At 40.1% G+C, this 144179-nt stretch overlaps 9 protein-coding genes across 12 annotated transcripts; 2 read left to right on the top strand and 7 right to left on the bottom strand.

Annotated features, from left to right (window-relative positions):
• Nucleotides 1-4821: 4821 nt before the first annotated feature.
• Nucleotides 4822-11037, bottom strand: rhoub (ras homolog family member Ub). The gene is made up of 3 exons (XM_078246150.1): nt 10604-11037; nt 8757-8815; nt 4822-7039 (listed from the first exon to the last, which is right to left on the bottom strand). Exons 1-3 carry the CDS (start codon nt 10815-10817, stop codon nt 6584-6586), a joined length of 729 nt encoding a protein of 242 aa, XP_078102276.1. The 5' UTR covers nt 10818-11037; the 3' UTR covers nt 4822-6583.
• Nucleotides 11038-14246: 3209 nt separating this feature from the next.
• rtn2a (reticulon 2a) lies at nt 14247-27032 on the bottom strand. 4 transcript variants are annotated; one of them, XM_078243693.1, is made up of 10 exons: nt 26853-27032; nt 25895-25948; nt 24892-25479; nt 24086-24289; nt 19087-19294; nt 18384-18522; nt 15925-15994; nt 15774-15820; nt 15611-15669; nt 14247-15021 (listed from the first exon to the last, which is right to left on the bottom strand). In XM_078243693.1, the coding sequence occupies exons 1-10, from the start codon at nt 26881-26883 to the stop codon at nt 14946-14948; spliced, it is 1476 nt and encodes a 491-aa protein (XP_078099819.1). In that variant the 5' UTR covers nt 26884-27032; the 3' UTR covers nt 14247-14945. The 4 variants fall into 4 exon arrangements, with proteins under 4 accessions (XP_078099819.1, XP_078099824.1, XP_078099802.1 ...); XM_078243676.1 differs by having other exon boundaries at nt 14248-15021; nt 24086-24295; XM_078243684.1 differs by having other exon boundaries at nt 14248-15021; nt 24086-24292.
• Nucleotides 27033-30234: 3202 nt separating this feature from the next.
• ppm1na (protein phosphatase, Mg2+/Mn2+ dependent, 1Na (putative)) lies at nt 30235-35799 on the top strand. Its single transcript, XM_078243661.1, has 6 exons — nt 30235-30640; nt 31538-32109; nt 34720-34837; nt 34934-35048; nt 35148-35211; nt 35767-35799. The coding sequence occupies exons 1-6, from the start codon at nt 30235-30237 to the stop codon at nt 35797-35799; spliced, it is 1308 nt and encodes a 435-aa protein (XP_078099787.1).
• Nucleotides 35800-40467: 4668 nt separating this feature from the next.
• LOC144512746 (4F2 cell-surface antigen heavy chain) lies at nt 40468-43955 on the top strand. Its single transcript, XM_078243649.1, has 9 exons — nt 40468-40819; nt 41950-42114; nt 42197-42291; nt 42388-42465; nt 42553-42608; nt 42695-42890; nt 43062-43169; nt 43245-43307; nt 43450-43955. Exons 1-9 carry the CDS (start codon nt 40468-40470, stop codon nt 43843-43845), a joined length of 1509 nt encoding a protein of 502 aa, XP_078099775.1. The 3' UTR covers nt 43846-43955.
• Nucleotides 43956-47248: 3293 nt separating this feature from the next.
• Nucleotides 47249-80121, bottom strand: ptgir (prostaglandin I2 receptor). Its single transcript, XM_078246149.1, has 3 exons — nt 79824-80121; nt 78595-79635; nt 47249-48356 (listed from the first exon to the last, which is right to left on the bottom strand). The coding sequence occupies exons 2-3, from the start codon at nt 79438-79440 to the stop codon at nt 48069-48071; spliced, it is 1134 nt and encodes a 377-aa protein (XP_078102275.1). The 5' UTR covers nt 79441-79635; nt 79824-80121; the 3' UTR covers nt 47249-48068.
• A 12304-nt stretch (nt 80122-92425) lies between these two features.
• On the bottom strand, nt 92426-100900 carry calm3a (calmodulin 3a (phosphorylase kinase, delta)). The gene is made up of 6 exons (XM_078246148.1): nt 100672-100900; nt 97430-97460; nt 96551-96694; nt 95959-96065; nt 94342-94477; nt 92426-94091 (listed from the first exon to the last, which is right to left on the bottom strand). The coding sequence occupies exons 1-6, from the start codon at nt 100672-100674 to the stop codon at nt 94063-94065; spliced, it is 450 nt and encodes a 149-aa protein (XP_078102274.1). The 5' UTR covers nt 100675-100900; the 3' UTR covers nt 92426-94062.
• Nucleotides 100901-105851: 4951 nt separating this feature from the next.
• On the bottom strand, nt 105852-111476 carry kcnk20 (potassium channel, subfamily K, member 20). Its single transcript, XM_078245208.1, has 3 exons — nt 111086-111476; nt 106327-106869; nt 105852-105856 (listed from the first exon to the last, which is right to left on the bottom strand). Exons 1-3 carry the CDS (start codon nt 111474-111476, stop codon nt 105852-105854), a joined length of 939 nt encoding a protein of 312 aa, XP_078101334.1.
• A 5084-nt stretch (nt 111477-116560) lies between these two features.
• On the bottom strand, nt 116561-126342 carry LOC144512737 (uncharacterized). The gene is made up of 9 exons (XM_078243638.1): nt 126332-126342; nt 125968-125990; nt 124218-124318; nt 120501-120592; nt 119891-119970; nt 118081-118240; nt 117540-117702; nt 117362-117415; nt 116561-117263 (listed from the first exon to the last, which is right to left on the bottom strand). Exons 6-9 carry the CDS (start codon nt 118174-118176, stop codon nt 117007-117009), a joined length of 570 nt encoding a protein of 189 aa, XP_078099764.1. The 5' UTR covers nt 118177-118240; nt 119891-119970; nt 120501-120592; nt 124218-124318; nt 125968-125990; nt 126332-126342; the 3' UTR covers nt 116561-117006.
• Nucleotides 126343-129539: 3197 nt separating this feature from the next.
• LOC144514005 (uncharacterized) lies at nt 129540-136074 on the bottom strand. Its single transcript, XM_078245202.1, has 7 exons — nt 135954-136074; nt 134105-134236; nt 133124-133309; nt 132106-132204; nt 131801-131989; nt 130532-130663; nt 129540-129736 (listed from the first exon to the last, which is right to left on the bottom strand). Exons 1-7 carry the CDS (start codon nt 136072-136074, stop codon nt 129540-129542), a joined length of 1056 nt encoding a protein of 351 aa, XP_078101328.1.
• Nucleotides 136075-144179: the final 8105 nt, after the last annotated feature.

Below are 144179 nucleotides of genomic sequence, written 5' to 3'. Positions count from 1 at the left end.
CAGAAACTTGTTTGACATCACGTACTCTCTCGAAAATATTGATTCAAGCTGCTTTAAATCCAAACATGAACATTGTACCACCACTGAAGCTTTCCACATGTCATGATGTAGTGAATACAGGGAACAGGGATAGGACTCAAATGCACATGAAGCAGGGGAACAGGATCAGTTCAGTAATTTATGACTGTATATGTATATAGGCTTACTGGCATGAACAGCAGACAGGTTCAGGTACTGGGTCCGAGTTGGGTTCAGGTTCCGGTTGCTGGACAGAAAAGGCATGAAGGAACATGACAACTTTGATGGTATGGCAACTGAGAGGCTGATGAGGGAATAAGATGCAGGTGAGCAGGAGGGTCAGGCAACAACAGAGCAGATGAGAGAAGTGGGAACAGGTGTGTAGATGGGTGGAGCAGGGGCGCCGCGAGCCCCTGAAGCCACAAATCGTTTAGGTTTTTAAAGGAATCTAATATAGTTGAGTAAGCTAAAAGCTCTTCTTGGCCTATTATTCAATTCAGAGTATTGAAGACCACATTTACTTGGTGTTGTTGGGGATCGTTGCTTTGCAATCAGAGCAGGCCAGATTATTATGGGATGGATTCAAATTTCGTCATTTCGTGAACTCTACTCTCTAGTAACAAAAATAGGTTTCAAGATGAGAAATGCTGTTTACACCAAATTCCTACCCTATCTATGTTATGTAACTTAAAATTAGCAACATGAGACCATTTTGCCTCATTTTAGGTGGCAGGAGTGACAATTAGTCTTTCTCAACATTTGTTGTGTTCTGGTTTCAGAATGATAAAGAGAGTTGGAGAACAATTAGATACGAAATAGGATGTAGGCTCTATGGGATGATTTTTTCCTTGGAAATACAGATTTATAGACATTCTATTATCAATTGGCTTGAAAAATAGTGCATGCCCCAAACCCCTTAGGTTTGGGCTGAGCCCCAAGTTATGGGGAAAGAAGGGAAAGTCTGACTGCATTGTGTGGATGGTTGGAAGAGAAATGACAATGAAGGGGCCTTGGGAATATGGCTGGAGACACACATAGGCCTCCCCATCCACCCCACTGGATGGGTTATTGTCTGGCTCTGATTTCCATGTGATTCAAAATCTACACAATGGGCAGAAAAATGTGTCTGAATGAACTTTTGACTTTGAAACCCTGGTGAACTGGCACTTTCCCACCTACAACAACAGCCTCTAGTTGGCTGATTCAGAATAATGTTGGCATTGTTGTTGCTCTAGCTAACAGGAGCTAACTGGCTTTGGTAGCAGTTGCTGAGCTTGCTAGCTTAAGAGAGGCAGGGGTGAGAGGGCGGTGACAACACTATTGTCATGAAAAGCAATATTATGAATAGATTGTGCATTATAAAAAAAAATGCCATGATGAAATAAAAAAAGACTTGAAAATGGGCATTTTGAGATAAAGTGAAATCAAAATTATATCCAATAAAATTTAAATATGAAATTTACAAAAAACATGTATTCATATATTTAACGGAATTAATTTGTATGATTATTTTATAATGTCTTCTTTTATTTATTTAATATTGAACATTTTGGGGTTCTATACATTTCAAGCACACTGAAGACCATCCTCACTTCTCAGTAAACCTGCGTATTATAATCACACAGCACGCAACACTTATAGTCCTGTGAACTTATAAGAACATGAAAACAGGTCACTGAAGTAACCTGTTACAGGAGAAAGACTAAGGTCTTAAATATACTTTGAAAGCAGATTTCTGTCAAGAGTAATGAACTGTACTCAATCGTTGGTTGAGTCTACATGTGGGTGTCTTTTAATCAGGGCCTCAGACATATTGCATCGCATTACAAGAGCTTGGGCAACAGTTAATCCTTACGACAATGTACAAAGTAGGCCACAGTCTACTGGTTGGATCCCTTCCCACCCCACAGACCTGATCAAAATGGTTAATGTCCCTCACAAATCCCGCCCCATGGGCTGAGCTCAAGTCATTATGCTGGCAATTATCTGAGGGGTGCCCAAGAAATCCTTCACCAACTTTAAGACATCAAAACTGATTATAGAGCTGCTCTTTCATGTGGAGTCAGAGTTCACTTGTTACCTAAATGATTCTCAGAAGTTATGTAAGGAATTGGGTTTACAGGAATGAAAAGTTCAATGACCATCTGAGTTGTTAAAGCTAAAGCAGACTCCAGCCGACTGGGTTACCCATTTCACACCATTATTTCACCCAGCATTAATTTAAAAGGAGATTTATACTGTTTCCATCCAGGGCTGTGCCATCCAACCACTTGCTGGTTATGTTATGCTTTTTTAGACTATTATCTTAAAGGAATAGTTTAATAACTTTTAAAAAAATTGCAATTGCTTATTTGCTTTCTTGCCAAGGTAGATTAGATGATGGACACCATTCTCATATTTGTCCATTCAATATGAAGCTGAGCCAACAGCCTGTTAGTTTAGCTTAGCATAAAAACTGGAAACCGGGCGAAACAGCTACCCTGGCTCTCTCTGAAGGTAACAAAATCCGCCCACCAGCGCCTCTAAGGCTCACTGATTAATATGTTATGTCTTGTTTGTTTAATCAATACAAAAATAAAACTTTAAAATTTACAATTTGTGGTTTTACAGGGATTATGCACTATACAGAGCCAGCTAGCCATTTCTCCCAGTTTTTATGCTAAGCTAAGATAACTGGCTGCTGGTTCTAGCTTCACGTTGAATTGGACAGATATGAAAGTGGTATCGATCTTTTCATCTAATTCTCAGCAAGACAGCGACTGAGTGTAGTTTCTAAAATGTTCAACTAACCTATTCCTTTAGGATTAAACTTGATTAAGGCAGAAATCTTAGTATTATAGTATATACAAAATACTGTTTGGTGTAGAAAATGCTTTCGACAATATTGGACAGGGACAGAAAATATATTTTAACTTTTTTCTATACTCAGAAAAAAAAGTTTGGTTGTATAGCTATTCAAAAACTTTCTAAGGTGGCTGTGGTTGTACTAGAGGAATTCAGACTCATTACCTCAGTACTACAGATACTCTAAGAGAAAAACAGAGCAGCTGTATTGGACTGAACCCACAGTGGAAGCCATTAGATTGAGCCACAAACGTTTGCCTATGTGAACCTGTGACCATGAAATGGCTCTAATACATACCGTTAGATTACCACTGAATGGTAATATTTTGTTTGGTGATGTTGGCTCATTGACATGTTTTACATTTACATATGGTTACACAAATGCCCCCACATATGTTTCACTTTAACACTGACCTCTCCTGTTTTATGAAGTAGAGTATTTTATTCACTTTTCTACCTCAGGGACAGGTTGGCTATTTGGATTAAGCAGAGCAGTCTAAGTTAGGCAGACACTTGCACATGAATACACAGTCTAACAATTTCACTGTGAAATTTAAGAGATGTCTAGACCTAACCCCTGCTATGTTTCCTGTCTGTTAGTTTCGTGATTGACAGCTCAATATTCCCACCACAGACAATAACTAGTACTTTGAGCAGACAGGTAGATATTACAGTCAAACACACAAGCCACGCTGCTAAATCACAGGACGTTTCACAAGATGGCTGCTTTGCTAGGAGACAACAATGAGGTTTCCTGCTAAAATATTGGTGGAAAGTGGAGCCACCCTGACTATCATAATTAGACCACTTGGCACCACTTCTACCCCAGTTTCACCACTGAGGCTGGACAACATACTCATCTGCAGTCTGCCAGACGACAAACTCTCTTTTAGCTGCCTACCCTATCATTAGCGCTTCTAAACAAGTACAAGATACCTAGCTAACTGTCATTCTCTGCCTATTATTGTCTACAGTGGTGCAGACATGTAGCTATGAATATGAGAAAAATCCTATTTCAGGCAATTATAATCATCTGATCATGCATAGTTAGAAGTCTTGGTGCCGACAAAATCTCTGCAGCTAAATCTTTGAAGTCACATTTAACTCTTTCCTAACTTTGTGAAAATGTAGCTTTTAGTTAATTTAGGAGACTGACTGTGGCTGACATTGTTTACTTATTCATTACTCACTACTATATAGTAAATTATTTTGTATGTCAGGGACTATGCAGTGAATCACATTGCAAAATTAAAAAACTCCTCAGGTCATTACATATCCAGCAGTTTTCAACTGGATACCAAACTTTTTATTCTGTCTTAGCAATGCATGTTTAGCTCATAGTTAATAGTGGCCATCAATTGTACAGCAAATTTCATTGTTCATTATAGGATATGAGTCAACTATATAGGGTATAATAATTCTAGCGAGCCCGCTATATATTGGACTATATAGTGAATATTTTATCTTTAAAAAGGTCCAGAAAAGTACGTGTTGACCATCCTTAACATTTTTCTAGTTGTGTTAGATTTAAAATCCTCCTTTATATTCATATTGTCAAATGAAACTAAATATTGAATGAATTTGGACGTCACCCTCAAACTAGTAGTGCATTTCTAATTCACAATGTGTTTTTGTTCCACTTAAGACTTGTAAAAGTATGTAAGGCTGCATGTACTGTACACTTTTGGCAATAGCCAACTGACCTACATTTTGGTTGGAAACATCTGTATTTAGACCAGATCCCTCTTTCTTTTTGGTAATTTTCTGTATAGATAAATTTCCTTTTGAAGCACATACAAAACACATGAGATCTGTCTTAACACCTATTCATACTTTAATAACCTTTGACTTTAGAAAGCAAGCGTGTAACAAACACTCCTCCACTCTTATCGTCACGTCTCTTCAGTGCGACAGCTGAGATAACATATGTCCAATGGAAGAGTCAATGGTATAAACAGGTTAAATATTTCACATTTTATTTTGTTCCGCACATACAGCTCAACAAACTACTCTCATGCCAAAAATCAGACAGCAACAGAAACACTCATTCTGTTAAGTACCATTTAGAGTTGGACAGCACAGCCAATGACTGAGTCACTTATATACTGTATGTACACACAGATGTATCCTGATGACATTACAAACATCATAAATGATTACTATGTAACATACATAATGGCATACAATATTTCATACATCTGCTCTGTATTGCTGCTGATCAGTTAATTGGCCCAAAAGGAACAGATAAATATACAGAGCTGAATGACAGGCTTCTGAAAAATAAGAAGCAAAACATAGAATCAGTCTCTTTGGTGATTTCACCTCATTTACTGTATAATTTCAAAAGAGGAGAGAGAACTCCAATATACTGACCCAGAAAGACAGATTATTATCTGTTTAAGGCCCTGAATGCAATGACAAAGAAAGACCTTGTGATCATCCAAACCGGTGGTAGTGCAGGAAACATGCAGCTCAGCTACTTCTGTTTCAGTGACACTGAGTAAACCTGCATCTCAAGCACTACAGATGCATTTACCTGCTCTATATCTAATGCACACCAATGCTCCAAAGGCCATTGCATGGCGAGACTTCAGTGATGTGTTTGGACTGTGTGTGATAAGTGCAATGTACAGTGGCACCACCCAACTTACTGCTGCAACCTTGTAACAGTAAAGTTCTGAAAACTAACTTTTCACTTGAGGTGAAGCTGAACGGCAGGCATGTGTTATCCAGTACAGGTTGGATAATCAACATTAACAAGCATTCGGATTACTTAATATTTGGTGGCATCAATCTACTGCAGTAGGTGTATATTGGGAAGGAGCTAACAGACCTCTAACTATGTGGTCGACTAACAGTGTGACAGCTGTAGCAACTCTTTAAAACGTGGCACAGACACAAGCTGGTGAAGAGAAATCCCTACACAACTTGCAGTTTAAACAGAACTGGATGGCTGGACAACAACACTCCCCAAGAACTCATAGATTTAAAAAGAATGTATACTCATGTACATTTAATGGTAATTCAAAAGAGAGCGAGTTGAAATAAATGTGATCAGTTACACGTCTGACTCTTAACAAGTTGTCACTGGAGTTGCTTTTGATTTAGGAAACAAGGTGCAGGACTGGCTTTGGCTCTCAACAGTAGAATTATTGCATCTTTGATTGGGTATTTAAGCTAGTTTACATTACCTTCATGTTTTGATTTCAGTTAAATACATCTATCAGAAGTGTTGGGGGCTGAATTACAGTGTAGAACACCGAAAACAATATACTTTGTTAAAGAAGGGCATCAAATCAGACACATAGGAGGAGTATACTTTTAGTACAGAACATCAACACCTTAGCTCACGTTTCCTTTGGACACGTCCAGTATGATATGCAGTCCATGTGCCAATAAACTTTATTAGCTCCATTATTTTTGGTTCAATGCTGGTCACAGTCATATTTAACAGTTCAGACTGGCTCTGAGGAGCAGACAGTGGTCTTTTAGGCATCAACAAAGGGATGTATTCTGCAACAACTCTACAGCTCAGGCAGGCACACTCCGCCTCTGTTGAGCTATTGCTCCACTGAATTAAAGTCATTTTGGCTACTAAATCTGGGGTCGTCCAGGTGAATGTAAAAAACAAAACAGGTTCTTACATCCAAATCAGGCCCCACCAACAAGTCAGCAGTTCCAGTTTTATCATCAGTCACAGGGGAAATCGTCTCCTCCCTCCCTACTGGACACACACATACTTCTTCCACCAGGACTTGGAGAGCATCTTCATCTTATCGGCTGTGCTGCGGACCTTCCTCTCCCGCCTCACTCTCCTGTCAGACTGCCTCAGCCCAACGGCAATGGCCGCATCAAACACCTCCTTTAGATTCTTTTGTGTCAGCGCCGAGCACTCAACGTACGTCACTGCCCCAATTTTTTCCGACAGCGCCCTGGCGTCTTCCTCCAGCACCGGCCTCTCCCTCCGCCTCGCCAGCTCAATCAGCACTTTGACGTCCTGCCGCAGGTCGCACTGTGTGCCCACGAGGAGGATGGGCGTGAGGGGGCAGCGGCGGCGGATTTCGGGAACCCACTTCTCCCAGACGTTTTGGAAGGAGGCTGGGCTGACCACGCTGAAGCAGAGCAGCAAGGCGTCAGTCCGGCTGTAGCAGAAGTGGCGGAGTTTGTCAAACTCATCCTAATGGAGACAGAAACAGATAAGTTAGCAATGTGGGGAAGTCCATAATTTATAAATACCAGGCAAATTAATCTTACATTTTATTGCATTTAGCTCTGAATCTTTACTCCGTGATGACTCCGTTTCCCTTCACTTCTCACCCAGACTGACTACACACTAATGCACTTTTAGTAATCGCTTTACTGGTCAACACACTTGACTTCTACAACATCACAGGAAAAGGAATTGTGCTAATAACCATTCAATAAAAAAACTAAATAGTGTTTATATTGTGCTAATACGAAGTATACACAAGCCCTGCCACTCATTTATATCATCTACAGTAAATCTCTTAAATTAACACTTTGGAGTCACACAGCTTAGACTAACAAGGGCCTCCGGCACCCTTGAGTACACAGATTAAGGTTGGCAGAAACTTGACACAAACCTCACCTTCTTTCCCTTTACCCTCTCCTTTCCAGCACAAATCTCCTAATCCCTCCTTGCCTAAACAATGCTCTGTGCTCCGGCTCCTTGTGATTTTAAAACACAGCCAAATCTGCACAAACAATCAGTAAATTTAAACAGTTAACATGCAAAGCTCAATTACTGCAGTGGACACTTATCAACTTGTGAGATTCCCACACAAGTTTTGCAGTCTGGTGACGTAGGTCCATCTGCAGAACGTACAGACATCAACATCTCTGAGTAAGGAGAGATAAACTTTGTTTATCAGTTTTGGCAGCAGTTGTTATGCTTTTTCTCTAGACATTTCTGTCTTTCTGTTTGGTCTCTCTCTCTCTCTCTCTCTCTCTTCTTATGAAATTGCACAAGTGGGCCTATAATAAGTATTTGCCAACTTTTATCTGCACGTATTTGCCCGAACGTGTCTGCATGTGTGTGCACAGTTTTAACACTGTGTGCAGCTTGCAACATGCTGTGAGGTTTTACATGTATTGGATGGGCTTGTTCAACGTCAATGTCTTTGATTGTGTGTAGAACTGGCAGTGCCCTCGCAAGGTTTGTAAATGTCAAATATGCTGCTCCCAGGGCAGGGTTCCTTTGAGTTGGATTATGAAACAACCACCCATGCTGCAGGGAAATAAAACACTCTTTCACAACTTGTTCTTTATAAGACTGCTGTTAAGTACCAACATAATAATGAGTCAATAACGTTTGCCTGGCAAGCTCCCTGTACCACCGTGTCCTTCACAGCAGAGACAGAGAAAAAAAATGTTTTTTCATCATCAACTCCTATCTAAACCTGCAGGCTTTCCACTTTCTTTCAGCACCCTGTCACTTCACCACAATGAGATGTACCTATTCTATAGAACAATGATGAAGATTGACAGCAGAGCCCAGGGATTTTATATATTTCTATACAGATGAGCTACCTGAAATAGCAGGCAAGAGGCATATGTGAATAAAGGCAACATGGGCAGACCACAAAAACAGTAAAACTAATGAAACTATTAGATTTTTTGCGCCAATTTCATGGGAATCCATTGTTGTTGACATATTTCAATCTGAACCAATGTGGTGGACCGGCCGACCAATTTACATTACCATCTGCAGAGCCACGCCACTAGCATGGCTAAAATGTGACATTTATGTGTAGCAAAGGTTGAAAGGCATGCACATGGATGTATTAATAAGACCAGGGCATATGCTGTGATCCAGAGGGTGCCACACATGTAATGCAATACGTGTTTGTGTGAACGAAAAAAAAAAAACTCACCTGTCCTGCAGTGTCACACAACTGTAGCCTAACCGGGTTTCCATCCACCTGAACCACAGCTGTGGACACAGAAACAGAGAGACAGAGACAATAAGTCACAGCTGTGTAGACTATAAAGCCCCCATCTGACATGCACGTGTGCGTGTGCGCACACACACACACACACACACACGATTATTCTGGCATAAACAAAAGCCTGCCAGTTGAAAACACAAAGACCCCCTGCTCCGCTCACAGACGGCCTGCTCTGTCTCGCCCACCCACTCTGCCAGTTACTGTTGAAACCATAACACTTTACTGTCGCTTGGACCACTCTTTGAGCTTTGTTCTCTGTTGTGTTTTCAAAGAGGCCATTCCAAGGTTGTGTAATAGGGGGTTTGTTCAGTGACTTTCTTCCAATAGGCCTCATTTCCAGATTGGAAGAGTGGATGAGTCATTTTACAGTTTCATTCTAGGGCCATTTATTCTTTTCAGAAGAATGCGCAAAGTGCAGAGCAGCAGGCACATGGAAACATTTACAATACGCCTGGAGCGTGTGGTCGGTCATACCACCTGATCAAAGAGTTTGCTGGAACTATTCATGTAGTAGGACATCATGGCATTACAAAAACAAGGAGACAGAGCGGGAGGAGAGAAAGAAAGAAAAGTGAGAGGGAGCTGCCATTGTGTAATAATTTCCTTATCCCTGACATATGATACTCCTATGATTTTCTGGACCAAAACTCCCACTTATTGTCCCCTCTCCTAGCCTCCTGCTCCTCTGTGTCTCTGCCACCTGTGGCATTATCTAACTGCTCAGAAGTCAGCTTTCAAGAGGATGCTCCGATTCCAGGGCACCGAGAAATGACATCACCATTAAGGACCCCAACTGAACAATCAATCTCTGTCAGGCCAAGGCGAAAGACAATATCTGCCTCTGAGCTACTGCAACAGATGTGCCCATTCCAGTATAGAGGAGAGGGCTCGCGGGTCAAGGCTGACAACAATAGGCAGAGTTGTGCAATCCAAAATCCCTGAACCTGTTCTGTATGGGAGGGTTGAGCCAGCACTCTATGAGGGTGGTGTGTGTTCTCAGCGAGTGTTTTATGGGATGTGTGTTGGCCAAGTTGTTAGTCTTACTGCTCATCAGTGTAATATCAGAAAATTAACAAAGATTAATGGCAAATTAAAATGATTAAGTTTACAGGACACAATGTCCAGTATTAATTCCTTATTTCTAAATAAGCACAACAAATCTGTTCATGTGTGATTTTTTAATTTATCAATACTACCATACTCATGCAGTGACAATAATAGCTGATAGAAATATATACATCTGACAGAGTGAGGTTTCGAAGTGTCTGAAGAAGGGCTAGGAGGGACTGTCTGAAGATGTGATCATGAAAGTGATCAACAGGTCACAGGTGTATTATTTCATGCCGACACTGATCAGTTTAAAACAAGTTTCCCCTTTGAAGGATGTTCAGGGAGGATAACTCATGTGCATTAACACCAATAGAAGGCAGATAATAGTAAAGACATATCATAACATCATGATCATAGAGTAACATGGCAGAGTGGACGGGTGCTCTCAAAGCTAAAGAGTTCAGTGAAAATGAGTGAGATGGTCAGGCAGGTGGAAACGAATTGACTAACTCCAAATGTCATTAAAGTTTCATTCAATAAAATGTGACCCTAGGCTCCAATCTAAATTCACTAATTAGTTTTAGTAGTTATACAATCATATTTTTACTTTGCAAATCTAGCAGGGTCTTTGTTAACCTCTAATCCAGGAAAATGAGGGGTGGTATTCCTTATTTCCCAAGCCAGATTGTAAAGAATCTGAAAAGGCAATAACTGGATTTTACCTGAGAAGTCATCAAATGCAGTAGGGACGTATTTGGTTGGGTAGCCATTAGTTGTGTAGCTGACCACCAGACTAGTTTTGCCCACCGCTCCGTCACCGAGCAGGACGCACTTCAGCAGCCGCTCTTGCGCTTGCCCTGGCCGGGTTGGTACGGGATTGTGCGGGGGTACCGGAGGGGCCATCCGTCCGTAATCCATGTTGACTGGGGGTGTCATTCAATCAACCAGCACTTCACCGCGCTCTCCTCAACGGGGCAGATAAAGAACCCACCATGAGAACAGGATTCCTTCTCTACTACGGGTTTGCCAATTGCTTATAATCACGAGCTGGATTCGTAAAAACCTCTCCTGGTGTCCTGCGCGCTGCCAAATCTACCGTGGCAGATCAGCATCAGGACTACAGCCTGGAACTCTGAGGGTTTACAACAAACAGGGCGGGTCTAAGGGGTTATATCTTCAGATTGATTTGACTAATCCCACCCACTTCACCTCCCAACAGCGCAGGGCTGAACAGAGAAGTCTGTGGGCCTATAAAAGAAAAAGTTGATTATTAAAAAAAACAATAATAATAATAATAATAATAATAGCATATAAAATACTCATACTGGGCTCTTTGGGGAAATTGGAATAAAAAACCCATCAATTTGTATATATATATATATATATATATATATATATATATATATATATATATATATTTTTTTTAATTTCATTAAATTTTATATCAGTTAATCTACTGCACAGCACAACCAACTGTGTCATTTTTTTGGGCCAACTAACTGTGAAGTTGCCATGAGCTCATTGAGTTTAAACCTGTGTGGGCAAGTCCATACTTGTCCTCACCAGTGAGAAGAGGACAACCTTGATGTCCATTTCGAACATGATACATCAAGTGCTGAAATTTCAAACCTACTCAGACCAACTGACCTATTTCAAGTTGTAGCCAGTGGAGTCAACCAGTGGCCACAAACAACTGGAGAATGCACAGGACCAAAATATAGCTCATTCAAGGGATATTTGTATAAGAAATACACAAATTCAAAGGTAACTCTCCCTCTGATTGAATAGTTTTCCAATCTGTCCAGTGACTGAAGTGATCCAGTTTCCTAGTTCCAAGCGGTCAGACACACTGGACACTTGGAAAAATGTAACAAAAGTAATGTCTTGACTTGTGTCGCCCCCTTGTGGTTGGGTGCCAGAGCAAACAGAAACCGACATGAAATACATTCACTCACTCACAGGGCAAGTGGAGCATAGTGTTCATATGGTTCATGAGAACAGGCTGAATATCCCTTTGGCAAATGTACAGTTTCTGGTGTGACAAAATGTATCTAAATGCACCGGTATATGAAGACATCTCTGGGGTACACGTACAGTACAATTTGTATAAATGTGAGGCCTGTGTTCAACATCAACCTGATGATGTAAACCTCCCTTTACCTTTAATGTTTGGAATTCATTTCCACTGGTTAGATAATTATGAGGTTATTTGTGTTCTTTCTGTCCAGTCTCTAACATATTAAACATCTATCCATCTATCTATCTATCTATCTATCTATCTATCTATCTATCTATCTATCCGTGTACTGTATCTATCTGAAAAAGTCACACTATACACTTGGTTTTATCTTTTTCAGAGGGTTTATTTTTCCAAGATTAAAACTCGTTATTTTCAAGAATACAAAATAATCATTGTACTACTATAATGCATATGGCTGATTCGGACTGATTTTAAATGAACTAAAGTTACTTTCCTGTTTTGATTTATCTTTCATCTACACTGCAAATATAAAAAAAACAAGCATCTGGTAGTCTAGACTTAGTGAGACAGTTCTACGAATTGTTTAATAGTTTGACAAGACAGATTTCAGTGAATGGTCCTTTTTTGTATATGCCAAGATGTGTGGGTAGAAAAGTAAATGAGTGCCTTTAAAGGTGCACTCTGTGTTCCTGCATGACGTTACTTCTGTTGACGTTCCAAGTAAATTCAAAACAAAACAGAGCAAGCACGCCCCTCCCCCCCACGTTTCCATAACTGTCATGACTAATGTGTGTTTTACAGTAGCTGCAGCCAAGTTTTTTATTTTTATAGCGTGCGAGCACAGGTCGCGCACCACTCTTTTTTTCAGCGGCGCGTGACAAAGCGGAAACAGGAAGCATGAATGAGCTCCTGGGCAACCGGATGCCAGGACTCTCAGAGTGACTGCAAGTCTCTCTTGTAAACTTACTGGGTTAAGATGAGTTCTTTTATGGCGAATGAAAGGCTTGATCCGACAAAGTAGGTCATCGAATCAAATCGAAGCATTGATGTCAATGCTGCTGCCAGTTCTGGCGTTGTTTACCTTTTTCTTCTTCTTCTAGTCCATAGAAATAGCAACGTTGGTAGCCTTTGCTCATTAGCGCCACCTCTGTTCAGGAGAAGACTGCAACTATTGTCGAGACCACCAGCGCGGGTATAAATAGTTACGGCAATTCCATGACGTCACATTTGCACGCATCAGCTGGGCTGCGGCTACTGTATAACGCCCTTAACTGACTGTCACTAACCCCCTCCCCCAACCATCTTGTCTGTGATTGGCTGGAACGTGTTTGTTGTATTTTGGTGCCTATCCTGTGCCTCTAGTGTTTGTTTGACGTTTAAGACCCCTGTGTTGTCTCCCGAGACCGGGCTTTTTCACAGGGTATTCAGGGGGCAGGCAGCTAGCGGATCAAGGACAGATGCCTATGATTTGAGACAAAAATGAAATTGCGCTGAAACCATGCAGGAACGCATAGTGCACCTTTAATTACACTGTGATCTTCATTCTCTTTGCTGAAGAAATCCAAGACAGAAATACTTAATTTGTAATAATACAGAAAACTGCTACAGGAGGCCAGTGTGTGTGCGACTACTGTAGGTCCAATACTAAGCAGCACATGATGTCTAAGGCTAACGGGCCATCATATTTGAGATTTTTGGATCATGTCTGTTAACATAACACACATTCACATTGTATATTATGCAATAATAAGGCATAAAAACAGACATTGTGGTTAGAGCTTTAAAAGCAAACTGCTAATGGGGAAATGTGGAGCCACAGAGTATCCTGATTTTTTTTTTAATTATTCCTAAAATGGATCTACTTACAATTAAAATAACTTGTCATGGTGCACATCACACAAGTATCATACATGTCCAAAACACCATTCTAAGGAAGGCAACGGTCAGATGATGAGAAGTGGTTTGTTTTGGGAGAAGTCGCTGTAAGCAGTTTTCAGCAGTTGTAAGTGATGTGAAATCAGATTAGCACTATAACCTGCAGTTAGAAAGGCACCTGCTGTATTTCACTCCCACATTCACAAGGCTGGATAGAATCATATTAAAAGCTCAGAGAGGATATCTGAAATCTTAGAGCTTTTTGTATTATCGGTCTATCCGATGCTAAAATCAACGCAGACACTTCTGATGCTTGCTGAGTGATTCCCTTCCTTCATGATACATCCTAATTATTGGACTTGTAGCAGAATAATCTCTTTAAATATTATGTTACAACTTCCCAGTAGTGTAAGCAATGAATGAAGGAAGTAACATGAGAAAATATGGCCACGATAAAAATAAAAAAACTGAAATGAATGAGTGTGTGAAAAAGTGAATGCCTGTGCAGGTGAGAAGAAACAGAACATTTTGGAAAATAAAGAAGAGATGTGACTTTAATTGCTTGTAGGTAACATTTTCATTTCAGAAAGCTGGATGCCATGGAATCTCTCACACACACACACACACACACACACACACACACACACACACACACACACACACACACAAACAAACAGTCAGGAGAATGAATATGCATTCAGAAAAAGTACATGTGCCGACACATGCATCTTTAATTGCCAGTTTTATGCTGCCATGAATGATGATGACCCCTGTGTTTCACCTTAACAACTGACTTTCTCAGGTAAGTAGCTGTCGGTGTGGGAACTTCCCATTTCTGGTCTTATACCTGATTTAGACTACAACTCTCAACCATCTAAGACACTTTTTGAGTCAGATATTACATATTAAAAACAGTGAATATTTCCAAGGATGGTCACATACGACAAGCTGTGTCATCGAATCTTTCCATCTCTGACGTCAGCAGCAAGAGTCACCTTGATTAGGTTTTAACCCAAACCCCAACCTCCACCCCCCATAACTTAGATACAGTTAGAGTATAAAGTACCATGCATGATCCTCATCATTGTCCGTTTAAGTAACCTCCCTTCCCCAGTCTCTGGAGCTGTGTTCTCTGGAGATCTGAGCACAGACTGCTGAGTAAGACATCTGAGTGGGAGCTTTTTCTTTAAATTCTTGTCCATCAGTGTTTACTGGGTTTTGGGTTTGGCACCACCGGGAGTTGGGTCAGGAGGAGGGCCACCACCATGGGCAAGTCTGTGGAAGCTGTGGAAGATAAATAGACGAGTAGTTAGGACTTGTGCAGGTCGACAATTATTATTATTATTACAGTATTTAATGGTTAGGACTTGTAGTGGCCATTGTAGTGACCATGTTCCAAATCACCTTTCTAACAATTTTATTTTGCACATGATATCATGTCTCTTTTATGTACAGTAAACCTATGTTCTTTTAGACTGATTTAGTTACCTTATTAACATTATTCATAGTGTTGATTATTGCTCCCAGCTTCTGAATGTTATTTCTCACTGTCATTTGATTGTAATTGTAATGCTACTTAATTGTTTATTATGGGGAAAATGAAATAAACCCAAACAAAGCATCTGAGCTCCACTGAGCCATGTTTTTGTTTGAGTGACAGGATGTCTTCATTAATCAAGCGTGCCCCTCTGATAAGTGCACGCACAAGCTTTCAGTCAGAGGCACAACAACACTGTTGGCAGCTTCCAGAAACATAAATACCAAGTGTGGGTACATTTGGGACGGACCCTTAACATCAGTTTGTCACAAAATGCCTCAGTAGCAAAATACCAGTTGACTGCAACATTTTGCCAGAAGATGGCGCCATACTCACGTGTCCTTGACGTTGTCAATGTGGGCCTGGATTTTTGTAATGAAGATGTCCACCTGCTCCTGTCAAATAACAGAAATAAAGAAAAAATACATGTTTATGGACATGGTAATAAAGGACAACTGACAAAGTGGCAGTATAAAGAATACATTAAGAGAGTTATTACCTGGCGTTTTTGGTAGAAAAGTGGCAGCGAAAATACAGCGATCACACCTGGAGAAGAAGTAAAAGTAGAGTAGTTAATAGAACAGCCATGCAGTATGTTTAAGTTTATGCTTGTAAATTCCATATTTCTGGCGATGAGATCGGTTTCTTACTGATGATGAGCAGAGTAAGGCCATTGCACAGGTCTCCCAGGTATGTCACAAGGTACATCAGAACCAGTAACTAAGACCAAGAGAAAGAGAAGTTAGTTTAACTCCCATCAGTTTTACTTTGCCAGACCCTCTTTCACAGCGCTGCGGAGGAGGGACTGGCTAGTCCACACAGCATTCCAGGATGGGAGAAAAAACGTGCTCTGGTTTATTGGCATTTCTTTAAACCAATCACAATCGTCATGGGCGGCACTAAGCGCCGGACGGAGCAAATGTGCAGCTGCTAAATAGCCTCGAGAAGGAACTTGTTTTGGTGAAACGTGTACGTTCAAAAGTTGTTTTAGTCGTGTGATATACTCAGATTGGACAGACAGTCTAGCTAGCTGTCTGGGTTTACCCTGCAGAGATCTGAGGAGCAGTTAACCATAGTCCTCATAAATTGACCGGAGTTTAAAATTCCAACACAAAGAAAGCAAAACGTAACTGATATCCGGGCAAAAACAGTGTGATCTGGCGGAATTGCTGACGCAATCCGGGAAGTGGAACGTCGTGGATATAGACTAAACTCCTATTAACCATGTGTGCATGTCTGCAGGAGGCAGTAAATTATGCTGCAGTATGGCATAAGTCCCTACAAAATGATCAATTCTGAGATCATTTTCTACTTGGTGAAGAAAGGAAAGAGCTCCAAGTACGAGACTCCCATTTTGGGTATTTGTGTTTCCCCTTATATCTTACAGTGTCACAGTACTGCGAATGGGATCCAGTGTTACCCTGATATAGGACACCCCCGTCTGAGATGGAAATCCAGCTTATCCCGGGTGACTCTGTGTACCTCCTCCTGTGTGTCATGTCACATACCGGCCAGGTCAGGGTTGAGACTGGGAGGTCCTGGGATTTTGGCAGCTTGCACTGACTCATCATTTACTGTCATGTGTTAAGTCTGTCTAGTCCCAAACGGCTGCTGTAAATGACTTAAATGCCATAATTATATTAGGGATGATTTGAACGGATTGCTGGTATTTGATGTGCATTAATGTAATGTATATGGACTTTTCATTTGATTGTAATACAAATACAATATTTTTCCTTTAATTCCAATACCATCTGTGAAGTTTACTTACCAACAATGGGGCGCATTAAATCCTCTATATATAGTAGCACCTGGCCTAATTGGTCACATTTATTATATTTGTCACATTTATTTTTATTTATTATGGAAGATTTCTTGTTTTTGCAAAAGTTTGCTTTTAAGATTTTTATAATTGCATTGTCAACTGAATTTTTTTTAGTGTATTATATTACTTATTTCAGTATAATATTAACAATGTTAATGTACAATTAACAATAAACATTAACAATGAAAAGCAATATATGTATGTTAGTGCTAGAACAAATATACATACTGTAGATCATGCTCAGCATTATGACAACATTTGGCAAATGCCTTTGTCCAATTTGGGGTTAAGTTTGTTGACTTGACAGATAGAACAAGCAATACTACGAACAATAGCTGCCTCGCTTTAAAGCTGCAGTTGGTAACTTTGATAAAAAAACATTTTGTCATATTTGTTGAAACTGTCACTATATCCTGACAGTAGCACATGAGACAGATTATCTGGGAAACAGTCAAGCTAAAACCAAGCACTGGCCAACCAGCCGACCAAGTGGAAAATATTTCTAATGTACAGCTAAACAGTACACTAAAATATGTTTCTGAAAACATTAGGCAATAGGCAGTGCAGTAACAGAATAGTGATTCATACTTGAGACTCCTCAGCTCTATGATTGACAAAAGAAAGAAACGCATTTTTATAAAAATTATCAACTGCAGCCTTACCCTAAAACAATATGCAACAAAGCTTACTGTTCATTCCGTTGATACAAAGTAAAGAGCGTAGAATAAAAAGACTGTGGCAACATACTTCGGGTGATGCGAGTGATACTGACAGATTTATTTACATCTGAGTTTGATAAACATTACAATAATGCTTTGGCTCTGCTAGCAAGGTATACCCCAAGGCAGGATAAAACGCATAGATGAGAAAGGCGAGGGAGACTGCCTCCTTTTCATGCTGTAAGTACCAATACAAATTCCTTTTAAAAGTCCCCCTCCCCCCAAAGGCACTGAATGCTTTCCACATGATTACCAAAAATATATGTCATTGGGGCTGACAGTTGCTGTCAGTGATATTGCTCTAATTTAGGAGCAGAGTCGTCAGCTCTGACAATGCGGTCATTTCCAGTGATGGAGGGCACTGGGATGATGGAGGAAAGAAGATGACAGATGATGGAGCAAAATGAATGAAAGAATGCAGAGAGGGAACTGATGTCTTGGTTAATGAGGGGAAGCGGTTATAGACAGGGTGAAGCAAATCTTTCTGGACACACACACACACACACACACACACACACACACACACACACACACACACACACACACACACTTAATTTGCTCTCACCTTGATTGACTCCAAGAGGTTTCCAACAAAAAAGAGTCCCTTCAGAGAGTCAACAGCAGACAGAGCCATGACAATGGCTTTCTGCATATACCGGTCAGCTTCCTCTCCACTGAAACTGATGTCCAGGTCCAAGTATGACCTGAAAGAAAACGAGACAAGAAGAGGACATTAGATAAAGGAAAAAAAGAGGCTGAAAAAGATAGTATCGTCAGCTATTGACGATAAACAGAAACGTCATCCTTCCTGTACTTTTTACCAAGTAATGATGTTTATTGACACAGTGATTCATGTCCTTTTTTGTCTGCAATCCAAGCAGAAAGTCACTCCCGTCAGTATCCTGTGGTCAAAAGGCCCAAGCTTTTCAATTGGCGAGGGCACCACCAGGCTTAATCACAATCATTGGGGGAACCACTAAATATTTAATTATTGGATATATACAGTGAACAATAGGTGAATTTTAAAACGCAGGAAATAGAAATTGGAGTGGAAAGGCTTGTGGCCAAATGAACTCAGGTGCTTCTTTTGGAAAACATTTATGCACTGTGACTGAATGGGGTTAATCCGCCTCTGTGTGTCGTGTAATTTTTCTTTTGTCCTATCTTGACCACTTGTCTTATTGTTTTTAGAAAACTGGGGAAAAAGAATGAAAAAAAAAAAAAGAGGAGAAATTAAATAAATAATAAATAAAAGCACGGCAACATACTTGAAGGGATGTTCTCCATCGCCCCAGTTGAGGATGTAGAGGACTTGGTAGTAGATGCGCACTGAGATGGTGAAGCACATGACAGCCAGGGAGACGGTGGAGAGCACAGTGATGATGCTGAGCTGGAACAGGGACAGCAGGCCGACCACTAACCCTGTCAGGATCATGCCTGTGCGCTCTGTGTCCTTCCAGTAGATCAGGTCCATAACTGAAAGACAAGGGGAGTGGAGGGAGGAAAAGGAAGGGGAAGAGAAAGGTGAAAATTATCAGAGAGGATGATAGTGATATAAGTATGTAAAACAGTGGAGAGGATTAAGAAATAAAGTATAGAGTAGAAAAACCAGGGGGTAATGTACAGGTGGCTGCTGAGACATGATAGACTGATTGATTGATTTTCAATAATTGAATTAAAATGGATAAACATTTTGAAAATGTTGCAGCGATCCAGATGTCCTGAACCAGTCTAGAGAATTATTTACATACTGGTGGTACTTTATCAATTACCAAAACGTGTGAACCAAATACTCACAGAAATGCTCAAGTCATATGTGTGTACAAATCATAAACAAGCTGGTTTGTAAAACTCAAGCGGAGATTTTCTGACATAATTGTGAGTTACTGCATCCTTCCTGGTTTTAACAGAGGAGCAACAACACTCAGCTTCCAGCCCTTAGGCCCACCAAGAGGGCCTCTTGGTGGGAACTATAGAGGAAGAGAGGCAGGAAGATACAGTAGTTCTGACGATAGGGATAGGAAGGGGAAGAGAGGCCAGAGAAACAGAAGCGAGGGACATGAGGCAGAGAAGGATTTCCAGCCTCCAGCATGACAGAACACACACACAGCAGCTACGGTGACACGTCAGGCTCTGGCTTGGGCTAAATTTAGCCTCAGATGAAAGAGGGAGGGAAGCAAGCGGTTGAGGAGAGTTTAAATGCAGCATTTCACAGCACCTGCTGACCGACATCAGGTCGTCAGCAGCCTCTTTTCCACACCCTGTTGGTGTCCCTCTCTGTCACCCGGCAACAGCTGCCTTGGAGACTGAGACTTGCATAGAGTCATGCTTTAGAAGAGTGGACAACTTCAGTATATCCAGTAGAACACACGGCTTCGAAGATCCTTTTTATATCGTTACATAACATAACCTTATGACCATGATGCATTACAAAAAGTGTTTCTTCAGCGTTTCTGAGTTGTGTAATTACAGGGTATGTTGTAACACTATAGCTCGTGTGCTTGTCATTCAGCAAAATGCTAAGCCTGCATTAGAATTAAGGGAGGCCTCTTTGAATAGAGTGCACTGACAACAGGTGGGTTATTTATAAGCATCATTGCACACAATTAATACCCATGATGCCCCTGGAACACACCTGTCCAATGTGTTTGTTTATGCTGCTGTCATTCATGGACTCAGTACATGGTGTCATAGTAGGCAACCGATTTAATGAGAACAATAGAGAGAGCATCTAATCTATGGACAATGTCTATGCTAAACAAGGGACACATAAAAGACCATGTTATTTTTAAAAACATGGGCACTGTACTATACTACAGAACTATTGAACCGACCAATAAAGGATTTTTAAGGCCGATATCGATACAAATATATGGTGATTTAAAAATCCGATATTCCGATATATCGGCCGATAACATAATATGATAATGCAGTTTAAAAATAAACTTGTTTTGATTTATTGTCACAACAGATCAGAGGAACATCAACATATATTATAGTTCTGATAAATTAAATGTATAAAAATACAAACTTAAGATATGAAACTTAAAATCCTTTGAACAAAAACACAATAACAAAAATCAAAGAGTGCCCTCTGGTGGACAAACTATACAAACACTCGGGTGTTGAAGGGTGTTTCGTCCGTTTCAATTTTATTTTTTAAATATTCATTTATCAGCCATTATAAATGCCGATACCGATAGTTTGGAAAATGCCTATTATTCTAATAGAACTACCCACATCCTGGACTGGTAATGGTTGAGCATTTTCTAAAGTGGCAGCCCTGTAAAGAGTATTTTTAAGGACTAGTTTTACATTTTGGGAAATATGAGAGTGAGATGAGAAGATCCATACCACTCTCATTATTGTTTGGTTGGGGAAAAGGGGGAAACAGCTAGCTTGGCTCTCTCCAAAAGTTCCTTTTTACTACTGTTTATTTATTTTACATTTCAGCTTCATATTTAAAGCACAGAGAAGAGAGAAGTGTCTACTCAACTAACTCTCAGCAAGAAAGCAAATAAGTATATCCTCAAAATGTCAAACTATTTCTTTAAACCTAACACAAGCTGCATCATCATCTACAACTCGTGGGTGAAAACATGCATTTCATATTCTCAAACACTTATGTATTGTTGGATATAATAAACATTGGAGCCTTTAGGTAGCCTAACGGGGGGGACTTCCTGTTTCTTTTTATTGCAATTTCTAACTTCAGCTAAACCTGATGTACGAACATTAATATACTTAAAGTTTACTTGGTATCATCGTATCTGTAGATGCGATGATACAGCGAATAACTCAGTGAGTAGTAATTACCTCCAATCAGTTAGAACACTCTCTGTACCACAATACTGTAATCCAAACCAGCAGAATGTATCTTAGTGTACTAATTGTTTGACTAAGTTACCTTTATATGAATGAGCATTGAGGGAGTGATTGCATAGAGAAATTATTAATCCAATTAATCAGTTAGCCAATTAACCAGCCAATTAACCAATGACAACATAAATCCCATGGCTCATGTAAACCCAGTCTGACACCATCTCATTTAACATCATTTATACCATGGTCTGGGTGAATACTAAATGCTGATGGGCTACAGGGTTTCACACTGTAGTACTACAGTGTTAAATGTCTCGTGCCAGCTCTTCCGCCTAAAGAGGAAACACTAAAATGTAAGAGAACCCAGCTGGCAAAGTTAACTATCTGCCAAAAACCATGCCACACATGACAGTTTACACTCATTTGAATGACTGTTGTCAATTTGAATTAGGGCTTCTGATATGGAGACTACCCTGCTACATCTGAACAGCTCATCAGTTAAAAGCCAAACACACCTCTAGCTGAGTGACGTCTCCCGAAACTCTGCTTGTGAAATGATCAAAGAGAAGCGAGAAATGTGCTCAATTCCCACCTTTAGTCCCCTGATAGGCTGGCCTTTTCACCACTACACCAAAGTCACAAAGCTAAACAGCTCACATAAAGACTGAAGAAGTGGTTTCCACCCCTTCACACTTGAATCTATAGCTTTCCTCTGCCTTCTCTCTGAAATCAAACACGTCTCTTTGCAGTAGCTGACCATCAGATCGCAACTGTAAGCAAATACCTAAACATCGTATAGGTGTCTGAAATTATCCTCTTTTCACTTAACGTGCATGTTCTCACCTTTACTGGCCATTTTGGTTGCCGCTGCAGTGTTCCCCTCACACTCTCTGTCCCGCTATTCTCCCCTTGCCCCTCTGAGCTGTTTTTGGCCCTGCTCGCTCAGCAGTCCAAAGGCCTGACAGCCCAAAATAATCTTGTTCGCAGCACCGCCCACCTTTCACAGACTCCAAGAGCTTCACACATAAAGAGATGATTCACGACAATCACACAGTACTCTCAAAATCACTCAATGTTTTTCCTTAACGCAAAAGTTCATTCTAAAGCAGAATGAATATAGGGAGTTCCTTTGACCTCAGATAAAGTTATATTGAGTTACGTTCGTTTTCGTGTGCCATTTAACACCTGAAACAGGAGAAGCAGAGTTTATTTTCTGTTATGTCACCAAGCCAAACCTTTCAGTGCTACCACTACTGATAATAAATAATTGAGGGGCTTGATTTTCTAGGGATGATTTTACTTTTTCTATAGAGAAAATAAAGTTTGTTTCATTGTAAAAAAAAACTAAGAGGAGGTGTGTAGACTTGGCAACAAATAGCCTGATAGTCGGACAGAACTGACATTTTGTTTCAGTGTGTTTTGAATTTGAATCACTGTAAAATTGTCCAAGACTTACTCACTTGATCTGTTTACCTAGACATTAAGACATTCAAATGCAGTTTGTCTTCAGAAATGATTTAGTTTAAAACATAAATACCTAGCATAGTCCAACAAGTAGAGTTTGGTATCATTAGAATGTTTTGATAAGAGTGCCGCTATGATACATGAATTTCAATACCTAAATAAGATGCTTTCTAAAACTGGCCAGCTTTTGACATTTGACAGTTACTCGGTGCTAGAGACACAGTTCTGTTGCCAAAAAAACATTGAGGTTTGGTATGAAGCCCCTAAAGCAAGTAATCAAACCAGAAGAGATATGATGCTTGAATAGATGCATGTATGACACCCTAAACTCTTTCATTAGCCAGACAAAACATTCATCGAAGGTCTGAGGGTTTACTGAACCCCCCCTCATCCACTAAAATAAGACTGAGCTCTACTCTGACTGACACTTAAAATGCCATCAAGCTGGAAGACAGGATGTTATCTCTTGCTCTGTGTTTCTCCCTTAATCTGTGTCTCAAACACTCCTAAAGTGCCAAACAAACTCCCACAAACCTGCATTTAAAGACACACACACACGCACATACAGAAAGAGACGTGTGTGTGTGTGTGTGTGTGTGTGTGTATGTGTGTGTGTGTGAGAAACAGTGACACACTCCGACATCAGCGGTGGCGGTGTGCGAGTCCAAAATGTCAGCCAATGCCAAGAATGCTTTCTCCACAATTAGCCAATCATTCCTTAAAATCCCAGGAGAGGATTACTATGGAGACACAATGGACAGGCAGGACTTCTGAGGGGGTGGTCCTATCTTTGTCTGCTGCTCTCACAGGTCCATGCTGAAAGCGAAATCTGATATTTTCCTTATTTAAAGTATTGATTAACGAGCCGAGTGAAAGAATCTCACTCAGCAACAAGACAAAGACAGAGAGATGGGAGGGAGGTGGACGGACGGTCGTCAGAAGAAAGAGAACATTTAAAGATACAGAGGTGAAATATTGTACCTGCTATGTGGGTGCATGCAGTCAGGTCCTCTGATAGGTCAAGTGCTGAAAACCAGTGATCGCTGACCAGCTGTTCCTGAGAGTTTCGACCAATGGCAGCTGGCGACGAGGATGCCGGGCCTCTGGGTCGCACAGATGTGAGCAGCTTGACTGAAATGGTTTCCCTGGTGACGGGGGATTCTGGCTCAGGGGTCTGTGAGACTGCTGCTGCTACCGGGAAACAAAAGATGATGTCACCATCATGATGACATGACATCACCACTGACTTGCTGTACATGCTTATGGGATGATTTAGATCTGGGAAGAATCTTCGGAATGAACTGAGCCCAACCAGAACTGTTGGTATGTTTAAATGATGACGCCTCTCGACACTCCTCAACATTGAGAACAGCCATTTAAACAACACGTTAACATACAAAATGAAGTACAATCCTGCAACTAGGGCCTATTTTTTTTTAAATGTAATCAGGTGACAAGTTTGTGAGATATTTGACAAGCCCACTATGCTTTACTATGTAGACAACCAGAACCAATGACAGCCCAGTGAGAGGTGCATTCATCCTGTTAATTGTACTGTATGTAGAGAACAGTAAATCATCCATTGTTCTTTGCAGCCTACTTTAAATTACTTGTCACTTGAGCAAATAGCCTGTTCAGTTTTTTTGTTGAGAAGCTATCACTAGGTGAACAAAGAAAAAAAACATGCATCTTTGTGTTGGACCATGAGCATTCCCAGACACTGCATCTTTTGGTCTTCCGCTATACAGAATAAAACAACCTCTTCACACATTCCTTCTGTTTCTCACCCTGAAATATCTGCGACGAGCTCTGATGCTGGGAAGACAAGTATGCAGAGGGACGCTGGGCAATCTGAGTCATACTGCTCGGAGACTCCTCTCTTTGGATTCCTGCGTCTCTCCCCTGAGTTTCTGGGTCCGGATTTTGGGGAGAGGGCTGGTTTGTAATAGTCTCAGGTTGCCTGTGCTGCTCCCTCCTCACGGCTGCACTCGCCTCCACCCTCTCCTGCACTCTCCTTTCTGATGCTTCCGCTTCTTCCTCTCGACTGAGGGAGGCGTGAGGGTCCCAGTCTACGTGAGACTCTGGGGAGTCCAGCAATGCTTCCAGGGTGTCCGTGCGGATCAAAGGAGTGCGAATCCCACGAGAGCTGCCCCTGCGTCGGTCACGGAGGTGTCGTGAGGCTCCCACTGCTTCAGCCTCGGCGATGGCGATGTAAGAGAAAGTCAGCTCTAAGGAGTTCTGGTGCGGCGTGCCCCAGATGGATGGGGATGAAGCCAGCCCCTCGTCGTCATCTGGATCTCCATCTCCCCCATCCTCATCGTCAGACCACTCCCTGGCCGTTTGCAGCTCGCACATCTCGGACTCCTCATTTCCGCCTGAATGGAGATAACAAATAAATGTGCTCACCCCAGTTATAGAGACTGCTGCTAGCTTGCTAACAGCACGTATATTAGTTCAGTGTCATACAAGGAGAGTGATTTTGCTTTTAATAAATAGATATGTCAGATGAAAGCAGCCGGGTGTATCATTTGATGTTTGGGAGAACAAAGGTGTGACATCTAAAGTGAATGAAACCCTCTTTGATAAGTGCATTAACATCTCTCCTTCCAAAATGTAGCTGTGATCACAATGTACTTGTGTGTTTACCCGTGCTCGTGTTTTACAGGTGAGAGATGTTCAGATGTATTCCTCTAATGTCAAGTTCAAAAGAAAGGCTTCAGGAAGCAGGGATCTCCTATTTTTTTTTTAAGTATTGTGAGACAGAATATGTGTCACATTTCTGCTTCGTACCATCGGTGCATGGAGGCGTCGAGTCTGGAGTGGACGCCACAGAGCCATATTCCTCTGCAAGAAAACAGACCCAATTTTACATAAATCTACGAGTAAACATGTGGTAGCAAAAGATTGTCAGAAATGTAAATTGTTGCTGCTTTTACATGCTGTAAACTCATACAGTCCACATTCATCTTACTCATGTGCCTCTCAAAACATTGAACGTAGGTGTACTAATGCGAAATAAATAACATAAAAGCCACAACAAACACTGCAGTAGTACCTTGTTTTGAGTCATCTTTCAAAGTTATAACAATGAACTGCATTATGTGTTTGAAGAAGTCACTGACAACCGTACACTCCTCATACTGTAGCATACTGTAGGTGAGTGAATACAGACTCATTTCCTTACAGAGCTAAACTGACGGCAGTAAAGGCCTTCACAACATTAGATAGCCAGCATGACATTAGCTTATAAATCAACCCAGACAGAGCAAAGAATGCAGCACATTCTCTTCTCCGCGCTTTAATGTTAATTATAGAGAATATCAGGTGAATATTGTGAGAAAAATATCAAATAAAACATAGATGTGAAAGCACAAAAGAAGATTTTAGGGAGGAACAAAACTTCTGCCTGCAAAGCCTTCTCGTACACAACCACATAAACATCTGCAAATCAGTGGGAGGCAAAGACAACAGAAATGTTCTCCCTCTGCACTGCATCTATTCATTCAGCCATGTGTTTATTAAAAGGTAGGAGAGAGGAATGGAAAGTAGGCAGGGAGGGGAGAGAGGAGGCTGAGCTAACACATACGATGCTTACAGCAGGCAGCAAGAAAAAATGCTGAGCTGAATTATCTACATATACAGTATATATATATATATATAGAGAGAGAGAGAGAGATAATGAAAGTGAGATATGCAGACCTCCGACACAGAAACACAGATACAAACAGCAGAACAAAAGCAGACTCACGGCAGTGGGAGAATCCTAAAACCTGGCCCATACTCCATCAAGGCATCGCTGGGCCCATCCAGTCTGGAAGCCCCCCTCCCTCCTCTGCTGCCGGCACTCACGTCCTGTGGATATACTGTCTCTCTCCCTCCTCCTCCCTCTGTTTCTTGGTTGTCTGTTTAGCCGCTTTCTCACTCTCCTGCCTCCCGTTGCTTTCACACAGCAGCCCCGCCCTGCCTGCCTGCCTCCACCATCCTCCCTGCTCTCGTCATTTCCTCTTGCATCGTTATGACTGCAGCTGTAGTAATGTACGCTACAGCAAAAGCGAGAGAAGCAAGAGTATGCCCCTGTGTCCGTCTGTCATCTCCCATTCATCTCCCTCGTCATGTGATTTCATGTCAGGATCCTATAGGGGCAGGCTGTAAGAGGAGTAACAAGCCATTAATAATGTATGTTATACATTAGCATAAAACATGTACACAGAGAAGGATGCATTTAAAGATGCGCAAATGCAGCATGTAAGGTTTATCAGCTTTGCCATGTTTAAGTAATATACAGTGTTTCAAATTCCAATTTAACATAAGAAATATTCATGTTTCACAAATAAATCACAACTTTACAACAAACCACATCTAAGATTTTTTACAATAGGGAGTGAGGCCTGTGCAATAGTGAAAAGTAGAGGGTAGCAGTGTGTCATTGCTGCTGCTGCTACAAACACACAGATCACGATCAATGGAAAAAGGTTAGAGTAGCAATTGCAGGAAAATGTGTGGCTTCTTTGCTTTGATTTATATATAATTTCCCTTTGAATAAAGGCATTAAAGGTAGTAATAACAAATACAGCATAAGACGTTTTAAGGTTTAATTTACAAACCAATAGTTTAATTCATAAGCAATATTATGGACCTTTGCTCAATTCAATAGACTTATGGGTTTTGTTGCTAAAACCTGGTCTGGTATAGTCTATATCAACGACGTTCCACTTCCGGGATTGTTCAGGTGCCGTCTGTTATGAGGACTGTGGTTAACTGCTCAGGGTAAATCCAGACAGCTAATTAGACCATCTGTCCAATCTGAGTTTTCTGTTGCACGACTAAAACAACTTTTGAATGTATATCACATGTTCCACCAAAACAAGTTCCTTCTCGAGGCAATTTTGCAGAGGCACCGTCATTCTGTCCGACGATTGTGATTGGTTTAAAGAAATGCCAATAAACCAGAGCACGTTTTTCTCCCACCCCGGAATGCTGCGTGGACTAGCCAGACCCTCCTCTGCAGTGCTGTGGAGGAAGGTCTGGCAAAGCGAGACTAGGTCTGGTATAACCGGTAGCTTTTTATGGATATTGCTAGGTAATGTTTTCAAACTTTAGATATTGCTCTGTAACTGACATTGCTTAGTCACTTAAAATAATTAAAAGAAATAATGGGAAACATGGTCTTAATTTTGCAAAACAAGACTTCCCCACCCATGCAAGTGATTTGAATGGGTAGGGAATCTTGTTTGCTGTGTGCGTCCTTAGTCAAAATAAAGGTAAACAAACACCCATCACCTAAAACACTGCTAGTAGAGAACAACGTTAGCTGATAAATGCTTTAGCCCTACTTGATGAGATTAAAGACACAGAGCTGTCATGCAGTGCCAACATGGAACCAGCAAATCACATACAGGACAGGGTAGGGTTCAAGTAGGTGTCAATATATAACACAAATTTAGAAAGGCTGTCATTTACTTATTTAGAATTATTTATAGAATGAACTGCAGTGTAACGTTTTATTTTGTCTTTATTATATTTTATTTATTCTTTTTAAATCATAGTTTAAATGTGTATTTTTTTTAATTTTGCCTACAACAACATTGTTGATCTTTCCCAGATTATGACACCGGAAAACCAGAGTTAAGCCCACAGAAACGTCAACCCATTAATCTCGCTTTGTGAGACAGGCCCCAGTTGTTATGTCTAGTATGTTTGTCAGTTCAAATTTCCATTTTTTCTTAGCAATTTAGGGACTTCTTGTACATATTGCCTTGACAGTTGCATTTCAATGTTTATTCTTCACCTCGGGAACACCGGCCAAACTGGGCAAACTCACTCTGCTAATGGAGACCATGGTATACTGTATGTCGGAAGCTCCAGAACAGCTATTAAACGGACCTTGATAAAAGGCTGTTTTGACAACTGCTTATTGCCTTAATTAAAAAAAATGAGGAAAAATCCAACCTAAAAGGACACCACTTTTCTTTGTGAGTGAATAATGTATCGTAAATAAATAAATGTTCTTCCTTAAAATACAGGGGGCATAAGTAAGTACACCCCTATGTTAAATTCCCATAGAGGCAGGCAGATCTTTATTTTTAAAGGCCAGTTATTTCATGGATCCAGGATACTATGCATCCTGATAAAGTTCCCTTGGCCTTTGGAATTAAAATAGCCCCACATCATCACATACCCTTCACCATACCTAGAGACTGGCATGGGGTACTTTCCATAAAATCATCTCTCAATGCAAATCAAACCAGCTATTAGGCTAACTGAAATAAAACAATGGCAATATCTAGGTATGGTAAAGGGTATGTGATGATGTGGGGCTATTTTTATAATAAAAAAATCTGCCTGCCTCTATGGGAATTTTAACATAGTGGTGTACTTACTTATGCCCTCTGTATTTTAAGGAAGAACATTTATTTATTTACGATATATTATTCATTGACAAAGAAAATTGGTGTCCTTAAAGGTTGGATTTTTCCTCCTTTTTTTTAAATAAGGCATTAAGATCAATATCCAAAAGATGATTTTTTTATTCCTCTTTTTAGTCAACTTTAGCATGGGTGTATTCACTTATGCTGAGCACTGTATAATCCCACAAAGACATGTAAAACCGATTAAAGGATCCCTCCGTGTTGTGTGTCATGCTCATAATCCATTCACGTGTCCAGACACAGGTCACCTGGGCTGCCTTGAAGGCCAGGTGATTATCCAACAGCATTACGAGGACAGACAGCGTAAGGGAAAAGAGGCAGTGGGTGGGGGTAGAGAAGAGGGGTAAATCAACAGAAATAGACAGGCCAATAGAAGAGCAGGGCTGATACGGGGTGGGTAAAAAAGAGAAATGAGGGAAGCCAGAAACAGAAACAGAGAGACAGAGAGAGGAAGACACCTAAAGGTCTTATTGTCACAGAAGGCTTCTCAGACTGCAAAAATGGGCCTGATAATTGTTAACAGAAAACCAACACAGTTTTTAATTTAACAGGATTATTCTTATTTTAAGTCACTTTTTGTTTACCTGCTTAACTGTTGCGCTGGAACTGCTGAGGAAAACACAGGGTCGGAGGTGGGGCACCAGGAGAAAACGGGCTGCAGCCAGTTCGAGGAGGAAGCTTGAACGCAGGCTCCGAGGAGCAATGAAGACGGCAAGGCGGGCCAGCAACGTTGAGGTGCCCTCTTTCCTCCGCCAGCTGGTCAAAGAGACGGAGAAGATGGTCACCTTTTTCTTCAAAGGGGGGCCCAAGGAAACTGGGTCTGGAGAGGAGGACAATTTGGATGAGGACGACTTGATGCCGAGCCCGTACCTGGATCGTCCCATCTTGGAGAAGCATGTGTCAGAGGGGGGTTCTCAGTTGGGGGTGAACTACGCTGTGGGGAGCATGCAGGGCTGGAGGGCTCAGATGGAGGATGCTCACACCTGCGTGCCCCAACTGAAAGGAGAGCTGACAGAGTGGGGATACTTTGCAGTTTATGATGGACATGCAGGCACCACAGTGGCACAGTACTGCTCTAAACACCTGCTGGAGCACATCCTAGCTACAGGTACAGAACAATTAGTGACTAATAGAATTAATCTAATTACTCAAGACGGTTCAAAATATCTTAGCATTAGTTGTTCGCTCGAGAGGGATACACTTTGTAATGACATCTAGCTCTTGTTCACACAGAGTTTAGATGCACTTACTGTAGTCATTTTACACCATTTGAAGTCGCCATTTAAATTAAAAACATACTGAATTTGCATTTCCAATAAATATGTTGGGTTACAAACAAGACTTCTACTGTATTTATTGGATTCAAGATTAAGTAATATACTGAATAACTAATACATTTGCACAAACAAAAGTCCATGAAAGTAGCAGATTTAAAGCAGATTAAAAGCTTAAACGATTTGGGTTTAAGGGTGAGATTGCTTTGGGAATCCAATATGCCACAGTGCATATACAATACTGAAAGTTGATCAAATCCACATACAATATAATGCTCGCTAATTTTTGGATTTGACAAGAATTCTGGATATTGTGGCATTTTTCTTTACAGCATCGAGCAAAGTGATAAGAAGTTTCGGGGATCAAAACTAAACGGAGCTATGACTTTCATTCAGATGTCAAGTTTGATACTTTTAGAGCTGTGAACTGGTTGGTTAGCCATATGAGAGAAAATTAACAATCGTTACATTAAAGGCTGTAAGCTTCAGTCTGTATCTCTTGTTACTGCTGCCTATGATGGCCAGGACACTCTTGAAAAAGACATTTTCCTTGAGTCAATAAAAGGTTCTAGCTTGAAACTGTATTCGCCATGTCATTGCACAATAGCACAAATGATGTCTTCTCTATGCCGTGGATCTGCAGTGTGTGGGCCTCAAACAACAAATAACAAGGCAGTGCCAGTATGGGGAATCTATCTTAAAACCAAATGTTTCCCACTCATTTCTTACAGGTGGGGTCAAAGCAAACGAGGACCCCGAGCAGGTGAAGGAGGGGATTCGCGAAGGCTTCCTGAACATTGATCGCCACATGCACAAACTGACTCGCCAGGACAACTGGGACCGCAGTGGCTCCACTGCAGCAGCTGTCTTGACTTCGCCATGCTACATTTACTTTATCAACTGTGGGGACTCTCGAACCGTGCTCTGTCGTAACGGCCAGGTGGTCTTCTACACAGAGGACCACAAGCCATTCAACCCCAGAGAAAAGGAGCGCATCCAGAACGCTGGAGGCTCGGTGACCCTGCAGAGAGTCAACGGCTCGCTGGCCGTTTCCAGAGCACTGGGGGACTTTGACTTCAAGGAGGTGGACTGGAGGCCGGAGACGGAGCAGCTAGTGTCGCCGGAGCCAGAAGTGTATGAGCTGGAGAGGACGCCCGAAGACGAGTTCCTAATTCTAGCATGTGACGGTGTGTGGGACGCCATTGGTAATGAGGAACTGTGTGCATTTGTGCGCAGCCGTCTGCAGGTGTGCGATGACCTGAGAGACATTTGCAGCCAAGTGATCGACCTCTGTCTCTATAAGGTATGTCAACACCTCAGTATGCAGACAAGGTGCATGAAACAATAGGAAAATAAAAGGCTTTGATAAAAGATTCTGATAGATACATTTTAATCCGTGTGTGGTTAATGATTGAATGAGAAATAACCTTTCAGATTCAACTATTGCACCAGGAAGGAAGAATCACTGGAATGGCAAACAGACTGATATATTTTGCTAAAAATGAACGAAAAAAGTGAGTAAGAGGATAATGATTTGCCACTGGTACCTCAGTGGTTTTCGCGATCCATGACTAGGGATAGGTATTGTTTGTAATTTTTCAATACAACTGCGGATTTGATACCAAAATATCTTTGCCAAAAGCACAATTTTACTTTGACATGTTTAAACATCGAGAGTGAAAGTTGACCCTGGGTATTTTACAAAACCCATTACGATTGTGAAATGGTGAAAAGCTCCAGGGCAGCTACTAAAAGTACTTAGCGGTGGGTTTGTTGAAGTATAAACATGTGTTTTGACACAATCTTTGTTAAAATTTAAGAAGCCAGAGTTCTCAAATGTCAAGCTTTGCCTGGATTTAAAAAGGGGCTGTACTCGATATTCAGAATAGAAAGTGGTCTAGGATTGCCTCCACACGGCAGTTTCCCAACTTATCAAATACAGTCGTTTTGTCATGGCCCTCGGTGTCTGATACAGATGGACAAGATGGACGCGCGACCGGACCGTTTATCACAACAAAGAACAGAGAAGCTTGGATCTACACAGAGGGAGTGTAACTTCATTCTCTGCTCAGGATGCCATTACTCCACTATATCTTATCTTACATAGCAAATAGTTGTTTACTGCTATATTAATGTTCTGAATATTGAGTACAGCTCCTTTAAAATAAAATGGTTTCAAATTGGATAAAAACCAGGAGCTATCTAATCAAAGAAAAAATATGTGATGATCAATAAAACAAAGGCATTGAGGTTCAATACTCAGCCCCAACTATGACACAGGTGGTGGCACAGTGAATGAAGACATTTAGGTCTCAAACTTCCATGTGAATTATGCATTATGTGTCAATCTGCTCTAGGAACCTACACTGTATATCCTGAATTGATAAAGAAAAATCCCTATGACTATTTTGTGGACATACTGAAAAAAATGCATCCAAAATGTTTAAGTTATGTTTCCACAAAGTGCCTAATTTAGAGTTAGTCAGAGCAGCCATTCCAGATTATTGGGTACAATTTAGATTTTTAAGTATGGGTGTTATCCCTCTCATATGTGTTTACTAAAAGCACAGATTAGACTGCAAAATATAACTGAAAAGAATTATCTATTAATTACCCAATACTTGTGTACATGTGCAGTAGTAGTATCCATTTGGTCTTAGCTCAGCAGAACTCCTCCCAATTGGATATTTCACTGGATCTTTCTGTGACGCACAGTGTTTTATGAATGGGAAACATTTACATTAATGTGGGGCGTTGAAGGCAGGTGTACCCTGAGGGCAGAGTCTTTGTGGGAGACTGTGAGGTTGTTATGCAAGTAGACTTTTCCTGCAGCTCTTTTGTAATCCTTGTTAGTTACTGCACGACTGATGAGCCCTGAGCACGCCCTATAAATAGCTGTATTACGGAATCCTAAGACACGGGATAGGAGGGAAGAAATGCTACACATGGCTCGGATTAGGACTGACGGGAGCTCAGTGTTACTGCTCAACACACACCGGCTCAGAGGCTTTATCCTGGCTGGGATGGGCTGCTATTTATTTCACCTAAAAAAGGCTTACTGTACCTGCTGAAAGACTGCATGTTCCAGTACACACTGAGCCTCACTCATCACATCTCTGATGTCGTAACAAACTGGCCGATGGTTATAAAACTGCATTGACTTCCTGGCATAGTGAGTTTGTAGTAGTTTGGCATTTCTGTCATTTTTGTTACTTATCGGCTGACATATACACTGATAAGATATACCTGCAATAAGCTAATATTGGCCGAAATATCATCCCACCACACAGTTGCATTTTTCAAAAGCCTATTGTGTTGCCAAATCAGCAAAATCATCACCATCCTCTATATTCTATAACTTAACTGTGATATAGGAGGAGATCGATATCTTCCTAACCAAAATATATATCGCCATCCAACCTGACTCAGTATTACTGTACACCTATCAACAGGTCTATTTCAAGTGATTTCAAGTGGTGGAAAGCTGTACTGCATTCACAGTTTTGCAGAAGCATTATCAGTCAAATTTACTTATATCAAAAGTAAAAATAGTCATTATGCAGACAGAAGGCTACATGCTAGATTATTATATATTATATTATTGGGTTATAATCGCCAATTTAACTTAGGAGCAGCATTTTAATGTAACACTTAGTTGCGTTGCAGCTAAATATGTATATTTTAGACATGCACAGTTAGACATACTGCATAACAAAGCCCAATGTGCAATGTATATGCCTCATTATAAGGTTTTGAAAATCTCAATATGCAGAGTAACTCGTAATTATCAGTAACAACAGCAGTCACAAACCTCAAAATGTAGATGCACTTAGTTGCCTTCCACCAGTGTCTAGTTCATTTCAACTTGAATTTAAACTGCAGCCTTCTCTGATATTTCTGTCTCCCTCTGCAGGGCAGCTTGGATAACATGAGCATCATCATCATCTGCTTCCCTGGCGCCCCCCAGGTGTCACAAGAGGCACTGCAGCAGGAGGCAGAGCTGGAGCAACAGATTGATATGAAAGTGGAAGGTGATTTGTCACTCCAAACCCCCACAGTAAAGCACTTTAAACTACTGTTAGCTCCCTGGTTTATAACCATATTGTTTTGACTACCGCCCTTCACAGAAATGATCCAGATGATTAGGTCCAGAGATGAGGACCCTGACCTTGTGTACGTGATCAAATTCCTGGCTGCAGAAGAGATACCAGGGCTCCCACCAGGAGGAGGCATCACCAGCAAGTGAGTCTGAGCAAAGAAAACAAACAAAACACATGAAGATTTTTTGGGAATCAAAACTGAAATCCTTTTGACATAAAACCACTGTTTCTCTCTTCGCAGGCGAGACTGTATCATCTCTTCATATCAGAAACACATCATGGCTCTCAGATCTCAGGAGGCTATGGTAAGGCAATAGAAATTATTTTATGTCTATGGGTAAGACATATGAGTCACATTACATTTGGATGCCATAAGATGAAGGCACTTAAAACAATCTCAGCCGTTATCTCACAATAATGCGCCTAATGTACACAGTTTTTAAGGCTGCACCAAGTGATTTTCATTACTGATTTCGTTGATTACTTTTTCAATTAACTGTGTAATCATTTGGTCTCTAAGAAATCAGGAAGTAGTAAAAAATAAAAAAATGTACAATGTCCTTAAGCTTGAGGTGATGTCATTAATGTCATTAACAGTCCATACCCCGATGATATTCAATTCAGTGTAATTAATCGACTTATTTCAGAAATAACTGATCAATTAATTGATAATGAAAATAACTATTAGGAATACTGATAATAATGGCAAAAACTAAAGAAGATTTAAGGAAGAGAATTTCTCTTGAAATAAACTAAACCAAAAGTCGTGACCTTTGATTTTGAAAATGACATAAAAGTACTTTCTGCTCTACAATGTAGATATTCGGTGTTGGTAACATTATTGTCCTGTGACATTTCAGGACACCGAAGGGTCGGAGGAGGACTCAAACTAAAAAAAGCCGTTACCATGAAAACTGAATCATCACTAGCTTCACCGTCTCCATGGAGAGCATCTTAAATAAGAGACTTTACATTTTCAGATGAGCAACTAACGATGATTGTTTGTGTAATATATTTTCTTTGTGCATTTGCTTTCTAGCAAATTAGAGTAAATTTTAATTCAAATACCCACTGTTTTGTTGTTTTTTTTTTAATTTTGGCACTACATTTTCTAAAATGATTTGTTATTGACAGAAGTATTTCATGAAACAGTGGGGAGAACAAATATTTGATACACTGCCGATTTTGCAGGTTTTCCTATTTACAAAGCATGTAGAAGTCTGTAATTTTTATCATAGGTACACTTCAGCTGTGAGAGACGGAATCCAGAAAATCACATTGTATGATTTTTAAATAATTAATTTGCATTTTATTGCATGACATAAGTATTTGATCACCTACCAACCAGTAAGAATTCCGGCTCTCACAGACCTGTTAGTTTTTCTTTAAGAAGCCCTCCTGTTCTCCACTCATTACCTGTATTAACTGCACCTGTTTGAACCCGTTACCTGTATAAAAGACACCTGTCCACACACTCAAACAGACTCCAACCTCTCCACAATGGCCAAGACCAGAGAGCTGTGTAAGGACATCAGGGATAAAATTGTAGACCTGCACAAGGCTGGGATGGGCTACAGGACAATAGGCAAGCAGCGTGGTGAGAAGGCAACAACTGTTGGTGCAATTATTAGAAAATGGAAGAAGTTCAAGATGACGGTCAATCTCCCTCGGTCTGGGGCTCCATGCAAGAGCTCACCTCGTGGGGCATCAATGATCATGAGGAAGGTGAGGGATCAGCACAGAACTACACGGCAGGACCTGGTCAATGACCTGAAGAGACCTGGGACCACAGTCTCAAAGAAAACCATTAGTAACACACTACGCCGTCATGGATTAAAATCCTGCAGCGCATGCAAGGTCCCCCTGCTCAAGCCAGTGCATGTCCAGGCCCGTCTGAAGTTTGCCAATGACTATCTGGATGATCCAGAGGAGATATAGGAGAAGGTCATGTGGTCTGATGAGACAAAAATAGAGCTTTTTGGTCTAAACTCCACTCACCGTGTTTGGAGGAAGAAGAAGGATGAGTACAACCCCAAGAACACCATCCCAACCGTGAAGCATGGAGGTGGAAACATCATTCTTTCGGGATGCTATTCTGCAAAGGGGACAGGACGACTGCACCGTATTGAGGGGAGGATGGATGGGGCCACGTATGGCGAGATCTTGGCCAACAACCTCCTTCCCTCAATAAGAGCATTGAAGATGGGTCGTGGCTGGGTCTTCCAGCATGACAACGACCCGAAACACACAGCCAGGGCAACTAAAGAGTGGCTCCGTAAGAAGCATCTCAAGGTCCTTGAGTGGCCTAGCCAGTCTCCAGACCTGAACCCAATAGAAAATCTTTGGAGGGAGCTGAAAGTCCGTATTGCCCAGCGACAGCCCCGAAACCTGAAGGATCTGGAGAATTTGTATGGAGGAGTGGGCCAAAATCCCTGCTGCAGTGTGTGCAAACCTGGTCAAGAACTACAGGAAACGTATGATCTCTGTAATTGCAAACAAAGGTTTCTGTACCAAATATTAAGTTCTGCTTTTCTGATGTATCAACTACTTATGTCATGCAATAAAATGCAAATTAATTACTTAAAAATCATACAATGTGATTTTCTGGATTTTTGTTTTAGATTCCGTCACTCACAGTTGAAGAGTACCTATGATAAAAAAATTACAGACTTCTACATGCTTTGTAAGTGGGAAAACCTGCCAAATCGGCAGTGTATCAAATACTTGTTCTCCCCACTGTATGTACCCATTCAGTGGCTCCACATGTGGGCTACAAGTGTATCAGAGGCTCTCGTGAGGGAACACAGTATCTCTCAGTAAATAATTAGTTTGCACAATGCTGTCAGGGAGCAAGGGTGACAGGGATGGCAATGACTTGCTGTAACACATGCCATAAGAGAAGAAAGCCAGAAGGAGATACACAATAGGAGAAAGAACGCAAGAGAGAGCCAGCGGGGGGGGGGGGGGGGGGGGGGGGCATACTAGGGTTAAGAGGAAGAGATGTTCCCAGGAATTAGCACATGTACATCATTAAACGTGGACCCCTATGGCTCTTTAGAGAGGATGTGTGACTTCTCTTGCACTAAACAGATTAGTACAGAACACACTAATAGCATAGTCTGTTCCATTAATATACATTTAAAGTAATAGATGGATACAATAAAATGATCAAGTTAATTTGTTTATGCTGTGAGCAGTATTTTTTATATTTGTTTCATTTACAATATTATGTCTGTCACATTTATCCCACTTATTTGAACATACTAATATTTTTTGAGATTTACAGTAGTTTAGGACTCCATCTATTTGATTAACGATTCATCTGTTGAGTCATTTCTAACTAAAACAGTTGTGTCTATAAAATGTCAGAAAATAGTAATAAAATGGCCAAAGGCCCAATGTGACGTCTTCAAAATGTTCGCTTTGTCCAACCAACAGTCCAATCTACAACTCTGTTTAGTTATTAGACCATACAAGAGAAATAAATGCAAATTTTCAAATTTAAGAAGGCTGGAACCAGCAAATATTTGACGTTTTGCTTGAAAATATCAAAATAGTTGCCCAGTAATTTTCTATCATAAATTTCATTATTCAGTTGATTTTTTGTTTACCTACTCACACACAACATTAATGTAATACCAGATTAAAGTTTAGATCTCTCATTGTATGGCAATGTGCTGAAATTCAGAGGCGGGCATTGAATTTACAATCCTGCATTTCATTCAAACCCAAATAAAAGTGTGTGGGACATTCAGCACACAGACTGAAAACTATACAGGAGATAAATAAAACACATCACAATTCCATCTATCTACAGTATCAAAAATAAAAGCAAGTCAAAACTACCACATCAGGGGCTTTGTTTTGGAAGTCATGTGTTCTTCAGAATGTGTTGCGAGGGTGTGGTGAGGCTCAGCACCTCTGTATTACTTGACTGAGCAGAGTACTTATTGGACAGAGAGTCCTTTTCACCTCCTCACTCCTGACACGAGAAATCACTCAAATACTCAACTCAGGACGGCACTGTTAAGCTGGGAACACTTGTGGACAAAGACAAAGAGGAAAAAGAGGTGGAAAAGAAGAAAAGGACCTGAAACCTCAGACAGACAATGTGAGTAAGGACTGTGACTGTGTTTCAGTGGCATTTTAATAAGCAACATGGGAACAAAGTAGTTGGTGTTGCCTCACAGCAGGATGATACTGGGTTAGAACCTGACCTGGTTGGCTGAAGCCTTTCAGTGGTCCAAAGACATACTATGTGAACTAAGCAGCTGTTTACACCATACAGCAGCGAGTACATCATAATGGCCACCAGAGGGCCCCTGAACCAGCAACTATTGTCAGCTAAAGCTTGTTTCTGCAAAATGTCACCATTCCATAGGAACTAACCATCCCATAGGAACTAACAGAAATGTCAATTCATTTTTGTCATTTATCTTTTAAATACTCTCAATCCAGATTTTCAATTTGACCAAGATAGCTGCATTCTACAGTACAGAGAGGTTACAAACACAGAGAAGAAGAAAGTACAGTGTCATAAAAGGTCAGGTAAGGTGTTCATTTGTTGTCTTTATATAATCTTTTGATTTATTATGTGTGGATCTGCTTTGTGACACAAAACTGCTTGGGTTGGCTCATGTAGTACTTAGAATTATCAATGTGATAGGCATGCAATATGAATTACTGGGAGACAAAATCAATTCCTTGTAAATTAAAATGTTTATGACGATCTCTGAGGCGAGAAATGGGCAACGCAGTAACATAATCTTGATTCATATTTGATCGGCGCTGATTGGTGGTTTTCCTTCTGGCATTAGGAGCACCAGGAAGAGGCAGAGGAACGTGACGTTTTTCCCAGATTGTCGGATTCGTGTGCTGTCAGGATATAGTGACAGTTTGAGCAAATATGATAAAAATATATATTTTATGAAAATCAACTGTAGGATTAAATGGATCTCTTTCGAAGTTACAGTCCAAGCAATGCTTGCTCTTGGGGGAATTACTGGAATTGTTGGGTCTTTGTAAATGATAGAGTGTGGTCTAGAATCTGTAAAGTGTCTTGAGATAACTCTTGTTATGAATTGATACTATAAATAAAATTGAATTGAAGTGAATTTTACTGGTCAATCAGAGATGCCAGTCAAATAGGTTATAATTATTCTAACCTCTTTATGCCAGTGAAGGCTTGTGTGTCACCTGACCTGTAGCATGCCAAAACAGTTAATTTAAACACCTGTGTGAGACAGGTAGTAGCAGGGGAAAGTTGGCTGTAGGTCCTGGCAGAGCTGCATGCTTTGTGTTTGTGTGTGTGTGTGTGTGCGTGCGCAGTGTAGAAACGTTAAATCCTGCAGCACCTGCGCTATCCCTTCGTGGTTCACATGGAGCAAAGTGATAAAGAGACCGCTGATGAGGTATGGAATGAATAAACCAAACATACAGATCCAAACAAAACTTCAGCCCAGCAACAGTTGGCCAACTCTTGCCGAGTGTCTGCATGCTTATTCACACTGAAATTAAACCACCAAATCTAACTATATGTCACCTACTTGCAGCCGGACAGGATGCCTCTGAACGCAGGAGACGCCGGATACGGCAGCGTGGCAGGCTCCAGGCTGTCGGGCAGGGTGGGCGACGCAGAGTCGGCCCCCCTGCTCATCCCGGCGACTGAACCGGAGCCTTTCCAGCAGTGGCGGCCCATGACCAAGGACGAGCTGCAGGTCGCCGCGGGGGGTCCGGGGTGGAGGAAGGTGCGTTGTTACCTGGTGCTGCTGTTCTGGCTGGCGTGGATGGTCATGCTCGCCACCTCCATCGCCATCGTAATGATGAGCCCCCGGCCGGTTGCTACGCCGCTCAAGTGGTGGCAGAAGTCTCTGTTCTACCAGCTGCAGGTCGAGGGGTCAGGGGGCGTCAATGGTGAGGAAACCCCGGTATCAAAAGAAAAAAAGAACAACAATTTTGACTACCTGCCTCCTTGTGGGCACTTAAGGTTTTCCTTTTCAAACATTTTTGCAAATCAAAAGAAAAACGTCATTGTGCTGCTTAGAGTTTTTATAGTGACCTTTTAATGAGCCTTGGTGTATTTTCAGGGGCCGGATTAATCTGTTTGGGGAGGCCTTAGAGCAAAGACATGAGCTGCTGCATGGGCCTTTATTAATCTCCAGTTATTCCCACCCTCTGTGCAATGCATTCAGCATTTCTATGCAATAATAGCCTACAAACTGGTCCCATATTTGCTGTGTAGTATTTTAAATAAAATACATTAAGAATGTACAAAATAATACAGGTTCTTAAAGTAAATCTTGACACAGGGCCACTCTTAAAGACATACTTTCAAGATCATGTAAAGAAGCAGAACCCACTTTAAGGTCCTCATCAGGTTGGTTGATACTGTGGATTTAGTGGTGCAAAATCCCTTAAAAATATATATTAAATTGGCACAAAACCGTTGACATAATGGTGAACTTGAAGCTGTCCTGGTCCCAGAGAAGTTGTGTGCTTTTTTCCTCCTTGGTTAGTAATGTAGTCTTGCTCAGAGATCGTTAAATGGTGGGGATCCAGTTTCTTCCAGCTGCCTGATATTTATCAGTTATGTTCACAATGTATTAGAAAATGTAATCTGACCGCAATACTAAGGCTCTTTGATTGCTGAGAATACCTGTCTGAGCCCAACATTTGTCATACTTCCAAGAGTTGCAGATATCACTTTCCTCAGGGCGGAAAACTACACATAGGCTACTGCTTGCTGCATGCTGCTTGCATTTTACTTAGAAAAGAGATTAAGAGAGCACTGGTATTTTATTGCTGTGACAAGATTAGAGTTTTTGATCCCTCACAGGAAAGTTGAATAACTAACATATGTACAGTTGTGAAGTGCAGATAAGTCTCCTTAAAAACTACATACTACTACATTATATATGATCTGCATCTGTCACATGAAGAACAAAACCTAGAAAAGCTCTAAATACTTTATAAACATGGTAACTACAAAATGTAAAATGCACTACAAATGTAAAAAATAACTGTCTAATGTTTAATCTCTGAAGCGCTGTGTGAGCAGCTTCCCTACCTCAGGTCCTTGGGTATAGGAGCTCTCATCCTGGAGGGTCTGTTTGATAAGAAGGCTTCTCCTTTAAACCTCAATGCGACTGGTGAAAGGTTCGGGACTCTTCCTCAGATCCTACATGTGCTCGCAGAGAGCAACAAAGCAGGTGAGTGAAGGACTTCCTTTTTTCTTCAAACAGCCTGCATAGGCAGATTTAATAGCTTTTTTTTTTTTTATTGGTCCTGCAGACCTCAAAGTGGTGTTAAACGTCTGTGAGGTGGATCTGTTGGGAGCCCAGGGTGTAGCAGGAGACGCAGACGAGACATCAAACCTCACAGCACATGTAAAACCTGCTCTCTGGTCATGCTACTTAAACATATTAAGTTCTCTGTGATGCTGGATTTCTTAAAACATGATATATTTATATATTATTCCACAGCATGCAGTCCGATTCTGGTTGGAGCAGGGTGTGGCAGGCTTTGCAATCTGTGACACAGATGCAGCGTATTCGGAAAAGGTAAAATGATGCCCACACACAAGTTTTGTTTTCTAACAAGCAGTCTTTCCACAAACTCTTGCCAATAAAATATATTTAACATTTCAGACTCTCCTGGAGTGGAAAGGTGTCTTTAAAGATTTCAGCAGTGAGGATGAGGAAAGGTATCATTATACATACAGTGGATAGAGGTTTTTGTTTTTTTCATTATGAAATGAAGCTTAATAAGTGTGCCTGTGTGTCTCTTTAGGATTGTGGTGGTAAAACAAACGGGAGACGTTCTGCTTCCTCTAAAGAACTCGAGCCAGCGCAACGTTACGCTGGTGGATGTGGTCATGAGGTCAATTCTGCCAACTTCACAACACCTCTTGTCTCCCGAGGAAGTCGCTGACGCCATAGTGACACACCTGCAAACGAGAGAAGAAGACATATGGCCCAGCTGGACGGTAAGACGTATGCATGTGAAATCAATGACCAAGAGAGTTGCCGATTTAATTTTCTGCTGATCGATTAATCGTTTCTGCATTGACTGAATGACATAAATAATTTACTATGTCACTTTAAAGCCCTTTGGTGCAGAGAGGTTGTTCTTGTACAACTGCAATGTGTTTCTGCAGGTTGGAGGTAACGCATCCCATGACTTGAAGAAATTACTCCTAGTGTTAATGATGACTCTGCCAGGATCACCTGCAGTTCAGTATGACGAAGACATCGACCCAAGACAGGTGGGAAGACTTTTGAGTCCATAAATGATGCATTTTTCAAAGTTCACATTACCAAATGAAACGTTTGTCTCACAGAATGTGTCTCTGAAAGTCGGCTCGTCGCATGGAGACGCGAACGAACCGTCAAACACCCATACAGTGAGTAATAGATCCAGATCTCCCTCCTAGAAAGTGTATCCTGAGTACATTTAAGTCATGTAAAGCTGAAGTTAAGACACAAAGCATTAGTTGTGTCGTAATGTTTAAATCTTGACACTTGTCTCTACCATCCCTCCCTCAGGAACAGGAGAAAAAGAAAGCTGTTGCTCTCTTCACCACCCTCAGTCACTCCAGAGCAAGAGAAGAAGCTCTTCTGTTTGGCAGCTTCACTTTCCTCCCCTTCAATACTTCCAACTCCTCCTCCTCTTCCTCCAACTCCACTCTTCCCTCTCCTTCATCTCCCCCGATCCTGGCCTTCTTGCGCTCCTGGGGTTGTGTCCAATTCCTCGTTCTGCTCAACGTCGGGCCTAAGGTTCACTCCCTGGATCCCGCCTGGGCCCCGAGCCTGCCCAAAGCTGGAGTGTTCGTGACCAACACGAGACTGGACCGTTTGGGGTCGACAACTCTGGACACGCTGGAAGTGCGGCCCCACGAAGCCATTGTCATCAAACTGTTTGAAACGGGAAGCTTCTCATAGAGCTTTTCTGGAGTCAGTTACGTGGAGATTTCTGGGATTTGAATTTTCCTTCTCAGAATGACAAATGTCTGACACAATTGTGTTTTTTAAAGGTGTGATTGGTATGTGCTCAGAGGTCACTAAAAATAAAAATAAAAAAAATGGTTCCATGTGGCGTCCGTTGTTGTGAAGATAGTGTGTCCATTTTAGCCCTCTGGAGTCCGTCTTTTGATCGGCGAATACACGGGGCATGTATTTACAGTAACATACCTTTTTTTTTATTTTTATTTTTTTTATTATAAATCATGTAAAGATGAGCTGAGAACCAGTTGAAAGTGCTGAAGCAGAGTCAACATGTTCTCTGATTTACACGCATGCATAGAATGAAAAGGGCACATAAGTTTCTTTACGTCAAAAAAAATATTTAAAATGTCATTAAGTTCTAAGAAGTAATTCTTCCGAACATGTGGCTTTTGTAATGAAGAAATCCCGCTGCATCAGTGTTGCAATAAGCCAGTCACTTGTCTGGGCTGCTGATCAAATAAACCACTTTGGGAACCACATCCCACTGTAATTATTCTTGTATGTGAATTATTCTCTCAAACCCCGCGGATGATCTTTTTGTTGAGCAACTCAAAACGGGGAAGCAAAGTACGGCTTGCAACTACAAGGATTTACGTCATATTAAGTTAACACTTTTTGATACTGACAAGTGGTTGCCTGAGGAGAAACTATATGCTGCATCTCATGTCTCATTTGATCGCTCCTTGACTCCTCGGTTCTCGGGTGAACCGGAAGTTGTGTGTGACGGTGAAGGCCGTCTCAAAGCTCTTATTTCATGTGACGCTTCAGAGGAAAGGACGTCTCATCCCTCTAAAACACATTTGCTTGTTGCCTCTCTCCGATGATGAGGAAGGGAGGCAAGTGGAGGAGGCCATTTAAGCGACATGAAAAGCACCTAGTGACTTACAAATGCACATTCAGTTTAAGAAGTATACACTAGTTCACCACATAGTGGTGCTACAGTACCAGCCACAGCTCTGCTGCTCTTCTTACTATACATTTTACATGAGACTTTGAGTTCAATGTTTAACATCATCATGAAAGAATAATACATAAAAATGACTGTTTACATAACACGCTGTTATCATTCAGCTCTTGCATTATTTGCGTTTCATTTTTTATTTAAAAGAGCCCTCCTTATTTCCCCCACAAACCAGCAGTTTTGAATGTGAATATTTATGTCAGTATTAACACTTTCTATTACTCTGAATCACGTCTGTGAACGTGATTCACGCCCTTTCACTTCTGAAGAACCTCGAATAAATGATATATCATTTTACAGTTTTGTGCCGTCAAAACCACATTGGATTTCAAAACCACCAGTCTGCTTTCCTCAGGCTGCATCATGACTAACCACAACAGTTATCTACAATAACAACAACTTGCAGGCAATAACCTTTAAAATGTTATGCTTCATTTTCTCCGTAATAGTGAACATAAAAAAAAAAAACACAGTGCAACCGGAATCGGAATGTCACAATAACATTTATGGGGAAAATGTAATTTCCAAAGTTAACAATCAATTACTGTACTGGAGCATATTATGGTTGTCATGTAACTTAATTCTTTTCAATTGTCTCATACAGTAAAAGCTTTTCACATTTCACTTCCAAATGGCTACAGTCTCAAACAGAGCACTGCATGTCAAATAAAATGTTACCCAGTAATCAAGATTGATATTTGGGGTTTTAACAAGACAAAAATAAATGATTATCTAAACATCAACATAATCATCTTCTGTTTATCTCGTCACTTCTCTCATTTCATATCCTGTAAATGTACAGCAAACATGCTCGGGTATAATGATACTCAAGAACTATACATAGGCTGAGAGCAGTGTGTGTTTTTAATACGTATGACTGATACGTATGAAAAAATTCAGCATAAACATTACTCTCTGGAAACACAGACATATGTTGTGAGATGTTTTCTTTCTTACATTCATATTTTATTTCACATTAACAAAATGTGTACCGTATAATGAATACAACTTTATTATCTAAAAATGTATTCTTTCAATTTAAATACCCTCAAAGACCAAATGTGCAAGTGGTATTGTGTCTGACTTACCTCGGGTCATGCAAGACTGAGTAAAAACTAAAAGCAACACAGCCAAAAAAACAAAAAAAAACAAAAAACAATATATATATATATATATATATATATATATATATATATATATATATATATATATATATATATAAAACTGAACTCAAATCCCCACGTCTGTTATCCCTGTATCTCTGCAGTCCATTGCATAAACCAAACCAGCACAATTGTAAGGATACACAAGATTATAGCACAGTGAAAAGGCATAAATACACTACATTTAAATGCAGTAACGGTATTAAAGTCACAACAACAACAACAACAACAACAACAACAACATTAAACTAATTCTCACAGTGCATTTTGCAGCAGCAGAGTTTTAACATTCACAGGCAATCATCATAGATAGTTTAGAAATCAGTGAGAAGTAGAAAGAAGGGTGAAAGCCAATGTACATGCAATACAATAACATTATCAGCTGGACAGGCATAGAAAATATTCACTTGAGACTAAAGTAGTCTTTTAAACCTGATAATCTCAGCTCTGGGATAGTCCTACATCTTGGATTAACTGTTCTGATTAAAGAAGATTAAAGTCAAACTTCCAAAAAGGCAGGTTTACCTTCAGATCAACTTCAGCCTAAAACAAACTATAAACAATCTATTTGTACTTGTAATTCATTGCATTTTAGGATCGCGAGAGTGCTTTGGATAATTTTTTACAACAGGTTGTTCCTTTTTGAACTGACCACAACAACTGACAAGATGTGATTCTAATCTATTAATGCATATATTCCCATATAATGTTCATATTCACGTTTCATAGTTTACAGTCGGTGCAGGTTGAACAGTGCTGCACTATGAGTTGAGACAAGTACACATTTCCAAGACCATTTTCACAGATACAATGTAAATTGCAACACAGCTGAAAGCCAGACTTGCACTCTATAGTAAATAAGTCATGGATCCAAATTCAAGATTTGTCTTTTAGAAAACCACTTTTTAGCCACGCTAGCGGCATCGCTCTGGAGATGTCTGTTGGCCCACCACTTTAGTGCAAACTAAATTATCTCAACAACTATTAGATGGATGGCCATAAAACCTTGTACAGACATTCATGTTTCCTGAGAAGATGAAGCCTGATGACTCTTGGTGATCCCCTGACTTTTTGTTGAATGCCACCTTGAGGTTGACATGCTTGGATTGCCATACATTTGGCACAGTTCTCTATGGTGCTAGGATGATGAATTATGATAACTTTGGTGAATTAAGTTTCAGTTTTCATTTAGTGCCATCATCGGGTGAAACTGTACTTTGTGTCTAGTGCTGATTAGCAAATGTTAGCAAGGAAACATGCTAAGCTAAGCTAGGGAACATTGTACCTGCTAAACATCAGCATGTTGGCATGCTGCCGTGCAAGATGCAGTCACAAAACTTTACAGGTGTCTAATTGAGATCAAAATGAAGGCAGAGTTTGAAGTAGGCGGGGTAGAGATAGGGAAGGGTCTCTAGTTACACTACTCTAGATTAAGGCTACTGCTAGCCTGCTAATGGTTTCTATTTATACTTCACCTTGTCTGGGAAACCAAGTGACATCACACTCACCTGTCACTGACTACATAATACTATAATTGTATATAAATCGTCATCTTCATGTTGAGTGTGACCTGCATCTCATGTCATGGATCAGTAGATGTGGACAACCTAGTAGTCTTAAAGAAAAGGCTGAGAGAAAAAAGAAGACAGTATACATTCATGAATATTGTTTACCCATATAGCTTTTACCCGAGTGCATATATATAGATTTTTCATAGGAATGATATGGTTTCATGTGTTTTAGTGCTAAAGTACAGTGCTGTTTGTTCATGGCACAATTCTCCATGAAACGTGGGAAGTTTGCATTAGTCCATGGAAGTTTAAAACCCAATGCAATAGTTTTTTTCCAAAGTTTGTTCATGGGGAAAGATTTCCATTGTGACGGATACTTCTTTGTCAAAGTCTTTGTGCCTTAAAATTGCGAGTCCTGTATGCAAAAGTTAACGATTCATTTCACAAATTTGCTCCAATGTTTTATCAGGCATCAAGGCCTCCAAACCTCCAGCCACCCCGCACTGCCCGAGGGCTTCTGTTGGGTCACAGAGGTAAACTGGAGAACATGTTGGTCTGTGGAACTGTCCCGTCTTGGGGGTTGTGCTGAGTGTGAGTGTCAAGGGGTAAAGATAGAGCACAGTGTGCTGTCGTCTTCACAGCTGTTCTGCCGAAGCGGCAGCTCAGCAGAGAGCAAAGGTGTTGAAACACAGACTTGCGGCAGATGATGAAGACCCAGGGATCCACGATGGGGTTGAGGGCGTAGAAGCGGAAGGCTGTCAGGTTCTCCGCGTCGCCACAAAATGGGTGAATGGCGTTGATAAAGCCTGCAATCTGAAGAAAGAGAGGGTCGAGGTTAGACGCAGTCTTTACTATTCATAGGTTACAAAAGTAAAGCCTAGCAAATACAAGAGAGTTGTGTCTTCTACGAGACCTGTGTCCAGGGCTCAGGATGCAGAGCACTGCTGGTTTCCTGTCCCAGATTAGATAACCAGAATCAAAACCAGCAGGGCAGTCGGTCAATCATGCTGGCACCGCAGAGCTTTAACCTTTACTTATCAGTTAGCAGTTGTGGTAAACATAAATGCAGGCACATGCTTCACACTCACTTCCTGGAAGCTGCTCAGGATGCAGTTTTATCTGCAGTTTCGTCTCAACATCTTTGCTCTCTCCCCTTATGTTCTAAGCCCTTACAACTCATCTAGAATACTGTCATCATGGCTTCTCTAATCACTACCTACCTTTTCCATCTTTCTGTACTGCTTTCAAAAATCCCTTTGTGTTCTCCCCTTAGGTTAGATTCGGCTGGTATATTTCTATAGTTAATGATCATTTTGTGTTCCCAGGAATACTGTCTGGACACTAGCTTTACTACTAGACACACTTTTTGGGTGATTTATTACTAGGATTAGAAAGCATGCATGTAAAGTACTCCGTAGAATGGTATTTTAATATTACGAGACAAGATGAGCATTTTATCTCAGTGTCGTCACACTAAGAGCAGGGTTTAGTTGGTGTTTTGGGTGTGTTTTCGTAACGGCGCCCAATTGCAAGCGAACCACGACAATGCTTGTGGATTTACAAGAAATGCGAAAGAGTTTTGGTAACCCGTCATCCCACAGGAAGATTAAACATTTTGTATCCTGGACTGAGCCAAATCGAAACTGATTCAAGCCTCTGTAACAGCAGGACATGACTGCGGTGTTGGTACTTTGGTGTTAAAACCAGATGAGAAAACATGACTGTGTGTTTAGTATCAGTGTCAGCTGAGGCTGTGGTTCATCGTGTTATGCTAAGCTTTACTAAATGTCAACATCCCTCTCTTTATACCAATAAAACACGCTCGGTGGATGCACGCCTTCAGTTTTCAGCAGCACAAAGAGCCCTGAATACAGATGCAGACAATGCCACATGACAAGACCACACCCTTTTCCTGTATTGACCTTAAATGTATACTAGGCTGCAGAGAGGCAGTCCAGACAACAACAGCTGGCTGCTTATTCATCCTGGGCAGAGAGAGAAGCAGCAGCTGGCACAGGAAGCGTCTCTCTCACCTCTCTACTCTTCTCTATCAACAATTCTCCATTTCCTCCATGAAATATCCAACAAACAGTAGCCTAATTAATGGCTTGTGCTGATTGAGTGCTGTTATGCATTGGTGTAAATGTTTCCCTGTTGCTAGGGCCTGGACTGGAAACTAATAAGCTAGAGACACAGTGAGAGTGGCCAGAGAGAACAAGTTCAGAGCCAAGCCAAACCAGACATCCAGAGGGACCAGAGACAGTCCTATGTCCTCTCTACGCTCATTAACTGGTTAAACTCACACGGATGTGGTCGCTCAAATATTGATCTAAAGATACACCCACGAGAAAGACAGAAAGGAAAAGAGTAAGAGGCTGACTGTGTACACACCGAAAACAACAGCAATTATCTTTTTATGCTTCTTAGAAGATGTTGAGTTCACTGGCATAATAACTTCAAACCAACACCCTGGAACAGCGTTGTCATCTTGGATGTTTCGGAAATGGTAACAGTCCAGAGTGGAACAAAACAACGGCCAGATGTTTTTGACTTTTTAGGAAGTATTAGAGGTTTGAGGCTCTCTGAAATTTCTTGAATTGCACAACCGATGTAGTCATGATTACTGACGGATTTTCAATGATTGCACAGGCTTGATGCACGAAGGACTTCTTTTTTTACGACAAGAATCGCAACATTATTATCATTAACTGTCTTGACTTATAGAAACAGACCTGATGCTGGCAACAATTTGTTGTTTGAATTAATACTTGAAGTAAAAATGTATCTTAGGCCTACTGTCATAAAACACACTAACAAACATGATGACAAATGCCTTTTGCTCAACTGCGCAGTTACCGAACACTTTATTCACCATGCGGTGTTGCTAGAAACATTTCAAACAGACATGCCTCCTCATACGCTCTGCCATCTTTCTCACACTTGTTGTCTCGCTCCACATTACCACCCTCACTGTTGCTGCTGTTCCTGCATGCCAGCCTGCCTCTTATGGTCCTCTCGCCAGACCTCAAGGCCTGCAGAGTGCCTCACAAATCACAAGCTGTCCTCTCCAAGCACTGTTAGGCCAAGGGGCCAAAACTGATGAGATGTCAGGCTCTTCTTAAACAGGAGCATATAAATGTATCGGTCTGTGGTTAAAGAGCAGCACAGAAGCGGCATACAGCAGGCGAGGACCAGAGTGATTAACAACATATCTGACAACAGAGAGTTGTGCCGATGCAGAAAGCTGTGAAGGAACATAACACGAGTATGCTCACAGGCATATAAATCCAGCAAAAGCAAATGCGTTCACACATGTACTGTATACAGATGCATGCAGAACATTCACAGGCAGCTGCACATAGAGTACACTGCATTTTGTACGTGTGCAAACACAAACATTCATCTATCACCATCCACTGCAGATCTGCAATCTGTACAGTACCTTATATCTAAAACTTTTACAAAGATTACTCTATTACAAAGAGAACTTAGTCATAAGGATATTTTATTTTACTTAGTTTGTTGATATCCAGATGACTGAGAATCTTCAATCTTCAAAAGTACCTGGACCCAGTTGGTGTAAATGGGTACATCCTGGTAGAGACACACACGATGCTATTTGAAGGCTGATGATTGCTGTTTCTCTCAGGAAACAGACCACGTAATGGATGTCTACACTCTACAGTCCATTAGCGTCCATCTTGCGGTCCTGGAGGACTCTTCCCAACTCCTTCTTCCTGCTCCTGTTTCACTGCAGGATCATTACACGGGGGATGAGATGAGACAGTGCAGAGATTACAGGCCTTTTGGAGAGGACTGTTTACAGCAGTGAGCCAGCAGGGAGGGAGAAAGAGAAATGCTGCAGTGCTGCCACTAGTCTTTAAAAAGAGTACAGTAGTTCGACATTTTGGGAAACATGCTTGATTGCTCTCCTTCCGAGAGTAAGATCGATATCAATCTTGTGTGATTATTTTGTTCACTTGGGAGGCGATAAAAACAACACATATTATCATCTGTTGGCTCTTTACCAGCTAAATGTGTCCCTTTCACTTGTATTGTTTCAGGCTGATTCATTCACTAAAATCTTTGTCTTTGGTGAAGTATAGAAATTATAGGTGATTATAATTGAAGAAATTAAAGGTGATAATAGGGTTAGCACATATATAATATAATATAATAATTCCTCACTGTCGCCCACTTCTGAAACCAAATCTGCGGCCCCTCCCATGACAAGACTCCAGGTGGTTCCACCCGGCTGGAGAAAATAATTACAGCATGTTATTTATCCTAAAACCACAACATGACCTTTCTGTTTTATGTGTGGGTTAAACAAACATAAGCTTAAAAGGTGCTGGTAGGTGTACTTGGACAGAACCTGGCTAACCGTTTCCCCCTTGCTTAAAGTCTTTATGTTATGCTTAAAACAAAGCAAATAAGTATGACTCAGCAGCACAGTTTACCAAAGATGTGTGAACTACACTGCTGGGTCTTTGTGGTGAGCACATGCAGGTTCTTCGAATACTTACAGCTTGTACTGTGTTTATTCTAACTTGTGAAGGGCTCATTAGAAGGGTGGAGTATATATGGTCTTAACAAAACAAAATCAAATGCCTTTATTTTATACTGCAATATGTATTTAAATAAGACGTTGCGAGCGACGTGTCCCATGCAATCCACAAGGTGGAATAATAACTAGTGTTTTAAGCCTGACGAGTTTCACAAGTGAGGAGATAAAACGGAGTTCTCACTTCTAATTTGCCTTCAAACGTCAGAAAAGTTCAAGTAAAAAAGAGAGGGTTCTCTGCGCTTCTGCAATCCACAACAATCCGGTGCAACCAGGGCAGGACAAAACAGTGTAGAGTAAAAAAGAATCGCCGGTGCAACACAGATGTCTTCTTACTTTATAGTTTTTTTATTTTTTAAGGTGCATAACAGTGACTAACGTTTCGATGTAAAGTTACATCTTCATCAGAGTCCTTGGAGAGAATGGGCAGTGAAGCCCTTAATAAGAATCATCAACAGGTGAGATTGTGCGTAAAAGGGGCGTTGGCTACCTGAAGATAGACCCATCTCAACCAAGGTGCTACACTCAATCAGTCATTAAATGACAAAGTCAAAGAATCAAATCAAGGGTCAACCTCTGCCCTGATTGACTTCTTGAGGGACCTGATGAAACACTGGTGGTGAGTCATACTGTGCACACATGTAATGTAAAGCTTAGCGCTCAGACACTGATGGGGAATTTCACCGCTCTACAATCAGCAGTTAGGAAGTTAGTGAGGAGGTGGTGTGTGTCATCTGAGATACAGAGAGTGAGAAAGAGTGGGCGTGAGGTGGAGAGAGTGTGAACATGCCATCTGGTCTGTGTAACCTATTCTTCCATTATGCCGATTTCTCTTTGCTTTGTTCAGTGACTTTTACAACACAGAAAGAAGAAAAAAATCTTTAGCTTCCTGAGCATACGTTTATCAGTATTACGCTGTTCACTAAATGTAAATGTTGTTTAAAGAGCAAGAAAAAAAGAGCAAGATTTTAAAGAGCGAGAAAACTAATAATAATGAATGGCGGATGTAAAGTCAGCTTGTGTTTGTTTAAGACAAGTTTCATCAGGGGAATTATGCTTATTACTGAATTGTTTGCTTTAGGAAGTGCATTGGGCTGCAGTGAGTTTCCTGGAGCCATTTTTACAGTCAACTATCTGGGGGGAGACTGACCACAGTGCAAAGTTAGCAAAACGTTTCTCACTCACACACACACACACACACAATAATAATAATAATAATAATAATAATAATAATAATAATAATAATAATAATAAGATACCGCCTTCAATTGTACAGAATCTACCATTATCACCCTTTCTTCCTCTGGAGTAATGCAAGTTGAAGAATTTAGAGCAAACTACAATGGTCACTGTGAGCTCTCTGATGAACACCATGTGTGGGGTGAGAAGCTGCTGAGATTTCTGATACAGCTTGACAACTGAAAAAAAGAAACAGTCGACTAAAAAAACATACACAGCTACAACAAAGAGGAAGAGGAAGAAACTGTGAAAAGGGTGAAACCCCAACTTAATGAAAAATAATAATAATAAGAAGAAGAAGCTGATGATATGTGTCAGTAGATGATAAGAATAGGTCGACACGGCCATATTGCAAAACCTTGTGGCTGTTGCAACAGACAAGAGACCCGACAGGCGTTCACCGTAGTTCCTCTTCAACAGATATATAGCTGTGAAAGCCCTATGCTGCCTGTACTGTACGGTTGCTGTCTGTTGGTGATTCGTTGATGTTGCCATGTATGTACCTTGAGATCAGTGGCAGATTATCTTTTGAAAGATGGTAATGCCAAAGTAATCATATTCTTTATCGTGTTCTGAACGTTTTACTTTGATTTGTGCGATTATTGTTGACTTATACCTATCAATTTTCATCCCACTTTTTTTAGTTCCAGGCCATGTGCAAACTTCATCATCTCATTTGCCAACAGCTGAGCACAACTCAGCCTTACAAATTGTATCTTTCATTTTCATTGGCGGTGAACAACATTCACTTGAAATCATTTTGTTGTTTTAATATCCTCAGTCCTATTTTTGTAGGTTTATCCATCATTCCTATTGGTTATGACAATTGTATCCCTGCATTCTGGTGATGTAATAACATCTGTGATAGGATTATTCGTTGGACGACCAGACGGGCTGTAAATAGTATTCCTAGTTTGACTTTGGAATTGGAAGTGAAAACAAAGGTTGTACTCACAATTGTGAGTGTTAGGTTATGTTATCATAACATACAGTAATGATGGCCATAACTTTGTACAATATGAGCTGAGTTGTTGAACTCTTTTCCTGTTATTCCCTTCCAGTCAGTATTCAGGTTATAAAAATCCCAGAGCATATACATTTGTGCATTTTGGGTATTTAAAACTAAGATCTGTAGCTTTTTGGGTTGAAATATGAGATGGCAATTTCATGTCATCTCATTGATGGGAGTATTGTTAGAAGCAGTGTTAATTTCGTTGACGGAGACTATGACGAAAGATATTCGTCAACGAACCTTTTTCACGGACGAAAACTAAATAAAAACTAAATAAAAAAGTAATATATGATGACGAAGACTGTGACGAAATATAACAGACACTTTAGTCAACAAATAAAAATGAGACGAAAATGCTAGGGAGGGACGAATGGAGAAGAGATCCAATCGGAACCGCTCTTTTTTGTGGGACAAGTTGGGAAGAAATCCAATCAGAGTGAATCTTTGAGGGTAGGTTGATTTATGTGGAAGCAGCAGAGCCATTTTAAAAAGCCGCGGCACATGCAGGCGCAACAGCTAAACAAACGCAGCAGCAGTTACACAGGAGGACGAGTTTGCAGAACTTTGCACAGTTTCGAGGACATTTTCACAAGTTAGGTTGTTTACATTATACTTAGTTGTGTTTAGTTGCACAGTCTTAGTTACACAGCTGATTTCAGTTGACTTCGCTCGTTAGCAACACGCCAACGTTTTGCAGTGCACCCGGTCCGAGGGCAATGACATGTCTCATGAACAACAGGAATGTCAGAGCTAGGTCTAGGACGAAACGTTAAATCTGTGTCTGTATTGCATATTCAAACCTTAATAACATTCCATAACAGACAGATGGATACTTCCAGTGACCAAAAATTCTGGAGAAACATTTAGTCAACTAAGTCCACTGTAGATTTAGTCGACTAAAATCTGCTAATATTTGGTCTACTAAAACTAGACTAAGACTAAAACTCTTATGATATTTAGTCGACTAAAACTAGACTAAGACTAAAAGATTTCAGATGACTAAAATAAGACTAAAACTAAATGGTGTGTTATTCAAAAGACTAAGACTAAATCAGAATTTGCTGTCAAAATTAACACTGGTTAGAAGTTAGGATTGGCACTTTTACTGTGGCTCTGCTTGTTCAGTGTTACTGCTCTCGCAAGCAGCACGCTACCTCTACAACAATGCCAATAAAGTGCAAATTGCACTGGTTTCTTTTGAAATGCAAGGTGTACGTCAACCCCCCCGACCTACTTCAGAGTGTAATTTCATCACTTTAGCGAATGATGAACTAGACATTATTCAAAGACATTAGATGGTCGGTAATATCCGTTTCCATACAAGAATGATGTGGGGAAAATAACACATACTTTATGTGACATTGGATGCATGATGTTTTTCTGTAGTGAAGACCTCGAGACTTCAGCTTTCATCTGATATTAACTGCATTCAATCATTTTCTTTGGCATTTAAGCAAAGCTTGATAGACCCACAATGTCACAGGCTGAGCGTTACACACACAAAAGAAGTCTTGACACGCACCAAACCCAAACCAGTCCGTAGGTGTTTTTGACATGACATGATACATTTCATTAAACTGATATGCATTGTCATGACAGCAATGTTACAACATTGTTTTCGGTTAAACACAACAAGATTGCATGCTAAACCACACGCTGACTTTGGTGCGTGCTGCAGTAACGCCAACGTTTTAGTAACCTGCTGCATACTGGTGTAGATTTAAATGTATACACTGTACAACTAACAAAAATCATGATGCACTGCGCAAGTTTGTTCAACAAACATACTTCCTCTAACATCGAATGCTGATAAGTACTGAAAGCACACATGCAGATGTGCTTGCATGTTTATTTTTGACCTTCAATTATCCTGGGAAAGTTTGCTAGCTCGTTTTTTTCTAAATGATCAATCTGTCAGGCCAGTTGGTTTCCAGCATTCCTCCCTGTCAACATCCAACTGTGAGTTGTTCCTACTGGGCTGCTAAACTAACAGCAACCGTAGAAAGGATGGATGCCTGGATTACAGCATTCATCAGTGCACATTACACAAATACGTTGACACCTAAAATAGATTGTGGAGCCATCGGAGGATAATTTATGAATTTTTTATAAATAAAAAGTGTATTTTATTTAAGGGTGGGAATCACCAGAGGCCTCACGATACGACATCATCACGATACGATATTATTGCGATTTTAAAAACATATTGCAATATTCTGCGATATATTGCAATTTATTACCTCTTTTCCAACTTCAAATTTTCCCCAATTTCAAATGATGTCTCCAAAAGAAAACTTTGTCAACATCTGTTTTATCTAAAAAGATACATGTCTTTGCGTTTGTTTATCTCACTTTAATTGTATTGCTACAAAATTTGATTGTCAAGCAGACAAACTGACCAACACATATATAATAATAGATTGATACATGGCGTCTGTGTATCGATACAGTATTGCCAAGGGAATATATTCGCGATACTATGCTATATCAATTTCTTTCCCCCAACCCCTAATTTTATTTCCATGTCCTTCCGAACATTTAACCCATCCCATCATCAGATTACGAGGCACAACAACATTGTCAAACACACATATAACAAGACATCTATTTATAAAACCAATAGAAAAAGCAAGAATGGTAACAATATACATACTAACATATTTTCGAAGCGAATGAGCAAAATGTCAAACTATTTCTTTTAATGTCTAGTATGTGAGTACACGACTCCGTCTCAGTTAAGTTTTGGTCTTACTAAACTAAAATGCACAGTCACCAAAAAAATGTTTCTTCATCCACAGATATGTCCCGTTTGAACACTGAGTGCTACAAATTGTAGAGGTGGCCGTGGTCTGTAATCAGCTGCAGTGGAGAGAGGTGTGGGGCCATATCTGGGGTCTCATTTATAAAACTGTGCTAGGATCCTTACTATAAGTGTACGTACGCCCAAAAGCCCAAAATGGCGTACGCCAAAAAAAAAGTCTGATTTATAAAACCGTGTGTACGCACACCTGTAAGCAAAGTTCCCTTTATAAATCACAGATTACCTACAAGTGTGCGTACTTGAATCCGCCTCTTATCCCGCCCTGTACACGCCCATTTTCAACCATAAATAGTCAATGCAAAGCACCTCGTGAATGCTGATCAGTATATGAATGACACTGGCAGTTGTTAGACCGAATGGTGGAGAAAAAGCTAAAAACGTCTCAGACGTTCAGGAATTGCTGCAAATTTAATTATAATTTCGGCCTGTTCTTGCACAGTGTAGGGAAACCTGATCTATAACTACATGTATTAATAATAAACGGAAGGCATTACGGCACTCAGGGACAGCTTCGATATACCAGACTAATAAGATTTAACTGAACTATATATTATATCCAAACAAGCCTTAGTGATAAAGTTGAAGATTATATATAATATTTATTTTTAAAAAAAACACTTAGCTGTCTGACATTTCCCTCTGGAAACAGCTTTAGGGAATCTAAATCGGCATATTAGCCAGTCATCGTCATGGTCCCTGAAGTCTCTTTCTCCTGATTCCTCCATTAGCGTAGTCCTCCTGCAGGGCCTGTAGTGCCATCATGCAGCATTACGCACGGGTTCACCGCAGTATTTATATGTTTACAACAATTTGTGATTGTTAACACCTTGCCAACACAGCATCAACTGCTGGTATCCCCCACCCCGAGATACAATTTGAAAACGAAAGAAAGTGTAATAAGCAAACACACTTTTCTTCATGCAGGTTTTGTCACAAACAGTATTTAAGTTCGGACTGATAACGAGGACATTAAGGGTAACAATTGCGCGAGGCTGTGTATCCAGACTTTGACATTTGATGATATATGCACAGTTTTAAAGACAGCTATTTAGTTATTTACACTGTGTTCTGCCGTTATCTAATGCTAGGGTATTTGATGCTATCCTGTATTCCATGGAGTCGGGCCATCTCCTCCTCCTGCATGCATTCCGTAGTGGACAATGTGACAGCGAGACAGCGCCGATTAAACATTAAAAACACATTTTTATTTAAGATTTGAGTTGGAGGTGTTTATAGAACAATTATCACTCAGTACAAGCGCAAATAACACAGCTGGATTTAATCTTCATTATAACGTGGATGATATGGAGTGAAAAAATGTGCATGAGGCATCAATACTTGAAAATAGTATGAGTAATGGTTTATTACGTTATTCCCATTTACTTTCTGCAGTCTGACTTCAGTTCACCACCTCACCATCTGCGTCGCCAATTCCTATTTTGTCTCCAAAATGTGCGTACGCATGGGTCAGAGTTTGCGTGGAGGACCGCACATTCTCCCGTCAAGTTTGTTTTTTATAAATCACAACCTTTGCGTGGGAAGTGGCGTACGCTGATATCTCAGGTTCACTTGCACTAACGTGTGTAGATTTGGCAGCCTGAAAACTGTTATTAAAGGCTGTAGAAAGAATGGGGAATGGAAAAAGATCACTGATGCAGTCAACAGTGTTGCCGTGGTAAATCGGACTCCAGCTGAAGTTTATTTCATTTATACATCCTTGACATATGTATGCTATAGTCCTAATAGTAATATACAGGCTTATATCGCAATCTCGTAGGCCTACATGGTGTAGCCTACCTATATTTAAATAAACACACAGTAGCGGAGTTTATGCAGTGTCTTTTCTTTTACTCATGTTTTTTTCATGAGTCAGAACCAGGCAACAGCTGTGAGGGAGAGCGTGTGTCCTCCGCCCCCCCCCGTGCTGAACCACCACCCCGACCCTGTCTCCTGACAGCAGAGGAGCTGGAAAAACAAGCCGAAATAACTTGGTCAATGTCGTTCACTTGTGGCCATTAAAACTTTAAAAGAGAAACGAAAACCTGAAGAATAAATAAAAATGTTGTGCATCGTCATGTTTCCTGTATTGAGTAGGCTATCGTTGCCAAACATAACACTATACCTTTTAAAAGCGAGGAATAATATCCTGTCTCATTTGTATAGCCCCAGTTGGGGCTGTGCTGGACACTGCTCTCTGGGCATCGGGTCATCTGGCTCCATCACTACATTTATGGCACCCTTATGGCGCGATGTTCTCCTGCAGAACCCCACAGGCTAAAACTATGTTGCAGACTTTTTCTGCCATGTATAGGTGATATCGCTGATGCAAGATGGAGCCATCTGCCCTTAATCAATCCGATGGAGCGCTCCACCGTGGCCCGTGCGCGTACGTGTGCACTGTTACCGGCGAATAGAGGTCTTCTAAAAGAGCCAGATCTGCCATTGCTGATAAGTGATCAACTGATGACTTCTCCTTCCCCTGTTAAACTGATTATACGCTGCACCGCAAATCCACACTGACTCGAAAACTTGCGTACACAAGTTTAGACCAGACGTGAGATTTTATCGCAGCCTACGCTCACGTTCAAATTGATAAATGCCTTGCTTTGCGTAGGAATCGGCGTACGCCCGTCCTACGCCTGTTTCAGGTCGTACGCACGTTTCATAAATGAGGGCCCAGGAGAGCAGTGCCACGTGAGTTAATTGTCTCAGCTGATCGTTGTTGTACTAATTGAACTCTCCCTTTACAGTGTATGCATGTCTGGGCTGTGATCTGTGCTGAGGGTAACCCATGGTGACGGCGAATCCTGCCTAAGTGTTCCTTACATTCGGCAAATGCTGTTTTCTGAATACTGATCTTTTCTTTATCACAAAATACCTCACCAAGCCCAAAATGCACACTTCTCTTCATCACCAATTGGTTTGTTTATCCCAAACAAACATATTTGTACATGTAGTCTGCTTTCTTCCATATCAAGTAGCCGATTCCATTACTGAGCTGCACATATAAAAAAAAAAATATAAAAACAAAAACAAAAATATAAAACTTAAAATAACTCATCTGGGGATTTAAATATTTGTTAGCATCATTATACAAATCCAATCATCAAGCTATTGTTCCACATGTGATTTCACAATGCCACTGAAAGTATTTTTAGGACAGTGAGGGAGTCTCTGGGAGCAGAGGAGTGGGAGACATTCCCATCACATATGTTCAAGTTCTGTTCTCTTGTAAACAACAGCTAAAGTTCACTGGGCCCTAATGTCCCAAGCCACAGAATCTGCAGTTGTCTGAGTTCAGATGCTCTTTGAAGGCCAAACTCGTTTCATGTGCGGCGCAAAAAACATTTTGGGAAGGCCCCAAAACAAGATTTAATGACGCCTTTTACCAAAACTGAAAAACAAAACAATTTATATCACAATTGAATCAGAATTGTCTAGGTCTTTGATTATGGGGGGAATAATTGATTCAGGCTGTGTTGTCACACACAGACAGTAAGATCATTCTTTACATGTTGTGATAGAAAAGTGAACCCCCACTTGCCATGAATCATAATCTATCTGATGTCAGCTGAAGTCAGCTTCCGGAAAGGAAAGGGAATATTTATGACTTAACTGAAAACCCAGATAACAATTATTATTTATTTACTAAGGGATGATGTTACACTAAAAGATTAAACACATTTTGCATTAAATCACAAGGGTGAATTCTTAGTCTTATTATTTCTTCTCATGATGAAAGATTTGAGATGAGCTGAAATGCGTCCCATGTCTCATGTCATGTCAATCAAGCTGATTCGCCAGTGTTTTGTTATTGAAGTGGATATCCGCCATTTTCCTATTTCACATATCCCTCGGCACAACAACAGATGATCACCACATTCTGCTTCACTTTGTGTTTAATTTGATGTGAGTGTGTTGTATTTCACTGCTGCAGCTCAGTCAAGTTTTATTAAGAGCATATATCTCCTGAGAGTGTTGGCGAGGTGGAGTATGAAACAAGAATCCTATTGTTCTCTCTGCACCACCATTTCCCAGAAGATGAAATTATTAAGTTAACACCAGGATTTCAGATAGCCGGTTCCATTTAGGATCCGTTTCGCGGTTGGCAAATACCTGGATTTGTTTCGACATCAAATTTCTCAATAAACCCATTACTTTCTTTTATTAGCAAAGAGCAATGAAGAAACATATAGATAGCAGGCTTTTCATTTTGTCGCTGTTTAAAATGTCAAACATCACATACTGAAGATGAGATCAAATACCTAATTAAGTAATTAAGTACCTAATTAACATTAAAGCTATAGTGCCTAGTTTCCCATGAGGAATTGTTGTCGTAGCCTAGTCGTTGCATCCAAATGACACAAGCCTTCCGTGATCGCGCACTACCCCCACACAGTTTCTTGTAGCCAAGGAGGACACAGAGAATAAAAAAAAAAAACATGGATTCTTCAGAAGAGGTAATTATCTTCACTCAAGCTTATGTGCGGGAAAGTCACCGGATGCCACAATCTTCTGAAAGTAGCCATACTGAGAAATAGAGTGAGAGAGAGTTGTGTGGAGCTGAGAGTTGTCATTAGCTTTGTATCAACTAATTTGGTAATGGCTTGAATGTAACCGAGGTTCATTATTATAAACAAGTTACGAACTAAAGCTTTAAAGCATGAATAGATTGTTGTTGTTCTTTTAAACTTGTTGTCAAACCACCCACCTCATGCCAAGGCCGGTGAGGTGGTGGGGCATTTTGAGGAAGCTGGACAGGAAGCTTTGGAAGTGCAAAAACTGTGGTGTTCATTAATAAAACAACAAAAAAACATACTCAAACAACGGGCACAAACTGAACCCAGATAGATAAATATATAGATAGATAGACAATACAAAAATAAAACTAAGGCAAAAAATAAAAGCAAACAAACAAAACGGCACCCTCACAGCAAGCTGCCAAGTCCTTTCTCTCATCCCCTTTTTCTGAAGGCACTTTTAACCTCTCAGCCTTACTTCATTGGAACCTACCACCTGCACAGGTGATTATAGGGTGAGCTAACCTGAGAAAGCAACATTAACACTTTGTTTCTGAAAATACCATTACAATTAGATCAGTTATTGCTGACATTACTATTTATAAATAACAATAGGCACCCCAAATATTATAAAAATGTCATTCACTGCAGAACTATCTTACCTTTTGGTCTACACCTTTGGAGTGCCCAACCCCTCAGGGCCTAACCAGGCACACCTGCATGCACTCTCCTTAATTAAGCCGGGTGAGCAGCTGAGTCACCCCCCACATCACCGGCAGAACCATAGCAAAAACCTATGAACCCATAAACCAAACAGGCCTATGGTAAATTATAAAGTAGCAAATAATTATTTTTTGTAGGATAATTAGGCTTAAGCAGACACAAAACATTGTTGTCATTTTTTGGAACAGAGGCTAGTGAAAAGGTAGAAAGGCAGCCTTTTTACACTTATTTAAACAGTTTCAATCATAAAAATTGTTAATAATAAACTGGGAACAAACATCATTACAAAGAAACAATATAGCTGTCGCTGCATATTGTGTGACCCCACAAGAGGTCCCAACCCTAAAGAAACTCTACTCTTGGGTGTGGAGTATAGTGTTAGCAATGCTGTGTAAACAATGAAGATGCTGATGGATAGACAAATAACGGTGGACATACATGGCAAGAACCCAGAGAGACAAATATGGAGAACACTACACAATTTGTTTGTACTTTGTACATATGTGTGAAAGATTTCCTGATATTTTCTGTTTGTCTTGGCAAGAACAGTGAACATTTCAACCTACCTCTCTGATTAGCCCTATTAAGACACACGCACACAACCAACTTATGACTTTGCACACAAGTGCATCATAAGGAAATCGTTCTGCTGTTGCTGTCTTTATTAAAGACAACCGCCATTGAGAAAAAAATGCTTAGGTGTGCCTAGCCTTCAAATTCATTGATTTAATTATTTCGGGCCACATCCACATGTACCAAAACAATCTTTTTTTCCCCTCTTCCCTGGCATCGTTTCAAGAATAGTTGCGTCCAAACGGATCTATTTGTAAATGACTCAACACGCTACTTCATATTCCAGGCCTATAGGTCGCGCTGTTTCTGCTACAGAAATTCACCAAAAACGGAGAAGAAGAGGCGGAGAAGAAGAGGTGGAGAAGAAAAGGCGGAGAAGAAGAGGCGGAGCATGCGCATAAAGCCATAGACAGTATATAAACTGGACCAACAGATCCCGTTGTTCTGGACGGAGACCAGTGACGGATATTAGAAGCACTTTTCCGGTGATGGCTGAGCGTTACTGCGCAGCCTCCAACTGAGAGAGACGACGTAGATGTGACGTGAGCAACCTGTCTGAAAGTTGGAAGTCTTCTGGTAGCTGTGCCAAGAGAAATCTCAATCATTCCCAATCTTGCAGAGACGGAGAGCATAGGTATATGTAAGGAGAGAACATGGACACAGGCTAATTATTGCTAACTAAAATGCTAGTTAACATTAGTAATTAAACTAAAATAGCTAATGTAAGTCGAAACTGCCTGCGAGCTTCTCCTGTACTGTACGGTAATTCCTCTACTATGTGACAGTAAGTCCTGTGGTTATGACACAATCGTTAGCCTATTTTTACAAAAACGTCTGCTACGGAGCATATAAGGTAATGGAGCCGTGAGGTACAAGGTAATGGAGCCTTTTATACATTGTCGTGTTTCTTTAGAAATAAACAATGGACAAATAAAGTCTTTAAACGCTTCAGATGTAAAGTTATTTGCTGTCAAAGTGACGTCAAAATGAATGGCAGTCAATGGAATGCTAACGGTGGGTGAGTGCTTGTTAGCATCAAAATGGCGCCATAGGATCTACAGGTCGTTGACAGATGCTTACCCCCTTGCATAAAGCTTGCACACTGTATACAAACAGACAGTAGAAGAAGAAACCAAACACAAGAAGAAGACAACAAAAATGGCTAGTGCAAGGAAACCAGAATCGTTTGTAGGATGTAGTCCGCCATTGTTGTTGTTGTTATGAGACGTCGTCGCAGGATAAGAGGTCAAAGGCTAGAGGTCGAGGGCTGTGGCGATGACATCATCGATACGCAAGTATGCGGCTTCGCCGTCCAAACCAAGACTCAAGGGCGGCGTTTTAAAATGTTTTCACCCTTGGACCAGGTGTCAAAAAAGTGCGTCTTCACGTTTACAAGATTCGTTTGGACCAGGGACGTCATTAGGCCTATTTTAGGGGGGCTGAAGCTACCCCAAAATGTTTCTAAGCCCCCCCAAATAATAATAAGAAAAATAATAATCAGATTTTTACAGTGCACTCTGTATCACTCACTACGTGGAATCAATCTTCCTTCACCATTAATCTGTTGGTGTTGTCGTGCACTGCAGTCTGTTTTATTTTTATTTCACGAACTGTCACTGGTCGAAATGGCAGTGTTTTAGAGAGAGGCTTACGAGCGGTATGTGGACGAGCGAGGTAGAGAGTTACTGAAGAGAAAGAGCGCCAGGCAGCATTAAAACACAGCAGTAAATCAGAGAAATAAAATGTTGTTTTCGCCGATTTATCACTCGAAATGCAACTGTTGCAAGTACCTCACTATCATTAACGTTATCCAAATTCTATATTAGAAACAACAAATAATATATCCAGCTACAAAAAAGCCGGAAAGTCGAAAGTTAGACAGAAGTACAAAGAGTCAATGGCTATGAAGATGATACACCGTCTTGCCTCTTCTCATTGATTTAAACTGGCAGCTTTCAGAATGCTGCACACCGGTGTGTTGCAAGTAGCTACAAGATTTATCTTGTCTCGTCGCAAATCTTTGGTCTGGACTTGCTACCGTACACACAGTGAGTGATACACAGTGAAATTGTAAGTTGTTGTTAATGACTTTTACTTGCTTCACTTCAGCTACATTTACTTGAGGTAAAGATAAAGGGATATTTTAGTTGACTATAGAAAACAATAGTCTAGCTAGTGTAAACGAGTGAAATACAAGAAATAGCTCGCCTAGTAAGGTATCCGGAGCTCTTTATTCTTTACCATTAATATAGCCTGCTATCTCTATAGTATTAAAAACAATATCAGTCCCTAAATATCGTAGTGTCACTGTTAATGCTATTGTACCAGTATATCCTTCAATTCATTGAACAAATATACTGGAAGATATTTTAGGAGAGAGAGAGAGGCACCAAGGCATAGCCTAAACTAAAATATTTCATGATATTTATTATATATGCTTGATTCTGACCAACTTAACTTTCTGCATTCCTTTGCTGTAATAAATATACAAATGTAGACTAAATGTAGACTAGGCTATTTATGAGCATACATACGAGCATACATACATACATTCATACGTACATAAATACATACATACTAGAACTTATATTCATCAGGTTATTAAATTCAGACATACTTTAAATCCTTGTCAACCATATTGCAACAAGCTAGTTCAGCGTATCATGCCTGACTGGAGTAGTGTGTTTTTCTTTAGGAGTGGGAAGGACAGACAACATGTTGCCTATGTCGTCATTTGGACTGCCTTGTTGAGTGCAGCGGCACTGAGAACATTATATTTCACACAATTTAAGCTCTTTTTTAAAAAATGAAATAGGATTAGTCCAACGAATCGTTCGGTTTGTAATGCGCACCTAACCGAAAGCCTCGTACCGAACGGTTCAATACGAATACGTGTATCGTTAGACCCGTAGTAATTATATAGTCTTATTTTGACCTGCAACTTATCTAATAGAGAGAGGAATTAGGTATGGTATTACTTTACCACACATTTACAGGGGCAGATAGATAGCGGTTAAGTCTTAGCCTAAAGAAGAACTCAGCAGAGCACAGTCTGGCCGAAGTAAATCTTCTAAAAGTAAATATCTAAAAGCTAACTTTAGAGTTCGTAAGTAAGATTTTGCAAGGGAAAGTTTTGCATAGCCTCGGGGCTAAGCCCCCCCTGTCTTTCAATTCTAGTGACGTCCCTGGTTTGGATGATCGGCCAAAACGATGCAAAACGTGCATTTACACCAAAAAGCGTTTCTGTGTGGATGGCCTCTCATAGAAGCTTATTTTGCATGCAAATCAACACAAGTGCAGATCAGTAGGAAAACACATTTCCAGGCAGAGCGGGAAAAGAAAGATCCAAAATCACACAAAATACACACTGGAAAAAGAAGAGGCTCATCTGGGATGCTAATTATGTGAACGAAAACCAAAAGCTGCTGGTTTTAATGGTATATATACTACATATAAATATGCACTTACAAATAACATACATTATGATGATGATGAAGATGACACTAAGATAAAAAATAACAAAATTAGATTAAAATTAAAGTGGCCATATTATGCTCATTTTCAGGTTCATAATTGTATTTTGAGGTTGTACCAGAATAGATTTACATGGTTTAATTTTCAAAAAACAATTTTATGTATTTATCTATTTTTGTTCTACTGCACATTGCTGCAGCTCCTTCTTTTCACACGCTGTCAGGTTTCTGTTTTAGCTACAGAGTGAGACCTCTTAACTTCTGTAACATCTCTGTTGTCAGTCGCACATGCGTAGTAGCTAGGTAAGGATTACATGAGCTAGCTCCAACTTCGCCTGTACTAGGCAGGATTAGCCGGGAGTCTTCTTCTAAACTAGGACGCACATCCAACTTTGCATGGAATATCTGCAGAACAGGGACATGTAAGTAGTTCTTTACAATTTATTTTGTAGATTAGGGTGAATTTGTGTGTATTGTAGCAGTGTTTTGCCATTGAGAACGAGCTAGCATAGCTGGCATGCTAACGGTTAGCCCCCTAGGCCCCTCGTCTCGGCTAGTGACTTAGAAAGCCGTGCAGATTTTGAACAGCTTGCCCTGGAGCCTTAAGGGAGGACACATTCAGAAACCGTATCTCACTCAAAACAGCATGGATGGTTTTTGTTCAAAGTTTGTATGCATGTGGAAGTACGAGAGACACAAAATAACACCCCAAATCGCAGAAAAAGGTAATTTTTTTCATAATATGGGCACTTTAAGTTCCTTTTTAGAAATCCATTCAGCTTCTCACTGCTTATAGTATTGATCATGTGTGTGTGGCCCATATCGATTATTGGACCGAGGACTGAAACTACTGATTTAATTTATAATATACTAATAAATGTAATGATTATAAGAAATAAAAGTAATCAATATAAGGTCAATGGAGTGACGTCTTCAAATAGTTTGTTTTGTCCAACAAGCACTCCAAAAGAAATTCAATATGACACAATGTAAAAAAGTAGACAAAAAAACAGTAAATCCTAAAAAACCTAAAATGTTGCTTGTTACATTACTTTAAACAGTTAACAAGACTGTTGTTGAATTTCTGTCAATCAAATAATGAATACATTTAATTGCTTGATTGGACCAAATGTTTATGTCCCAGAAAGTGGTTAGCAAGAGAAAAGGAGGAATCTCTGAAATTGATACTGCTCTTGTTTTCGCATAAGTAATGAGAAGAGATCCATAGTGCTTATGTCCTTTCATCCATCTTTATGTTGTTTGTCTCACTGTTTGCGCACCTTTTTCACTCTGTAATATTGACCAATCATCAACCACACAGCCCTACTAACTTCAGTAAGTCAGGCAATGTTGTCATTAGAGTGATAGCATGTGTCATATCAGAGTGGATTGTTCCCTGTCATAGTGACACATAAAAAAATATATTTGTTTGCCTAAAACATAAAATCGTCATCATCAATCAATCATAAAAGAAAAGCTGGGTCAGCAAATAATTGAAATAGCAGCATATACATGAAGACTACCTATATGACTCTCCAATAACAACACCTAAACAACAGCTACAGACAGCATGCCCACTATTCTGTTCAGACCATGCGTACCTAAACAAATGAGTCTGAAGGCAGCTATCTATTGGAAAAGACAGATTTACTCTGGGCTCACCACTCAGCTTCTAATGAAGAAGCAAGCTAGGCCAACTAGTAATAAGATTTGCCAAGATCAATACGATTTTATGACTTGGTCAATGTAATAAACGGAAGTAGATTTTACAGGCGCACGTGTTTCATGCTCCCATAACAACTTTAAAGTGCTCATATTATGCTCATTTTCATGTTCAGAATTGTATTTAGAGGTTATATCAGAATAGGTTTACATGGTTTAATTTTCAAAAAACACCATATTTTTGTTATACTGCACATTGCTGCAGCTCCTCTTTTCACCCTGTGTGTTGAGCTCTCTGTTTTAGCTACACAGTGAGGCATCTCACTTCTGTACCATCTTTGTTGGGAGTCGCACATGCGCAGTAGCTAGGTAAGCACTGCTAGCTAGTCAGAAGCAGAGTATGAGGGCGTGCCATGCTAGCAGCTAGACGAGCATTATAACGTGTGTTACAAAGTGACACACGTTCGTCATGGAAGTAAAGGCTGGACTACAATAGAGCTGTTTGGAGTAGTTTGTGAACAGTGTTTTCCGTTGGAGATGGTAAGTCCCTTTGGGGTGGACTTTGGGCTTTTTCACTTTGTAAACCTATAACGTGCACAAAAAAGATATATAACACAATAAAGGAAAGGGGAAAAGCCAAAAAGCATAATATGAGCACTTTAATAATCTGTTGTTCTATCATGGACAAACCATTGATCTTTGGCCAAGTCCACACATACCATACCATCCATTTTACACATGGAATTTTCGAAAAAAAAATCCTGTCCACATAAAAGAGCGAAAACACAACTGAAGCGCTGTCAAGAGCATGCCAAGCCAACAGGCGAAAATATAACCCCAGTTACAGCAAAGAAGGAGAAGTTGGCCAATCAGAAGCCTAAAAAAAAAAAGCTGTAGCCGGAAGGCTACCAAAGGCCAAAACGCATAGAAAAAGCTATGTTCTTTAAAAATACCTGTATACGCATCAAGTAGGACTTCATCAGGCACAAAAAGCTTCAGAAAAACACCTTGAACGGCCAGCCCGCTGTTTTAAGGTCCCTTAATAATACTGTCATGATGACTGCTGAAAAACGTATTTACTAATATACACTAAAATATATATTTTCTATTTGAAAGCAATAGTTCAACAGAACATCTGCACACTTCTGAAACCAGAACAAATGAAAAAAAGTTTAAAACATCATCTGTTGCAAACTGCACATTTGTTGCCAATACTGCTGGGCTTTTGTTCAAAGATGTTTGTCAAAGTGTGTATGCACATCAAAGAAATATTTAGGCCAATTTTGTCTGGCAGGGTGTATTAGTTTTCCTAATTTTCTATCATGTATTAATCACAAAATCAAACTAAATGCAGTACGCCTAATAATGACAGTGTAAATATTCATAAAAACACAATGGACCTATCAATGGCATCTTAAAAACGAAATGTAAATCATGGCATCTATTTTACTATGAATAATTTTCAACAATTTAGGGCCTGTAATGTAAGGGATTATTGAGATTTCAGCAGTACGGGGGAACAAATAACATTTGATGTTATTTTCTGGCTCTATATCCCCTGTTTTTTGTATCACCAAAGTAATGTTTTTAATATGTAGCTGCAGAGAAAATATGTGGCAAGCAGTCTGACTGGATTTGCATATAAGAATGCATTATACATAAAACCACAAACAGGATATTGTTCATTTTTGAAATGTCAGTGTTCATTTTAACATTGTATTGATTTCAAGTCCGCAAAAATTTCACCACAGGGTTAATAGTAAAGCTGTGACACAGTTTAACTGAAAGAGGAAGTATGACCAGAAAAAGATTTGGCAACTGACGCATTAACAAAATATAAGGTGATGGATGGGACAAGGGGGGAAATATTAAAACTTTAAAGTGCTTATAATTAATATATTTATATTAACAATAAATCACAGGACTACTTGTATGTGAAAGGGGTCGCTCACAGGGAATTATCACCCGACTATGCTGTTCCTCTTACCTTTACGAAGCATTTTAGCATCTTTCAGCTCATTGTTTGATTTTCCAGACCGCAACTTTTTTAATTCACTCTCCCTGTTCTCATTGTTTCAGAAGCAGCAGACAACTGTTTTCAGCACATATGCTCTTAAAATCCTCTGTACACTACCTTCACAGCACCAAACAGCCGAGAGTCAAAGTTAGCAACTAGCTGGTGAACATAGAGGAGAATTTAAAGAGACGTTGGTGGAGTAGTTGGTGGAGACCAAAAACAGAGCTAAAAGAAAATACAATATAGCACTTACATTGGCAAGGTGACCAGAAACATGACTTCAATAAATGATAATGTTGCTTCATAATTGCGGAATGTGTAAATAAGTAATTGTTTGGAAACAAATTTGCTATATCAACTTAAAAGTTGATGCTATGTCAGTATTTAAAGCTTGTTTTCGCTGCCCACCAAGTGGCGAGAAAAAGTAAAAAATATATCCTGTCAAATTTGTCATTTGACAGGAGAGGATGGAGTCTGATCTATTTAATCTAAAGAATCCATGCAAATGATGCTGCTAGGTCCAGTAATGCACATACATGGGTCAGGGACTCATGAAAATGTTTTCATCCGAAAAACTAAAAACACATCATGGAACAATGACCTGCTGCAGTTTTCTATCTTTGTTCTGCTCCCCACATCTGTCTTCACTCTCTTATGGTCATTCTGTGCCTCAGCTACTTGTAGTTCCTAGAGTCTCTAAAAGTAGGATGCGAGCCAGAGCCTACAGCTATCAGGCTCCTCTCCTGTGGAACCAGCTCCCAGTCTGGGTTCGGGGGGCAGACACCGTCACCACATTTAAGAATAAACTGAAAACCCTCCTCTTTGATAAAGCTTATAGTTAGGGAGTGAGGAGTTGCAGCGTCCACCTAGCCTGGCCCACCTGCTTCTCTGCATAGTCGTCAGATTCATCTACCATATAATCAATAATATAATAAAAGTAGAGGGAGGCAGGCCAGTACAGTCTGAGCCGGTTGGGGACCAGGCTCCTCTCCATAACCTGTCTCTCTTAGTTATGCTGTTATAGTTCTAGACTGCCAGGGGACTTCCTTCTTTCCTTTGACACACTGAGCTGCTCTCTCCTCTCTCTTTCCATTTGGTTCCATTTGTGTGCATCCTTGTCCCAGAAATGCTTCGCTTGTTTTCAAGCCATGATGTCTCTCTCTTTCTCATGGGTGGGCCAAATTCTCTAGGCGGGCAAAGCAGAGAAAGGGGAGGTAACCTTGTACCTTATGAGCTCATAAGGAGCAGATTCCAGATCGGCCCATCTGAGCTTTCATTTTCTCAAAGGCAGAGCAGGATACCCAGGGCTCGGTTAACACCTATCGCCATTTCTAGCCACTGGGGGACCATAGGCAGGCTGGGGGAACTCATATTAATGTTAAAAAAACCTCATAAAGTGCAATTTTCATGCCATGGGACCTTTAAGCCTTCATCCACCATAAAAGGGAAACCTCACTGTTCAGTCCACAAAAGCCAGCTGCTGATTGCGGAGCATCATCTTTTCTTATAGAAACCTGGATGAAGTTTACAATGACATTTATCTCCCAGCAGCACCTGGAGCACAGTAACAGTTTGGGGCACAAAACTGGTTCTTGTCTTGACTCTGTCACAGCATGTATGTCTTCTGTCATCTCTGAGTGGACCACTCCCATGTCTCAAACTCATGCAAAGGTCATGGTGCACTACGCTGCAGTCACAAAGACTGCACAAGCAGACTCATCTGATTCCACCTCTGGCAAGCATTACAGGGATTTCAGCTTTGAATCATCTTGGATGCGTCTGAATTTGGGGACTTCCCCTCTTCGTCCACACTGATTTACTTAATCTGATTCCAGTTGGATGATCAAAAGCTGTAACCCTGTATATTTTCAACAACATTCCAGCCTGGCCTTTGACTAAGCTTGCCGAGGGACTTAAGAGCTCCTGGCTGTTTTGAAACTATTCTAAGGTTGATTTAGCTGTATGCTTATGGTTAAGTCCTACGGGGTAATATACTGTCACATTTGTCTTAATGTTTTAGTGGTTTTTAAGCAGGCTCTCCTCTAGAATTAGTCTTCATATGGCACTGTTAACCTGTTCCTCGATCCTTCTTCAGTCTCAGAGAGCCTGAACATGTGAACAATAATGTTTTTGTGTCTTCAAACAACAGACTCTTTTGCTTCATACTGTTTTTTTTTTTTCACTTGTCAGCCAGCCCAGATTCATGAGGTGTTACGCAAACTCCTGAAGGCATGATGCCCTGTGACTGTAAATGTGTCAGAGCTGTTGTTTATCTTTTTACCAATCAGCACAGTTTGTCAGTTATGTTCAGCGCTATTGGAAATGGTTTGGTAGTTCCTTTTTTCAATTTCCAAATCTGGTCTTGTGAACCTTCTTTTTTTTCTTCCCTTTGCATTTGAATCTTTATTTGCTGCAGTGAACAGTAGGAGGGATAACATGCAATACCATTGTCAGACTTGATGCTGGCAAACTACTAGTTATTAAATCAAAAACAGTCCATTTGATTTGAAATGTAAAATCTAAATATACTATACACTAATTTTTTAAAAACATAAGTAGCGCAATGGAGCACCATTTTTAAGAGCGTGTCCCCATTTTATTACTATCACATGCATGAAGATGCCTGTGCATGCACACATGGTGATGAAATATATTACGGGTCTTCAATGTTTTTTAAGCCAAGGACCCCTTATCTGAGAGAGACTCCCCCACGCCCTCTCTACATATTTTATAAAATGAAGTTGCATATTAAACTGGGCCTACAATATAAGCCTAAATCCTTTATTCATACATTTTTAGTGCATAGAAAACTATAAGCTATAAAAATAACAATTGGTATGATTTTATAAATGTTTTTAATTAATTAGTAAGTTAAATATACACGTGACAGTGAATCCTTAGGATTAACTGTATCTGTGGATGGCTAGTGACTACCTTACCTATGGGCCAGTAAGCCTATCATTAATATGTTTTTTGTCACAAATAGGCTGATTTATATTTGGTAATAATTAAACTTTCAAAAGTTGCAAAGAAACTCCCTTCATTCATTTTGCCTGATGAAGGTCTAGTACCGAAAGGAGAGTTTCTTTGCAACCTTTGACCCACTTATCCCCTTCTGACGCACCTGTCTCATGTTATAGATGTGCAAAGTATTTTTCTGTACTGAAAAACTTATAATTGAACAATAATTTGGTGGGCCCCCTGGACCCCCTGTTGAAGATCTCTGCAATATATGGTCATGCCAATGGTTTCAGCTTATTTGGCTGATGGCACAAAGTAACATGCCAAGAAATGTAGAATTGTACAAACAAAGACAAAGAAGAAGAGGACTGCTGGAATGCAAGCATGGATGAAAACAATGTAGGTTTAAAATTCTTAAAAAAAAAAAAAATCAGCTACTCAAAGGTTTTACTTTGGTGAGAAATAATGAATGTAAACCAAACTTTGTTTCTAAAAAATCTCCAGTGGGTACCTTCAATTCTTCATTCCATGTCCAACTTCCTGACCTCTGGTCTACCATTTCACTTTAATGATCACAGGATCTTTTTTCTGAACGCATATTACAGCTGCTGTTTTGCTACTTATAATACTTCCAACAACACAGTGAGATATAACGTAGTTTATGGATCTTGGTTGCACTCACGCACAAGTCAATATGAGTCTGCTGACTAAGACTCAGGCACAATAGCTTCACTAATAGAAACCTTTTATCCAAAGCATCAATGATTCAAATCTATCCCACAGTTCTGCTACAGATTAAAGTTGCTCCAGTCACCTTAAAACAAAACCTGCCCTTGGGTTATTTAAATATTTTTAGTCTGAGCTATTGATTGATATGATGAAGGGTCAAATTTAGAGCAATCTAGCAAATAGCTTGTGATGTGAGTGTAGCACTTTATTGATCCAGGTATTGACTAGCAGCATATGGACCCTAGACAGCTTCTGTGGTTCCCATGGGAACCACAGGGAGGGGCGGGGGGGGGGGGGTATTGGTGGTAGTCACAAGCAAGCTCTAACTGTCCCCTGCAGCTTTGATCATTTATAAAGTGAAGATGACAGGTCAAAGAGGGAGGAAGAAAGACCTAATGGAGGAGGTTTGATTTCCCTATGATCCCTTTGATTCCCCAGTAATTTCACAAAGGGCAGCAACTAAAGATAACCATTTATCAATCTTATCTTTGATGAATGTATCATTGATTTAGTCTGTAAAAAGTCACCACAACCTGTCAGAGCCAGAAGGGACATCTTGAATTGCTTGTTTTTTTTCCAGCCAACAGTTCAAAACCCAAATGATCAGCAGCACATTCTCATATTTGAAAAGCTAAAACCATTAAATGTATGGCATTTGTGCTCTTGGTTTAAAAGATTAACTTTCTTTCAATCGACTTACTATTTCAGCACTAATTCCTATAAACCCAACCGTGTTATATTCTTGCTTTAATGTATGTGGATTGTATTGTAAATGTGGTGGTGTAACCTCACATAATGCAGCTCTAACAGTGTTTGTTTAGAGTGGGAGAGGAGGCTTTAAATCCCGTCCTACAGCTGGAGATGGATTGTTGCAGCTGTACTTTAAAATGTTTAACAAGCAGTGGCCATATATTGCTTATGGCACAACATTACACTAACAATGTGTCAATAGTCCGTCCCTCAACAAACCGAGACGAACCTCATGTTTCACACTACATCAAACAAATCAAACGTTTTCTCAAAGAACAGCTGCAGTGATAACATTCATTGCATTAAGTTCTATTGGAGAATGGGTCCTTATCTTAAAAGGAGAGGGTCATATATAACCAGGGCCAGGGCTATAGAGTGACAAGTCTGGGAAGCTGGTGTGATTCAGTTAACGGTGAACAAACCAAACATTCACAGCCAATGGATTACTCTTTAAAATTACGTCAACTCACCACACACACACACACACACACACACACACACACACACACACACACACACACACACACACTCTCCCTAACCAATTCCAAAAAAACTAATTGGCTTATTTTGATAAATTCCCACACATGATCATCTTTTACCACTTCACTGATCGCAACCACAGCATGAGAACCTTTACTTCCTGAATAATGAATAACGAATAGCTGGGACTGAAGAAACACACAAACCTCAGAAATGCACAGAGTGCATCACTGCCTGTGTTTGTCCAAAAGTCACTCAGCAATTTCATGATCTCGCAACTTGATCTGTAAATACAAAGTCTGCGACATTATTCATGCCTGTGAGGCGAAGAGCGCTTAAATTTGAATGTTTTTGGATTCTACAATTATTCATCTCCTCTGCCAAGAAAAGGAAGCATTCATTTCCTGCACCTGTTTTCCATCTTTCCCACATCTACCAACATGCATCCCTGTTGATGAGGGCGAACTGCAGACAGAGGCCGTTCTTCAGAGCTCGAAAGCATCGTTCTCCAAAGTATTTTTAGTTACATGAAAGTGCTTTGAGTAAAATTACGACTAACCTGAAACGCATGTAACACATACGAGTGCAATAACTGAAAATGCAACTTGTGTACTTGCATATGAAAAGGAACAAACTAGAGCTGCAAAGATGAATCAATTAGTTGTCAGCTATTACATTTATTGCCAACTATTTTGATAATCTATTAATCTGTTTGAGTAAAAATTCTCTGATTCCAGCTTCTTAAATGTGAACATTTTCTAGTTACTTTACTCCTCTGTGACAGTAAACTGAATATATTTGAGCTGTGGACAGAACAAGACATTTGAGGACGTCATCTTGGGCTTTTGTAAAACACTGATCGACATTTTTCACCATTTTCTGACATTTTATAGAGGAAAGAACTAATCGATTAGTCGAAAAAATAAACAACTGTCAGTTGCAGCCCTAGAACAAACGTGTGAATGCCAGTGCTGAGAGCAGCGTCTACTACGTATGCCCTTTACTATATTTTCATGGCAATAAACAGAATCAGACTTTTTCGCCAACATCTGTTGTGCTTCAGGCCAACTGGCATTATTCATGGTGCGGCATCTGTCTGGAAACATGTTACGTCTGCTGAGATGCACTCGTCTCACACACTTCATCATCACTGCCTCAGATGTTTCGGTTACAACCACAAGAATGTAGACACATGAGCAAACAAGCAAACATCAACACACACGGGTCTGCTGAAATTAAGCAAGAATCACTAACTACTTAATAACAGGGTCTTAAATTATTCACAATGACACACTACTGTGTGACATCAGAAACTCTGTTTGGTGGAGATGATTAACTTATGATATTGATAAGTACATCTAAAAATAGGTATCAAATCAATTTAGAGGATAAAAGGTTAATTTTAGAAGAGAAAAGTGGAATTTCTAAAATGAAAATCAACAGTGATGTAACACCGGTCTTTTTTTTATTTATTTTTTTATTAAAACATAAATGACACACAGTACTGTACAGCTAGAACACATATGCTTTCCAAGTAATGAAGTTGGGGTTTCAGTTTCCTGGACGCTGACTCATAAAGTGGTGAAAAGTGTATATCGTCATCCCTGTTCATTCCCCAGGCCCGTCTCTACCACAACTCTGGGCGAGTGCCGCTGCATGCACCGTAGGTTAATCAAACCCTGAGGTTACCACAAACCTTCCAGATTCAGACTATGAGTAGTTAGTGAAGAGCGAGAACATGAACAAACACTTTTTCCTGCTTCCTGTAAACTACCTGATCATCAGACCACGGCTTTTTACAAGGCTAACATAAATATGTGAAAGCAGGGATGCCTTTATAATATAACCCACATTAATCATATCCTCCAGCTAGTTTTTATTTCCCCAAACCTGACTTCCCTCAGGGCCCCTGGCTAATGTTTATGGGCAGACGGGAGACTGGTTAAAGGTGCCCTGCCGCACGTATTTCATTACTTTGTGGTAATGTCTGAAGTTCTACCATGGACTCTGTAACATTTTTTGTGGAAAAAATGCCTTGGTTACCTTGTTTCAAGTAGGGCTGGGCAATATATCGATATTATATCGATATTGTGATATGAGACTAGATATCGTCTTAGATTTTGGATATCGTAATATCGTGATATGACATAAGTGTTGTCCTTTACTGGTTTTAAAGGCTGCATTACAGTAAAGTGATGTACTTTTAGCTGACTGTTCTAGCTGTTCTATTATTTGCCTTTTCCCCACTTAGACATTATGTCCACATTACTGATGATTATTTATCTAAAATAAAAAATAAAGCACAAATTGTCAACCCTAGAATATTGCCGCAATATCAATATCGAGGTATTTGGTCAAGAATATCGTGATATCTGATTTTCTCCCTATCGCCCAGCCCTAGTTTCAAGCCATTCTAGCGTGGTATAGAAAGCCTGCAGGAAGACTCAGCTCGATTTGTGCCAGTTCTCATTAATATTCAACGAGCTAAGCTGCTTGACTCTGATTGGCTAACGGCTAGCCAATGAGAGCCTGGCTATCAGCATCCTTTACCCAGCGCAACTGGACAAGCTCATGAATAGTAATGAGCTCAGGCAACACCACGTCAGACTGACCAGCTTTTGTAATTGGCCTGATTTCTCCGCTTATTTCTTTTCAGTGGCTAGAGCTGACAGAGGAGGTAGCAGTTCATTTTCACATTCACGACATAACACAAACACATATGGACCTAACATATTTCAAAAGATAAAAGTAAAAACGGTTTTGTGTGGCAGGGCACCTTTAACCTCGGACTTCTTTGCCCTCTGGGAAAGGCAGGATCAGACCAGTCCTCCAGGGTTATCAGGTTTGACACACTATTCTTAAACAGGGGCAGATATGGAGCAGAGTAGACACACCCACACACGTGCGCACACACACACACACACACACACACACACACACACACACACACACACACACAAAGCAATACCATGCCTTGTGTGGTGTAGGCTCCACTCTCAGGCACACCTTTTAATTGTGGAGCAGAAGAGCAATGCACAACCGTTTGGGAGACTTCAACAGGGCGCACAAACACATACCATAGCAACAAAAACATCAACGGTTGCCAATGCAGCTGAGCTTTCTATGCACATAATGAATACAGAATAAGGGGAAGAAATACATTTTAGTAGGAGAAACTCTTTAATTCTAAAATGGACCTACTCCATGCTATAAACCCTCAACTGTCAGTGTGCAGACATAGGCTACATCCAGTCAGGGACTCATGTTAATAATAACAATAACTAAAACTCCTGTTTTCTGTTCCCCTTTCAGTATACAAAATGTACTTCTTTAGATTTTGCTGAGGAGTTTTTGGTTCATGTTTTCACAATAAATGACACATCAGGGACACACACGCTGATTCAGAGGTAACGTCTGCCAAAATAGCCTAAAAGTCCCCCAGAGTGATAGAAAGTGAGTGGGTAAGCCTATCAATGTTGGTGACCCACAAACACACAAACTGAGGAAAGGTCAAAATGTGAACTCACAATGAGTGGTAGGGAGCAGACCACAAAGATTACGGTGATGAGCGCCAGCAGCACCAGGTGGTCCACCTCCTCTTCCCCCTGTGCGAACCAGGCCAGGCTCAGCTTCCTTCTTCTCCCCGACGACCCGACCGAGCTGCGCCGCATCATCTGGCTCCGGTGCATCTGGCACAGGCTGACGATCACTGAACCGTTGCACACAAACACTGCGAAGATCAGCAGTGCCATGAGGGACGAGTAGGACAGAGAGAAGGCCAGCACCAAGCTGGCCTGGTCATCCCCTGTCGCATCCATATCGATAAAGCACCACGTCCCAGGACAGTACTGTCTGAATTTGCCGTAGCCACTGTATGGCAGGAGGCAGAAGGCCAAAGAAAAGACATAAATAAAGAAGAGAGTGTATTTGGCAAAGCTGCGCCGGATGTGTACAGAGTAAAAGTAAGGGTGGCTGATGGCCAGGCAGCGCTCCACAGCCATGGCGCACAGGATGAGCGTGGGGGCCAGGCCGAAGAAACTCATGGCGAAAGCAAAGATCTTGCACAGGCCTGCGCCTCCCATGCTGATCAGGGACATGTTGCGGGCGTAGCAGATGAACACAGGTGGGCTGAGGAGGCAGGTGCCCAGCAGGTCGGTGAGGGCCAGGCCGGTCACCAGGATGCAGAAGACAGAAGACCTGGAGCGATGCTCCTTCTGGTGCACGCCGAGGATGAAGAGAGCCAGAAGGTTTCCCACCACGGCAGCCAAAAACATGATGATGCTTGTTACTGGCTTGCCATCCCCATTCACGATGAGAGTGTCATTGCAGGTAGTGTTGTTACATGATTCGTTTGAATCCATGCTTTTGTTCATGTCTAACTCGCTGCAAAAAAAATATGCCTGCTCAGTGTGGAATTGCCGGTAATAAGGAATTCCCACACAACCAAAGGAGAGCCTGACCTCTTGATACCATCATCTGGCAACACAGAAGGCAGGGCTGTCTGGGAAGACCCATGATGCTGCACTGACCTAAAACGTGCTCCTCTTTCTTGCAGACAGTTTTGAAATCTGTGAAACAAATAACACACACACACAAAAAAGATGCTTAGTGCTTACAGGTAACATAAGACTCTCATTCCACCAGGGGTGGCATCGTGTTAAGGTTTTTCATCCCAGTATATTTATGTCTTTCTTCTACTGGTGAATAATTATTAACAATGTTCGTATCATAGTTTTAGTGACTAAGTATCACTCACCGTTCGCTGGCTCGCAGGAGAGAGGCAATATGAGCGACTGGAACTTCTTAAAAGTAAGTCAGAAAAGTAAAATTTTTCTTCTTATTCTTCTTCTTCTTCTTTTTCTTCTTTTTCTACGGATTCCTGGTTAGTAAACCATTTAGCGGTTACCGAGTTCAAAGCTGCCGCTGCCGGTTACATCTCGGCAGATACACACTGAAATCAAGGGACAAAGAGAAAGACTGAATAAGTTCCGCTTTTTCCATCAACTCTCTCTCTCTCTCTCTCTCTGTATCTCTCTCTCGCTGTATCTCTGTGTCTGTCTCTCTCTCTCTCTCTTTCTATCTTTCTCTCTCTTTCTCTGCACCTCCCAGTGTGTCTCGGATAGATGTATAGTCCCTCCCACTGTACTGTACCGAAAACGCTGACAGATTCCATTCAAAGGAATATTTAAGATAAACAAAGGTAAAAAAAAATAATAATAATAATAATAATAAAATCTTAAAGAATTGACTTGTTTCTGCTGGCTATCAATCAGAATGAACTATTTGTGGAGTTATTTTCTTCCTTGTTTCAAGATATTATATGGTTTTGTGTCCAGAAATGGATGCATTATGAGCACATTACCCCACAGTAAGGTTTTATTTTTCTCCAGGTTAAATAAAAACCTAAACATATAATTTTAAGAGTAAACTATAAGGGACTTTTATTGCAGTAACCTATAGACTGAAATAAATAAATAAAAAACACCAATAGATTGGTGGGCCCAGCTGTACTGACAAAGACACTCTGGTCAGTATTGGCTTGTTCCCCATGAGCGCTCAGAAAAAAATGTTATCCAATTAGTCTTTTGTGTAAGTATTTGGTTTGGCAATGTCCCTTCTTGGTTTTTAAAAATGTGTTTCGAATAGCCTTCATCTCGGCCAGTTTACATTTCATGCAGCCTTTGTTGCAACTCAACCGAGAAAGGGAGAACCAGCAGTGCTTTAGCTGAATATAAATGCTGCGAAAGCTTGTTTTCCCTGTTTGCAGCCTTTGGTGAAATCTACCTGAATGGAAAGAGAGGTAAATCCTCCAACAGTGTGTGTGTGTGTGTGTGTGTGTGTGTGTGTGTGTGTGTGTGTGTGTGTGTGTGTGTGTGTGTGTGTGTTTGTGTGTGCTCTGGAAGAGACTGCATGCTTTGATTTGGCCCTCAGGATGAGAATACTCAGCTTAGAGTGTTTGACAAAAGTGCAGGAACCAGAGAAATGCTGTTCAGAAAATTAAGCTTAGCGCTCATGCAGGACACCGAAGTCATACGCCCGCTAATTACAGTGTTAAAGCCGATTGCTTACACACAAAAGTATTACACAATTATCAAAACCTTACACTCAAGGAGCAAAACGTTGGCCCAGATGTGTACCACTATGAGCACAATGTCAGTCTCACACTGTTTGCGAAACAATACACACAGTGATTTTCAAAACATTAAACACACTTGTATACGTTAGACACAGAAGTATATCATGATGTCACTTCCTTGCAATTTTAAAGCACTGACTGTCAAATTAACATACCTATGAGCCAACCTGTGAAACCTGTAATTGTAACCTGTACTGGATACAGTATTTTATGTTTGTCTGTTGTTTGCTGAGCTAACAGTGTTATACACACTATTGTAGTAGCTGTATGAAAACTGGGACATGTTGTTGTTGTGATTCTCCATGTTGACTGATTTGGGTATATGGAGATAAATAAATTATATTTTTCTCAGTCTGCAGCATTGGTCTTGTGTAGTGTTTGGTGAACTTTTTGTATATTTGCACTTTCTCTGTGTACTTCATATACAGTACTCGAATCACTGAGAAGTAGAATTGCTAAAAGTGTTTTAGGTTAGCAACAGCAGTGTGTAACTGGTTCAAACTGAATTAAGTCATATGAAACGTGTGTGTTTCATATGGTGACAAAATATAGTTTTTTATAAATTAGTGTATAGTTTTTCATTTCAGAGTTTCATTTTGCAAAGGATCTGAGATGTTCTGCTAATTGGGGTGTGTGGTTGTGCTAATGGTGTGTAGTGTTTTGAAAAACTGGTCCCTGTTTTCAAAATGGTGCTTAAGCAATCGAAAAAAAAAAAAAAACTGTAAATTATCATTCCTATCAGACACACACCAATCATAGCCATTCTCACATCAAGGCAGTCCTTTTAAATATGACTCCCTCCTCACTGATCCCTGCTACACTGACGCCGCTTCACTCTCTGCTGCTGCCGCTGGCAACGCTTTGCCTCCACCACCCCAGCCTCAAAGTTTAAAATGGTTTTCAATGTCTTTGTTTTGGCTCACTCTTGTACAGTGGGGAGAACAAGTATTTGATACACTGCCGATTTTGCAGGTTTTCCTACTTACAAAGCATGTAGAGGTCTGTAATTTTATCATAGGTACACTTAAACTGTGATAGACGGAATCTAAAACAAAAATCCAGAAAATCACATTGTATGATTTTTAAATAATTAATTTGCATTTTATTGCATGACATAAGTATTTGATCACCTACCAACCAGTAAGAATTCCGGCTCTCACAGACCTGTTAGTTTTTCTTTAAGAAGCCCTCCTGTTCTCCACTCATTACCTGTATTAACTGCACCTGTTTGAACTTGTTACCTGTATAAAAGACACCTGTCCACACACTCAATCAAACATACTCCAACCTCTCCACAATGGCCAAGACCAGAGAGCTGTGTAAGGACATCAGGGATACAATTTTAGACCTGCACAAGGCTGGGATGGGCTACAGGACAATAGGCAAGCAGCTTGGTGAGAAGGCAACAACTGTTGGGCTGCTGGGCTCCATGCAAGATCTCACCTCGTGGGGCATCAATGATCATGAGGAAGGTGAGGGATCAGCCCAGAACTACATGGCAGGACCTGGTCAATGACCTGAAGAGAGCTGGGACCACAGTCTCAAAGAAAACCATTAGTAACACACTACGCCATCATGGATTAAAATCCTGCAGCGCACTCAAGGTCCCCCTGCTCAAGCCAGGGCATGTCCAGGCCTGTCTGAAGTTTGCCAATTACCATCTGGATGATCCAGAGGAGGAATAGGAGAAGGTCATGTGGTCTGATGAGACAAAAATAGAGCTTTTTGGTCTAAACTCCACTCGCCGTGTTTGGAGGAAGAAGAATGAGTACAACCCCAAGAACACCATCCCAACCGTGAAGCATGGAGGTGGAAACATCATTCTTTGGGGATGCTTTTCTGCAAAAGGTCTGTATGGAGGAGTGGGCCAAAATCCCTGCTGCAGTGTGTGCAAACCTGGTCAAGAACTACAGGAAACGTATGATCTCTGTAATTGCAAAGAAAGGTTTCTGTACCAAATATTAAGTTCTGCTTTTTTGATGTATCAAATACTTATGTCATGCAATAAAATGCTAATTAATTACTTAAAAATCATACAATGTGATTTTCTTGATTTTTGTTTTAGATTCCGTCTCTCACAGTTGAAGAGTACCTATGATAAAAAATTACAGACTTCTACATGCTTTGTAAGTGGGAAAACCTGCCAAATCAGCAGTGTATCAAATACTTGTTCTCCCCAATGTATACGGGGGGTTTCCGTATGGTGCTCCCTGTCTCAGCTTAGCATGCTGCTTTGCTGGTCCATGGAGCATTATCAAGAGCTGAGCCATCAGCGCCAAGCATTCTTGCAATAAATGGTTACATCTATGTGTTCCTGACTGAAACACAGTTTGTGTTCAACATGTGCATGTGTGGAGAAAGATGTTTTGGGATCCTTTAGTGATTACAGCGTAGCCTATACAAAAATATACACTCCCCATTCACAAGTAAAACACTTGTAGCAATGGTACACCTACACAGGTGTTTTCATTTACTGTTCCTGATTTGTACTCTTCTCTGTGTTGTGAGCCTGATTTTCCCTCACACTCTGTATTTTTTATTTTTTTATTTTCAGCCAGCCACAACACTGGTACTGTATTCGCCTTGCGAGTCTGTGAGTGTGTGCTTCAGATGTGAGATGACCATGTCCGGCTCTTTGTGATGCTGATTCCCAGGAACTGAAAACTGCAATCAGAGCAGAGGTCTGACAATAAGTGACAACACCTGTGTGTGTGTGTGTGTGTGTGTGTGTGTGTGTGCTGGGCCTTTAAGATAGCAAAAATGAATTATCTGTCAGTAGAATTGTTAGAAAACAACAACAAATCAACAGCTAGAGCCAACTTATGTGATGATATGTTGGTTGATGGCTATCAATTGACACAGAATAACATCACCATATTTTGCAGACACAGGATGTAACAATGAAAATCCTGATGAGCCATTGCTGCTCTCCTTAATGGTTTCTTTTCATGACGCCTACAACTAGATGTAGCAGCAATAAAATCACCACAACCACGAAAATAGACATAAATACAAACTGAGGCACAGTGATTACATTTTATTGCTCTATCAGTTTCTATTATTGCGTTATCAGTTATCAGTCTCAGTAATTCTACTTGCTTCCTGTTGCTGTTTCTGTAATGGACAGAACATAATGATAACAGCGCAGTGCCAATGTTCACTTCTGGAAGGAAAAATGGAGATTGAGTTTCTCCGTGTTTTGCACTCTGTAAATGAAAGTGTGGATGCACAGTTACACAGCTGGTAGTAGGTGGTAGCTTGCTGGCATGGGCCACTGTGGTACTGTTAATTAAAGACAAGCATATATATATATATATTTTTAATCTTCTTCTAAGTTTCAGACCATCCTTCCAGCCCTCACTCCCTCCCTGACAAACAAAGCACTAATTGACTTTTAACTACCACAGGGCACCTTAAGGCATGGATGGCATGCAAGGTGTTTACAGTTGCACTGCCGACAGAACAAACCAGGCTGCCACCTTTAAATAAACAGCAGACATGGACGTTCAAAACAGAAGCAGACATACTTGCTAACTTTCCTCATACCAGCAGGCCAGCTTGTAAACAAGCTACCAAGACACAGATATCATAACACTTGGTACATTTACTGAAGTTTTAATGATGATACATTAGCAGATTACCATAAGTACAGCGAAGCATCGATTTACGATAAAAGCCGCTGTTTGTGTGTGGTGTATGTGTATGTTGTTAAAGAGTAAATAGGTGTGGTGACTGTGATGGAATGACGAATGAGTGAATGGATGGATGAATACATGGATAGATGGATGGATGGGTGAATGGATAGGGCATTGTAACTTTCTGTTCCAGCTCATTTGTTCTTGCAACGAAGGAAAAGACAAGTCACTTAATCAAAACAAAATCTATTATTTGTATGTGTGTGTGTGCGTGCGTGCGTGCGTGCGTGCGTGCGTGCATGGGTGTGTGTTTTTTCTCTGGAGCTTGGTCTGTTACGCATTATTTCCTCCTCCAAATCCCAGAGAAAGCCAGGCTCCTATCCACTATTAGGTCCCACGTCAGCCTTTGGTTTGTTTTCTGGTATTTAAAGCACCGGCATCTGCTTGCTATTGTGAATATGAACTATGAATGTCATCATTTTCAGGAAGAGAACCAGTATCTTGTGCATCTATCTTAAAGTCATAATTTACTGGAAGATGGTGGGATAATCACATGAGACTGTTTTCACCAGATTATGAAATGTGTGGAGCCCAGGGATTTTCGGTCTTGGATGTTTTTATCTGACACTTTAATCCCTTATTGTAAGCAGAATGTTAGTGGTAACAGAGACCTGAATATAAAGTAGAAACTCAAATCTGAAAAACTCCTACTGTTTTGTGTGTGTGTGTGTGTGTGTGTGTGTGTGTGTGTGTGTGTGTGTGTGTGTGTGTTTAAGTAAGATTGATGCATTTTTTTTTTTTAGTACGCAGTCTGATTGCCATATTTGTCGAGCGTTTTCTGATAAGTATCAAGTCCAGAAGTCATGGAAATGTTAATCACCAAATTATTTAATTAGCCAGCACATGTTCTCATGATGTCTGAGAGTTTTTACATTCCAGGATGTCAATTCTTTCTTTGTGTTTGTTTTTACATTCAGGAAACCAGTGACACAAAACAGGTTTAACGTTCATATGGTAAACCCTGCTCAATGAGCCAGAGCAGATTCTGAGTGTGTAGACTTAAGATGGAGACAGAGATGCTGCAATGTCCACAGTGAGACCACACACGCACGTGCGCGACATAGTGATAATACTTTGGGTTTGTTTGAGCTTCTATCAACAGTTCTTTTGAACTGTGCCATATGCTTACCATTAAAATTAGCAACTTAAGATGTCACAGTATAAGTTTGTTTTCCATGCTCACTGAATCCTTCCATACACAGTATTTATGTGTAATGGTTGTGTGTAAAGGTTAGAGAAGCGAGCTTGTGACCGGGAGGTTGACAGTTCAATCCCCAGACCGACAGGATAAAATCTGGGTGGGGAAAGTGAAAGAGCAGTGCTTGTCCCTCCCTCATTAACACTACTGAGGTGCTCCAGTGGAGCTGCTCAGTAGCCAGCAGATCAGACTGCGGTTGTACTGGGCAGCTTCCAGGTATGAATGTGTAACTGTAATCAACAATAACCTCTCAGTGAACCTTCACTGAATAAATAAAGGTTAAATGTGATAGCTTGCTATATGTATATGTGTGTAATACAGCATTTTAGGTGTGCAGTTCTTGTTCTAATATATATATATTTAAACCGCTCATGTTCTATATTGTGGTAAAACAGGTAAAATTAGGGAAATTACTGTTCCAATGTGACTTGTTTGCAACATCCTGCTATCCATTTGACTTTGATCTGTCTACAGTGTGACATAACACAACGTCTACACATTAAACGAAATTACATCAAAACCACATGTTAAACTGTTTTTTAGACGTACAGTATTTGATAGGCATTAAATAACACACGACCGATATGGTACAGTGGAAATCCAAACACAACAAGACAGGGCTTTCCCCATCCTGTAGACAATACACAGGCACCTATAATACAGAAATAATGAGCCAGGCCTGTATTGACTTACCTTGTTTGGTGTAATTCAAACCATAATGGAATTTGAGGATGTTTGCTCTGCTTTTTTTTTCAGGAGCTTAGTCTCTTTCTACACTGGCTGGCATGGACAACGTCTCAGACTACACTTCCCAAATACCAAATGAAAAGTATGATACCAAACTCAGTCTACGGCATATACATTAATGTTCAAACTTTGAAGAGTTTCTCTCTTTACAGCACAAGCCCAAAGACAAAATATATTTTAGGGATATTTAAATAAAATGCATCTGACAGTTTTTGCAACACTGACTAAATCCTTTAAAAGCCCAGCCACTTCATGCAGCGATTGGCCAGGTGTGTGGATGTGTGAAAGCTTGACCTTTTCTTCTTCATTCCTCAAACAATTACTTCCATCACTTTTCATGTATACAAACAATAAATGCCACACAATGCACGCTATGAGAGAGACTGTCTGAAAGTTTGCACTTTTTCCCCCCGTATACATTTCTGTAAAATTATATCAAGACTACAAAGACACACAAAAGATACAAAATGATTGGGAAGAGATATTGGAGGTAGTGGGATGTAGCCAGTAGGAAGCTATGACGGCAGGTTTTTTGTAGCTATTTGGAGCACTTATAGTATAAACTATCCTTTCGATGTGGTCAGAAAACACAGGGTATGTCTAGTTCATTTGAAGCCTATTGATTTAGAAATATTCTAATCCATGAATTATAGATAGAGATATAAAATGAAATACCAGATTACTTCTGCTGAACCCTTAAGCAGATGTAGGCCTACATTTTAAGCCACAACGTGAAAGAAACAACACTATACCAAAGTGGAATATCATGTCAGCCCTTCCCTGCTCTTTAAGACAGGAATAGAAAAGGTTACATACATATGTGGTTCCCCTTTCTAGTAGTGTTGAAAGTAAGAAGTTTTCACTTCTCTTTCACTGCATCTTACCACCACTCTTGTCTTTAAATTAGCCACGATGCTACATGTATATTCAGGAGTTATTGTCAGTAAACTGTTTGATGAGCTTTACTCCACTATAGTTCAGTCTGGACCATAGAAACAGCAGTTGACACAACAATCATAACTCAAGGTCCAAAGTATCTACACGCTTGTTCTGGAGCTTTTGACCGTACCTCATGGTCTTCATCAGCAGATTAAGCTAAATTGTCATGAAATTGTATGTTTAAACTTTTTGTTATGCTTGAGAGCTTCCATATTGGGTTAGATGACGCATTCATTCAAGCTCAACAAGAGCAAACTCCATCTACTGATGAAGTGTGATATGGTCGAAAGCTCCAGAACAAGCGAGTAACTGGACCTTGAGTTGAGATTGTTTTTGTCAGCTGTAAAACGCCTTCTGCGTGCATCCAGTCCATGTTTTTAAAAGTTCTCAAGTTGATTTTGGTGCTGAACACAAAAGAAACACAAAAAATGAACTACAGTTTAGCAGTTTTCAGCATCTGTTTAGTTTTAGCTATTACAGTATTTTGGCCTGGGTCTAACATCACTGGAAGCAAAGTTCAATGCAGGCTACAAACCGAGGTCAAAACAGTGGTCTGTATATGGAAGATGGTCCTGATGGGAATTTCCCATTTAAAACACAGCACTGATGTATTGATAGAGCAATAATGCTCTGAGAACCAACCTTTAAAGGCCACAGGAGGATTTTCTTTAACCTAATAATTTCTTCTTCGAGCATCCCACTTGAAGTTCATTGTTTTCCAGGGATGACTCATCCATAATCTCATTTGAAATACCATCAATATTTTTTCAATCTTCACATTGTGTTTTATGAAGATTAGGTTATAATAACCCAGAGTGATTTTAATTTTGAAAACTGACAGAATATTATGTTTATCAGATTATGTGTAAGTATTTGTCTGTGCGATAGGGAACTACAGTCATCATAGCGCAATCAGGCAGTGATAGCACACAGCAAAGACTGAAATGTCAGTGATATGATAAAATGGTATGCATTACAAATCGTCTCAGTCGATTTGTTCCTGGAATATGTTGTGATCATCATGTTCTTCACAAGAATGTAAATTTCTTATCAAGTATTCTGTAGAGAAGTCTTTACGTGATGCAGTACAATGAAACCTGCAAAGGCTGCACAGCCTCACACGCTTTTAGCTGGAAGTTTTTATTCTCTATGAAACTGGAAAGGTCAAATTTGTTTTAAACTAGATATGGAAACCACAATTGGATGTCAAATGTATAGGAAGACAAGTTCAACTACTTTTGACCTTTTGTGCAGGAATATGAAAACACATTTTATACAGTCAAAGCTCTACCACAGGGCTTATTATGGTGTGACAATTGTAGAAAAGGCACATTGGACAGTGTGATAACTACAGTTGAAAACATAAATGCGGCTTTAGAAGAAAACAAGCGCATCTTATTTTAAGAGGTCTCTAAAATTCAGGCAAAAATGTGTAGGATTATCCCATAATCCATTACTTGATTTGTCAATGGTCTTTTTCATAAACTCATATAATCAAGAACTATCACAATATAGTGATCAGATATTTGCATTTATTAAAAATGTGTCTCATGTATTATGTTCATGTACAAGAACATCTAGTTTCAATCCAGTGGTTATTGCGGTGAATTAAAGCTGATTTGTGTGTCCTTCTTTACAAATTTCCAGAAAATACTAAAAGAGGGAGTGCTCCAGTGCCTGAGTGGTTAAGAAAGATACTGGATAGTCTCGTATTGCCAGACCTTCCTCCACCACAGCGCTGCGGAGAAGATGAAGATGTGAACTACTTTAGGTTACATTGCAAAGTGTACGGTTATGCAGTTATGGGTAGTGGGTGTGGTTCACTTAAGCAAACACATGAATAAGTTACAATGCAATTTGTGCACACACACACACACACACACACACACACACCTGCATTTTAAGAACTGGCTGCTTCAAAGCTGCGTTTAATTCATTGAAAATGTAACTAGTTTTAAAATAATTTGTTCATTCAGCTGTTTTCAGTTATAGGTATTATTGTCTCCTTCCTGTCTCAGCATCCCTGTACAGTGGCAAGAAAAAGTATGTGAACCTTTTGGAATTTTATGGTTTTCTGAATAAATTTGTCATAAAATGTGATCTGATCTTCATCTAAGTCAAGGGTATTGACAAACATAATGTGTCTAAGATAATAACACAACATTCTTTCATGTCTTTGTTGAGAACAACCAAAAAAACCTCATAGTGCTTGTGGAAAAAGTATGTGAACCCTTGAGTTAATGACCTCAAAAAAGCTAACTGGAAAAAGGTTTTAGCACACCTGCAGTCTGGAGGTGTGGACTACAGCTACTTTGATAAAAACCCCTCAAACTTTTGGAGTTTGCGCTGCACAAGAAGAACACGCTTACGTGAGCCATGCCTCGCCAAAAAGAGCTTTCAGAGGATCTACCTATCAAGAATTGTTGATTTACGTAAAGCTGGTAAGGGTTACAAAGTTATTTCAAAGACTTTAGAAATTCACCAGTCAGTAAAGTTAGGCAAACAGTTTACAAATGGAGACACTTTGGGACTGTTGCTACTCTACCAAGAAGTGGGCGCCCAGTCAAAATGACACCAAGAGCACAACGAAGACTCATCAATGAGGTCAAGAAACAATCCCGAATGACAGCCAAAGATTTGAAGGCATCATTGGAACTGACTAACATCTCTGTTCATGAGTCTACAATCCGTAAAACGTTGAACAAGCAGGGTATCTACGGCATGACACCACGAAGAAAGTCACTGCTTACTAAAAAGAACATTGGTGCACGCCAAAAGTTTGCAAAAGAGCACATTGACACTCCACAGCGGTATTGGCAAAATGTTTTGTGGACTGATGAAACTAAGATTGAACTATTTGGAAATACCACACAGCACTACATCTACAAGAATGGGCTAAGATTCAACCAGTTATTAATTCTAAGGGTTCACTTACTTTTTCCACTGCCTTTTTGAATGTTGAATGAGTGTGTTCAATAAAGACATGAAAGGTCAGAATTTGTTTATTATTTTAGACACGTTTGTCAATACCCTTGACTTAGATGATCATATCACATTTTATGACACATTTATTCAGAAAACAATGAAATTCCAAAAGGTTCACATACTTTTTCTTGCCACTGTATGTGGTGCACTTGTCATAAATTAGGCATTGGCAGTTGAGTTAGAGGACATTGAAACACCACCACCACCTAGTGTTGAAGTCATGGTCAAATCCTTTGCTACTACTATATGCTTGTTTGTGGTTTCATTACATTTTTATGGGCCACAGTGTGTACGGTGTCTAAAACTTGACCTTTATACATTTAATATGTCAAAGGTATTTGATTAGAGATAAAAGTGTGGTGGAACGGAAGCTTGGTAAAAAATAGTTTTGCGGCCAACTGTAGTGGATAGTACAATTGTGTAGTACTTGTACTTTACAATACTTCTTCCACCACTTCTATCAGCGGTGGAAGAAGTATTCACATTCAGATCCTTTACTTTTGTAAAAGTAGCAATACCACACTGTAAGATTATTCTATTACAAGTGAAAGTCCTGCATTCAAAATTTAAAAGCACAGTATTAGCAACAAAACATATGAGAGGACCAAAGTATTGTTGCATTATCATTTAAGTGGTACATTCATTGGTTGAGGTGGACAGCTGTATATACTGTTGGGTGGTTTAATCTATAATATTGCATCTAACTGTATAGTCATCATATATTGTGTATGTACCAATGTAGAACTATAGCTGTCAAATAGTAGTGGAGTTAAAAGTAGAAACATTTTATAGAGTATAAATAAACTTTTAGAGCGTATAAAGTGGCACAAAATTAAATTACTCAAAAAAGTACACCAAATACCAAACACCAAAATACCTACTAAAGTAAAGTACTTGAGTAAATCTACCTAGTTGCTTTCCACCCCTGGAGAAAATGAGATTTTAGGCTTTCTCTAAAATAACTGATGCCCAAATAACTTCTGTAACACCCCACTATTAGCACTCCTTACATGTATGATTTATAATTAAAGTGCATTTGATGAAACAAGCATAACGTTAACATTTTTTATCTATAATGAATATGACAATATTAATGCACAGCGGCCAGGAGCAACAGCATCGAGCATCTCCAGCCTGCCATTGCACAACCATAGAGAGATAATCGCTTGCCTTTGATGCTACAGTTCTGCTGAGAGCGCTCCTGTTTCTTAATTCATTTTCCTTATCTACTTAACAAAACGATTTGCATGTGGACACACATCTACCTGCCCTAGATAACTCCCCGTCCCATTGGCTGTTGCCGGTCACCATGAAGGCTTCTTGTGTGCATTAAGTTTGTGTGTGTGTGTATGAGAGGTCATGACCCTAGCTGACCTGGATTACCACATGCTCCTGTAGCAATCTCATGAGCCTCTAATTATAGCCTGTGCCTGGGATAGTGTCTGCAGTTTAAATGGCTAGGGTGACTTGCCCTCACCCAATCTAAGATTGTCTGGATGGGATTAGTGTTCGTTTCTGGCACAGGGACACTGGCAGGGAAAGGATATAGTGTGATAATGCAGAATGGCATTTATGAACGGCATTGGCTTTAAACCAATAGAAAAAGGATGCATGTAAAATAGGTTCATGTCAGATTAAGCATCACAGTGAAATGCAGGTGAAGTAAAGCTCAATTTATTGATTTATGGAAAATATATCACATCTTTACATTTTTGAGATACCTTCAGAAGTTTACAGTCCATTTACTTCCCGACATCCGAATTAAAACGCCTCAAGCTGAGCAGTATTTAAGTTTCGTGCTTTGAGGAAATCACAAGATACCTCCGCTTCTCAAATTTAGCCAACTGTTCAAAAACCTGAACAATCTCACTTCTAAAGTTGAATTCTTTGCTACAACCTCATTTCATCCCTATCTGAAAGTCCCATTCTAAAAACCCAAATTAAAACACACCACCCCTACCACTAGTAGTTTTTGTGAATATACATGTATTCCGTGGCGTAAAACAGCAAGCAGATTGAAGTTTGAATCACCGGACTAGAAATCAAAGATCAGACACCAATAAGGACGAGAAACGAGTGTGTAGCAGTTGTTACAGCAGCAGCAACAGTGACATTTGGTTTCTTTTTCTTCTTTTAAAACAAAACCTTTTTAATATTCATATGGTTTATACCAAAGTGCAAATATGTTCAACTGCTTGTATTTTTGTTATTATATTAAGTAGATTTATTATATTCTAATGAACTACGAGTCTTGCAAGAAGGTTGAGGCGTTAGAGTATTATGGCACATTTCAAAACCAAAGAGAAAACATGTCACAGGTCATTTACTACATCAATAGGCAATGCAAACTTTACGATATATATTTGGTGACCAAAGTTTGTCATCAATACATTAATATTTGAGAACACATTTATAAAGCATTACATCAATATTGTATCATCAGGATATCCGATTGCAGAACAAATATATTAACTGCAGTCCTCAAGTGTTGTTTTCACAATAATCCACCTGGAGCAATACAACATACTACTGTCTCCAAACAGGGCTGCAGGCAATGTAAAGCCCCCAACTCAAAAGAAGACAATATCATCCCCAAGAGGAAAACACCATCAGCACTTTTCAGTCTCTCGTTCTTGTCTGAAGTCTTCAAGGTATAAGGACTGCAACCGAGCACCAATGAACGCCCGACATCGCAACTATATGCTCTTGCAATAATCAATAGTGACACAAATTTTACGGATATATAGCTATAGAGTAATGTATATACCTCCAGTGTGTACACAGCCTGACCACTACCTCTGATGGGATCAGAGCCTCCTTGTTGTGACAGGAGACCGCCACAGAAAGGATGCATGCAAGGAGAGTACTCAATTCAGTATTTAGAGTTCTTGGTTGAATATTGGAAATCATTAAATAGCCAACTTCTCTATACCAACTGCAGCATGGGTTCCTATCCCTCTGCCTTTTCAGTGTTGCTCTTTCCTCTAAATTAAAAATCGGGAGCTGAGTGACTCAGCAGAATCTTGGTCTGAAGTCAGGGCTTCGGCCCTCTTAAAGCTTGGTCCATTCACTTCTCTAGGGATTACTCTGTTGGTGTTTGCTAAACAGATACCGTAGAAGTATTTGGATGTACTGAAGCACAAATTGTTGATTTCCACAAATAAGTGATTATGTTTTTTTTGGGGGGGTGGGGGAGGGGGGTTGTTTATCGTTTGATAATCGTTCCTTTTTTGGTTCTTAAAAGACAGTGATCTTAGGAGGACAAGCAACTTTGAGAGAAATTTCAGGGTTCTCTTCACTTGGCAGTCATCATTTGGACAAACTCTGTGAAGAGCACAGGAAACAATGTTTAAATGACAGATGCAAACAGTGTTTTTTTCTTTTTGCAGCTGTTAAGGCTTTTGGTACAGGAAACGGTTAAACTGATGTCACAAAACACACAGATTATGTTGTAGTGAAAACAAGTCAAGTGACAAAAAGAAAAATGCACAAGCAGCTGCAGGGTTGTAATTAGTGTTACTTTTATCATCTGCAACACTAAAAAAGGCATGACAACCAAAAAAGAACATCTCACCCTCATAGTTGACTTGACCATCGCCATCAATGTCAGCCTCGCGGATCATCTCGTCCACCTCCTCATCAGTGAGCTTCTCCCCTAAGTTGGTCATGACGTGCCGTAGCTCGGCTGCACTGATGTAGCCGTTCCCATCCTGCCGATGGCCAACAGAAGTACTATGGTTATTGTCTCCATTTACCATTTTACATAGCAGCTAAAAGCTGAATAACGCTGAAGTTAGTTTCAGTGTCTCTACTAGGGTTGGGTACCGTTTGGATTTTTACGATTCCGATGCCAAACCGGTACTTTTAAAACGATTCCGATTCCTTAACAGATTCCTGAAAAACTGAAAAATGACATCAAAGAAAGGCTGTTTTATGGAGTTTTTTTTAATTTATTGAAAATTATTTTAATTGAACAATATATTAACGTTTTAAAGTACTTAAATATATAATAAGTAAACCTAAGTCACCTAACACATAATTACAATAATTTAACAAATAACAGTTACACTATTAACAAGTAACAACAAAATAAATGTTGAGTTGGTATGGCAACCAGCTTCAAACTTTAGCAGTTCTTTTGCAGAAAAATGACCATATTTGCCTTCTCTGGCAAGATGCAACACCTCTCCTATCATATGGCATGTCCTGCACAGGAGAAAATTCTCTCAGGTGGTGTCCAAGAGGACTGGACACACAGGTAGGAGTTTGAAAGGGCAGACAATTTGGGGAGGCTGTCCCGCCACCAGGCTACAGGGTCTTGTCCTGAACGATAGACTAGCAGAGCAAGTGTAATAAGTTTACTAGCGATCACGTGCAGTGAATGGTCAATATGCTTTTACGTCCGTTTTTTCCCAGAGGGAAAATATGGCATTTTAAAAGTAGCCTACATTTACGATAGCTAGCTAACAGTAGACTACAGAGAAAGTGTGATATTTTTACGTCCGTTTCGGAGCGTGTAGAAAAAGCCGTCTATCAGCAGTGATTGCATGTCTGAGAATAGTGCGGACACGCGCGTCACACCGCGTGCGGGCACGTGTGCCACTCGGTGGAAAAGGGAGAAAGAAAAAAAAAGTCTGCTGCTGTCCGGAGCGACAGAGGGGAAATATTTCAGTCGGAACCAACATTTTCGTTCTAATCCGGTCCGAATACTACCGTTTGCGTAGGAACCGGTTCCATAGTGGAACCGGGTTTCGGTACCCAACCCTACTACTATGGTGTTCTACATCGGCTAAGCCAGTATTACTGCATTATCTCTACAGTATTCTCAGTACAAGAGTTTACCGTTCTCTTCAACTCCAATCTCTTCTTTAGCCTTACCTGTACTTACAGCTGAATGCTAAACATTTGCATGTTAGCATGCTTAACATTGTCATTCAGCTAGCAGAGGAACATCAATGAAAAGCCTTTTAATGGACCAAAGTGCTAGTAAAAAATAAATAAAACCGGGACCTTTGTTACAGCTCAATACCATGTACAAATGACTCTCCAAACAAGAATTTATTACATGAAGGGGTTTGAACAGGTTTTGTCTTTTCGAAACGTGGGTAGCTTGCCATCCCAAGGATATACACATCTGTGGCAAAATCCGAGGTAGTTAGTGGTGTTAGTAAATATTCTCGTCCTAACATACCTTGTCAAAGACTCTGAACGCTTCCCTGATCTCCTCCTCACTGTCTGTATCTTTCATCTTCCTGGCCATCATAGTCAGGAACTCGGGAAAGTCAATTGTACCATTACCTACACAGTCATACAAATAGAAAGAAGTGAGGGTTATTGTGTTACTTTGGTCAGCAAGTAAGTACTCATAAACTAAGCATATAAATCCAAGAGGACTTACAGCCCAACCGATACATCTGCATTGCAGATACTACTGGCCAATTTGACCTTATCCAAGGAATCTGTATCTGCGTACATGCATATAAAGTTTAAAGCATACAGCATTATCACTAAACTAACAGGGAGGGGTAATGTGGTAGACAACAACAGCCACCAGCAGAAATTGTCACATTTCTTAAGCATGACATGAGTTTCATGATAGTAATTAAAAAGCTGTGTGCTTCTACTGATACCCTGAATAGCTTCACACCGCATATACTGGTGAGACTTTCCAGTAATTTTATTTCCGGCAAAGAGAAACATTTGACATGAAGATTACCCATAAAATTGTAGTAATTATAAGTTTCAACAAGTATAATTTTCTCGCTCGTTTTGCTTTTCCTCACCATCTGCATCCACCTCATTGATCATGTCCTGCAGCTCAGCCTCAGTGGGGTTCTGTCCCAGAGAGCGCATCACAGTCCCAAGCTCCTTGGTAGTGATTGTACCATCACCATCCTTGTCAAACAGCGAGAACGCCTCCTTGAACTCTGTACATTTACAGGAGTAACACAGTGAGTATGCCACAAGCGTTCACGTTTATGCAGACACTTCGCTTGCGGTCTTTCAAGCGGCCTGAACAGAAAACACATGCTAAGCATAAACAGAGTCTGTGCATGACTAATTTAATGCTAGAAAGGAACAAAACATGTGGGGCGCTGGACTGATGACCCCCTGATCTATACAAAAGTTAAAAAAAAAAAAAACACTTGTGCATCTGTTGCACAATTCCAAAAATGTCCATATTTTGGGCTTTCCATGTAGTTTCATCCTGCGAGTATTTTCATTTTAACCACGTCAACCACCAGCTTAGAGACAGAGCGCAACACGTCATACTTTGTAAGCATGGGGAATGCAATTTGTAACCAAGGGCTGAAACGCTAACAAAATGCCTGTAGTTATAGCTAAAAATATTACATTTAATCATGTAAAATGATTATTTTAGCAACCTGTCTACCAGAGAGGACAAGTTAGCTGTTTGTAAGCTAATGTTAGGTAATTGTTAGCTAGCTAAGGCACTTGCATAACTTTCTGATTTATCCACAATTCACTACAGCAAAAGTTCCATACTGTTAAAATGCTTTAGTTTAACCTAAGAAATAACAAAAAAAACTGAAATATGGTTAGCCTAAAACTAATATATGTTGTGAAAATGGGGAAAAAAACATAACGTAAGGAGCCGCTAAGCCTAAAACAAACCAAACATGGTTAAGGTAGGCTCTCACCAGCAATCTGCTCCTCAGTCAGCTGATCAGCCTGTTAACAAAAGAATAAGACATCGATAAAACACTGATAATTATTTCATCATCATATAATGTTTTTTGTTCTGTAGACAGATGCAATTTGTGTGTGTGTTGGAAAAGCAGTCACATGTTAAATTGAGCTGGTTAGTTGAAATTTTAAAATCATAACGCTAGGGCAGACATAAAATGAGTAATGACTATTTGGCTATATCAAGAGACAGAGATGTAACATTACCAAAATTAGGCGAAAGATTGCCGACACTAAATTGTTTTTTCCATCCAACGTGATAGCCCTTGTCCATTTCCTTGAAACCGTAATGCTCCCAAACAACAGATGTTATGGGCTCCTAAATACTCAACTGATTCCAAACAATATGTATAAAGCTACATGAGTAAGTTGTTAAGGGAGTGTCTGAGTGATTTCTTTTTTTCTATCGCTGCAAACTCACATACTGACACAGCTGCTGTTCTTTGTGAAGAAGGAAACTACAGACTTTTCAAGTCACCTTTCATGCCTTTATTTCGGGTTAATCTTCCAGTACTACGATTGTAGAAATGAAAGCTTTGGATAGGCCTAAGTAGGAACACCTGCAGCAGACTTCACTGTTTAATCAGTATGCAGATCTATGTGAATGCAAATGCACTCTAAACAAACTAATTCAAAACAGACTGTGATATTACCTGACATCTGGGCCCAGTCATTGCCTATGACGTAGCTTTAGGCTAACTAGTATTTTATGCAACACAAGATTTGGACACCTGTATTCTATTTAATCTCAAATGTAAAACGTGTTGCATTACTGGAGTAAAGTAATTGAATAGTCAGTCATATTGCTTGCAGAAAGTGGAACCCCATACACATTAGTTTATCGGTTTATTTTTTATTATCAAGAGAAACACATATTGCTGTTTTACACAAACCCACAGTGATAAGATCTGTGTGCCAATGTTAGCCAAATCTCTTAAAATAGGTTTTACTTTTGCATTCTTACAATTGGTTTTTCAACTTCATCTGATACGTCACTCTGCCATCCTCGTGAGGTCCTACCAGGCCTGTCTAAGTCAGTCAACATGCCCACTTCAGGCTGAGAAAGTGTGATGAGGGACGGGTATAAATACTGCACAGCCCGAAATACACACGCCTGCTATAATTAGTGAGACACGAACAGGGTCGCCAAAGTAGCACACTGAATATCACCGCAACTAGCCACCTCTTAGTATCTTTTTTACTGAACAGATGTGAGGCTCGGTTTATCATCATAGACTAACCCCTGTGCTAACTGTTGCTTGACAGTGCTTGCTGTTTTGTGTCTGTGTGTAGTCCTTCATGCTGTCATGAAATTATGCTCAGATGACTTAGAAACAACTGGCATGATCAGGCATTACAAGAACTTAACTGCTGCATACAATAAATCCTACAACAATATAGTATTAGTGCTCATACTTGAGTATAACCAAAAGTTGTAATTAAGCAATCAATTGAACTCATATAGCAGAGCTAGTGCATGATATAAACAAACATCTTGTTTCCATTGTGTCCATGATTGCACCACAGAACAAGAAATTAGTTTCTAACCACCCCTTGCTTGTTCAAAACCATAGAGATTAAAGCTAACATTGCTGTAGCTTGAGTCGATTTCAATGAGTCACCGCGTTGGTTGGGGGGGAATAAAAAAGGAAGGAGCAAGACTGCAGAGTATTCACTCTGTCCACTGCCAACCAATTCGGAGGTGCTGATTCTGAAGCAAGCCGTGTCTGGATCAGGGCATGGCGCCATTAAGAGGATTTGTTCAGCTGCTGTGAAAGGTGCTTAGCAAAACAGAATTGTTGCTTTTCAACTCATCAGTAAACAAGAGATCATATCATATTTTCTCATGTCCAGTACAGTAAACTACAAAGGCTGCAGGTGATATTTATTTATTTATTTTTAAATCACAGTCAAGGCACGCACATTCTGTTTAGGCAGTATGTGACTGAATAGGATATTTTTGTTTCCTTAACATATATAAAGACCATGTGTCTGTTCATGCACAATAAGGATTAAAAAGAGTAGTGAAAGATTAAGGGTAAGACACAGGGGCAGGGATTCGTTTATAGTGCCACAATATGGCTTATTATATTTTTAGTACCCATTTTGGAGGGTGCACTGCAGGTCCTGACAGCCTACTGCACCAAGCATGGTTTGGTTCAATGCGGGGGGAAGGGAGGCGCGGAAGGAGGGGTTGCAAAGAGGATCATTCAGCAGGAGCAGAATGCGGTTCAACGTTATGGTGCAATACGTAACGGAGGAGATGCTGTCATGGTGGTGTTTCGAGAACACAGTCCAAAATGTTGCAACATAATCTCCATGCAATATGACAAACAATTGTTGCTAACGGTGAGCTGCAAACTACAACCTGTGAGCTGTGTTATTACGTAACCGCAATTGGTTGCGATGTAAAACCTTTTTCGCTTGTTGCGCATGTCTCGCTGTATTAAAAGCACTATTGCTGCAAGAGGGTACTATGCATGTTGCAGCAACTTATGTGGGATGTCGAAATGGTAGCTAGTTAGCAAGACAGTTAGGCAGAGTTTAGATATCTGTGACTTGAAAGATTAACAGTGGACGGTCTATTTTTACCCAGCACCTCCTCACCACCACCACCACGCCTACTCTCGACTGAAAGCAAACGATAAAAACGCTGCAAACCTTGATCCGAGCATGGAGGTTAAACCACAGAATTTGCAAACACTTGAGCAAATCAGCTAACGTTAAATGATTAATATAACATTACGGTTACAGCAGGAAATGGGCTGTCCCCTTCCTCTCGCAAAACGACGTGCATATAATATTGCGCAGATGACAGATAATATTAAAGACAATAGTTTTCTTTCATCATCATTCAACTGCTGAGTGACGTTAAAAAAAAAAAAAAAAACACTGACAAACATCGTGATTAATTGACAAGTAAATATCGGTATCATTATGTGCCAATACACCGCATGGTTTACTACAGTTATCTAGCTAGCTAGCTAGCATTAAACATTAAAAAACTATCGTTAGCTTGGGTGGAGTTTTAAACTAGGTTACTAACTATATAACTAGTGGAGGGTATTCTTTAATGCAATAACGACTACTTGGTGGCCGTTATTTCAAAACCGTCGCAAAGCAGTGTAACGTTAATGAATGTTAACGATCTAGCTACCGTTGCTAGCGGTTAGCCTGTAACGTTAACGTTACTCACCATTGTCCCTTTGACGTTTCAAGCTCCGTGAAGATGACAAAACGCCCAATGTAAGGTTTTGTATTGACCTTACTTCGAAGACAGTTACTCTAATTAAGTACTTAAATGATATCACACTTTATTACAACATATGGTTCGGTATATCTGTGAAGACTGTATCCTTATGTTGCACCAGAGTAGCCCCGGAAACCTCAATCCAGCGACGCCGGTGTGCAATGCCTCAATTTGAGTAGTGTATCCCTCCGCCGGTACAGCTTTGGCCCTCCCACTCAACGCATTGCCAAAATACTGAACACTTCCCATGTGAAAGTGTTTTAATTGCAATATACATTAACTACATTACTAGTGTAATACCACAATTTGTTTTGCTCTATATAAACGAAGCGCGCAAAAATACCCCACGTCTCAATGGAAGATTGACAATGTCAGTTGTCAGGGTTGCTGATTCCGGAAATGTTTTTTTCCTTTCTGTATTCCCATTTCATTATTTTCTTTCAATAATTTCCTCATTACACATTTGAATAGTAATTTTAGCATTCGATTGGTAGGATAATGACTTTTTTTTTATTTTTTACTATTCGAATTATGTGATATTTTTTAGAGCCAAGGACCCTTAAAGATATAGAATATACCCCTTGTGTATGGCCCATGGAATAATTTGATGTAGCTTATTTTTTACACTTTTACACCATAAGAGAAGGGTGATAGAACAATATTAGACATATCAGATATATTAAACATATTTGCAGATTCTTAGAGTTATAGATTTGTTAGATTAAAAAAAGTATTCTATGAACTATTATAAGTTTAAAAATTAAATATTCGTTGAACCATGAAGCCTAATGTAAAATAAAAAAATATATCATGACAATTTAAATAAATGAACCTGAAACTTACAGACCACCTGGCAGAGGGCCACCGACCCCTGGGAGTCCCCAGATGGCCAGACCCCGCATTGAAAATCACTGCTTTACACATCTTCCATCACAGACTGAAACCTCACCTTGGCCCATAGAAAAAAACTTTCATTGATATGCAGATGACACCCAACTCTATATACTGTAACTGTCGACCCTGTTAATATCACCCAATTTTGCAGCCTAACTTTCCAGCTACATACAAGCAACATAACTAAAACAGAGTTCTATCATTTAAAGAATATTTCCATGGCCAGGCCTTTTCTTTCTCCCAGTGATAAAGAGGAGCATGTGCATAATTTTTTATTTGAGAGTATGCTCAACTACTGCAGTGCATTGTTCAGAGGTCTCTGTCACAAACTGGCCAAACGGCCATCGGGCTTGCCGTGGTAGTCAGTGTTTCCAGTGCTACACGTCTATATCCACAACGTTCCACTTCCGGGATTGCTCCGTTGCCGACGGAAATTCCGCCGGATTTCACTCATTTAGGCCGGATATCCGTTGCCTTGGACTTCCTTTGTGTTGGCATTTTAAACTTTGGTCGATTTACGAGGACTACGGTTAACCTTTTCTCATATTTCTGCAGGGTAAATCCAGACAGCTACCTAGACTATCTGTCCAATCTGAGTTTTCTTTTGCATGACTAAAACAACCTTTGAATGTACACGTTCCACCAAAAGCTCTTTTCCGAGGCTATTTTGCAGAGGTGCCGTAGTTCCGTATGGCACCTGGCGCTGCCCAAGACGATTGTGATTGGTTTCAAGAAATGCCAATAAACCAGAGAACGTTTTTCTCCCATCCTGGAATGCTGTGTGGACTCGCGAGACCATAGGTCTGGCAATGCAAGACTACACGGTGGTAAGGCATACACGAATACATTGCTTGCCCACCGCCTGCATCGTCATTTAGTTTTTACAAAAATAACTCATTTAGTTTAGCATATTAGCACCCACATTCATCAAATAAAATAAAACAACTGATAAAATACTAAGGGTGTTATCAATAGGCCTACTTATGTCGGACAATGGAAGCTCTCATTATAAACTCCAAGTATATGCGCTGTACAGCAGCGGATTCACAGCACAGAGAAGCAGGAGTGAAGAGGAGCGTTAACCAACAGGACAACGGCGGACGATTTGGTTTTAAAGCAAAAAGCAAAAACGTCTATTTGGCAATATTTCGGATTTAAATACAATTCTTATATGGAACCTGTTAAGGTTAATGAGGCTCTGTAAACTGTAAACTCCGGCGGCTGCCTTGCAGCCAGAACGTGGTGCAGCTCACCTAGGCTCCGCAACGGGAGATCAAAGTAGGAATTCTACGGATATGGAGCGTCATCTACAAATATTTTTTTCTGTAAAATGTCCAGTGTAATATATAACGCCCATGTTGTCGCTAGTTTATTAACCAATGGGAAAATGTCCTCACCGTGGCATAACGGCCTTGACAAAAGAGGGAGATACACACAACCAAGCCAATTAAATTACTTATTAGTTAAAGAATAACACAAGACAAAAAAAATATACTGGCCGTGGCATGTATAATCAGTAAGTTCAGTAGTGTACGTGGGTGCATGAGTGAAAGAATGCGTATGTGAAGTGTGTAAGCTACGGTGCAGCAACACAAACCAAAGTAGCAATCAAAAAGCAGGTTGATGTCACAGGAAGGAGAGAGCCAGCAACTGAGCTCAAGAGGGTTTTCTGGCCACATAGGTCCCAGGTGTTGCCAGTGTTGCTAATAAACCCAGGAGCTGCCACTTTACTGATGACCCTCTGCCACGCCCACCTGCAGTACCTGCAGGGAAAGCTCCAACACAAGAGGCAGACAGGGCGGAGAGTCAGTTGAAGCTCATGCAGAACGCTGCTGAAAGTGATTAATTGGAGAGAAAAGAAAATAGCTCACATCACTTATGTTCTAAAGTCTCTGCACTGGCTTCAGTTGAGATACATGTTAAGATGATAGTACCTTTTCTCTAACTGTATTCATGGGCTTGTCCCTGACTATTTAGTTTAAAATGGCAAATTATTATGCAAATATTGCTGGTAGAGCCCTCAAATCCACAGATCCATTACTGCTAACTCTACCAAAAACTAGGACTAAGACTTACCTACGGTGAAGCTGCCATCTGCAGTTGGTTGGTTAGTTAGTTAGTTAGTTAGTTAGTTAGAAGTCCCTAACCCAAACTGCTGAATGGAATGTATGCCTCTAGATCTAAGGGCACCAACATCAAGGCTTAAAAGCACCTACTAAAAACTCACCTTTTGTCCATTATAATCACCCCATAATTTTATATGACTACTCCACTGCCACTTTTAAATCATATACATTTCTGTACAGTTACAATAATGATGATAATGATAATTGGATGGCTATTGTTATTGTTATTAATCAATCTGCATTGGAAACCAGCAATACAGTGTATTGTAATACTACCTTCTGCTTTTAAACAAGGTCATATGAAGATCAGATAATCTCTTGAACCAGAAGCAATTTCCTATTAAAACACAAGAACATTGCACTGAGTAAAGCCCTCTACATACTTGGGACAAGATCTTTATTTGTGCAGGTTAACATTTCATTATACTGTTACTGCAAGTATACTTGTTTTTTCATGTGAGTTAAGGCCGTCCAGCAGAGGGAGACGTTGCATAGGTGATAGCATGATTCCTGCTCAGACAACAAGTGTAGTGTAAACTATGGATAGATCGACACAGGATTTCACAGAAACAATTAAGCATATGAACATTTTATTGGCAACTCTACTGTCATCTGTGCACAGTTTGGCTGATTTTTTAAGGATTTTTTTCTTACAAAGATGCAGACACCCCCCCTTTTTTGGTTTTCCATTACGAAAAAGGGTACCTGGTACCTGCTAACAGGTACTTTTTTTAGAACCACCTCAGTTGAGGTTCCAAGCGAGCTGAGTCGATACCAAAAGGTGACGTGAAAGCGACAGAGGGGGGTGTCCTGAACAAACCTGCCATTTTTAAATAGTTTAGCCAGCCACGCTGAGACGGTACTAAAATCTGCAATAGAAAACGGGTGCACAGTGAGGCGAGTTGAGGCGAGTCGAGCAGGTACCATGTAATGGAAAAATGCCATAACTGCCTTTAAAGTACTTCTGTCTGGGCTCCTGTCTGGCACATCTTCACCTGCACTGCTGTCATATCTGTTTACGATCTTTTGCACTTTTCCATCTGCCCTGGCATGCTCAACTGTTATTCTTCCCACCATTGTTGTTGTACAATTTTTTATTACAATCTATTGATCTACCTCACTAACTAGACAACAACTTGCACTAACTGTATATTGACTCTTTACTACATTTCAACATTCATATAGACTGTCTATTTATATTGTGTTATTACCATATCACTTTCGCATATCCATCGACTGACTTATACCGCACTTTGTGCCGGCTTTGTAATGCCTACCTAATTTGTATTTTTATGTAGCTTATTGTATTTTGTATTTTTGTACTGTATTGGATGTAAAACTGTATGTTGTCTTGCACATTAATGCTTTATTCTTGGCCAGGTCGCCATTGCAAATGAGAATCTGTTCTAAATGGCCTACTTGGTTAAATAAAGGTTAAATAAATAAAAAAATAAATAAAAACAAGCCACAAAAGAAACCTGCATGCCCATGAGGTTGAAGTAGACATTGTTGCTTGTCACTGATTTTACAATAAGATGAATGTTTAAAAATTCTCATACACACTTTCTTTCAGCCTCCCTCCATGGAGAGATTACTGATCGGGTATACAGGCCAAGGGCCTTAAGCCAGAACCTGTGTTTTAAGTGATTGTTAACAGTTTGTGTTGGAAGTTCAATCAAATTACTACTCCACACAATCTCCCCATGGCTGTAATGTCCAATTTGATCTTGTACACAAATAATTGCAGACACAATTATATGACAGGCATGTTTAGAAACTTCCTGATGACTCATGTTGACCAGTTGTTAATGATTGAATGTCTTAGTGTAATTACTTTTTATCAGTGTTTTAATAGAATCCTTCTTTACTATCTGGTGGGCTATAAGGGGCTTAAAATGAAGACATCGCAAAGGCTGACTCACTTGTATTTATTCTCTTTATGTCTTTGACTATAGACTTTTGCGGTTCATTGTCATCAGTGTGTTCCTGTGACCTGCAGGATAATAGTTAAAGTTGAAGTTGTCCTATTGGTATAATCATAATAAATCTCCTCTAGGCACCAAAAGGGTTGGGAATGGAATACATTCTGTACATTTTAATCTAAATCTAGACTGTTGAAGAAAACACAAAGCAAAGTATGTCACATCTTGAAGCTGAGTCATCTGAGATAGACAACATAATGACAACATTTTAACCCTTTGACCACTAAAGAAAACTACAGATTACTATTGCTGTGTTTGTTGTCAATATTTTCAGAAATATCTTTAATTTAGGCAAGTTGGCAGTGGTCTAGCATAGATTGTATTTTTTTCATGTGAACAATTATCCTGCTCCTGTTTTGCAGAGATCCCACTGCCTATCTCTCTTTGGCACACTGTTTCCACTTGAGCCTCAACACAAAGGCATTTACCAATAGCATTGGGAACACAGGAGTGCCACATCATACTGTGGCCTGAACTGGAAACTGCGTGCACCTGCTGTCCACGCAAAGTGTCATCTTCACAATAAAATATAGGTGGCTCAGAAGCAGTAAAACAGAGTTTAAACAGTGGTCGGAGTTGCAGCCTATTGTGGTTGATACCACCATACATCCAGTCCAGTGTCTTCAGCATCAAGTTCAGTCCCTGTTTAATGATCACAGAGATGGTGTTAAAGAGGGAATAAGTGCAGCATACTCCCAAGAGCATCAGGAGACAGTTTGCAACCTGGTACGCCCAAGTGCCTTCATGGTGCTCTCTCTGGCAACTAACAAAGTCCCCAAAGCCCACTGTGCTGAATGCCACAAAGCAGAAGTAGAGGGACTCCATGTAAGTCCAGCCCTCCATGGCTGAATAGAGAGAGGCGGCACCACATGCAACCAGCAGGACAGCAACAAAAAGGATGAGTGTGACTTGGTATACGGATGGTTTCCATTCTCCATTTCTTTTATCTTCATTGTCTCGGCCCTCCTGTCCGCTGTGTCCCATTCTTTTTCTGTGGCACCAAAAGATCAGCAAGCTCAGTAATGTTATGACTCTCTCCAGGAATAGATTGAAGAAGAGTATGGTAGACGAGCAGCCCAGCAACCCATAGAAAACAAGCAAGACCTTCCCCGTCACAGTGGATGGGGCCGTCACTCCAAAACCTAAGAGAAACACTTAAGGTTATCATTATATTAGTGTCCTTGCACAGAGGATTGTATCGCTACCACTGTGAAATGTGTTGTCTTACACTAACTTAGTGTATGACAAGTGAACATATTTTTGTCTTCCTTTTAAGGATGTTAGAAGTTTAACTGTGTACTTTTTAAATCTAAAAATAATCTGCATTTTGAGTTGATAAGCAAGAAGAAGATATGGAAAACAGATGCAAAAAATATTTATGAAATATTAAGAAAAGCTATCAAACATAAATGAAAAGGTTATCAGAAAGCTATAATAGACCAATGTGTTCTCAACACAAATGGCCATCCATTCCCTGTTAATTTATTTTGGTATATTCTGGCCTATATATGATTTAGTTAGTGTGCTTAACAACACAAGTAGTGTGCCAGTCAAATTACAACTTCACTGATTTCCTATCAAAGTAATGTGTACAACTGTTGCACGAAACACTGTGCATGAAAACCCAAAGACTCAGTCTATGTTTAAATGTTTCTGTTTCCAGGTTTCCATGAATTATAACTTTACTCTTGCGTCAGCAGTCCACAGAGCGGTAATCACTTCCGCCAAGTAAAGAAGGTTGTGGCTTCCCTCAGTGCTGACAGACACCCACTCTATCCTCTACCAGTTTTACAGTAAAGGAGTAGACAGGGAATGACTACAAGAATCTAACTAGTGACGTTGCGGTTGTGTGCTGTAACCACTCAGCTGCCAAGCTGTCTTAGCTGTAGACTCGTAGTCTTGTTTTTATTACTCCAGCCACCCATTATGAATAAATATAGTTTATAAATACAGTGTTCTAAAAGGAAGGAAGGAAAGGCAGTTAATTAGCGAGAGGATACAAATGTGGGTGTCGTGAGTCATATTGAAAATGATGTTTGGTCTTGGGAAACAAAAACCTTTGTTAATATAAACAGAACTTGATCAGGGCTCAGTGCCCTCTGTCCCTCAGTTTCCACAGTGATAGAGAGTGCCTAAAGATAGTGGATACAAATGGAAGGCTGTAAATTGATTCTCAGAGACAAGGCTGGTTAAATTAGTAAAATGTTTGTCCTCTATAGCTGTAGGTTATATATGGATTTCAATGGATTTTAGTGAAGTTTCAAACACCTCTCCCTGTGGGCCTATCCAAATCAATATGCCTTTATATGTCCTGTCTAATTAGGTTCATAGTTAAATTGTGTGTAATTGTGATAGATTTGTGTTACTTGGACATGGTATTGATTGGTTGTCAAGGGATCCCCTCTGTATCAGGACATGATGAACAATTGGCCTCTTTGATATGTTTATCTGTCAGAATGATACAGCCTTCACCAATGGGGCATGCCTTACACAGTGTGTCTTTTAAAATGTAACTTTCAGTTTTACATATAAGTGTAAAACTGACAAAGTGATAGTTCAAGTTGCAATTTTGACAGATTGATCATTAAAAAAAGAAAAGAAGGGGCGCCCTGTGAGCTCACCTGGTAGAACCTGAGCCCCATGTACAGAGGCTCCGTCCTTAACGCAGTGGCCGGGGTTCGAATCCGACCCACAGACCTTTGCTGCATGTCATCCCACTCTCTCTCCCACCTTTCCTGTCTTCAGCTGTCCTACAGAATAAAGGCCAAAAAAGCCCCAAAAAAAATTTAAAAGAAAAGAAATCTTTTAATCCACCAATGATTGTGGGGTGATTTAAAGAAAAACAACCGTAACATAACTATGACATGAATTTGGGACTGTTTGTTATTTAATTAAGGGGCCACCAGAGAAGTTCTGTGGCTTCTAAGATAAAAAGACTTGACCCTGCCCTTCTCAGCAATAATTTTTCTATGACCCTCCAACATGATTTGAATAACAGGAATGAACTTCCCTTGGATATAACTTTAAATTTATAAAAGAAGTACAGATGCCTTTGACTTTTTTACAGTCATGACATACATGAGTTAACCTCTGCATTCTCATCTTACACATCCCACTCCTCTGTTATGGTGTGGTGGCCATTTCAGTAGATTTACTCACTAACATTGTTGTGGAAACACAATAAGCATGGGAACTAAATGCACACTTCCTGCATTACTGCATTACTTCAAATACTAAGTTACTCCTCTAGTAAACTAGTATTCATACGAAATAAAACAATTAAACATTGAGACCATTCAGCAAAGGACACTGGGAAATAACAATTAACACTGGTTGCTATGGACTTGGCACTAGGTGTAGAAAAGGCCCAAAAGTTGTGTTAGTGTTGCTGTTGTTTAGTGCAGTTGACCATGTTGTGTTTTGTGTTTCACGTTTACTCTCGTTTATTCAGTGCTTGTAATAGAGTAGCCAAAGCATGTGCTGGTTGGTATATTATAGCTGACGTCACACAGTTAATAAGCAGTAAGATAGTTAGTCGGTCAGTTGGACTGTAGTTGTGAGCAGCATATTTCTTCAGAGTGTGCGTAAATGAGAAGAGTAAGTATATCTGCTGCATCACTCGTGATATGCATTTCTTTGTTAAACCAGCTTTTATTTCTGCTATTTGATGTGGATGAGAGTTAGGAGTTTAAAGGGTCGCCACGCTACGCAACCACTGTGCTAATTATAGCCACGTTCATTCAAGCTAGTTTATCACCTTCGGCTCACCCGACTCAGTACGTCGGGTCAAAATATGTAACATTGTATTTCAACGTGTATACTTTTTACTTGTTGTTAGGATTGTTCAGTACTTTGTGGTTGAGTAAAATAAGAAATAAGTGGTGTTAAATAGTGTTATCTGTGCCGCTATTGAGGCTTCTCTATTGAGACTTTGCTAGCTTGAATGAAATATAACATCCGGTCAGGGATTTTCACAATAAAAGCATCAAGCTGTTCAGTTTAGTCTTTTAAGTGTATCATAGACAACATGAAGTGTTGTGTACGTTAGCAGTAACTTAACGGATGGTAGAAAATCTATGAGAATCCCATATAATAACTGTTTGAATCCCTTTTCTCTGCTTACATTATTGGAGTTTAAGATATATATATAGCCATATGCTGACTATTGTTTATTTTATGTTTGGTAATGTATATTAGTGCGTAAGAAGGAATGAGTGTATACATATGTTTCCTTTATTCATTTGTATTTTGTTCCTCTCTTTTATAGAAACCACACTCACACTCAAATGTACACAAAGGAACCAGGAAGAAATAAACGGAAAAAGAACATCTCTCAGCTCTTCATTTACTTATTTGTGAGATATTTGGCCTTAAGTGGTGTTCTGGCCGACACACCTGCGTGAACTTAGTGATAACCCTATAACTAGCACCTAGACTGAGCATCTACCCCTTATCTACATTACACTAGGCTTCCTCAGTCATTGTATATTTTAGCACATAGGTAAAGGTGCCGAAGCTGAATAATCAGTGTTCGACCTACAGTCTGTTGAGATGCCTCTCCAAACGCAGAAACCAAGCGCGTTCACACCATAAAACGTTAAGACACGTTGAGAAAAAAGATCTGTATTTTGCCGTAATGCAATGACACGAGTCATTGTAATCTGACAGCGATCAGTAGATCCACAAACAGAGTCACTGTGTATCCAGCAAGGCCTATACGAGCGTCACATTCACCAGCCAGCTCCAAACAGGTGAACGAGGCCTCTCCACTTCGCCGTTTAACAAAGTGGAATAAACGTATAAAAGTCCAAATCTACACAAAACCCACAATCAATTAGTAAGCTGACATCACATTTATATACATGGCATTTAGGAAACCTTTATTGCAAGTTTGGCATGGCAAGATGTCCAGACTAGTGCAACAGTAAGTTTCGTTTTTTGTGTCCTGTTGCTCCCATCGTCAGCCAGGTAATATTTTTTTTACTAAAGCAGTATATGAAATCTGATGTATTACCTACCACCATTTAGTTGTTTTGTGTTATTTAAATATTTATAAAATATCCACTAATGTTTTAAACAATGCAATTACACGTTTGAGCCACCTGGAGGGCAGTGCACCTCCTGCCCCCCCCCAGCCATCTCTGCCATTGCGGTCAGACCCATCTGCTAGGGGGCAGAGCTACATTTTTTTTTAGAAATGTTGCTCTTTTCATGAATACAAACGTTGGGTGACCCTCCCCTCAACAAAGAATAATTAGACATGACCCTCCCCGATTTTCCTCCGGTGGTCCATTCCATAAATACCGAACGGTCCCGTAGCAATTTTTAATACAGAATTCCCATAACATCTTGACTCACCAATGGTGGAAACTACAGTTCCCACAAAGTAGAAGGCACCTGGAATGTCCCATAGGGCTCTGCCTCGTTCTGTCCGGATTCCTGCAGTCCTAGCCTCCTCATAGTGGCGCAACAGAGATTTCAGGTCTTCATAACTTATGTTATGCTCATGACTGAAGTCTATTAGCCTCTTTTCCCAGAGCTGGTGGGCCTTTAGCTCCGCTGGTCTCTCCAAGGATGAAAATATGGCAGCGCCAGCCAGCATGTAAAGAGCAATGAGCACACATAGCAGGTAGAAACAAGCAGTTTCCCTGCTAGGGATAAGGGATGGGCAGCAGCAGGTGAAATCTTTCTTCATTGTCACTTGTAAAGACTGCAGACGCTTTCTCTTCTTGGTGTGCTTTAAAGTCATGTGCTAAGCAACAGCATTAAGATGGATGATATTTGCTCAGCTGTTTGACACCATCAGTATACAGGTGGAACAGAAGAGAACATTGATAGTCCAGTCTGCTCTTCCCTCTGTCTCACTTTATCCACCTACTCCCTGCATTCTAATCAATGCAATGAACACTTACACAACAACAGTTTCCCGATGCAAAGGGTGTTGTTACCTGTTGCTTCTGGTTCAGCAGGTGGCTTTAACAGTGGCTTTAATGATCTGTGTATGGCTACTGCTTATCACCAGCTCAATAATCAATCTTTACTCTCCTTTTATGAGCTACAAACATACACAATCATATGCACTCCTGCTCTCCTTTAGTCTTAACAATAAAACAGAGAGTATCCTGCCTGAGTTTGTTCCAGAGATTATGCTTTCAAGTCCACACTCAATATCATTGTGATGTTAAGTTATCACTTTTATTTCTTATCAAAGAATATAATGTAGAATGTGTTTATGTGCAAAATGTCAAGGTTTTCAGTTGATCAGATTTTTTCTAGCATCCTGCATCTGTGTTTGGAAACGTGAACCTCAAACCTAGTAACACAAAACTGAACAGTTCTTAAAACTGTGTTCCTAGTGAAACATTGCTCCACTGAGCAGTCTGAGTTATGTCTTGTTTTGGGCATGTTTGTCTAATTGGAGTTGATAAATGTCACATTTTAAAGAATTTCCTTTATTCCTAGTAAAGAACTCAGTTGGCAACAACAAACACAAAATATGTGGGACACCAAAGTTGTTGTGGTTAAATGACCTAGTTGTTAAGTATGTCTGATATTTCCTCTTGTATATGAACACATCATGCATTTAGACAATCCTGTCTGCAACATGAAAATGTTTCTTATGTTTTAGGAATGTTTGACTGTTCAGATATTTGTCTCCTTCCTTACACCACCCATTGAACACAGTCTGGAAGTAATCTATCACTCCTACACAGTTCCACGCTTGAATGTTATCCTCTGATATTTTTACAAAGTACAAGAAAAAAGAAAAGAAAACGTGGGTGTTTGGAGCTGGCCTTCAGCAAAAATGCAGACCCCTCACATCCTGGTCACAAACTGTTCAACCTCCTTCCCTCCGGTAGGCAATACAGGGCACTGTTCGCCAAAACCAGCCGACACAAAGACCACTGTTGAACGCTCTGAAATAGCCCACACTGTTCTGCTCATCTACATCATGTATATTTCAATCTTACAATTACAGTATTGTTATTAATATATTACCATTGCACTGAACTGCCTTGCACTATATTTAAATCTTAAATCTCAGACTATACTGATATTGAACGATTCCTTCCCTCTCTTCAATTGTTATTGTATATTTTTTGTAAATTTGTAAATTCTATTGTATTGGTATACTGTATACTTCACAGTATTTTTTTTTATATTTCTTACTGTCCTTTCTGTTTTTATTCTTTATATGTTAAAGCAACACTATGTAACTTTTCCCGCTTCGGTCCCCCTACAGGTTGGAAGCGGAATTGTCCATTACATTACATTGTGCAAGTTTGCCAGATCGGGTCGCCTCGGATCTATAGTTCGAATGAACTGGAAAATGTAATGTAAGAGACAATTCCGCTTCCAACCTGTAGGGGGACCGAAGCGGGAAAAGTTACATAGTGTTGCTTTAAGTGAGTGTCTCAATTAACCCCAAATTGATATCTGATGAGTTAGTAATCCACTCAACACAGAAAAAGCCAATTTCCTAATTGTTCACACAGCTGTCTTAAATACAACAACTACAAAAGGGGAAGAGAAAAACAACAAAGAAGAAGAAAGAGGAGAAAAGACAATAAAAAGAAGAAGCATGAGCAGTGGAAAAGGAAGAGGTGTAAGAGTGAGAGGTGGTTGACAGGGTAGAGGGAGAGGAAGAGGAGATGGAGAAGGAGCAAGAAGAGCTGAGGATGTAGGAAGAGGAGAAGATAGAGGAGTAGAGGGAGAAGAGATGGATAGATTGGAGGGCAATGGTATAGTGGAAAGAGAGAGTAGAACATATAAGAAGAGATGGACAGAGAGGAAGAGGAGAGGTAGAAGGATAGGGTACGCACGTGTTTCAAATGAAATCGGAGCCACGCTTCTGGACCATGTCAGAAATTATGGTTTCTCACTGAGAGAAGCTGGGCAGAGAGTTCAGCCCAATATAAACAGATCCACGGCTTCAATTATCGGCACATTTCAGAGGGAAACCCGGTAAGTAACTATATAATTCTACTTCTACAATTAGAGTCCATGTAGTCTTGTTTGACATAAGTCTAGATTTCTACAGTAAATGTTCCTGCTTGTCCAAACATTTTTTAGAATTGAAGTTCGAGAACATTCAGATGGACGAACAAGACTTCTTTCAATTGAACGAGAGCATGCAATTGTTGACATGGTGGTCCAGAACAACACCCTCCGCCTCAAAGGAATTCAGCGAAGAATAACATCGGACAATCAAATGTTCCACAATATCCACCAACGCAGTCTCTCCGCAATTTATCGTGTTCTAAGGAGAAATGCAATCCAAATGAAGCAAGTATTCAAAGTTCCCTTTGAGAGGCACTCCGTTAGAGTGAAGGAGTTGCGATTTCAGTTTGTTCAAGTATGTGCAACCCAATTACTGCACTTTTACTGTCAACACAAAGATATATTTTTCCTGAATTTTAAGTATGTGTCCATAAACTATTCCATGCTACTGTAAGTGAAAAGATTTAGGCATATCTATGTATACTGCTGCTTCAAAGTGTGAACTCAAACTTCAGCAACAGTTTCACAGTAGTATTGACTGCAATCAATGCCATTACTGTAAAACACTAACTTACTGTATTGTACGTTGTGTTCTTTTTACTCTAGAGAATCTTGGAGTTGGATAGCAGTGCAACTCATTATGAGTACCTGTATATTGATGAAGCAGGCTTCAATCTTCACAAAAAAGGAGAAGAGAGAGAGAAATGTGATTGGCCGTCGTGCTACAGTCAATGTCACTGGACAACGAGGAGGCAACATCACTCTCTGTGCCACAATTTCTACAACTGGTGTTGTGGCACACAATGCTGTCTTGGGACCATACAACACAGCAAGGCTCCTACATTTTTTAAACCTCCTCAATGAAATCCTCTTTCCGCAGGGTGATCAGGAGCAAATGGTGTGGAATTTTGTAGTTGTGTGGGACAATGTCCAATTCCACCATTCAGCACTAGTGCGAGAGTGGTTTGAGAATCACCCACATTTCAGGATGGTGTTCCTTCCACCATATTCTCCTTTCTTGAATCCAATTGACGAATTCTTCTCCTCTTGGCGATGGAAAGTACATGATTGACAACCAAGTAAGTCTTCTTCAAAGAGGTCTGTGGAGATATTGGCGCACAAGCATGTCAAGGATGGATACAGCATTCAGAGCGTTTTTTCCCACAATGCATGACTCGTGAAAATATTTGCTGCGATGATGAAATTCTCTGGCCATATGTAATTGAGAGGCATGATCAATAAATTGATTCAATGAATGCACTACATTTTTTTTAAATTTATTTTTTATTTACCTATGTACTTATTTGTATAATATGTTTTGTGGGGTGACAACTCATTGTTATACTCTTGAACTCCTCATTAAAGAATTTAATGAAAAACATGTATTTTCATTTATTTCTTTGTGTATCTTCAGCTGAATTTGTTATCAAATCAACAGAGAACACACTTTTAGTTTTGATGTTAATATTGAATTTTAATAATTGCATTACTAGAATAAAATGCTTGTTTCATTGTGCAGTGAATACTTAACTGTTTCGCCAACATAAGAGTGTGTTTAGTTTGCTGTGTTAACTGTTTTGAGAGCTGTTACCTGAGTTTGGAGAAATGTACCAAATTGATTGAGAAAAACTAATTGCATTAACGAGAAATCTTACAAGTGTTCCTAATAATCCTTTAGGTGAGTGTATTTAAACATTAATATGAAATAATAAAAAAATAAATAAATACAGATACGAATAACAAATATAACTATATAACATTAGGAAAGAAAAAGTGTGTGTCTTTTGATCTTGTGTAAAAATTAAAACATTAAAAAACTGACTTGGCTTTTCATCTATAAATCCTTAAAAATTAAGAACTTGGCTGCTGAATATTTTAAACAAAATGTCCTTGGGTTTAAGGATTAATAACCCCAGTGTGACACTGTTGGTCTAAGCATGATGGACATGAGGATTGTACCTAGAGTTTGACAACTGTAAGTTTGTTTCAGTAAATGAGAACAGTCAATTGAGAAAAATTGTATTATAAACATTTTTTATTTATTTATAAAAAGCATGCATACGTGATTCCAGCTTAGGTAATAATCTTCATTACTTTACAGTGACAGAGAGACAGCACACCACCATAAGTTATGAGCTTTGACAATGTGGGTGAAATGTATTACTCTGGTTTAATTGTACAGTACAGTATATCATTACAATATACACTATTAAAAGGAAAACAAAGTATGGCCATCTCAGTGTTAAAACAAGTCAAGATTAAACACTAAGTAGAATGTACTGCATATGCTTGTTCAATATAATTTACGTTGGCTTTTCATCAAAGTCCACAAACAAACACCAAACAATGAACGAGAGTCTATATTGCACCCCTCCCTATCGTCATCCTCTTAGTTCCGCACCAAATTGGAGTTACTGGAAGATAGATGTGTGTTGTGCCAAAGTTGTCCATTCAGATTGGAGCCAATGGGTGTGTTCAATGTACACTAAGTGTGCAATACTGTCACACCTGGTGTAAGCTGGATAACACGGATTTGAGTCAATGCAGACAGTTGAGGAGAAAGTAGGTGATTTCATGGCAGGGGGGCGGGATTCCTCTCCTTACTTGACCCACACAAAATAAACAGGCCACTGTCAAGAATAAAATACACATCCTGCAATGTCATAATATTCACTCAAAGCTTTCACTAACGGCCCAACATTAAAGGTGCTCTAAGTGATGTTGGGTGACATCACTTGTTGACATTCGAAGTATTGTCAAACAACAAAATGGAGGCTAGCTTGTCCCTCCCTCCTCCTCATCCCGTCCCCTCCTCCTCCCTTCCGTGCTTCTGCGCACTAACCCCCTAACCCCCACCCCCAACTCCTTCTTGTCGGTTATTCCAAAACCTTAATCTAAAATCTTAGTGATATAGTCCACTGTGTACAGGTGGCAATGTGTTTCTGGTAATTTGACTGCAAATTTGTTTGGTAAAGCACCATATATAGTGAGCAATGAAAATAATGAAAAGTCTGGCTGCGCCGCTTATCATTCAAGGATAGGGGAAAAAATGTCATGGCTTGTTTCTATTTCTTTAAACCAATCACAATCATCTTGGGTGGGGCTAAGTCCGAGATGCAGCGATTGTAGTGTCCTTGCAAAATAAATAGCAGAAATAGCTAAAGGGGAGGAGAATGCCCTCTGAAATAGGGGGGCAATGGCAGGTTTAACATCCGGTAAGTCAGACCATGTATACAATAACAGATTAACTGATGGTAGTAACAGGTAACAGCGGTGACCTAAGGACGATAACACTTGGAAATAATGAAATAGAGCGACTGGAGAATAGAGTTATGGTTGAAATCTGTGAAGACTTTAACTTTATCAAAGAAGTAGCTATTCCCAGGGATCAGTTTAGGGGAGCTGCAGCGATCAGGTGTTTCCAGGATGTGAGGCGAGGCCAGAGGTTTCACCGTGGCATTTCTTCCATGGATTCTTAGCACATTGCTGAACACTATGCTGTCCGGAGACACACTTTCCATAGTACCGATTTGCACTAAACAGGGACATAAACAAACACATAAGATTTACAAATCCACATATCTTCATAAACAGTATTTGCTCCCAAGTTCACACTCAAAAAAGATATCTTACTTTCATTGCAAAGATCTGTTTCATTCAGATTGTTTACTGACAGAAGTCTGGATTCTGAAAACAAACAGTATACACACACATCGTTGCTAAGATGTTAGAAACTGAAATACACATCAAGTTAAAATGACAATGATCAAATGCTTTTTGTGGAGCAATGTCCAAGCCTCGCACAACTGACCTTTAATCATGACGCTCTGATGCTGTCCTACTTTGTGTACTGGACTCAGCTTCCCTGCACAGCACGACCACAGAGAGGTGTTGTAGTAGAGGTGACCACAGCATCCGAATCCTGTCTTGGCAGAGTAAAGCACCTCCTTGTCCTCACTCGAGCAGCAAACATTCTGGTTATAAAGTAGATATAATGCACACATTGATGGTCCGTAAATATATGCTTGCTTTCCATCTTACTGATATCATTATATGTGTCCAAGATATACAATATATACAGTAAACGGATCCAGGACACAGTTATGGATCTCACCAGGGTCATTAGAAGGAGTGGTGTGACTGGTGCGGCAAATCAGATGGTTGAGTTTTGGTATAATAATAAAAATTATTAATTTTAGGCGTAAGCCTTGTTAAAAATGTATATATATATACACACACACACACACACACACACACACAGATGCTGGTCATATAATATATAGGCTTGATGCATTGATGATTTAAAACACATCAAACTTTAAATATTATTATTATTTTTATTTAAAACCTACCTGTGAGGTTTGCAGAATGGATCCACAGCACTGCGCGTCATGTCCAGGCCTGCATAACAGGGTCAGGTTGTGCAGTGTCCCGGCGCAGCACTTCATCTGAGGGTCTTTAATGTTGTAGGCTTTCCCCCCACAGCAGTGAGTGTTTTCTTTTTTGGCATGTCTGCGTGGAGAAACAGTGCTTGTACTTAATATCAAATCACGAGTGTGAGATAAAGAAGTAATTATTATTATTATTATTATTATTATTATTATTATTATTATTATGTTATAAAGACCATTTAATGTTCAAAAGAGGGTGAGTTGGAATATGCTTTCTGTGAGCATCAAGTACGATTGGAAGATACATTTTTCAACACAGTGTCTACACAGAGTGTAAAGTGAAAGCAGCATATCAGTAGTGCAGCTTCTATACTGTGCCATAGTACAGCTGCAATCACAGTAGTCTAGTAGTTAGACGAATAAATAAGAAGAAAAAAAAAATTATGTAGCTGTATTGATTGAAATGGAAGAGTATGTGTACCATCAGTCATGCATGAGACAGATGACTAAAAAAGCTTTTAAATGTAATTGAGGTTGGCCAACATGTCAGCAGACATTCTGACTAGACACATTTAGCAGACAGAGCAACAGCCTGCATGACTCCATGTCAGCAGACATTCTGACTAGACACATTTAGCAGACAGAGCAACAGCCTGCATGACTCCATGTCAGCAGACATTCTGGCTAGACACATTTAGCAGACGTTAGCATGAGTCTTTGGTAAATTAAGTTGCAGCACTGTGTTGACAATGTGTGGGAAAGGAACTTCGTTGACACTGTTCTTGATTATAAAAGGTTTATTACATCAAGGATTTCAGCATCATGACGGATCCTGCAGAACCCGGAGAGTACAAAGCCAATATGCACTCTGTCTTGCTGCAGCAAGGACATGGCTTATAAGGGGTACGTTTAGGTAACATGTTAGTAAATAGATGTGAGTTGGCAAGTAAAGGTCTGAGTCCCTTTGAGGTCAGAGTCTTTTTGGGGGCTCCAACACTACACATAAAATCATTGATCCCACTCAGCCCCCAATCTTTTTTTCACCAGCTAATTGTTATTAACTTTGTCTTTCTGCTGTTTAGTAGCGTACAATTAAAACGACTAGCTGCTCAGCTGGAGTTGGGTGATACTTCTCTCTGGATTCATCACTACCAACGAAAGCTTTAATATTACACTGTCATTTCATTTAGAGACTTATTGATTAATTCAGCTTTAACCAAAATGCCAAACTAAAAAAATACTGGTCCTCTTAAATATGAGATCCTTATTAAAATATTGTAATCCCCTGAAAGATGGAATAGCATAACTGTAAAACAGTCATAACATGCTCAAGCATATGAAAAACACACACAGACACAGGCCAGCCTGCAAGGACAGGCAGTTCATACGCTTAAAACCCAGACAGACAGAAATTACTTGGCTCAGTAGCTTGGCATGTTTTAAAGGTCACCAGGAAAAATTCAAAGGATGCACAGGGCCAGTGCAGCTGGAAAGCCCTTTTGCCTCGGTAGACAGAACAAAACCAGCCATAGAGATTTATTCCTTGCCACTCCTGTCTGGGATAGTATCCTCACAAGCTCCAAGACACAAACATTAACTTTTTCCCCACACTGCCTCATTTCTTAGCAATGGAAAACACACTATAAACAAACATCACACAAACCACAGTGCAACTTACCAAGCTGATTAAAAAAAAATGCTTTACCGACTCACTGAATTTCATGAACACGTCCATGGATAAATGTAAACACACGCATGCACACATAATCACCTGTGTCCATCGCAGCAGATCTCAGTGAGAGGACGAAAGACTTCTGTTCCGCAGCAGTGTTGTCCGGGGGAGGCATGAGACTGAGAATAACACACAATTCCTTTAGCTGGGTTATAAGAAATACTGATCTCTGAACATTCCTCTCCATTTTCTCTGTCCTTGTGCAAGGTCTTGTTATTAAAACAGAGAACTCTGCGTTGGGCCAAGCCATAAAGCCTCTTTAAAGAATCACAAAATTCACAGAAAAAAAAAAAGTAAAGTGTGCAGCAATACAGACACAAGCAGGCACAGTCTTACACACATTCAAATGCACACATAGGAACATAAATTTGCGTGATGTCTGACAAAAATACAGTCCCAAAACAAAACGAAAAGTTATATCATCCTTTTTATTATGCACGAAAACTAAACAACGCCGTTAGCAGTGCGTTTTATCCATTAGACACAAAACACACTCACTTGCTGAATATAAGGAGCTGGGTGAAGCTCAGGGAAAAGGGTGGTTTACGTTTCCACAGAAAAACACAGATAAAGGGTGTTGACCGTCACAGGAAGAATACTCTACCCAGCTGAGCAAATAAACAGTACTGTAAATGTCAGTGGTACATACTTGTTCAATCCAAGACGTCCACTCAGATACAAAGCCATCCCAGCAGACATGTGTACGTGGGTTATACACAGTTGAGGCATCATCACATTGGTCTAAACAGGCAGGTGGGTGGGGTGGGTGGGCAGGGTGGGGGACAGAAAAAGACCGTGGGTTTATTAGACAGAGGGTGTGGGGATAATTTATACCAAGAAAGTGTGACTCAGAAAATATAAGAAAAACAGGAAAATAGAATTGTTTGAAGGGAAAGCTTGTGCTATATCCTATTTCCCATGAAAAAGTTAAGGCGTTGGTCAGTTTGTACTGGCTGGACTTTCCCCATCTTTAGCCAAGTAGCATGTGCGCCTGAACCTGGCAAAATTTAAACACAGCTGTAACAGATCAGTGTGGTGGAATTGCCAGTAAACAGGGGAGGATCGTGTCTTTTTATTCTTTGCTGACGGGAGGATCATCCAACATTTTTCAGTCCAGAGAGGGGTGTCTATTTTTGTATTCATGAAATTCTAAAGTGGCTTGTTTGGTGCATATTTTTCCATGTACAGTCAGGTCCATAAATATTGGGACATCGACACAATTCTAATCTTTTTGGCTCTATACACCACCACAATGGAGTTGAAATGAAACGAACAAGATGTGCTTTAACTGCAGACTTTCAGCTTTAATTTGAGGGTATTTACATCAAAATCAGGTGAACGGTGTAGGAATTACAACAGTTTGTATATGTGCCTCCCACTTTCTAAGGGACCAAAAGTAATGGGACAATTGGCTGCTCAGCTGTTCCATGGCCAGGTGTGTGTTATTCCATCATTATCCCATTTACAAGGAGCAGATAAAAGGTCCAGAGTTCATTTCAAGTGTGCTATTTGCATTTGGAATCTGTTGCTGTCAACTCTCAATATGAGATCCAAAGAGCTGTCACTATCAGTGAAGCAAGCCATCATTAGGCTGAAAAATCTAAACAAACCCATCAGAGAGATAGCAAAAACATTAGGTGTGGCCAAATCAACTGTTTGGAACATTCTTAAAAAGAAAGAATGCACCGGTGAGCTCAGCAACACCAAAAGACCCGGAAGACCACGGAAAACAACTGTGGTGGATGACCACATGCACTCTTCCCTGGTGAAGAAAACACCCTTCACAACAGTTGGCCAGATCAAGAACACTCTCCAGGAGGTAGGTGTATGTGTGTCAAAGTCAACAATCAAGAGAAGACTTCACCAGAGTGAATACAGAGGGTTCACTACAAGATGTAAACCATTGGTGAGCCTCAAAAACAGGAAGGCCAGATTAGAGTTTGCCAAACAACATCTAAAAAAGCCTTCACATTTCTGGAACAACATCCTATGGACAGATGAGATAAATATCAACTTGTACCAGAGTGATGGGAAGAGAAGAGTATGGAGAAGGAAAGGAACTGGGCATGTATGGCTGCCAATGGAACTGGTTCTCTTGTATTTATTGATGATGTGACTGCTGACAAAAGCAGCAGGATGAATTCTGAAGTGTTTCGGGCAATATTATCTGCTCATATTCAGCCAAATGCTTCAGAACTCATTGGACGGCGCTTCACAGTGCAGATGGACAATGACCCGAAGCATACTGCGAAAGCAACCAAAGAGTTTTTTAAGGGAAAGAAGTGGAATGTTATGCAATGGCCAAGTCAATCACCTGACCTGAATCCGATTGAGCATGCATTTCACTTGCTGAAGACAAAACTGAAGGGAAAATGCCCCAAGAACAAGCAGGAACTGAAGACAGTTGCAGTAGAGGCCTGGCAGAGCATCACCAGGGATGAAACCCAGCGTCTGGTGATGTCTATGCGTTCCAGACTTCAGGCTGTAATTGAATGCAAAGGATTTGCAACCAAGTATTAAAAAGTGAAAGTTTGATTTGATTGTTAATCTGTCCCATTACTTTTGGTCCCTTAAAAAGTGGGAGGCACATATACAAACTGTTGTAATTCCTACACCGTTCACCTGATTTGGATGTAAATACCCTCAAATTAAAGCTGAAAGTCTGCAGTTAAAGCACATCTTGTTCGTTTCATTTCAACTCCATTGTGGTGGTGTATAGAGCCAAAAAGATTAGAATTGTGTCGATGTCCCAATATTTATGGACCTGACTGTAGCTCCATGCAGCTCTCTCAGTCTCTGCCCTCCTTTGCTACCAGATGGGTTTGACCCATGAGTTTGCTGTGGGGCAGGGCATAGACATATGGGGCAGGGGGAGCTGCCCCCCTGGTGGCTGAAATGGATAATTGTATTGTTTAAAAAATTAGTGGAATAATTCTGGCATGATCAGATATTTTATAAATATCTTAAATAACAAAACAACTAAATGGTGGTAGGTAATACATCAGATTTCATATACTGCTTTAGTAAAAAAAAATATTATCTGGCTGACGATGGGAGCAGCAGGACGTAAAAAACGAAAATGACTGTTGTACTATGTCTGGACATCTTACCGTGCCAAGGTTGCAATAAAGGTTTCCTAAATGCCACATTTGATGTCAGCTTACTAATTGATTGTGGGTTTTGTGTAGATTTTGACTTGTATACGTTTATTCCACTTTGTTTAAACGGCGAAGTGGAGAAAGCTTAGTGACGAGTCCATAGCAACCAGTTTGTGTGTTGAATATTACCCAGAGTGCCTTGCTGAATGGTCTCAATATTTTATTGTTTTATTTCATGTGAATACTAGTTTACTAGAGTAACTTAGTATTTGAAGTAATGCAGTAATGCAGGAATTGTGCATTTAGTTTCCATGCTTATTTTGTTTCCACAACAATGTTAGTGAGTAAATCTACTGAAATGGCCACCACACCATAACAGAGGAGTGGGATGTATAAAATGAGAATGCAGAGGTTTGGTCTTGTATATCATAGCTATAAAAAAAAAAAAAAAAAAACCAATGGAAATCTGTATATATTTGCCAAATGCAAACCAGTACAGAATGTATTGATAAATTGTTGGGGCAGGGTCATGCCTTTTTTTCCAAATCATTATGGAGGGTCATAGAAATCTTTTTGCTGGTGAGGGGAGGGTCATGTCTTTTTTGGCTAAAGGTGGGAAATGTATGGGGGTTTCCATCTACATGTTATAACCTTTTAGCTGCCATACAACCAGCTATCCATTGTTTCTTTTATGTTTCACAAATACGTTAAGTCCATCATCTTTGGTCATTCCTGTAGAATATGTAACAAACCTGGTTTACACGGACATCATGAACAATTTTTGTTTCCTCACAGTCACCTTGGCGGGGAAATAATTCCCAATACCCATTCTTGCTGCCAGTTAATAATAATTTCAAAACATGATAAATTGTGTATCCGGGTTATTTAGGGAAAGGGAAATTTGCTTATGCTCTCTAAAATACATTCATCGTACAAGATGATATGCCTAAAAATGTATTGAGTGATGACTGAATCTGATACCAAGAAATTTAATTAAAATCATCAGTTGCGTCATTGAGCAAGTGCAGGCATAGGTGATAATTGCCTTCTTGAAGTTTATCTCATCACAGTTTCCCCTGAGGTTGTTTTTGTGTGCCATTGAAATGAACTCATATCTGCATCAAAGCACTCCAGAATCTTATTGTTTTGTGAGCTTTAGGGGAAATGTGTGGGTGTAAGCAATCACATGAGGATGACGTCCACCATGATGACATAATGCCCTGTATAACTAACAGATTCAACAAAAACAGACACACCCACTCTTATACCTGGCAAGCGGCACTGTGACTTCCCCTGATTTTTCTCACAGCAGCGAAAGGAACTTGGATTGTAACATGCTGACCCACAGCGACGTGTGTTTGGCTCAGTGCTGTAGATGTGCAAAGATAAGCAAAAATAAACACAAAAGCACTCCACATCCCATGAACACTTTCATATAACACAAAGCGAGGTTGAATGCATTTATCGTAAGTTGCTAACCTAATCACTGGTTCCCAAATAAATTTGATTGGTTTGGGAACCACTGAGCTAATGAATGTAATGTAAAAAACATGGACACAAAATTACTAAAAGTGCGCATAACTCTGATTTAACCCATTTAAAGTCAAATTTGCACCACTGCAATTACTGGGTTAAAGGCTCCCTGTAGAGGTTTTGACCTCTAAACTTACATGTCAATATGTGTTTGTGATTATGAATAACATAAGTATCCTTTGCAGTTTTAAATGTCATATGTATCGTTTGGACAACTAACAATACATCTGTGACAATTTAAGGGTAAAACTTAAACTAGGTGTGTCTAACACTGGGTCAAAACAGATCGGTACTGGGTAAAGTTAACTAATGGCGCTTACCAACTGCTAGTAGCAGCTCTACTCGGCTCGCCTCCATCGCGGTGCCTCTTCCTCCTTTTTCCATTGCAGATTTAGTACCGCCTCAAGGCCGTTTTACAGTGACTGTAGCTGAGCTCGCCTGCGCCAATGTGACGTTAAAATGGCGTAGATCTCGCTGGCATGCCAGGAATTTGAGTGAGAGGGCGCGCACCACTCTATTTTTTTCAGCGGCGCGCGACAAAGCGGAAACAGGAAGCATGAACGAGCTCGAGAGCAACCGGATGCCAGGACTCTCAGAGTGACTGCAAGTCTCTCTTGTAAACTTACTGGGTTAAGATGAGTTCTTTTATGGCGAATGAAAGGCTTGATCCGACAAAGTAGGTCATCGAATCAAATCAAAGCATTGATGTCAATGCTTCTGCCAGTTCTGGCGTTGTTTACCTTTTTCTTCTTCTTCTAGTCCGTAGAAATAGCAAAGTCGTTAGCCTTTTCTCATTAGCGCCACCTCTGTTCAGGAGAAGACTGCAACTAGTGTCGCGACCACCACGCGCGAGTATAAACAGTTACGGCGCTCCCGTGACGTCACACTGGCGCTCGACAGGTCGGCTGCGGCGAGTATACCCCACGTTTCATGCGTGAGGCAAGCGTGGCTGGTCGTCATAGCGCCGCCACAGGAAATTGCCGTGACCTAACGCGACACACACATAGAACGTCAAAGGTGTGTTGTTGTTGCCACAGCCAGAAGAAAAATTTTGTTTCAAAAGAAGCTGGAGGCAGCAAAAAAATCCACCACTTGCTAAACTATTTAAAAACGCCGGGTTTGTTCACTACACCCCCGTCTGTCGCTAGCAATGATGACGCAGTGATTAGTGACGATTCTCTACGACCAATCAGTAGTCTGCAGGTTTTTACGTCACCTTTTGGTATAGCCTCAGCTCGCTTGGAACCTCGACGGAGGTGAGACTAAGCAAAGTACCTGTTGGCAGGTACCAGGGACTTTTTTTCATAATTGAAAGCCAAAAAAGGCGAGTAGAGTCGAGGCGAGTCGAGCAGGTACCACGTAATAGAAAAACGCCACAAGTATTGTGACACAAACTGTAAATGATGATTTGATGATTGTTAGTGTGTGGTAAAAATAAAGTTTTGGTGGTCTCAGCAGGATACTTAAAACCTTTGGTCGACTTACCAGTCGGGTTGAGGTGCGGGTTTCTAAGAAAAAACAAAAAATAAAACACAAAAATGTAAATATCTCAAAGGGCAACCCACTACTTCCTTGCTCTGTCCCTGTTCCTCCCTACCAATGTCAGGCAATCCAATGCAATTACATCACTGTGGCTTTAAACATTATGATCCATCTGAATCAACACAGCTTTATTACAAAGCTACTGTAGTGGATTGCACTATTTTGTCAGGTGTTTCTGTTGTTTATAATACAGGTATATTGCAGATAGTAGATATATGTTATTGTTACAGTACATGCAATTTTGGGCAGCTTTGACACAGCTGACTAGTTGTCTCTTATATCAAGGAGATAGCAGATAGTTTCTTACCTGTTCCTGCACACCTGTGGAGATAAGGCACAAAATGTTTTTTGAGTGTGTGCGTGCATGAAAAACAACACAGTTTTTTACAGCAGAAATGTCAACAAATTGGGGCATCTTGTTCTCTCATCTAGAGTGAACTCAAGAGCCACTGTCAATGACTCATCATGCATGTTCAAACACTTTCATGGCTGATAGAGACAAACCTGTGGTTCAACCGCAGGAGATTTTCCCCTGAGGAAGGTTCCTAGCAGGTGGGGCTCTAAATTTTGTTCTAGGAAATTTTGTGCAGCAACCTTTGGAAAGAGTTTGCAGGGATGACAGTCGCTGTTTGGTCAAACACACACAGCACAGCTGCTTCAACTCGCCAACCTTTGCATTCATAAAACCAGGAATTACTCGCATATTGATTTATGACAATTTTAAGATGAGGGGAGAACATTTCTCTCCCTAATTTTGTGGAGACAGACGATCTCACAGTTCTACTCTACTCTAGAATGATTTGTGACCATTTTAGGACGAATTTTTTTTGTTGTTTAATCAAATTAAAAGTAAAGATAGGCTTTGCTGTAGGCTTCCTAACTCATTTTACAAAAAGTTACCATTTTATTATTTCATGAGGGCAGATTGCACTGAGCATGTGAGCTTCAAAATGTTAAATAATCAACATTAACCTGAGAGTACAAACAGATTTCAAAGATTTGCAAAAAACTGTGTTAAACAGGTAAGGGATGTTCTATTATGGCATACCTATTCTAAGCGCTATTTTTGAATTAAGTAGAAAAAACAGCACCAGCACAAAAAACTAACCTTTTTCACCATGACAGCAGTGCAAGTTTATTGACATGTCTCTGCTCGGATTTTTCTTTTTCTATTTATTTATCATATGTTGCAAAACAAAACTTAGCACAAAACACAGAAGCAGAAAACAACAAAACAAAGCACAATGCAGAACTTAGCACAAGACAAGACACAACCCAGAAGCAGAAAGATATACAACAAAGCAAAGCAACAGAGTACAGGGTAAAACGATTAGAACAGCAGGGCTCCAGACTGCGACCAAATGGTCGCATTTTGCCACCAAAATTTGAGAGTGTGCAACTGAATTTTACATCCAGTCGCACATGTAAATTTGCCCCCTTTTTTTACACGTTAAACGTCGAAACTTTGGTACCTGAGAGCGCGTAAGCTCAAGCTTATCTGTCCTCTCTGAAAATTGACAGAGAGCGGAGCTCGGACACAAACACACACACTCGCACACACATGCACAGCTGCGGGCGGTGCAAACTACGTCGGCTCTGCAGTTTTGTTGAAGTCACAGTGAGTCACGGAAATGCCGATAAAGTGGTCTCAAGTGTGGTTACAGTTTTTCAAAACTTCACGCAGACAGCATTTGCTGCGATATGATATTAATGGAGAGCCGAAAGCGGTCGCGGTGCTGTTGACGTTACACTTCCTAAGCAGGCACAACAGTGGTTCTGTGCCCTGGTGACTGACTGACAGGCTGAGGTTGTAACGCAAGGCAACTTTATTTCTATAGCACCTTTCAGCAACAAGGCCATTCAAAGTGCTTTTCATGAAACATTAAAGCAGAGCCACGGTGCTGCTGCAAAATAGCTTCGGGAAGAAACTTGTTTTGGTGTATGTTCAAAAGTTGTTATAGTCGTGAAACAGAAAACTCAGATTGGACAGATAGTCTAGCTAGCTGTCTCAATTTACCATACAGAGATCTGAGGAGCAGTTACCATAGTCCTCATAAATCAACCGGAGTTTGAAATTCCAACACAAAGAAAGCGGAAGGAAACGGCCATTTGGCCGAAAAGAGTGAAATCAGGCGGAATTTCCGCCGGCAACGGAGCAATTCCGGAAGTGGAACGTCGTGGATATAGACTAAAACGCACCTGACTTGTTCACACAGCAGCTGGATGTGATTGGCTGTATCTTAAGACTGTTGTTCATGCTATAGCAGCACTCAGTCTTAGGGTCAAACTGGTCATGTCCACAACACAGGTGGTCACTGGATTTTCTCGTCAGGATCGTCTTGTTCTCCATCGGACCACAACACATCTGCTTGTCCACATCATAAGCATCTGTGGAAAAGATCAGGATAATTCTTAAAACTGTATCACTTTTATCTCAACCAATACTGCTGACATGAGCCAGAGTTATTTTCACCAAAATACTGTTTAAATTCAGCTCTACTCACTTTCTTCACAACATTTGGCATTTGATGCAGGTTTGGGTACAACAGTTGATTGACAGCATAGTTCATTGAATGTGTTGTAGGCCTTCGTTCCACAGACAGCTGTAAAGACAAAGATCAAGTCAACGTGCAGGCACCGCAACCATTAATTGGCATGAAGTTCCTTGAGCATTGATTGTATTTCTAAGATTTCCATGAAAATGGGAGATGTGTGAAGGCCCCTAAAGCAGTGCTATTTTTTGTGTGTCGGATTAAAATTGATGATCATGAGAAAAATTAGGTAAAATCTTTGGTTGTCAATCAGAAATGGAAATTCAGAAATTCTCACAATGTGCTATTTACAAACAATCATATAACAGCATGAAATGACGTAAAATACAGTGACCAATGTGACATTGTAAGTAATTTTAGATGTACAATGTACATGCAAATTCCACATTGGGACGTGTAAACAGTATTATATCTATTCAAAGCACCATTTTGGAATTAAGTTAGAAAAAACAGCACCAGCACAAAATCTAAAGCTTGTTTCCTGCAATCTGACAATCTTAAAAAACGATTTTAAAGATTTGCATGGAATTGCGGTAGGCCGGTATAGGGATGACGTTGAGACGCACCTAGTCTCACGTTGCCAGACCATCCACACGCTGCTGAGCGGAGGAAGGTCTGGCTAGTCCACACAGCATTCGGATGGGAGAAAAACGGGCTCTGGTTTATTGGCATTTCTTTAAACCAATCACGATCATCTTGGGCGGCGCTAAGATCCACAAGGAGCTACTGTAAAATAGTCATGCGAGAGAAAACTCAGATTTGACAGATAGTCTAGCTAGCGGTCTCAATTTACCATGCAGAGATCTGAGGAGCAGTTAACCATAGTCCTCATAAATTCACCAGAGTTTAATATTCCAACACAAAGAAAGCGGAAGGAAACGGACATCGGCGAAAAGACATGCATCAGGCGGAATGTCCTGCGGCACGTGAGCAATCCCGGAAGTGGAACGTCGTGGATGTAGACTAAAACGCACCTGACTCGTTCACACAGCAGCTGGATGTGATGAGCTGCGTCTTAAGACCTTCCTTCACACAGCAGCACTCAGTCTTAGGGTCAAACTGGTCACGTCCACAGCACCGGTGGTCACTGGAATTTCTCGTCAGGATCGTCTTGTTCTCCATCGGACCACAACACATCTGCTTGTCCACATCATAAGCATCTGTGGAAAAGATCAGGATGATTCTTAAAACTGTCAAAATCACTTTTATCTCAGCCACAACTTAGATGAATGGCTATTAAGTATCCTGCAGACCACAAATGTTTGAATAAAATACAATAGAACCGAATATGCATAATAATTTTCATGTAGAATTGTGTCAGACTGAGGTAAACCAGTTGCAACATTAACAGAATCATTTTTTGTAGTCTTCTGTAATTTTGTATCAGAAAATCATAATTTTAATATGTAAGGAATACCCGACAAGACCCAACACTGTCGGCACGTCCACACGATGCAAGTCTTCCGTGATCGCACACAGCCCCCACCCCTCCTCCGCACAGTTGATAGTAGCCAAGGAGGACACGGAGGGTTAAAAAAAACATGATGGACTCTTCAGAAGAGGTAATTATCTTCACTTGAGTTTCTGCGCGCAGAAGTCGCTGGACGACACAATCTTCTTAACATAGCCATACTGAGAAATGCAGAGAGAGATGTGTGGAGCTGATAGTCTTAATCAGCTTTGTAGAAACTCATTTGGCAATGGCTAGAATGTAACGGATGTTCATTAATATCAAAAGGTTACGCACTAAAGCTCTAATACTCTGTAAACAAACCATGAGTGTTTGGTTTAACCATCCGGTTACTAAATGTTAATGGACAGCTGCCAGCCAATAAGAGGAATCACATTTTTAGTGGGATTACAATAAGGAAATGGAAAGAAATTGCATTTTGTAAGTGTATACTGTATGTTAATATGATGCTTTATATCCATCAATTGTGTCCAGTTCTACTCACCATTATCACAACATTGGGCATTTGGCACAGGTTTGGCTATGATGGTTGAGTTACAGCACATTTCACTGAGTTGGTCATAGGCCTTTAGTCCACAGCAAGCTGACACCTTTTCGCTCAGACCCTGTGTAACAGCTGTAAGAACAGTGATTGAGTCAAGATACAGACACCAGTATGACAGTAACAGCTTAAAAGTGTTATGTCACAGTAAGTCCATAAGCCAGGAAGTTCCCACATTCAAAGACAAGCCAGGTTCAGAGAGAGGCCAAAAGTACAATACAAAGCATTACAGTCGCCTTTCCTGACCTAATTGGCATGAAGTTCCTTGAGCATTGATCGTATTTCTATGATTTCCATGAAAATGGGAGATCTGTGAAGGCCCCTAAAGCAGTGCTATTTTCGTGTGTTAGATGAAAATTGACGATCATGAGAAAAATGAGATAAAATCTTTGGTTGTCAATCAGAAATGGAAATTCTGAAGTTCTCACAATGTGCTATTTACAAATCAATCATATAACAGCATGAAATGACATAAAATACAGTGACCAATGTGACATTGTAAGTAATTGTAGATGTACAATGTACATGAAAATTCCACATTGGGACGTGTAAACATTATTTATATTCCAAGCACTATTTTTGAATTAAGTTAGAAAAAACAGCGCCAGCACAAAAACTAAAGCTTGTTTCCTGCAACATTTTCTGAACATGACAGCGGTGCAAGTTTATTGACATGTCTCTGCTTGCATTTTTCTATTTATTTATCATATTTTAAATAATAAACATTAACCTGACAAGCTTAAAAAAGATTTCAAAGATTTGCATGGAATTGCGGTAGGCAGGTATAGGGATGACATTGAGACGCACCTAGTCTCACGTTGCCAGACCATCCACGCGCTGCTGAGCGGCGGAAGGTCTGGCTAGTCCACACAGCATTCGGATGGGAGAAAAACGGGCTCTGGTTTATTGGCATTTCTTTAAACCAATCACGATCATCTTGGGCGGCGCTAAGATCCGCAAGGAGCTACTGTAAAATAGTTGTGTGAGCGAAAACTCAAATTTGACAGATAGTCTAGCTAGCTGTCTCAATTTACCATGCAGAGATCTGAGGTGGAGTTAACCATAGTCCTCATAAATCCACCAGAGTTTAATTCAACACAAAGAAAGTGGAAGGAAATGGACATTGGCGAAAAGACATGCATCAGGCGGAATGTCCTGCAGCACGTGAGCAATCCCAGAAGTGGAACGTCCTGGATATAGACTAAAACTCACCTGACTCGTTCACACAGCAGCTGGATGTGATTGGCTGTATCTTAAGACTGTTGTTCATGCTATAGCAGCACTCAGTCTTAGGGTCAAACTGGTCATGTCCACAACACAGGTGGTCACTGGATTTTCTCGTCAGGATCGTCTTGTTCTCCATCGGACCACAACACATCTGCTTGTCCACATCATAAGCATCTGTGGAAAAGATCAGGATAATTCTTAAAACTGTATCACTTTTATCTCAACCAATACTGCTGACATGAGCCAGAGTTATTTTCACCAAAATACTGTTTAAATTCAGCTCTACTCACTTTCTTCACAACATTTGGCATTTGATGCAGGTTTGGGTACAACAGTTGATTGACAGCATAGTTCATTGAATGTGTTGTAGGCCTTCGTTCCACAGACAGCTGTAAAGACAAAGATCAAGTCAACGTGCAGGCACCGCAACCATTAATTGGCATGAAGTTCCTTGAGCATTGATTGTATTTCTAAGATTTCCATGAAAATGGGAGATGTGTGAAGGCCCCTAAAGCAGTGCTATTTTTGTGTGTCGGATTAAAATTGATGATCATGAGAAAAATTAGGTAAAATCTTTGGTTGTCAATCAGAAATGGAAATTCAGAAATTCTCACAATGTGCTATTTACAAACAATCATATAACAGCATGAAATGACGTAAAATACAGTGACCAATGTGACATTGTAAGTAATTTTAGATGTACAATGTACATGCAAATTCCACATTGGGACGTGTAAACAGTATTATATCTATTCAAAGCACCATTTTGGAATTAAGTTAGAAAAAACAGCACCAGCACAAAATCTAAAGCTTGTTTCCTGCAATCTGACAATCTTAAAAAACGATTTTAAAGATTTGCATGGAATTGCGGTAGGCAGGTATAGGGATGACGTTGAGACGCACCTAGTCTCACGTTGCCAGACCATCCACACGCTGCTGAGCGGAGGAAGGTCTGGCTAGTCCACACAGCATTCGGATGGGAGAAAAACGGGCTCTGGTTTATTGGCATTTCTTTAAACCAATCACGATCATCTTGGGCGGCGCTAAGATCCGCAAGGAGCTACTGTAAAATAGTTGTGTGAGCGAATACTCAAATTTGACAGATAGTCTAGCTAGCTGTCTCAATTTACCATGCAGAGATCTGAGGTGGAGTTAACCATAGTCCTCATAAATCCACCAGAGTTTAATTCAACACAAAGAAAGTGGAAGGAAATGGACATTGGCGAAAAGACATGCATCAGGCGGAATGTCCTGCAGCACGTGAGCAATCCCAGAAGTGGAACGTCCTGGATATAGACTAAAACTCACCTGACTCGTTCACACAGCAGCTGGATGTGATGAGCTGCGTCTTAAGACCTTCCTTCACACAGCAGCACTCAGTCTTAGGGTCAAACTGGTCACGTCCACAGCACCGGTGGTCACTGGAATTTCTCGTCAGGATCGTCTTGTTCTCCATCGGACCACAACACATCTGCTTGTCCACATCATAAGCATCTGTGGAAAAGATCAGGATGATTCTTAAAACTGTCAAAATCACTTTTATCTCAGCCACAACTTAGATGAATGGCTATTAAGTATCCTGCAGACCACAAATGTTTGAATAAAACACAATAGAACCGAATATGCATAATAATTTTCATGTAGAATTGTGTCAGACTGAGGTAAACCAGTTGCAACATTAACAGAATCATTTTTTGTAGTCTTCTGTAATTTTGTATCAGAAAATCATAATTTTAATATGTAAGGAATACCCGACAAGACCCAACACTGTCGGCACGTCCACACGATGCAAGTCTTCCGTGATCGCACACAGCCCCCACCCCTCCTCCGCACAGTTGATAGTAGCCAAGGAGGACACGGAGGGTTAAAAAAAACATGATGGACTCTTCAGAAGAGGTAATTATCTTCACTTGAGTTTCTGCGCGCAGAAGTCGCTGGACGACACAATCTTCTTAACATAGCCATACTGAGAAATGCAGAGAGAGATGTGTGGAGCTGATAGTCTTAATCAGCTTTGTAGAAATTCATTTGGCAATGGCTAGAATGTAACGGACGTAAATTAATATCAAAAGGTTACGCACTAAAGCTCTAATACTCTGTAAACAAACCATGAGTGTTTGGTTTAACCATCCGGTTACTAAATGTTAATGGACAGCTGCCAGCCAATAAGAGGAATCACATTTTTAGTGGGATTACAATAAGGAAATGGAAAGAAATTGCATTTTGTAAGTGTATACTGTATGTTAATATGATGCTTTATATCCATCAATTGTGTCCAGTTCTACTCACCATTATCACAACATTGGGCATTTGGCACAGGTTTGGCTATGATGGTTGAGTTACAGCACATTTCATTGAGCTGGTCATAGGCCTTTAGTCCACAGCAAGCTGACACCTTTTCGCTCAGACCCTCTGTAACAGCTGTAAGAACAGTGATTGAGTCAAGATACAGACACCAGTATGACAGTAACAGCTTAAAAATGTTGTGTTAAAGTAAGTCCATAAGCCAGGAAGTTCCCACATTCCAAGACAGGCCAGGTTCAGAGAGAAGCCAAAAGTACAATACAAAGCATTATGATGTAGTTTAGCATATTTTCATTGCTGTTTCTGTCTTTTGATTTGATGTAAAAAGCCTTAGAGTATCATTTAAAGGGCTAAATAAATAAAAAACAATTTTACTGTACAATGTGTACATTAACTTTACATACTTTTATTAAAGTAAGGCTTTTTAATGCAGGACTTTTACTTGTAGTGCAGTATTTTCAGTGTGATAGACCTGAATACTTGTTCCACCACTGGTTATGACTAGGGCTGTCAGCATTAACGTGTTAATCGTGATGCGATTAAGGGTCGAGCATAACACGCCATTTATTAATTTATTTTACACTTCACTCCGCTTTGCATCGGGCCTAACAGGCTAGTATTTTGACCCTTTGCCGCACCTTTCCTACGTCATCAAGCTGTCATACTTCCTCGTAACGCGTCCTGCTGCTGCTGCAGGTTGCAGGCATGATGGAGAAAGACAGCAGCAACACAATTCTGAATGGAGCTTTTTATTTTCCAAAACTCCCAGACGGCTCAATAGACAAGTCGAAAGCCATATGCACATTGTGTAAAGCCGAATTAAAATATCACGAAGCACGTCAAGCTTGAGCTACCACCTACGAGCTAAGCATATTAGTACAGTTAACGTGACTCAAGTTGATGCTAGCAGGCTCAGGCAAAGCACTATTTTGGAGAGTGCTAGTTGCCGACCTGTGGATGAAACCAAATCCAAAAAGAATACTACAGCTCTTGTGAAAAGGGTGGCAACTAACTGCAGACCTGTCAGCATTGTAGAGGACTTGGGTCTTAAAGACGTACTACGGTTGGCATGTTCTGACCCGTCTTATACATTGCCAGGGGGACAGTAGTTTCACCATACACAGTCTGTACGACACGGAGAAAGCAGCCCAACTGGAACTGCTGCAAAGCGCAAACACTGTTTCATTAACCGGTGATCACTCGACGTCAGTGAGTAATCAAAATTATTTAGAAGTTACTGCACACTATATTGACTCTAGATTCAAATGTGTGACTAGATTCACACATTTTTCTTTTGTTTACAGTAAATAAATAATAAACAAATACAAATCTTAAAGTCAAGTTCATAAAGAAACTTTCTTTGCATTCATTTGATTCCCAATCAAGATACACTGGTAAGAACGACTTTCCATTGTTAATATGTACTTAAAAATAGTTCTGAAATGCAAAATAGAATGAATAGAATTTTAATCATGTGATAAAACATGCGATTAATCGCCATTAACTATAGAAATTCAGCGATTAAGAAAAACAATCATTTTGACAGCCCTAGTTATGACGGCGTCACGTTCACGCTTAATGCTTTTTCTCTATTTCTAGAGAAAAGTCAGCATAAACTTCTTGATGCTGCTTGAGGAAAAGCACCGATGTTGAAATAAGTTGCAATCCAGGGTAGCTGCCACTTGAAGCCTTTTAGTGTTCGCTATGCCATTTAAGTGTATTTATCCATATTATTACATTTTCTCACCGCATAGTCTGCCTTTGTTTTTTTTGTATGATCACTAATCCAACATTTAAATTTCTTGCTAGTTTGACACAAATGTGTGTTCATTACCTGTGTTGTTGGTGTATCCATCTTTACAACAAGTGGCTTCTTCAGGGTTGAAAGCCCGTGCTCCACAACATGACCATCCTGCTCCTGGAAGGTCATTCTCACGGCACATGGCCTCTCGCATGTTATTCTCTATTTTCAAACAGGTTTTTCTGCGAGACAGTCATTAGTATTGCATCAACATCACAGTAAATATGTGGAAAATACAGTTATTTTATATTGTATATAAATGTAGCCTCCTGTCATGTATATGCACATTTCACCCATATCCTTAGTAATACTGCCCTCTGATGGACTTAACTAGAACAGTTACATAGGTATCCATGTCGGTCAAACACACATTTCCACTATTGCTGTGCATGCGGACATATTACACAGAAAAAAATAATGACCTACAGTAAAAGATCACATTTTAAGGGTCCAGCTGGGGCGGTTTGGGCTTTTCAACAGGGACAATCTTGTGTACAATGAAGAGTGTGGGAGATCAGAAGGAATTTGACTCTGGTTTTCCGTTGTGTTGCTTGAGCTGTAAAACTATACTATATATAACTATAACAAGTTGCTAGTCCTAAAAGGCTTACTGGTAGAGATGCTAAATTGACTATGGCACTACAGAAATGCCAAAGTTGTATTAATCATTTAACTTATATTCATTCATTACTTATCCATCTTGGGGCCATGTGCTCAGTAAATAAAATAACAAGTTACCTACTACTGTCCAAGTGGATATTTTAGCCTGATGATAGTGTATCATCAGGTTAAAATATCCAGTGACTAGAGAAAAGCTAGGGTCACTAGATACCTTAGGATGGATCCATTGAAAATATTACCATTTTATTGAAATATCAGCTTTTGAGATAGAATGCCCAAACGGTTGGCGAGACTTTGACCAGTGGGACATCAGGGGTAATAGGAACACATTCATGGCAATTTGACCAGTCATTGGCAAGACATGTCTGATAATCTGATTGCTGCTAGATTGCTACTCCTAATTGTAATCAGTATTGTCTGATATGGAAAACATCAGACCTCACTGTCCAAACAGCATATTAATGCATCCCACAGCATAGCTTAATTATCTCTCCCTCTATACTTCTGTCACAGCACAGTTGTCACGTTGGAAGACCAGCTGAAATGTCTCTACTTTGCTTTGCTTAAATATGAGGGAGGATGCATGTTTATCTTCTCTCTTTCTCTCTCCGACACACACACACACACACACACACACACACACACACACACACACACACACACACACACACACACACACACACACACACACACACACAGAGGGAACACTCACCGGTTTTTAGAGGCTACAGTAGATCCTGTGGCAGATTCTGTCAAATACAAATTCCAAGTTATGAGTCATTGGAAGTACAGTTCTAGGCTAAAATTATACTAACTTCCATTCATACAAATCTCTTTTCCCTGGGACCCTATATGAGGTCTACTGTGAAAAAATGTGGGGGTGATAATGGATAGTGATTTTAAATTGGACAAGCAGATAAACTCTAATTAATTTAAACTTTTTTCAACTGAGGCTCTTATCCAAGGTCAAGCTGTTTTTATGGTTTAGCAATTTTGAAAGGGTTATACATGTTTTTATTTCGACCAGGCTTGACTACTGTAATGCTAATATGTAGCATGTAATGTTTGGAGTTATTTTTGTTTTTTCATAACCCAAGCAACAACAAAAAAAAGGTTTAAAAGCATATTTATCACTACAATCAAAAAGCAAGTGTTTTTTGCATCACAACACTGTTTCCTTTTGAATCAAACAGTTTTTCTTGTGAGTGAAAAAGTTTTGCTTTGAAATCAAAAAGTTTTGCGAGTCAAAAATGGCTTAGATAAGAGTTTCTGTTGGTGGGTACTGGGCATGACCACATTCAAGCGCAGCAGCTCTGGTAGGCGTCCAGTATCTTCACTTAAAGCTACATTTGCCCTCCCGGCTGTGTTGGTGCTTTTCGGAGAATGTTTTATGAAGATATCCGACACATGATGTGGCTTTCTGCATGTTTAATTGTGCTAACAGACCCTTCAAGAATTCTACGCTCCAGTTCTTTCGGTGATTGAAATATTATTTTATTTTACGTCATACAAGTTAGCCACAGTTAGTAACGTTAAACCGGCATGCACCGAAGTCAAAACGTAACTTAATAGACAAGTGCTAAAATGTAGCGTGATAATACTTAAAGCGTAACTCTCGCCAAAATGCAACCTAGGGTCTTTTTGTGAATGTACCCAAGTTAAACTTTTGTTTAAAAGCATATTTACGACGGAAGCGTCACTTTTAAGATTTACCGTATTCTCGTTTTTCGGTCAAATGGCCTTTTGAATGGGAGTCCTGGGGCACTTTTATGCTCACCTCAAAATAGCTATTTTTAAAACACTAAGAAGGCTCGACACAACATGAAACTTTGCTCGAAGTATCGCCACGGGCTCTACACATGAACTCGAGCATTGAGAACATTGTTTGTGTACAAAAAGTTTACTAAAAAAGGTTTTGAGCAACTCTGTGTAGCTGTTGTTCTTCCGGTCGCCGTCTATCGAGCCAGTCAAAAATAGTCGAGGGAGGAGAGTAAAGATGGAAAGCTCCAAAAGCTTAGTTCCATATAAATGCACAGATAATTTGTTGTTTTGTCGTTAGTGAAAAACAATATTGACCTTGTAGTTGAAAAAGGAGCCTCATATAAGAATGACATTTCCTCCTATGGAGTCCGTTCATTCGCATTCTGAGATCGCCTGTTTTTGACTGGGAAAATGGTGGATAGCGTAAAGAACAACTGCTAACGTGAGTTGCTCAAAACCTTTTTTAGTAAACTCTGTGTACACAAACAATGTTGTCAATGCTTCCATTAAGGTGTAGAGCCCCTGGTGATACTTGGAGCAAAGTTTCATGTTGTGTTGAGCCTTCTTAGTGTTTTAAAAATAGCTATTTTGAGGCTAGCATAAAAGTGCCCCTAGGACTCCCATTCAAAAGGCCATTTGACCGAAAAACGAAGATACGGTAAATCTTAAAAGTGACGCTTCCGTCCTAAATATGCTTTTAAATGAAAGTTTGACTCGGGTACATTCACAAAAAAAAAACCTAGGTTGCATTTTGGCGAGAGTTATGTTTTAAAGGTGTTTGTGTGAGGTAAGGGAATAAAGGTTCTGATCTTTGACTTTAAATGGGCAATGTAACGTTAATGTCACACTAGACTTGGCGAGCTGTGTAAAGTTACAGTGTGTAACTTAAAAATAATAACGTTAAAGCATCAAAAACAACTTTTGAATTTGTAACCTGTGAAACTGATGTTTTCATGAAAGCAAGATTTGACTTTTATTTGTTAAACTGCTGTTTGTGTATTGGTAATCATTTGTTATATAAAAAGGATCAGCTGTCATTTATCAGTTGCCTGTTAATTGTAAATATAGTGATCTATACGCAGCTGTGTTAATGGCTAATATAGCTTCTCGGGGTCTAGTGCTGAGTATAATCTTAATGTAGAAAGTTAAACAGAAATAGACTGCATAAGACTGAAACGTGGGAGTATTTCCACTTTCTACTTAACCTAGACTTCTATTCCTTGTCGAAAGGAGCGTTAATGTTTTATCTGAATTGTGTGATTTGCTTGTCCTTTGAATTAACAGATTTGAATGTGAAATCTAACATTTCAGTCAGTAAAGACAAAAGCAGTGCAAATATATTGAATTTAATATAAAACTATACAACAGTAAACATTCTCACATCAGCAACATTAACAGCAGATTGGGTCTTTATAGTGGTAATAGCTACACCCAACATAGGCTCTGAGAGGCTGTAGAGGGAAAAGAGGATGAAGAAAAGGTGGTAACTGTGTATGCTACAGATGTTATTTAACTAAAATCCATAAATAACACACATAAACACATGTTAAGGTATGAACAAATGTAGCCATAACACTGTTGATAAATTTCCTGGCCTTGGCTATCTTTGCCGAATTGAAACCAGCCTTTCACCGATACCTTTAGGTCCGTAAAAAACATTATCTTCATGCCAGGGTGTCTGAAGCTAGTGCAGGACCTCCATCACAGGGATCAGCTTGATGCTTCTGACCGCCATATGGGATGATGACACTCGGAGTTGCTCTTCTGCAGGCAGTGGCAAAAAAAAGGGGGAGAAGATGAGAGATGGATCACACTGACTATGGGAGAAAAGATAAATGAGTAATAAATGTTTCAGGTAAAGAAAAATATAAAGTTAGCGATATGTTTATATTGACAATATTTTTGTCACATCTTTTGACACATTTCTTAACAGTCATATTTAAGATAATCACGCAGAGCACTGTAGATTACTGTAACGTAACACAAAGCTTAAACGTTACGTAAAAATAAATAAATAGAGTGGTTGTCAGTACCCGATCCGTACCGCCTGTAAGATCCGTTCTGCGCATGCGCATAATTACAGTAGAAAACTAACAATGTCCCTGTGCGATTTGTACCACACATGCGTTGAAACACTTTATGACCAAACATCACAACTTTTTTATTAAATCTTTATTATACAATAGTCATAGCTACAAACAATCGAGACTTGTCACTGATCCAAAACCGTGTAGCGACGTTGTTGTTGTGTTGTTTATGTTTTTACTTGTAATACTTCGTCTTGACTAATAACCATAGACTGTCTATTATTAATGCGATGAAGTGTAAACGTACATAAGTGTCCTTTTGAAGACGGGATGACAGCTCTTCCAGCCACCACTGCTGTATACCACTATAGTAGCTACATGCTAATGGCAGTAAACATGTCATCTTAGCTGGCAATGTTGTTAAATTCTCCCCAATTCCAGGTCACATTACTGCTGAAACATGTCCGATTGTGTAGTGTTTGGTTCAGAAGCCTTTATCTGCGATTTTTGATGTTAGAAAGTGCTGCTTCGTTCCACTATAATCTAACGTTAGCATACTCATAGCTAACTATTGTAGCTGCATGCTAACGTGACATAGCGGAGCATATATAGCTAGCTACAGGTGCTGGTCATATAATTAGAATATCATGAAAAAGTTATTTCAGTAATTCCATTCAAAAAGTGAAACTTGTATAATGTATACATTCATTCCACACAGATTGATATATTTCAAGTGTTTATTTCTTTTAATTTTGATGATTATAACTGACAACTAATGAAAACCCCAAATTCAGTAACTCAGAAAATTAGAATATTGTGACAAGGTTCAATATTGAAGACACCTGGTGCCACACTCTAATCAGCTAATTCACTCAAAACACCTGCAAAGGCCTTTAAATGGTCTCTCAGTCTAGTTCTGGAGGCTACACAATCATGGGGAAGACTGCTGACTGGACAGCTGTCCAAAAGACGACCACTGACACCTTGCACAAGGAGGGTAAGACACAAAAGGTCATTGCTAAAGAGGCTGGCTGTTCACAGAGCTCTGTGTCCAAGCACATTAATAGAGAGGCGAAGGGAAGGAAAAGATGCAGACGTATGCAAGACATGGGTTTCAGCTGTCGCATTCCTTGTGCCAAGTCACTCCTGAACAAGACACAGTGTCAGAAGTGTCTCGCCTGGGCTAAAGACAAAGGACTGGACTGCTGCCGAGTGGTCCAAAGTTATGTTCGCAGCCGTCTACCAGGAAGTTTTAGAGCACTTCATGCTTCCTGCTGCTGACCAACTTTATGGAGATGCAGATTTCATTTTCCAACAGGACTTGGCACCTGCACACAGTGCCAAAGCTACCAGTACCTGGTTTAAGGACCATGGTATCCCTGTTCTTAATTGGCCAGCAAACTTGCCTGACCTTAACCCTATAGAAAATCTATGGGGTATTGTGAAGAGGATGATGCGATGCGCCAGACCCAACAATGCAGAAGAGCTGAAGGCCACTATCAGAGCAACCTGGGCTCTCATAACACCTGAGCAGTGCCACAGACTGATCGACTCCATGCCACGCCGCATTGCTGCAGTAATTCAGGCAAAAGGAGCCCCAACTAAGTATTGAGTGCTGTACATGCTCATACTTTTCATGTTCATACTTTTCAGTTGGCCAACATTTCTAAAAGTCAGTTTGTATTGGTCTTAAGTAATATTCTAATTTTCGGAGATACTGAATTTGGGATTTTCATTAGTTGTCAGATATAATCATCACAATTAAAAGAAATGAACATTTGAAATATATCACTCTGTGTGTGATGAATATATTATACAAATTTCATTTTTTGAATGGAATTACTGAAATAAATCAACTTTTTCATGATATTCTAATTATATGACCAGCACCTGTATGTAGCAGGACTTTGTACTGTAAAAAAAAAAACTCCAATAAAGGCTTCTAAACCAAATACTATACAAATACAGTAAAGTGACCGGAATTTGGGGTGAAATGTCCAGCATTGAGCTACATAATAGTTTGCTGGTCTCTCACAGAGATCTCATTTGTAGCCCTGTTTTTACCTGATACTTTCATCGAAGTACAAACACATGAAGTGAGAGATATACACATGCTTAAACTTTATTTAAAGCATGATTAACCTGAAGCAGGACGGAGTCATGACCAAAGCAAGGCTTCTAGCTCAGGCTAGCTAGCGTTAGCAAATTACCTTCAAAGTTGCAAAGAAATGATGAAACGTAAAATGTGAAGCCTTTATTTAATTTGCTACATGGTGTTGTACTGGATGGCTGGACGACCCTCTGTATATCATTAACAGATATATTAGGCAACTCCAGCAAACACCTTGTAAACTTCATCTCTGCCATCATAATGGTCTACTGTCACTGTCTAATGAGTCGCGCACTTTAAATCCTGGCGCGCCTGCGAGATCTACATCATTTTGACGTCACATTGTTGCACAACAGATCTAAATCTAATAAGCTAATTAACATGCTAATAATGCTAACGTATAACGTAAAATAAAATAATATTTCACTCACCAAAAGAACTGGAGCGTAGACTTCTTGAAGGGTCTGTTAGCACAATTAAACATGCAGCAAGCCACATCATGTGTCGGATATCTTCATAAAACATTCTCCGAAAAGCACCAACACGGCCGGGAGGTCAAGTGTAGCTTTAAGTGAAGATACTGGACGCCTAGCAGAGCTGCTGGCATGTATCTATTGGCTGCAGCGCTTGAATGTGGGTGTGGCCATGCCCAGTCAAACCCACCAATAGAAACTCTTATCTAAGCCATTTCTTTTTCTTTTTTTAAGATTATTTTTTTGGGGCTTTTCCCTTTATTATAGTGACAGTGGATAGACATGAAAGGGGGAGAGAGAGAGATAGGGGATGACACGCAGCAAAGGGCCGCAGGTCGGATTTGAACCCGGGCCGCTGCAAAAGACTCAGCCAACATGGGGTGAATGTTCTTACTGTGTGAGCTAGAAGCCACCTCTCACAAAGCTTTTTGACCCAATGCTTTTTGACCCAAAACTTTTTGACTTGCAAGCAAAACTTTTTGACTCAAAATCAAACTCAGGACCCACCCCATCTGAGGGTTGCAAAAAACATGCTGTGTATTGTAAATAAGGTAACAATACACACCAGAGCTACGGAGAGCCTGTTCACTCCCTATTAAAGCAATACTAGAGACCTTTTCCCGCTTCGGTCCCCCTACAGGTTGTCTCATTGAAGCGGGAAAAGTTCACTAGTGTTGCTTTTAGCCCCATTGTACCAAATTTGGTTGCTGTTCCACCAGAGAGCCAAAGCGTAAAGGTGGGGATGCAAACGTCAGGAAATATCGAGAGGTGTGAGCCGCAAGCTCGGCGGTACATTGCCGTTGCAAATATCCCAGAACCCTAAAGGATTTATGACAGAAGTGCCATTTGGCGTCGTATACGACACGCTCGCCCTCAGAAGGGGTAAAAGGGCCCAAACTGGTCTACGTTGACTATAGCGCCCCCCCTAATGGCCAATCTTTACCAAAGTTGGTACAGAGCCTCAGAGTGGTATGCCGAACAAGCATCACAAGTTTCGTGTTGATAGCATTTACTATGGCAGAGATATTGCAATTGCATATTTCCCATTTAAATGCATTGTTATTGGCAAAAACAAATAAACGTTGATTATAGCACCCCCTAATCGCCGATCTTCACAAAATTTGGTACAGAGCATCTTAGTTTGATGTTGAACAATGAGCTCAAGATCTTTCCTGATAACATTTAATTTGATATGTTTTCATAGTTAGCTACGCAAATTTGTTTGTGCATAATATGTGCAATTTTTATCCTATAAAAATTCTTTTGA

Source organism: Sander vitreus, chromosome 3, assembly GCF_031162955.1.
Source record: "Sander vitreus isolate 19-12246 chromosome 3, sanVit1, whole genome shotgun sequence".
NCBI classification, from domain to species: domain Eukaryota; kingdom Metazoa; phylum Chordata; class Actinopteri; order Perciformes; family Percidae; genus Sander; species Sander vitreus.
This window is presented reverse-complemented; position numbering and strand designations above follow the sequence as displayed.

Coding starts and splice junctions, on each gene's coding strand:
- rhoub (XM_078246150.1), bottom strand. CDS start 10,817: ATGACACCCCCAGTCAACATGGATTACGGACGGATGGCCCCTCCGGTA. Junction 8,816..10,603: donor TGCATTTGATGACTTCTCAG/GTAAAATCCAGT, acceptor CTGTGTCCACAG/CTGTGGTTCAGGTGGATGGA. Junction 7,040..8,756: donor TGTGTGACACTGCAGGACAG/GTGAGTTTTTTT, acceptor TGTCTCCATTAG/GATGAGTTTGACAAACTCCG.
- LOC144512746 (XM_078243649.1), top strand. CDS start 40,468: ATGCCTCTGAACGCAGGAGACGCCGGATACGGCAGCGTGGCAGGCTCC. Junction 42,292..42,387: donor CATCAAACCTCACAGCACAT/GTAAAACCTGCT, acceptor ATTATTCCACAG/CATGCAGTCCGATTCTGGTT. Junction 42,891..43,061: donor ACATATGGCCCAGCTGGACG/GTAAGACGTATG, acceptor GTGTTTCTGCAG/GTTGGAGGTAACGCATCCCA.
- LOC144512737 (XM_078243638.1), bottom strand. CDS start 118,176: ATGAAGTGCTGCGCCGGGACACTGCACAACCTGACCCTGTTATGCAGG. Junction 117,703..118,080: donor CCATTCTGCAAACCTCACAG/GTAGGTTTTAAA, acceptor CTTTATAACCAG/AATGTTTGCTGCTCGAGTGA. Junction 117,416..117,539: donor TCAGAGCGTCATGATTAAAG/GTCAGTTGTGCG, acceptor GTTTGTTTTCAG/AATCCAGACTTCTGTCAGTA.
- LOC144514005 (XM_078245202.1), bottom strand. CDS start 136,074: ATGCGAGAGGCCATGTGCCGTGAGAATGACCTTCCAGGAGCAGGATGG. Junction 133,310..134,104: donor TGCCCAATGTTGTGATAATG/GTGAGTAGAACT, acceptor TCTTTTCCACAG/ATGCTTATGATGTGGACAAG. Junction 131,990..132,105: donor TGCCAAATGTTGTGAAGAAA/GTGAGTAGAGCT, acceptor TCTTTTCCACAG/ATGCTTATGATGTGGACAAG.
- calm3a (XM_078246148.1), bottom strand. Junction 96,066..96,550: donor CAATGAGGTGGATGCAGATG/GTGAGGAAAAGC, acceptor ATGACTGTGTAG/GTAATGGTACAATTGACTTT. Junction 94,092..94,341: donor TGGTCAAGTCAACTATGAGG/GTGAGATGTTCT, acceptor TGCTCTTCACAG/AGTTTGTCCAAATGATGACT.
- ppm1na (XM_078243661.1), top strand. CDS start 30,235: ATGAAGACGGCAAGGCGGGCCAGCAACGTTGAGGTGCCCTCTTTCCTC. Junction 30,641..31,537: donor GGAGCACATCCTAGCTACAG/GTACAGAACAAT, acceptor CATTTCTTACAG/GTGGGGTCAAAGCAAACGAG. Junction 35,212..35,766: donor TCAGATCTCAGGAGGCTATG/GTAAGGCAATAG, acceptor GTGACATTTCAG/GACACCGAAGGGTCGGAGGA.
- rtn2a (XM_078243676.1), bottom strand. CDS start 26,883: ATGGGCCAGGTTTTAGGATTCTCCCACTGCC. Junction 15,995..18,383: donor ACCTCTTGGAGTCAATCAAG/GTGAGAGCAAAT, acceptor TCTTGGTCTTAG/TTACTGGTTCTGATGTACCT. Junction 15,821..15,924: donor CCTTACTCTGCTCATCATCA/GTAAGAAACCGA, acceptor CTTCTTCTCCAG/GTGTGATCGCTGTATTTTCG.
- ptgir (XM_078246149.1), bottom strand. CDS start 79,440: ATGAACAAAAGCATGGATTCAAACGAATCATGTAACAACACTACCTGC. Junction 48,357..78,594: donor TCTGCTCCCTACCACTCATT/GTGAGTTCACAT, acceptor CTCTTTCTTCAG/ATTGCAGGCTTTATCAACGC.
- kcnk20 (XM_078245208.1), bottom strand. CDS start 111,476: ATGACTTTAAAGCACACCAAGAAGAGAAAGCGTCTGCAGTCTTTACAA. Junction 106,870..111,085: donor AACTGTAGTTTCCACCATTG/GTGAGTCAAGAT, acceptor TGTTTCTCTTAG/GTTTTGGAGTGACGGCCCCA.